The 144,179-nt window shown below is 39.2% G+C and overlaps 2 protein-coding genes across 10 annotated transcripts; both read left to right on the top strand.

The window, feature by feature from the left end:
* The first annotated feature begins 64,240 nt into the window (after positions 1-64,240).
* On the top strand, positions 64,241-66,526 carry LOC135578490 (collagen alpha-1(III) chain-like). The gene is made up of 2 exons (XM_065051890.1): positions 64,241-65,484; positions 65,584-66,526. Exons 1-2 carry the CDS (start codon positions 64,241-64,243, stop codon positions 66,524-66,526), a joined length of 2,187 nt encoding a protein of 728 aa, XP_064907962.1.
* ATP2B1 (ATPase plasma membrane Ca2+ transporting 1) lies at positions 65,361-131,002 on the top strand. Of its 9 annotated transcripts, none has more exons than XM_065042306.1 (22): positions 65,361-65,484; positions 96,882-97,292; positions 102,043-102,240; positions 103,087-103,341; positions 103,422-103,547; positions 103,916-104,059; positions 106,940-106,978; positions 108,044-108,205; positions 110,497-110,711; positions 111,896-112,138; positions 113,446-113,687; positions 115,980-116,217; positions 117,111-117,290; positions 117,374-117,461; positions 117,752-117,858; positions 119,923-120,114; positions 120,304-120,517; positions 120,648-120,859; positions 122,794-122,901; positions 124,769-124,951; positions 125,275-125,361; positions 129,560-131,002. In XM_065042306.1, the coding sequence occupies exons 2-22, from the start codon at positions 97,088-97,090 to the stop codon at positions 129,869-129,871; spliced, it is 3,750 nt and encodes a 1,249-aa protein (XP_064898378.1). In that variant the 5' UTR covers positions 65,361-65,484; positions 96,882-97,087; the 3' UTR covers positions 129,872-131,002. The 9 variants fall into 9 exon arrangements, with proteins under 9 accessions (XP_064898378.1, XP_064898413.1, XP_064898365.1 ...); XM_065042293.1 differs by lacking the exon at positions 65,361-65,484 and adding an exon at positions 65,540-65,741; XM_065042283.1 differs by lacking the exon at positions 65,361-65,484 and adding an exon at positions 65,893-66,052.
* The last annotated feature ends 13,177 nt before the right edge of the window (positions 131,003-144,179 follow it).

Here is a 144,179-nt window from a genome sequence, read left to right as displayed (position 1 = left end):
TCACTGTACACTGACTGTAGGCTGATTGACAATTTCAAACTAAATACCAGTAGCCCAAAATAATGTACTCCCACTCTCAGCTTGTGCTTGAATATTCAAATCTGCAGATGTAGGAGTAAAAAAGAAGACAGAGAAGTGTAAAAAAAATTTAAATCTCACTGAGATTCCAGGTGTCGGATGTTTGACATTGGCTCACTTCAATGAAAGCTCTTTCCTTAGAAATAATAATTGGACACTGCTATCATCCCCATAGAAAAGTTTCACATTTAAGATTCTAGTCTTACAAACTCTTGTTTAATAATAATTCCCATAGAGTGGATCAATGAAGTACTAAGCTTTTCTTACCCATGTCATCATTTCTGGATTAAATCCTGAACATGTATTTCAAACAGATTCTTATAAAAATAAAAGTTCTGATTCTTAAAATCAGACAGCTCAGTGAGGTTGGTTTCCTCCATGTGAGCTTTTGGACCAGAACCGTATCAGCAGCTACTTTGTGCATACAGCTCCACATGGCCAAATGGCTATAACCACAATGTTTAGGCCATGTTACTGTGTTAATATTAGGCACTGTATATGTGTGCACAATGAGTTTAAGGACCTGTTGTCTCACTTGCATAAAAAATTTGCTTGTGAAATAATTTAGCATCTGGCTTTACAGCAACAATTAATTATTCATGTTCATTACTGAATTACTGCTATGGATAGAAAAAAAAAAGTCACTTCAAAATGAAGATAATTCTAGTTACATCTTAACCACTTTACACTATTTTCTTAGCACAGAAGTATCTGTGATGCTTACCACTTCTATCGTGTTAAATGGAAGCTACTCAGAATGAGAAAATAAGTATTCCCCCACCCTATGTATCCAGTCAAAGCTGATACCTGAAGAAAAGTCTTAACAGGTTTAAATTTAGTCATTCATACATGCAGGGTATCAGTCAAAAGCTACAGCGTGCCCCAGTGAAAATTAATTAACAGGACTTTTTTACATATTCGGGCTGTTCAACTTCACAGAGGCTGCAAAAAGGGTATCAGGTGACTTTAGAAATTCTGCAGGCTTGATGCTCATTCAGCAAGTATGGAATATTTAGATCTTTCCAGTTCTTAGTTAATCTCCTCTTCAGGCAATAAAAGCCACTCTGCAACAAAAAGATAGAATCCAGAAAGTATAGTGAGGCTGCCATGGTTTACTTCTCTGAATTGTTTTAATCATGTTACAAAACCTAAAACTCTTTTTTTACTTCCATTTCCATCCTTCATTCTAGGTGCAGGACACATGAATGTTTAGTAACAGAGACCAAGCACATCACAGGTCAGATTATCAACATATGTAGGCTGGCATAGCCCAGCAGAATCAAGACTTACTCCAGTTTACACTAACTAAAAAAATCTGTCCTACAAGTTGGACTATCAAAACAATTAATATTTCTGTGTCAGTGGCAGGGCAGAAATTAAATAACGCATGCAAAATGGATTAAGTGTTTTTCAGACCTTTTCCTAACACCTAGAAAATCGGTGAATAAAAAAAATGTTTCAGGATAGGCATTTTTTGTTATATTTCAGGCCATCTTTAATACAGAACCAAATGAGATTTGGAAACCAGGCTAGAATTACAACAGAATAAAACAGAAACTCAGCACAGAGAGGTGACAGAACTGTTGATGTTGTGATAACTCCTCCTCTGAAGCCATGCTGAGAGCCTAAAAATCAATCAAGCAGGAAGTGGCTGGTGTTCAATGCCCTAGATAGCCCTATGTAAACCTTATGTAAACCAAGGAGCCCTTCTCTTCATAATAAACAGGACTGTAGTTTTCCTTGCTTCACAAGTGTGCCGTGATTCGGGTGACTGAAGTATGAGTAGTCTGGGTAGAAAAACAGAACAGTCAGGTAGACTTTTTTTCAGGAAGAAGTTGTGGGAAACAAGAAGAGCTAATTAAAAAAAATAATGGTGTTGTCATAGAAAATGCCAAACCAGCAGAAAGTTAAGCATGAGTCACAACATGGCATAGTGTTTTATGTTTATAGTTGGAGGGGTGCATTCCAACCCTTGCAGACACACATCTAGCATAATTTTAAACTTGATTTCAGGTCCTGATCTCAGTGGTAGAAGAGGCAGCCACAAGCTCTAAAGAGGCTGAAAAATCTACCCCAGAAGTAGACAAATACAAGGGCAGCTAGCTCTAGCACCCATGACAAAGATGTTAGTGGGTCCCAAATTAGCAAGTTTATAGTAAGGTCAGTTGTTTGACCACAATGTAAATATACCTACAGCATCTGAAAAGGCCGACACAGCTGTGACTCAAAAGGCACCAGGCTATAAAACCGTCCCTCTCTTGTGTAAGTACATTTTTATATTTTACTCAGCTGTAGGTTTTTCATAAAGGTATGTAGGAGGAAGTTTCCAAAAGGGAAAAAAAATATCAAGTTGAAGAACTAACTGATTAGCAAGAGTCAGAGTCTTAATACTGCAAATTCTTCCCAGGGCAGGGCATACGAGAAGTTTAACAGGTTTACATCTTTGGGTTTCTATGAGTAACAGTTCCTACACACAGGAGATAGCATGTATCTTTGCCTTGTGCAGTCCTGTATATCAGTGTCCCCACAATAAATGGCAGAACAATGGCAAGACAAATGGTTTACAAGTAGTCCATAGGTTGCCCTAGGCAAGAGAATCCGAAGGAGAATTTTGATGCAACAGGGTCTTGCAATGTCAGAACTTCTGCATCTTCCAAGCCCCATACCAGGTCTGGGCCGATATGATTTGCAAGGAAAACCAACTGGAGAATGTGTGTTCTCCTATGCTGTTAATTTAGTCTGATAATCCTCAATTCCTTTTTTCCCCAAGATGAAAAAGTTAAAGAAAAAAAAAAAAAACTCCAAAGTAATGAGCTATAGGAAGAGAGCACACGCATCTCAGAAATGACTAGTTTACAAATAGGAATAACAAAGAACCATGGAGGTTTACATATATGACTTTAACAAACAGACTCATTTTCAGTCCTCAAAATTAATGTAGACTTGTTGAGTACTTTCATTCTTCAGTAGAAGTGTGTATGAGATCTCTTGAAACATACAGCCTGACTCAGTGGCTCTGAAAAAGAACACTAAAGCACTAAGCTAACTTTTTTTTTGAGAGAGATTTTCAGTCCTACATCTCCAGGAAATGAGCCCAGATGTCTTGAAATAAACATAACTCACCTTTATTACACCAACAGGTTGACTTTCTTAATGAGTTTGATAATTCATTTCCATGAGTCTGATGTGCTGAGAAAGAGTATGTCTTGTCTCTATTTCACAGAAGAGGGGTCATCATCCAATCACCACTATGTCCCACACATGGTTAAATAAGACCACCACAGATCTTTCTTCTATAATTATAATGCAAGGTAACTATGGTAACAATAGTTGGCAAATCTTGTCTTTTAAATGGCTTCAGTTGCACAGGTTTTTATATCTCCTTCTCCCTCCCCCTTCCCGCACACATTTTCTTCTTCTTATGACAAGAAGATACTGGTAACTACTACAAGATGTATGGATTTCTGTCCTCAGCATTACTAATGATCATTGCTTCATTGAGATTGACAACTGTATTTAACCCAAAGTCTGCTTGGAGTAACTTCATATTTTATGTTCTCAAGACTGATACAGTCAGAGATTCCTGCTCCCTCATACCTTTACTACATCAATTCGTATTTCCATTTTTCACCAGATTCTAACATTTTCTAGAAGCATTACTGAGCTGGATCACCTTCAAACAAGGTTAAAATCATATCACTTTGTGCATGTTTGGCATCTCTATCTTAGAATAAAAATACACAGGAATTTTCTTCTTTATACTGTCTACAGTTACTGGTACTCATACTCTATCTGAGCTAAGAATAATGTAAAGGAAGGCTACTCAGTTTCGGTATAGTCCTGTCATTTATTAGGATTTTGACCTAAAGGGAAGACTGTGGTACAAAGCTGCTCAACTCAAAGGATTATGTTGCTTGTGAACTGACTGGCAGTGCGTTCCCTCTTAATGTCTTTTTTCCATTGACTCACTCTTGATTTTTGGCAGATTCTGAACAACCTGTTCATTACAACACTGGGGATGCAATTGTGGTATATCTAGCGCTACTTGTTTAATAGGACAAAACAGTACTTCATTTCTCCAACTAGTTTAAGATGCATTGTGTTTCTTCCATCCATCAAATCATTTTAATAATGAACCAGATATCCAACTATGTTTCAAAACTTGGGCTGCTCATTAGTTGCAGCCAAAAGTACAAAAATGTAAGGGCAGACTTAAAGAGCTTTCTATAAGAAAAAAAGCAGTGTTATCAGCTACCAGTAAAATGTTATCCGTTCCTTGACTATTGGAAGAATAAGGTTTTAAAACAGATAAAAATAAAGCTAGAGTTGCAATATGCAAAGAGATATGGAAAAAAAATAGGTGTCCTACTTGATCAGCTAAAATAATCTCTATATTTATGGTTTAAAAATGGCTTAAATCATAGCAATAAAATTCCAGTGGGTCAAAAAACTGAAATCTATGGGATAAATTCAGCTCTGATATGTATCTAGAGTAATTCAGCTGTAAGCAGTGGTGGTGTTCCAGATTTACACCAGCGTAATTGAGACCAGAATCAGCATCATTTATTAAACTGTAGAGGCCGTGTTCAGCTCTCAGTATGTTTATTTAAGTCTCATTAGCTCCTGAGAGGGAACTGTATACCTAATGGCCTGCAATGGATAGCAGGCATAGGAGCAGGCAAGGCAAAGGGATTTTCAGGGCTCAGTAATGCAGTCTGTTCCGCAGGAGAGGGACTGTTGTCCCTCACTTATTCAATTGTCTTATTTACAGAGCCATAGAAAAATAGTAATGACCATATACAGGAGGATTATGAAGTTACAGTGATTATTTCTGTATATCCAATCCGTTCATCATATTAAAGTGTAGCTAAAATGTTCTAGTTTTCTTTGATAGGACTCTGCCAGTGAATGGTGTAGCCTTTTGTGAGGCGGTTGGTCTCTTTTCCTACCTATACCTGTTTTATTCAGGCCAGTAGAAACCTGTGTTCAGGTGTGTAAGAGCAAGGCCTTTTGGGAATAGGACAAAAAATACAATTTAGCAGCTGCTTGACAGGCTCCATACTTTTGGGTCACACCATTATAATCACTGCGCTTTATAAGACAAATAGAAACCATTTGATATCTATACTAGATACAAATACAGCTATAGTAAAAAGTAGTCTTCCTTCTGTTTGGAGACAGCCCAAGGAAAAGTAAAATTAATGAGCCTATGTGGCTAAAGAAGGACTCAAATTTATCATGAAAAATAGTGCATACCAAGTCCAGAGCTTCTTATTTTACACAGCATACACAGACACCTGAATTCCTATGTTTGTGATGTAGGTCTCTGTACACCAAAAATCATTCTCTGGACTTGGTATATATGCACGCATTTTATAACACAACCTTAGCACTAACTCATGGAGATAGGGAAGCCTTATATACCCATTTTCTTCTTGATCCTGAGATCATCTAAATGTCACTCTAAGCTGAGTTAATCAAAAGATCCCCAGGTGCTGTTACAGAAGATACTTCAGCCCTGCTCTTTCTATTACACCAACCAAAAGATCACCCTGTGCTGAAGATCTGGGCACTAAATTTTTCTTTATCTGAAACTGCATGCTTCACTGTAAAAAAATAATCAGATCATTCTTATTTGTTTATCAAAAGCAATAGGTGTCTCTAGGAAATGCACTTTCATTGGCTTAGATTACTTTCTCCTTCCTAGTACTGGCCATTCAAAAAGAGTCATGGTTTTCTATTCCAAATAATAACTTGCATGACCACACTGGGGATTTAAGTATATATTACTTGTGCACATATAATCCCTTATTCATGAAAATCACATGTAGTCACAGAAACCAAAGCAAAGCCTGACAGTTGTAAATTCTTTAAGGAGGGCATTTTACTTTGCTTTTCATACATGCACCAAAAAGCAAAGCCCCAGCTCTCATTTAAACCACTCATCTTGGTAAAAATTTCTCAAAACAAAGGAATCTGTTAATACATAAAGGTATTGTAAATCTTCCCTTCCCTTCCACTCCCTTTATAAATGATGTTTCTGAGCAGTCAAGACCTCTTGACAAGCAGTGGTGGAAGAGCTACATTTTGAATTGTCTTCTAGCAAGACCCAGTGAGCATAGGACTCCTGGAGAGACCATCTTAATCGGCCTACCTCAGCACAGCCTTTGGTCCATTCCAAGTCCTGAGCTAGCTGGAAAAAAAGATTGCTTTTTCCTTCCTGTTTTAAATTCTACAACAAGCACAATTCAGCTAATATGAGAGTCTGGCCAAATAAGAAAAACAAAGGCTTTTTTAAATTACAGTTCCTCCGCCAAATGGTTTCTCAGAGAAAAATCTTTTTTGTAAAGGACCTTCCTAGATTCAAAATCAGCATCATTCCAAATCCAAGCTTATTTTTAGACTTTTAGAAGCTGAAATGATTTATAATGATGAGAAAGACTATGGATCTCTGTGCAACATATGAAAATGTCAAAGCTGATATTTTGGTTTGAAATAACAGCATGGTATCTTAGCATAAAGCTGGTGAGTCATCCACATGCTAAACATTTGGGAAGTCCAGATGCTCTTGGGAAATTTGTTTTTAATAACAAGAAAGATTTGTTTTTCTTTAAATTTATTAGAAGTAGAGATGATAATAAGTCCCTTTCCTCTAGTTTCTGAACCTGGTTCACTGAGTTTCTAAATATTTCCTGAGATATCCTAAGCACCTTCCACCATCAGCAGGAGCTGAAGTCATGCTGAAGTCTGCCTCCTGATCGGACTTTTTCACATTCACTTTGACAAGAATGACATCAGAATCCAGACTGAACTAAAAAAAAAATAAAAATTACTGTCCTTCAGACAGTGTTGCTGCTTAATAAGAGAGAGTCATAAGGATACTGTCATTCCCAAGGAAAGGATCTTCTGGTGTTACCTACACCACTTTCACTTCAGTAATCAGATTGGTGATTTACCACACACCATTCACAGTGTCAAAAATATAAATGGAATATTGTAGGGCTCACAGGTTTTAGGTTACACTTAGCCAATTCTTGATTTGGCAGTTTATTCAATTAACGTCACAGATGCACAGGTAATAGACGGCGAGAAATAAGATAAACAGATGTGCTTCTATTACATTCATCATTAATTATTTCAACCCTCATTAATTAGTTACACAAGACAGAAACATAACGTACAGCATTTCGGGAGCACAGATCCAATACTACCAGGTCAGTACAGCCCTATAAGACTGTGCTCAGGGCATTACACAACCAGAGCGTGGCTTCCTCGAGTGACTCCCCTTCTGCTGCAGCTCCACATGCCATTATATTATGTTACACAGCTAGTGTCTGCCTGGCACCGCCAGGAAAATAAATACATTTGGAACCAAAACATTTTCTTATTGCATTTATCGTGAAAATCTTATTGCCTCTATGGTAAACTATTTCTTAGATTACAAGAAAGTAGAAAAAGACCGGGAGCAGATATATTTTCAATCAAATAGAAGGAGGCACAAGCTATATAGCTTAAGGAGTTATGCCGAGTAGTTATTTAGGTGTGGTTTTCTCTCACTCACATCTAAGCCTTGATTAACATTATTTTTTTACACGGATGCTTTGTAATCATAGCCCAAAGAAATGCTTCAAACAGTATTTCAGCATTTACAGGCATTTTATAATATTTTGAGGACTAACATAGAGCGCATGAAGAGGCTATTCCAATCCATTTTGAAAATATAATGCATAAGTCTTTCAAACAACCTTTAGACTTTCTCAGATTACTAACAACTATTTTGGTTAACAATCCAGAAGTTAACTCAGCCACCTATTTATTAAGAAGTCAAGCCAACATTTTTTAAGCTAACAGTAGGCAAATGAACCACTTCCAGAACCTTACCACCACTCACCTTTTGCCTTACCAAATTAGCATTTTGGAAATTAATGCAGAAGAGATCACCATTTTTATACAGTGTCATTAGACTTAAAATCTTTAAATGCCAAAGATGAAAACGAAACCTTATCTGTCAGAATACACTGTAAGTGATATCAGTATCTCCCCAGTACCCTTAGGATACAGTTAGAGGGAATTGTTTTCCCTTTTGAGTATGAAACACAGTAAAGGTTAAATTGGTTAGTGGCTTGAGGTCACACATTTTTCAGACGTTCTGGATGAGATCGCCCCTGAAATTCTATTCTAGAGGTCAAAGTCTTTTTTTTTTCCTTGTGCTAAGCAGGCAGCGACTAACTTAAACACAAGGAGAGCGCACAGGTTTATTAGGTGTTTCACAACTATTTGGAAAATGTTTATGGTTTGACTTAGTGAGTTTGACTGTGACTGAAGCTAGTGATCAAGCAAAGGCTTTGGTAATGCAGAGTGTGTTGTGAATGAATGAACCGAAGAAAAACGGCACTGGCTGGAACATAAGCGATCACTTGTGACTCAAGCAGAGGAACTGCAGTCATCATTTACTCAATGATGTTTATTATTAACTGTGAAGAATGAGCATTAGGCAGCAGAGTGGGAAATCACTCTGGGTGCAGTGGAAGTAAATGAAGATTTTTGTCCAGTCAAGATAGATTCTTAACTGTTCTAGATAGATATTGATTTTTTTCCCTGAGTAGTATAAATCATATTAAATCCACTCTGGTTTCCTATGAATAACATAGCTGTTGTGTGGGTCTGATCCTTTCCTCTATCAGTCCTTTATTGCTCACAAATGCATATGCAAAATAGGACTGATACAGGAAGTATAGCAATTACGGAAGAGTAAAAGAAATGTTTTCCTGGCTGTTAGTATTACAATAAGAAAACACAAGATGGCCTCTGCTTTGATGACACCGTCAGCAATTTTCTGTGATAAAAATAAGTTTTGGCAAAGTATCTTTAGTGGTTTTTTTAATCTTTCCTATGCTATACACTATTTACATTCAGTACACTCAAGTGCAATCCATGAGTCCCAGAGGACTCCCCAAACAACATGGGAGAGTAAAAGTAAACCAACAAAGATGGTGCTCTGCACTTCCCTTGAGCCTCTGTCCTTAGGAGGCATGAAAGCCAACTTGTGCCTGTGCCTTATTCAAAATCATTTTTCTTTTATGCTCCATTGTACTCTGAACAATTTCAGTTATAATATGATACATTTGTTCAAAGTCAAGGTGACATAAAACAGTAAGCTTGTTTCATAACAGATAAATCCTGTCCACCATAATGTCATATTAAAAGTTCGGTCATCTACCTGAAGTTCAGGGACCTATTTAAATTGAAATGAACCACTTAACAAGACATTAATCAGGAGAGAATAGATGTCAGGATCTAATATCATTGGAATGATTTTATGTTATAGCAGCTTTATTACAGGAGGTATTTTGATTGTAAAGGTGATGCTCTTGGCTAAAGTCTTGTATAAAAGGTTTTTGGTTTATGTTTCAAACAAGAAATGCAAATTTATTTTACAACAAAGGTGAGAGCATTGCAGCTTCATAATGACTAAGCTGCCATGGTGGCAGATATCCTAAAGCTATACAAACACCACAGAAATGCAAAAATTACAAGGGTCAGCCTTAATATTTCTCAATTATTCATCCGAAATTCAAAATGATCTGCCACTTTAGGTTTGTGTAAACAAATACCACACTGACAGTAGGCACAGAGTTTGCCACAGAGTGATATTAATGTAAGTGTGCCTTAAAGCAGATAGCTTCTCTAAGTTGCACCCAAAATCATACAGGCTCTCATGCTAGCATGTGATTCTCTCACAAAAGAACACAGCTGGATATTTATACAAACTTGGGAATCTCTTACAGTCTACAGTCTCAGGACTTAGAAGCCTTAGCAAGTCTCAGTCTTTATATCACACACATGATCAGGATAAAAATATATCAAATGTTTCTTAAGCACGTGGTTGGCAGCACCATATGGGAAGTGAACTCACTTATGTTCTCATTAGCTTCAATGGGTGTTTTGTCCCTTGGTTCCAAGCGCAGCAGGAAGAAATCCTGCCCTGACAAGCAACGAGGAGCATAGACATAGCATGTGTCCTCGGGACCCTTGTTGGTGCAGTGTGGTGCTAGGACACAGTGATCTGAGTGCGAGATCAAAAGCAGGAACTTGAGGTTTCTCAGTCACTGCAGCTGCTAATGAAGAATCATGGAGCAGACACTGATGGTAGGCAGTGTTAGCCTTTGGTAGATCCATCATGTGTCACACACTGTACAAAATTCACAGCTGACTCCTGCTTAACAGCATGATCTGCTCTGCCCCATTTACGCAGCACAAAGCCAAAATTTCCATTCCACTCCAACTCTCTGTGCAACTGCCAATCAGCCTGGTTTGTAGCTTGGTGAACCACTGCTGGTGTCACGAAGCAGAAGGTCACAACACTGTGTAATAGCCCAAGGATGTCCTAAACAGAAAAGTGCCCATACACAGGATATAGATCCCAAAGTCACATTTCATGCCATGTAGCCTAAAGAGGCCAGCTACACTACAAATCATACAACCCTGTTACACATTACCTCATGCCTCATTTGCTAAGAAATTCAAAAAGTCTAGTTCTCTCTTGAGGCAGAAGTACGAAGGCTTGAGAAATTAGTGTCCACATGTCTTTTGCCTACAGGACACATGGACAAGGACTTCAGTGAGAAAAAAAGACAGAGGACAAGAGGATCCCTTTTAACTCTAATGGAAAACACAGAAAGTCAAAACCTAAATAAATACAGGAGAGAGATGTCCAAAAGTCTTTTGGGAGGTATTCTTTCATCTTTAAAATAACAGCTTTGCTTCTCAGCCTAGCAAGTGGGGCCTTCCTCAAGAATAGACTGTAAATGCCTTGCACTGTAAAGGGGACATGCTGCCAGTTTAGTACACACCTGGACAGAGTGCCCGACAGGTAGCTATGTGGATGCCACCTTATCTGTTGCTACTCATTAAATACAGCAGAGCTTTTCCATATTATTGAGGCAGAACATATCTTTTTTTTACAGGATGCGCCATTGTGCCAAGAACCCTGAATGCAAACACTTGAAATGTGCCTTGAAATGCCAGCTTTCATTCCATTCATCAAAACATTACATATAAACAACTTCATGTTTGTTCAAGATGTACCACTGCAGTAAGCAGAACTTGCTCGGTTTGCCAGAAGCAGCTCAAAGCAATGAGAACAAATGTGAGAAAATATGTTTGGCATAAAGAGCAATGTCAAAGACTAGAGACCCTAACAGACCTACCCCTTTTCATCAAAGTGATCATAGAACACTTTGCCTTGTTTTATAAATTCGTTCAAGTATCAGAAATGTTCTTCCTTTCCAGGAATAACACTGTGGTGCATATAGCTGATGAGTATGTTTTCGCCTTCAGTTTGGTTTCTGAGAATTATTGCTCCAAATATGTGGGCTAAACTAGAAAGACTGCATTTCTACAGGAAACTATTTCTTGCCTCCAGCTTTTAAAGAATAGCCTGTTGAAAAGATATTAGACTTTCTTTTGCCTTGCACCTTGATTGCTAAATCATAGAAGTAACTTATTTTTTGTTGGCCAGCTTCAGGTAGGAGATACGTTGGTACACCAGGGGCAGAAGGATTAGTAAAAAAGGGACAAATTTTAAGAGTACTCAGACAGCCACAGTGATTCTCAGATAATTCTGCTGGCAGCTTCACCAGCTCAGGTTGTTAAGAGTCCTGCTGCTGCATCTGAACTCCCTTCAGTTTTCTGACCTGCCCTTCCGCTCTCCCCCTATGTCATTCTTCTATGATCCCTGGTGAGGGAGCTTCTGGCCTTCAGGCTGTTTAAGTTCTGCTATATCTAACCAGGGTGAGCACATAGTCACAGGAACCACACCACTCTTCAACCTGGTCTGTATTTTGAATAGTCTTAGAGCAGCCTACTGAGGGGAAGGTACAGCAAACACAGCTTTTGTGCACCTACAGTTGTCTGTATATCACTCAGAATCACAGGATCATAGAATGGTGGGGGTTGGAAGGGACCTATGGAGATCATTTATTTCAACCTACCTGCCATAACAGGTTCACCCAGAACAGACCACACAGGCGTGTGTTCAGGAGAGGTCTGAACGTCTCCAGAGAAGGAGACTCCACAACCAATCTGGGCAGCCTGTTGCAGTGCTCTGGCACCCTCAAAATTAAGAAGTTTCTCTTCATATTCAGATGCCCATTGCCCTCATCCTGCCAGTGGGAATCACTGAAAAGAGTCTGGTCCAATCTTCTTGACATCCACCCTGGAGGTATTTATAAGCATTGATAAGACCCCCTCCCAGCCTTCTCTTTTCCAGACTGAACAGACCCATCTTTCTCAGTGTCTCCTCATAAGAAAGATGTTCCAGAAACCTAATCTTCGTAGCCCATCGTCGGACTCCCTCCAATAATTCCTTGTCCTTCTTAAACTAGGCAGCCCAGAACTGGACACAGTACTCCAGATTGCATCCTCACCAGGGCAGAGTAGAGGAGGCGGATAACCTCCCTCGACCTGCTGGTCACACTCTTCCTAATGCACCAATGTCATGTGGCTTCAAGCCTGCAGAAGCAGAAAAGAAGCTTAAAGAAATCTGTCTGGTTTTGGGTTCCTTCTTAGAGATGCCAACATAGGTGCCACTACGTTTCAAAGGAGGTGATCTCTTCAGGGTAGGGACATTCCTCAGGACACTGACTGCAGTGATTCTTGCTGACAGGTTCATTTTTCGTTGACATATGCTCTAGAATTTTATCACACACATGCACATCTCATATTTCAGAGACTTAAATTGTTCTTATCTTTTTCACCATTCAGCATGAATGTAGAATGTATACCCTTTGAAGTACCCTGGAAGAAAATCTTTAGCCAGATGGCAAACTCCGTGGGTAGCAGACAAGCAGTTACAGTGCAAAGGAGATTTCTGGAAGGCTGCCAGCAAAATAACGCTGAGGCTTCTTCCTGTGCATGTACTTAGATTTGCTTCCCACAAGGCAGTACAAGCAGTGGTGGAGTGGGCTGGATTAAGAATGAGCAACAGTGAGTCACTAATCATTGTCAATTCACTGATAATCACCAGAGCACCACTCGACAATGACAGCCTGACACTGCCATTGATGTCTTGCTGTTGATGAGGGGATCCTTCACAGGCTTGTAGGCAGCTTTACTGTAAAAAATCAGGTAGCTGCATAGTAAGATTTTTTTTTTTTTTTTTAAAAAAAAAAGACCTGTGCTTTTTCGGGCCAAATACAATTTGATTATAATGAGTTCACTTTGTGTGCTATTGCTAAAGGACAGAACAGTCTGTAATGTGACACATGCTGTATCCACTACTTAACAGCTCAAGATTCTTGGTTAGACAGTCTTCCTTTCTGATTTTTTGGCTGTTTATTTTGCCTTTAAAGTAAGTACGTGATGAACACAACCTAATTAAGCACCTTTTAACTATTCCACAAAAATTAATCTCTCTTTTCAAACAATTTCCCTGGGATTCTAGCCTTTTTCTACTCTGAATTTAACAGAAACTCTAGTCTCTGATGTCATCTACTAAACAGTGTCAGGCTGGGTCAATGCTTTAGTGAGAAACTTCCAAGAAAAATCTAAGAGCTACACTGACTCATACTCTTCCCTCTGACTCAGTAATAAATTGCTCTCCCAAGATGCTCTCCTGTAGGTGTCATCTTTCAGATGAGATATAAAACTTAGGTTCTGACCACATACAGGATTTTTCTAAACAAGGGGAGGAGATGTATGCTGCTTTTTGCTATGTACCCCCCCCAGAACCCAAAATTCACTCAGAAAGTGGCTGGAGCAGATATGACACTATCACTCCCACCTCAGATGTTTGCTCACACCCCTGGTTGGAAGTTCAGTAGACAGAGGGATAACACAAGTGGTCCTTAATCTGCTTCAGCCACAGCCAGTTTCAAAAAAAAACAAGAGTAGATGGTTATTAGCTGTCCTGTCTGGCTTTGGCTGAGTCAGATAGGGAGAGCACTCACAATTCCTCCCACCCAGGGAGCTGAGGGCAGGATGAACCCAATGCTTCTGAGCACTGATAACAATGTCAAACAGTGATGTGAGAGAGATGTGGAGAGGAATGTTGCTCTGGAGTCTCCTGGCCCCATCCCAGAGAAGAGTTTCTATTACTTTTATTTGGTTTTGATAGTATGTCACACCGTTCATGTAATGTCTTTCCACAGACAATCTGTGAGTGAGGAATTGCCCAATCAGCTAAATCATAATAACCAAATAGATCTCAATTTTGGCTTCTTGGCCCATCCATCTTTCTTCCTTATGATTTCCAATTTGCATTTCACCTTTTTGTCTACTAGACCCTCAGAAAGTGTTTTACTACAAGCCTGAGGCTTCCAGTCCAGTCCCGATGACCGAGATCACAGAACACTAACCTCATGTTCAGTGAAGCTTCCATTTCATGTTCCCAGATCTTTTCCTTAAAAAAAAAAGCAACATTTTCTTTTCCACCATTGCAAAGAAACTCAATAAGCCTCTGGCCCTCAGACTTATGGAATTAAAAAACCCCTCATGGTCATTTTAGAAGCCTTTAATGATGCCTTTAATTGCTGCTAGTAGGCTGAAAAAAAAAAAAAAAGATACTCTGAAAACTGAATGAGCTACTCAAGCCATGACAATAGATGGTGATGATAATGTTGACTTTTCCACCTTTATTAGCTAGTCATTGTACATCACTGCAGGTGAGAAGGAAAAAAAAAAAAAAGAAAAAGAAAAATGGTGTGCACAATCTCTAGCACCTCCTAGAACTTATTCTGCTTGGGCAAGAATTACTATTCCTTTACCGTCTTAAAATTTTACCTGGAACAGCAACGCATAAGGATAGCCTTATTCATAGGGGTTGCAGTACTCTAGAGAATAGAACAATACTGATGAGACCCCCTTCCTCATCAGAACCTCAGGGACTGGTCTCTGCCTCACTGAGAAGAATCCAGAATATCTACTCACCCTGCCATGTGCAACAGCGTTTGGCAGGGTAACCTTGTTATTTGCACCTCATGCACTTCAAGCTCAGCACCTATGGATGCTGCATTTCTGCAGTGAGTAAGGAAGACTGTGTACTGCACATGATGATTCACTCCTTAAGGCTGCCCACAGCTTTGAAATCTTTCATTAACTACGTGATATGCATTCAATAGATTAGCTAAATGATCTCAATATTATGCAAAGAATCAGCAGAGTGCAGGAGACCCCATCTGACATCTAGCATTTAGATGCTGGCACTTTATGGCCTTTTACAGGCAACCCAGAGCAAATATTCACTAAGTGAACAAAATATCTTGCCTGATTTAAATAGCTTTGATCAAACTCTAAATGTATCACATTGCATCAGTTTGGTGTCAAACACAAGGCTAATGTGATGTAATGGTATGCCATAGAATACCATAGATCCAAAATAGTTAATTGTATCCAATGCAAAATAATAGGAATATGTTCAGATAAATTCAGCTATACTGTGTGGGTAGGCAGAGCACTTTTCCAGCTCTGCATTAAAGCAAGCTACTACCAGCTTCACTGGTCTCCAAGGAGCCTGTGGAAAAAGTGTTTCTGTCATCTGTCTCCAAATTTTCTAGGTAAAATGTTATGAATAATGGTCTTTTAGGTTTGGTGAAGAAGATTGGTTCAGACTTGGTTCAGACTGGTTCAGAAACCAGGTATGTTGTTTTCTTTTTTGTTTGGTGAATCTCTTTTCTTTAAAAAAAAAAAAAAAAATCTTTAAAATAAATTCATTGCAAAACAAAAAACCTCTCCATACTAGAAATGCAGTATATATCATTCTTTAAATATTGAAACAAATATATTGGGCCTTATCATCTCCTCTGAGAATATTCTTTGAATTTGACCCATCATTTAATTCCCACCAAAATTACCATTGTGGTTTTCATGTCACAAACAAATAAAATAGTAATAATTCCTCTCCTGCACTGAGTTTATGTGGCCTACCAATACCTCAAAAAGAAAGGATATAATTTTTAATGTTCATCCTGATGTCAGGTTCAGGCATCTTTGAGAGAGAGAGAACTATGAAGGATTTAGTCTTCACAGTGGGCAAGTGGCAGTCAGGAATTAACTGTTCCCACAACCCCTGAGCCATGTCCCACCTCCTGAGATTAGCTATTTAGATGGCAGAAAGACCTGTAAACAGAATTAAGTGTCTGAAAGGAAGCAAATTCCTTTGCAATATTTCATCCCCTTTGTTACTAAGGGAGGCAAATGCCTGCCGTCACTATCTTGTACCAATTACCACTTGTCACAGTGTTTCAAATAAGTGGCCAATAAAAACAGCAGCTGGACACATGAATGAGGGAAGAGGACTTATCCCTGAAAACACCTGGTCTGGAAGCATACCTCTTTTTCTTCTCAAGCCAAAACTAGCTCATGTCAGAGACACCAGAAGCAGCAATCAGCCAGGGTGTCAGGAAGGCCACAGGCTGAGAGCATCGCTTCCCTGTGCCAGAGGGCTGGAGCCCAGGATGCCTGTTGCAGCCAAGGAAGGTGTCACAGCATGTGCTGTGGCAACAACAGCTGAAATGAGTGAAATGGTGGGACCATTAAGCCCGGTCTTCTAGATTTTCCACCTTTGCCCTGTTCCTTCTTGTGTTGCAGAGCTTGGTCTGACTATCCTTCCTGTTCACAACAGTTTTCAATTTTGCCTCAAACTCAGAAGTCATGAGCCAGCTCTGGTCCAATACTGGGATGTGCAGAAAGAGCAATGAGTGCATGTTGAGTGAAGCCTTTCAGAAGATGCATTTGCTTCACTCCTTATAGACCAAACACCAAAAAAAGGACTCAGTTGAATAAATTCAAATATCTGTACTGTAAACATCCCCAACTGAGTTTGCAGTCTAAATTGCCTTTAGAGTCAAGAGGGAGAAACAGACACTTACAGGGTGTAATATATCTCATCTGAAAGGAAATGGCTAAAATAGGGCAGTTCTTTCCATTGGCTATAAAAGGAGTAGCGTGACTTGCTCAAAAGAGATATCTACAGTGTGGGTGTTTACAGTTTGGTGAGATGTCTCATATCTCTATGTAATAAGGGAAGATAACAGTGTTATATTGATTTCAGTTGTAAAAATCACCCATACTTACATTCCCTTTCCATGTAAGTGACTACATTATACTTTTTTTTTCTTTTTTTTTTTTTTTTTAAATGTTATTGCCCAGACCAAAGCTTTCCACAAATAATTTCCAGTTGGTAGAACAGCAGTGCAACTGGTGGCATAAACAAGAAATTTTTGCCATCAAGCAAGTCAAAATCTTCTCTGATATCTCACCATTCATATAACATCCCAACAAACGTTGATGTTACTTTATCAAAGTAGTGCAATATAGAGACAGAAAAGTAGATGTTAACAAGAAAGAAACAAACAAAAAAAAAATGAACTGCCTCATCTCTAGAAAGTTGCTTTGTAAGTTTGCAGAATTATGGTTTTTAACTATTTCTTAACAGAACATGTTATTTTAAACATTACTCTAATAGCTTGATGTGTTTCTTTCATCATATGTGTCATCAGTCCTGCAAGGGCATAACTTGCAACATTAAAATAACACTTTTTCATGATAATATTTTAGCTGTTGTTAAAAAGATACATTTTATAAGGAAAAGAAGTAACTGGCAGAATGTAGAAGGCAGAGCAGTGGCATACATCAGCTGATTTTCTTCTTTTTTTTTTCTTTTTTTTTTTTTTTATAATGATAAACAAAAAGAAGGTATGTTCAAGAACTGAAGGAAAAAAGACCAAAGAGATATGGCATGTCAAGAAGATAAAAGAGAGGTAAGCACTGAAAAGGCAATAACAGGGGAATGTTGGATGATACCATCATTCAGCACAGGACACAGCAGGACAAGGACTCAGCAAGTCTTCACTTTCCTTCTTCAGTTGCTCCTAGAGCATACTGTTGGTATTTATAGTCCTCTGCCCTCATGCTTTCATTAGAGGCTTTAGTGGGATGGGGACATTAGGAAGGAACTCTCTGGGACCCTAATGCCCCTGATGTTGAAGTGAGCGATGGACTTGAACTAGGTGACACTTTCACCCTTCCACATCTAATGGAGTGGTTGTTGATTTAATTGCTTCTGAGCAACTCCAGCAGGTTAAACATACGTATTTAACCAGGTGCCTGTTGGCAGGTTTGAGTACCTTAGCAAGCATAAATTAGCATAGCCTTACTGACATTAACAAGATGAGACTGATTTACACTCACTAAGGAGCCTCAGCTTTGTCTACAAGCAGCCAGTAACATTCCCAAGCCATTCTATAGAATTCTATAGAATTCCAACAGATGAAGTGCAATAACAGGCCTATTGCACAGCAAAATTACTATTGTTAGAATAAACATAATGCTTGCAGAAATGTTGGATGGTGACCCTCAAAAAGCAGCTAGCCACCTATAAGTATGACATGAGTGGAGCTTGTACAAGCATCCTCATTCTAACCTGCAACAGCTGCCCAACATGGACAACGCAGCAATGCATCTGGGAGGAGGTGAACTCTACCAGACAAGGATTCGCTTCTTGGTGTTTTGCACAGGTATGAAGGTGTCTTAGCTCTGCATTAGGATAAAAACAAAGTAAGAATAAGACTTCCTGGATTTAGAGATAAGACTACTAATTTATGGATTCCACTAACACTGGTTGAAAAACATGTACCAGTAAATAATTATCTTAGTTCTTCCACAGCAGAAAAAACAAATATTCAGAGTAGTCCCATACAGATATTATGTTGCATAAACAAAGATGGTAACTTACTAAAAAACTTCTTCATCCTCTACTGTTGGTACTATGCACAAAAAAAGTACCATGTAGAGACATCAAAGATTAAAACCTCAAACACTTAAGGAGTCAGAAGGCAGAATAATGATCTCACAGAGTGGATAGCAGAGGATAAAGAGGCTAGGGGAGCATGCAGAATGACTTCTTCGATATGACCTGGGAGTCTGTGTGCCACTGAGGAGTTTGCAAGTCCCAGAGACAAGCTAAGGCCTGGCAGTGTTAGAATCTGTGTCATTGCTAATTATTTGACAGTCACAGCAGTTTTCTGTCTCTCTGTAAATTAGAAGTTAGCATCTGAAAACCTCTTGAACACTGAACCTGAGTATATGTATGAATCTGAACAGACAGAAACAGGATTGTGGATGCCAGACTCTGGTTCCTCTTTATCCATGGGATTCCTTGGGTTCTCATGCTTATTGTTTAAAGAGAGGTTAGGATGAAGGTTACGGTGACCAGTGAGTGTGTCAGAGCCTACCTTGTGCCTCTGCACTTCCAGTTATCAGTCTAGCCCTTAGTAATTTGGCACTTTTATCACAGCAGACATGAGTTCCTCTCACTTTGGAGTCCATTTAAGTTATCTAAGGGCACTCAGTTCTACGGATGCAAATGTGCTTCTCGGTCTCACATAGCTCCAGCTTTATCTCTGGTACTTGCAGACACATTCCATATGTGAGCACATAAACGGGTCAGAGCAGCCCCGCGACTGAAGCACCGAACTGAGTGTTTCACACATACCTCAAGCACATTGCTGCTCGGAGGTCTTGGCAGCTGGCGTGCTCCTTCCATGTCAGTCTCACATCATGCAGCTGCCTACGCTGCTGACACCTGCCATTCAGAAGTTGTCTTATCTCACTTGTGTGAGCTTGGCCAGTCACTGCAGAGTCTCAGCCAAGAGAACTGCTTGAGAAAAGGCATTTGTGTTAATAGGAAACTCATGCAGGAAGAAGTGAAATTCCTCTACCAGGCCTTCATCATTAAACAGATTCTATGCAAATACAATGTTTCACAACCTGTAACAAAATAAGTGCCTAAGCATTTTATTTTGTGGTCAGTAGCCTACAGCAATATTGCAAAGCTCATCAGTTCACTGGATGGCTTCCAAAACACTCCCCTACTTATTTACTCACAAAAAAGTAAGAGTTTTCTTTCAAAACATATCTCATTATCCTTGCCACTTTTTCAGTCACGCTGAGCATTTTGCATATATAATATATATACAATTTCTTGCTTCCTACATTTAGAATAAATCATTCATAAATGCTTGCATTTTATAAAGGATGTTTTTTAATATTTTAGTGCCAACCTCTGCAGTTAAAGCTCCTGAATCATACAGAACTTATTGCCAGGGAGTTGCAATTGGTCAGTCTGTACTCACTCAGCTGCATCTAGTATGCAATGTGGTCATGTTTTCTTACTTCAGTCATTGCATTATTTAATTTTTTTTCAGCACACATAAGTAAAAGAAAAAAAAAAAAGAACCTGTATACCCTTAGAGCTTGAAAGTAGAGCGAAAACTTGTATTTAAGACTGCCATTACTTTTATCTGATCAGGATAAACAACGGAAATTTCTTATCTCTCTATATCAATGTTCTCAGAGTACAGTAGACTAATAACATTATACAGCTATAGCAAACTAGCAAGTAGCAAAAGAGGATGAGACTGACAGTTTGTATCAGCCCACAACATTTTGCTTCGTTAGAGGATCCATGGCTACACAGTCCTGAGTGATATACATTGAAGAATTGTTTTGTCCATCTGCTCATCACTTTTTTTAAGGTGTTCATTGAGGGGAAAATAGCTTTCAGTGACTCAAAACATTATAAGGAAAGTTCTCAGCTATCACTTTGCTGAAACCAAAGGGAAAATACTTATCTCACAGGTTATCAAGATGCAGTATGATTACAGTTCAGATGATTCCATGACATTATGAACAATGATGCCTCTTAATCTAGTAGGTGCTAGTCTTTCCCATGTGCAGTGATCTACCCCAATGAAGTGTCAGTCCTTGACCTTGCCTACCTGTCACTTCCAGCTTGCCTGTCAGCATAGTAGAGTTCCCTGTACTCTAGATGAGAACCTGGGAAGCAGTTTCCCATTACCTCTTTTACTACAAAGATATTCTAGCACCACATGTTTAGACCTTGACCATTTGCTAGCACAAGTGCTTGATGCCTGTGTGTGAAGTCCAGTATAGGATAGTGCCTAAAATTTCAGAAAGGTGCCTAGATTGTAAGAAAATGTCTAAAAACCACTTTACTGCCAGCTTTCAGTGTCTCATGGAACTCCACATATGACTGTCATTTAGTCTCAATAAGAACTAGGAAATTGTTGCTAAAGCCAAGTTTGATTTTTGCATCCATTTTACAACAGTATCAATCTGGTTTTGAAACAAGAGCCACAGCATTGTAAACCTACAAAGCCAGCAAATGGAGTGAGAAAAGGCATGATTTAGAAAGGGACTTGATCTGGATAAAGTCTGGGTGAGCTTGTAACTCTTCATATCCGTCGTCTTCCTTAATGTTCAGTCTGTCTCTTGACTTGATTACAAATGGATCCACTATCTACAGTTTTTAGCTCCCAAACTGTCAGGGATTAGAGTTTTGATTTGCAGACATTGAGGCAAAAGGTATATTAATCATCTTTGCTTTCAAACTACGTGTTTTATCAGAAACATAGTTTGATTGTCTGATTTCAGTGTTTTCATCACATGCAGCTCATGAAAAGAAGGTTCCCAAGATTTCATTTCATGTACCTGGATTTCTTCAGCAGGCTGTGAGGGGCCCAAAATCCAAGCCTATTTTGCATAAATTGGAGTAGACTGAAGACACTTTTTCTTCCATTAAAATGATAGAAGACACGTTTCTAAATCACAGAATCACAGAATTACAGAATGGTTAGGGTTGAAGGGGACCTCTGGAGATCATCTAGTCCAACCCACCTGCAGGTTCACCCAGAGTAGATCGCACAGGAAGGCGTTCAGATGGGTTTTGAATGTCTCCAGAGAAGGAGACTCCACAACCTCTCTGGGCAGCCTGTTCCAGTGCCCTGTCATCCTCAAAATAAAGAAGTTTCTCCTCATGTTTAGAAAGAACCTCCCATGCTTCAGTCTGTGCCTGCTGCCCCTCATCTGATCATTGAGCACCACTGAAAAGAGTCTGGTCCAATCTTCTTGACAACCACCCTTGAGATGTTTATAAGCATTAATAAGATCCCCCCTCAGCCTTCTCCAGGCTCTACAGACCCAGCTCTCCCAGTCTCTCCTGATAAGAAAGATGCTCTAGTTTCCTAATCATCTTGGTAGCCTGCTGCTGGACTCCCTCCAGTAATTCCTTTTCCTTCTTAAACTGGGAAGTCCAGAACTGGATGCAGTACTCTCGATGCAGCCTCACCAGGGCAGAGTAAAAGGAGAGGATAACCTCCCTCAACTTGCTGGTCACACTTTTCCTAATGCATCCCAGGATATTGTTGGCCTTCTTTTCAGATGGTCTTGAAAATTTCAGAAATCCATCCTTCACTATAAGTCTTGGGAATCCTATGGGTAGCAACAGGTACTGAGAGCATTAGGACGACATTGGTCTCACCTTGGAAGGAGAAGTGAAGAGGACAAGTGAAGAGTGAAGAAGTGAAGAGTTTGTACGCTTTCTCAGGCAACCTTTGGACTAGCCCTCATGAAAGCATACCAACTTAACAATACTTAATCTTCAGATGGCACAAGATATTCTTCCAAACATTCAGTGAAGAATGACTCCTTATTTTTAGACGTATTTTAACTTTACTTATGAAACAAGACCTCAAAAGGTAACAAATGTCTAGTTATTCTGGATCAGGACAGACTTTGAAATTCTGGGATGTCATCCAGTCACTGCAAGATTAAAGATATTGCTTTGCATGTCTGTAGAAAAGGATAATCACACAGACCTCTTTTGTAAAATGCTTTAAGTACAACTTTTTATGAGTATCAGGTATTAGATTTTCAGTAAAAGACAACTTGTGTAACAGGTAATAACTGTGTTAAACAAAAGAAACAAAACAACATATTATTTTCATTAAACCACCTTACTGAAAAACTTGACAAACCACATTTTATTACTATGACTATAAGAAATCCATAATTTGACTGCAAAAAATAATTGCTTTAGTGATATCAGCCATCTCAAAAAACACAGGGATATTTAAATCATCTAATCATCTTGTCATACTTTTCAAACTGAAGCATTAGTAGCTTGATCAAAGGTTCAAATGCAGCTGAGACCTTCAGCCCTGATTTAATCTGACTCCCTGCTGACACTGAATGGAAACACATAAATCTTGTTAGGCTTACAATGATTTCCTTCAATCATGAATTTAATAAACCAGGTTGGTTTCTTTCAGTGTGCCAAAATCTGTAAAGTTCCAAAAGCTAAATAGTTTTCTATTAGGTAAACAGAAAGTCAATATGAACCAGTACATTATATAGTACATTATGTAACATCAAGATTTGAACTTGAAGGATCATTTGCAAAACCCTAAACCCATTATGAAGTTCACTTTTTTGAAGGGAAATACTTGTGTGTTGACAATAAAGTCCTTTAACTGGAGAGACACTCATTTTTTTATTAACTGTGCAAAGCTAGTTTAAGATTAAATACAATTGTGTATACCATAAGAGAACAGATACACAGATACTATGCATGGCCAGCAGATAGAGGGAGGTGTTTCTGCCCTTCTACTCTCCTCTCCCCACCTGGAATCCTGCATCCAGCTCTGGAGTCCTCAGTATGGGAAAGACATGGACCTGTTGGAATGAGTCCAGAGGAGGCCACAAAAATGATCAAAGGGATGGAACACCTCTCCTGTGAGCAAAGGCTGGATACTTGCAGTTGTTCAGCCTGGTGAACAGAAGGCTTGGGGAGGACTTATTGTGGCCTTTCGGTACTTAAAAGGGGCCTATAAAAAAGCTGGGGATAGACTTCAAGCAGGGCCTGTTGTGATAGGACAAGGGACAATGACTTTAAACTGAAGAGGGGGAGATTCAGACTAGATATAAGAAAGAAATCTTTTATTATGAGGGTGGTTAAACACTGGCACACATTGCCCAGAGAGGCTATAGATGCTGTATCCCTGGAAACATTCAAGGTTCAGGCTGGATGGGACTCTGAGCACCCTGATCTAGTTGAAGATGTCCCTGTTCATTGCAGGGGGCTGGACTAGGCGACCTTTGAAGGTCCCTTCCAACCCAAACTATTCTATGATTCTGTGACTTGGAAACCATTAATAGCCTGTACTGCCATATGCCATTCTGTATTCGTTGAACATTCACATGCAAATCTCTAATAAAGTACCTGTGTATCCTTTTGCAAGAAGAGTTAAAAATGACATTGGACAAACATTGGAGATGGTGTAGAGCTTGCAAAGATAGACCAGAACCTCTGCCACAGTAAAGCTATTTGGGCAATAAATAGGTTTGTATTCTCACAGAGGGAAACACAGCAAGTAGGAAATGAGGAGACAAGAGACAGGAATGTAAAGAGGTAGATCCAGCCTAAGCTTCTGAATTTTTCCTATCAAATATCTTAGAAGACATTTTCATTAGCAAACATCAGTGAAAATAGTCCTGTTATTAATAAAGCACTGCATAAAAATCCCTATAGTCTTAAGTGAGAAGACAGATTTCTGAATGATAAAAGCCTGAATTCAATAAAGGGTGCATTAGACGCATTTAAAACAACTACATATATTGCATCAGAACATGATTCATGAAATGTTGTGGATACTTAAGTGTATATAAAAGTATTACTCCATTGTTAAAATGATGGTACATGCTTTTGATGATCAGTGAAGTTACTATTATTTTTAATGGCATTTTCAGGGATGGGAAGGAGCATATGCAGCAGAAGTTATCTACAACTGTGAGTAGGATCTGATGAAAAATGCTAGCTGAACAAATCAAGGGAATTTTTTAAATGTAAAAATATTTTTACTATTTTAATTATGGAAAACCCAAAACATTCTCTTTCTACATTTTCAAAATTTAAAACAAAAAAAAAAAAAAAAAAGAATCATTCATAGTAGATTAAAATACGGAAGAAAGGGTTAATAGTCTTAAATAAGCCACAACCAAATGTTATTTTATTTCATTTCATTGTTTTTTGCTGAGGTGAAAATGAGGAAGCATGGGGTTTCCTTTTTCATTTTGCAGAAATCCTCTCTTCTCATGCAAAATGTGTTTTGGTTTGAACTGGCCTATTTTTTTTGATGTTTGAGGTTCAATGAATATATATATTCATTAGAGTAAATCATATCACAAGATTGGCATTACAAGACAACAATAACTGAGTAGAAAAATTCAATATCTTTGAGAGTCTAAAGACTGAAGGAAGTACATATTCTTCTCTCTCTTTTCTACTGAGTGTTCTCCATGGACTACAGAGATTTACTTATTGTTTTATTAACTGTTTTAAAACATAAATGAGAAATAAGTAGCTCAGTCACTTCTTCAAACTCTTATTCTTTTTAAAATTGAAATTTATTAGTTTGCATGATGTGCTAAGCCCACTGCAATCATCCAGAAATAGCTGAATGCTGTTCCAAGGTACTTGCAGTCTAACAGCCAAGAAGACAGAGAGAAGGAAGGGGAAAAGAAATGCTGCTCTAAAATTAGATTGGGTGGACATAAGAAAAGTGAATATATGTGTAAGTTTCAGTATATAAAGTCTTTTTCACTTTACATATGAATGTCTCAACATCTAGTGTCAGTGAACCGGTACCACTGAATGCATAGACATCATAAAATCATAAAATAGTTTGAGTTGGAAGGGAACTTCAAAGGTCATCTGGTCCAACCTCCCTGCAATGAGCAGGGACACCTTCAACTAGGTCAGGTTTCTCAGAGCCCTGTCCAGCCTGGCCTTGAATATTTCCAGGGATGGGACATCTATCCTATCACAACAGGCCGTACTTGAAGTCTGTACCCATCTTTCTTATAGGCCCCTTTTAAATACTGAAAGGCTGCAACAAGGTCTCCCTGGAGCCTTCTCCAGACTGAACAACCCCAACTCTCTCAGTCTTTTTTCACAGAAGAGGTGTTCCATCCCTCTGATCATTTTTGTGGCCTCCTCAGGACCACCTGCAAGATGCTACATGGGCAAAGCTGTTCTCAAGTTATAGTAGAAAAATAAGAAAAATTTCATTTATTTCACTGCTGTGTGGATTGTGTGAGTTGTGCTGTCAGAGAGCTACAGACAGACTCAGGCCCACAGCTCCTCTGACAAAGTACACTTTGACAGACTGAGGAAAGAAAGAGTAGTCAGTGACTTAAACAGGAGATGTGATTGGGAATATGAGCAGATACAATGCCTCTGTGATTCACACTAATACCATATGCGCATACACACACAGAGCATGTAAATCTAAGGCCAGATTCAACTGCAGCAGCCGTGTGCACACCATCAGTCACCACAGCATTTTATTCCCAAGGCATTTCACAAACTGTGCCCATCAGATCTGTGTGGGTAGTCCATGTGGAGGAGGTTCTTTTTCTTCCTAGTTATTGGTATGGTAACAGTTAGTTACATCTTGGTTGCATTCAGAAAATGATAGAAATTCTTTGGCTGGATCACAAACAGGCAAAAAAATGTGACAAATGTTAAAAAGTGTTTTTATCAAATTGTTTTTAATTGGATAATAGCCTACTGCATTATGGCAGGGAACTATGTTTTTTTCCTTCCCAAATGGGTTTAACTGCTTGTTAAATAGTGTCACCCCTGTGATAGAAAAAGAAATGTCAACAACATACTTGTCTTTAGAGCTGCTATTTGACAGATGAGGTTTACCACATATAGATAGTTTATTTTGAAGATTTACAGAAAGAAAATTAGATAACTTCTCCCCTTTGAACTTTTAGCACCTCTTGGAAACCATGGAAGTGAGCATTCAAATAAAGTAAAACCTGAGCTTCATTTTCCTCTCCTTAAGCAGTGCTGATGAATTGTGGCAGATCCAAAGGTCCCAATGGTATAAGAGGCTGAGAAGTTTTTGTAGATCAGCAGTAACATAAAAATCATTACAGAATCATAGCAGATATATGGTTTAGTAGTAAGGTCTCAGAAAGAGGTTTGTTCTGTATCTAATTTCCTGCAGATCCCATGTTTCTTAAAGATCTCTGCTCAGGCAGTCTTTTGAACATCCCAGTCTGAGACAACAAATTGAAACACGTGACTGACATCAACTGTGATGAGACTGAAACAAAACATCCATGAACTCTGTGAAGGGTTGTGTCCAGGTATAAATGCTATCACTGAGAATCAGCTACACTAATCATTGCCCAGCCATGCACTGATAGCTACAGTGCTGTATGCCTTGAAGCTTATGCAAGGCTTCCTTCCCTTGCCCATCAAACAACTGGGTTTATCTACTTACTTCCATCCTATAACACTTCAGGAAAACTGACTGTTTTCCAGTGATTATATCCTCAGTCTTGAGATATATCCATGACACTTAGGCATGTATGTGTGTATAAGACACTTAATGTTAGTCCCACAAACTGTTTCCAAAATCCTTTCTTAAGAGCATGTTCTATCTCCAAGGGACCGTCTTGCTCTCTGATTCATTTTGTTAAACACATGTTGGCTAATCAAACGATTGGCTTCATAATATGATTAAGGAAGCAGTTCCTTGTTATTTATGCCTTATAGCAGTCTTTTTAAATGATATTGTAAAGTCTACCCTCAGAATGAATGAGGAAAAAATTAGGAAAATAGCATATATCTTCTGTAATGAAAATTCTTGTTCTGAAACAAGCTGTTTATAGTATTATACTTCTTTTTTACTATATGCCCTCCAGAAACAAAGGCAAATTTATTTTCTTCTTCAATAATATGCAGTACTCCACCTCACTGTCTATATTCCAGGTTTACTGATATTGTTCCCAGCATCACTTCTCTGCTGGAAGTGATATTTGTTAGATGCTGTTTCCTGGACACAAAGGTGCTGGTGCTGATCAAAATCAGCAGTCAAAATCATAAACAATAACTTAATTAGTGGAATTCTTAAGTTTTTCTGGCTAATCTTCCCAAAATATGTGAGATGGATATATTATTTTTGGAGATACATTTTCAGCATATCTAAATTCTCAAAACATCAGAGACTAAAATTAAAATGAAAAATAATTCTGTATTTCTGAGAGCCAGACAGTGAAGTATAGCTAAGAGCAATCAGGCAAAGTAAAAGCTATGTTTAGAGAATACTTTATTTCTTGCAGAACACTTGATCATCTATAGTTATAATAATAATTTCACTGATCATCTGCAATGTTCTTCAGGTGTGGTTTACATAGTGTTTGTTCGGTAGAACATTGTTCATAGAAGGGCACATAGCTGGTGGTTAGGAAGGTCTTGTGGTGAACAAAAGAAGATGTTTACTGAGTGGAGTGGAAATCAAAGGGAGGTGATTCCTCAGATGCAATTTTACAGATTGTTACATCCTTGACTACACATGCTATTATAACACCTATGATTTCATGAGCTATGAAAAAGCAATTAGACCGAAGGGCTTTGATCATGTAGGATGATGTCCTTTTGGGAACGTAAAGTGTTGGTGAGGTCTTTACATTCTTCTCACATAGAAAAATTGTCCCCAGTTCTCATGAACTTTAGAGACATATCTGAGGAAAGTTTCTGAAGTAATTCAAAAAAAGGTGGTTTCTGAAGTACTTGTGGGTAACCCAGTCAAAGGAAAATCTAAAACAGCTTCACATGCATGATGTTGCTTATAAATGTAAGCTCCGAGAAGCTCAACATCTGATAAAGACATTGTTTTCTCCTGAGTTGTTCAAAAACAACTTGGGTGGTCAGACAGGTAACTGTAATTGATAACTGATTCACAAAGCATTTCTCCCTTATTTCTATTGAAAATCTTTACTGATTGGTCTCTCATAGACCTCATTGGGAAAAAAACAAAATCCATGGGAAATTTGATACATCAAAGCAGAATGAAAAATTGGAGTATCAAAAAAGTAGGACAAAAAACTAACAGAAGTGAACATTATGAACATCAAAACTGTAAAAGTGAAAAATTACCACTCCTGTGATTAGAACAAAAGTTCCTGCACAACTTGATCTGCTTTTGGTTTTGTTTTTTGTTTTTGTTTGGGTTTTTTTTGTTGTTGCTGGGTTGGGCTTTTGTTGCTTGTTGGTTGGTTGAATTCAAAACATTGTTTGGAATTGAAAAGTATTTTTTTTTTTTCAGACTGTCACCTTGACATGTAGGGGGCTTTGTTTTGATTACCCCAATCATAAAATAAAAAATATGCATTGAAATTGACATTTTCTCACAGCAAGCTCTTACTTCAGTAAAACCACATTTTCCAACAAGAAAACTTTTCATGTAAAAATATTTCAACCTGCTTTACTTTCTTGCCAGGAAACATGAAGCTTTCTGTAACCAGCATCTTACTAAAATTTTTCCAACATGAAAGTTGTTATAATTTTGCAGTTGAAACTTTTAAAATGTTCTGTGATGAAGAGAATTTGGCCATGAAACAGAACAGTGCTTATTATAGCACCAACACATCTGTTAGCACACTTCATGGCTATTGCACGTTCAATTACAGTGGCAGATTCTAAGCATGGGTCAAGTGCAAATAAACCCAGAAGTTTAAATTTCTGCTTCTTTAAACATTCCAAATGTAGAAGTTTTCCATTTACTTCACCTCAGTCAACAGAGTTCAATGTGGTGGGATAATTAATCCCCTCAAGTGTTCTACAAATATTTCAGTCTAGATATAGCTTTACTTCTTTGTGAATATTGATACACTTCATAACAAAATCTAGTTGACAGATTAGGTTCAATACAAAATTTTACCAAAAAATCAAGTTAAAAACCTGTTAGAAAGTAGAACATAAATAATATGCTTTAGAAATGTTTGTTGTTACCACAACCTACAATGGTACATGAGCAAAATTGTTGTACAGTCATATTTGCAATAATTTTCTGGGAATTTACTCTATTAAGCAGAAACTGATGCTTTGAGGTAGCTCAGTGTTTTGATATCCACACTAAGACATTTTACAGATGTTAGTTTTCCATCAAGTGACGGAGACCTATTCTCAAAAAAAAACAGGTCTATTTATGGAACTGAAATTAGTCACCTCAATATAAACAGCATCATTTTCCATTTTTTTAAATCTTTTTGTTTCTTTAGTACTTTAGCTCCATATAGTTGACTGGCCAAGAATGGTATAAAGGACCTAATTTAAAAAATAGGCTAGTATTGGACACTTTAAATTCTGAATTAAACATTCCAATAATTACTTAGTACACTGAAATACGTTAATATCCTTTGTGTCAAGGTTTATAATTCCACCACTACATGGAAGCATATGAATATCTTCATTTGCACATACAAACATTTGCAAAAACAATTCTGCCAGTATGCATTCCAAATCCAGTACTTGTGACCCCAGTACAGGAAAAAATACATATTTCTAAACCAAACTCTGACATTTCTGGATAGAAGCTCAAGTGTCTTCTACATAGAAAAAAGCTTTCTTTATGCTATATTTTGTGTTAACATACACAGTTAAACAAAGGCATTTGTTCTAGTCTTTTAACATATTTCTTGCAGTCAGAGCATAATTATATAGGTAAGTCAATCATATATTCCTGGGAACAAAATGTGTGATAAAGTGAGGTCCTGCCTTGGGAGACATCTTAAAACAAGAATCCCACGCAGGAAAAGATATAAGGAATCTTTTTTGACTCCAACATACTGAGATTTCTCACGCTGAACCAATTCTTCCCATACAGCTACCTAAATTCTCTCTCTCCTGTGAAGTCATTAGACTAGCCTTTACAATATGAATAGAGGAAAGGATGATCTTTTTTGGCCATCGATAATGAGCACAGACCTTTAATTTCCATTATGTGGAGAAAACCACAGAAATGGAGGCATAAAGCAGCATTAGTCGAGATGATATCAAGGTCAGTTAGTACAAAAAGCATTCAATTTCTGATTTCATTAAACAGGAAAAGGCTGGAAAAGCAACAGCAATGGAGGAAGGCATACTGGGGGGATGCTGAGTGCTTTTGCCACTAGCCTAGAAATACTTAGAGAACTAGAGGAATCCAGACTGGACATTCAAAGGCACTACAGTTGGGGCAAGTTATAGATACAGGTGAAGGAGTAAATTGTCTACAACAGTAGAATCAAGGACAGCAAATGACTATTCAAGTCCTAGAAAGCCAGGTCTGCAGCTGCAGATGAGAAGGCAGAGTCAGAGTAGGCTGGTCAGCCATAGCTACAACCAAGAAATAGTAGGAGAACCAGTGATTGGAAGCAGGAGAGTTGGTGGCATCTTTTCCAGGCAGAACCAGAAGCTGGGAGAACTGACACTTTTTAACACTCCATGCATTATAAAAAGGTACACTGACTTCTCCAAAGCTCTCCTTCCTCATCTTACTTTCAAATTGAAGAACTGTCCAAGTTTGGATATTCCACAGGGACACAACTCAAATTTTTGCACATTGCTGAAGAGCTATCTCTGGTTGTAGTTTACACAGGAAAGGACTCTTAAATCTACTTTTGGTGCTCCTTAGTCTGGGACCACCTTGGGATTAACATCCCTGGGGTAATTCAGGTTGCCTAGGGTTCCATGAGCTTTCACCTACAGCAGACTGAGCAGAACCACTCTGCTAGTCCAGAGTGAAATGAGTCCATAAGGCTCAGCTTTCCTCATGAACAAATCTCCAATTAAAATAGTTTTCTTAGGCAAAATTATTTGAATGAGTGATGTGAAAACTGTCTCTATTCCTGATTTAACATTGCCTGGCTGTGAAGGGAAGAGACTGAGACTCTCTAATAACAGTGATTTTATTGTACTAAGAGCAGATTCCTTGTTGCCTTACACTGCTTGAGAACTTCAGTGTGATTGAACATGAGGCCAGTGACCTGACCTTTGAGCAAGATGGAATGTCATATAATTACTGCTCTGTAAATCCACTGCTTCTCTCCTCCCAGCTGTTTCACAAGCTTGACCAACAAAGGAACTACTTTGAGATTTAACTTATTTTTAAAATATTGTACTGTACCTTACACAAAAGTTAACTGACTCACTTTGACTAACTCATGTTTATACGGTCAACTTGGAGGTCCCAAGCCATTGTCTATCTGCTAACTAGCCTTCTTTTTAGGGATCACATATTTACAGTTGGAGTATAAACCACTTTGCAATTACTAAATAAATATTATTTTAATTAAAAAAAAAATATATATATATATAAATAATGGTACAAAATAAATCTTTAAATTGCTCCAATTTTGTTAGCTCTGAGCAGCTAACTGAATATACCAAGACTGAGTTTACCCACAACAGACAAGAATCAAAAAAAGTCTACTCCAAAAAGCAAACATTTGAATAACTCCAGAACATTCAGAAATTAACACCTCAGAAATGTAAAATTAAACTAAATCTGTATCTCTTCCTAAAAAAGTGTATTTGAAATGTCTTTTTAAATTTGTAAATGTCTTATTTAATACCCAAAGCTAATAAAGAGAAAGATAAAAGAAACATCATCTAAGTTTATTATTAAGCATCATACAGCATGAAAATTCAGTGCATTGTCACCTCAATGAATTAAGATAAGGAATATTTTCTTTAACAATAGGAAAGCACCAAATAAGTTACTTGTAGTTCAAGTCTCATCATTTGTTCATCCTGATTCTTAATTAAGCACACAACTGGCTTCTTGCTAAATTACTAAATAACATTAGGAAGCCATTGCATTAGTTTATGAGTCCAGCTTGAAGCACAGGAAGCAAACAGGCAATGGAAAATTTTGGACCCAGTCAAACTTAATGGATGTTATATGCAAGGTTATTTTGCAAGCCCTGGATGAAACCAACAGGGTTAAGAAGGGCAGGAGGTGGTGGGAGGAAGCAGGCAGTGCTTGAAGGAATCTGTTGCTCCCATTCACATCCATCATTTGCCTCCTGCTGTTATTGGCTACTCATAGTGGTCAAATGAATGCCTTTCACAGGCATTAAAAGGAAAACAAGAACCTTAAGTGATTTCGGGGTTAAACACTGCTTCGTTAAGTCATGACAATGTCCTTCTCATTTCATCTGAACCAAGTCACATTGCTCTTTTCCACTTTCTCCAAAGGCGAAGCACAGGGCATAATGCCTAGAGCATCTGGATCCGTGCATTAGTGACAATACTGCCAACCTCAAACATGTAAAATTTCTGAATCGCTTCTCTCTCCAAAAATCATGACTGCTTATTTTTTAGTTATATATTTGCATGCTTTTATCTCTCACTTTCTGAGCCTTCAGGGTGAAACTGTGCCTTGTTTTTTAGTTTCTTTTCAAAAGAAGGTTAGGAAGATTTTTTTTTTTTTCCTGTTTTAAGGAAAGTTGAAAGTCCCAGTCACTGTTTTTCAGGATTTACACTTCTAATTAGAAACCTCCAATGTCACTGAGACCTATGATGAAATATTTACACTTGTCATTGCTTTTATAGTAAAAGTAATCAGTGTTTGATATCTCTTTTCACTTATTCTTTAGTTTCAACACCCCTGTGAGCTCAGATAGAGTTAGGAATAGGATTAACATCCCTCTCTGCCCACACATTTCTCTTTAGTATAACTAGAAGGTACGCAGACTAGAAATAGCACATCAGTCAGTTAAGTGTAATGACTGATATTTCTGATCTCCACGAGGCTACAGGACTTTTTCCAAATTGTTCCTGTTTGAACTACAGCATGTATTTAAAAATAAAAAGTCTCCATCAAATGCAGACAATGTATCCACTGAATACTGCTTTGTTATCACATTACTTTTTCTCCCAGTAACTCTTCCTTCCGCCCATTCTCAGTTTTCAACACTTCTCTGGAGCTCTGGACACATGAAATGGACATGTTATTCCAGTACACAAAATCAAGAGAACAGTAGCTTTTCTGTTGTGAAAAAGTGCCTAAAACCAGAAAAGCCTCAAAATTGCAAGTTTTATTTTACCCAAATAGTGGTTTGCATGAGTGGTTAATCTAATCAATCAGTTTGCACATGAAATTGTAACTTTGTACTTATTTTGCACTGAAAGCATATTTAAAGGGACATGATAAAATTCTTTAGTATAGTTCTCTGTAATTATTTTATTCATTTCTAAGACAGAAGCCATGAAGTGTTGTAACAAATGTAATTGTATTACAGTTATTTTCAGTTTAGGTTGCAGCCATTCTTCAAATTGGGAAAGAAAAGAAAGATCACATCAGGTATTTTGGATGTTGAATGATGACATGTATTAGCAGAGCACATCTACTGCTTTGTAAAAATGTATGTTTAAGCCAGCATTAACCTACTACCTATCTTAGACACCACTAGTCATCTCAGCAGGGTAACATAGGGTTCAACATGGGTGTCTTGATAAGATAATTAGATTATTCTGAGCTCTGTACTTCTGTGATAGGTTTCAAAAGAATAGGAGCAAATACTTGATGAGGTAAATAGAAAAAACAAAATTCATTCTGTGGCAATATATAGGACAACAGAATAGAAGGTGTTATACATCAGCTGTAATGAGAAGAAACAACTACAAACTAAAGTTTACATAATCTCAGTAGGCCAGCCATTTGAGAGGAAGAGGATATACAAACTCAAGGAAGAATACAAATGGTCAATGTGCTGTCAATACTATCTGCTATTTCTCTGATAAAAATAAAACGGACAGGAATAGTTGTCAGGTATTCAGCCCCTGATATGAAGAGAGCTGTAAGAGGGAATTAACAAGTACATACTACAATGGGTAAATCACAAGACTAAGTAGTACCCCCACTAGTTAATTCTAAGACACTGAGGACACTCTGGGTGTTACTGGGGCTCCAGTGAAGAGAAATGTGGTTCGTATCACAGGAGAGGTCTCAGTTAATAAACAATGAGGTTTGAAACTGAATAGAGGTTACTATGTATGAACCCAAAATCCTCTATGTAGACACTCATCTAAGGAATGTCAGCTCATAATTTAAAGCCCTGTTTTAGTTGAAATATAGATATTGTGTGTCTTTAATAACCAGACATCTAGTTAATGATGAAAACTCTTCACAGGCAGAACAAGCTTTTCTATGTGTTTTTACCCACATAGAATGAGAAACCAATTCTGTTTGGAGTGCACATGCTATTGTAATGCTAACCATAAATAAATACGATTCTCACTCGGAACTAGAATAAAATGCATGCAATGTTTTGATTATAGGGTTATCACAAATTAATGCTTAGCACAACAAGTTAGCCCTTCTCTAAAATACAATATGGTTTGATCAGCAGGGCAATTTCTACTGCAGACTCAGTTTATGTGTTTTGTTTTCTGTTGTGGTGTTTTGTTTTTGTTTTTGTTTTTGTTTTAAAAAAAAAAGAATGAAAGCCTTTTTTTATTTAAACAGCAGGTTTAGTTTCATTGTTTTCAGTGGAGTGTTATTCTTACCTGCTTAGTGGTGCAAGTAGCACATAAATAGAGGTGCTTGATGAGAAAAAAATTTCCTCAGAGAAAAAATCTGTAAGTACATGCTGACAGACCTAGATTTTTTTCTGAGGAAATGGGTCCATCCAGAATGCTTGTACACCTTTTGCATTCCATTTCCAGAGTGACCTGTGATTGAAGTATTCATACCGAACAGTCAGAATGGTTCTCAGGTACTAGAGAACTGCTAGACAAGGCAAAGCCTTTCTACAGGATACCAGCCTTTGGCTCTCCAGTTTTTACGTGGTTCCCAAATAACAACAAATAGCAGGAAATTCAACACATTACTTATAATATCTAAAGTTCTCTATGCGTGCTCACATAATGTCTGGTCCAATATAAAGTCTTCTATGTACAGGCAGTAAGTCTGCCATATCACATTTGCTGTAGTCTCAAGAAATTCCAAAAAAAAATTGAGGTCTGGTTTGTAAGGAAGAGGTTTCCCAAAATTAAATTTGATTGAAATGCACTATTTTTGCGTTTCATATCTTGACAGCTTCACAATCACAGCCATAGCACAAATAATAATAGTCTTCTGTTTTGCTTAAATAGGGCTGAATTTAATGTTCAAGATAGTAAATGTGATCATCTGCATAAAACCATAGAATCACAAAATCGTAGAATAATTCCAGTTGGAAGTGACCTCAGAAAATCTATAGTCCAAACTTTCACTTAAAGCAGATTCAGTTTCGAGATCACACTAAGTTGCTCAGATCGTTATCTAGTCAGATCTTAGAAAATTCTACAGATGGAGACTGCACAGCCTCTGTAGGCAACCACTGTTTGACTGTTCTCACAGTGAAAAATCCAGTTTAGAGCATCCACTACTTGACTGTTCTCATGGGAAAGAAAAAAAAATCATCAGGTAGGAACCCCTCTTGTTTTTATTTATCCCCACTGTTTCTTGTCTACCCACCGTCCACCTCCATTAAGTGTTTGGCGCTCTCATTGATACCTTGTAGGCACTGGGCATTGTGGGAATAGAGCGCAGCTATTAGGTCTCCCTGGAACCTTCTTTTCTCCAGGCTGAACCAACCTTGGTTCTTTAGTCTCTCCTCACACACCAGTTAGTCCAGTCCCAACCAACTTGGTGGCCCTCTGCTGAGTTTGCTCAATTCACTGATGTCTTTCCTCCATTGGGAGGCCTAACACTCAGTGCAATATCTAGTTGTGGTCTCACAAGTAAAAGGGAATTACCAGCTCCATCAATCTATTGCCTGTGCTTCTGTTAGCACAACCCAGGATGCTGCTGGTCTTCCTTGCAGCCAGGGCAGACTCCTGACTCATGCTCAATCCTTAATGGTTTGATGTTGCTACATATGTTTTCATCTGCCAGCCTGATACATCTTCTCATATATACCAGAATGTATATGCCAACATGAAAACCAGTATGGGTGTATAGGCTTAAAGGCACAGGTTTCCATCTTTCTGATATGTCCCATACTTTGTCTTTCATCAGCGTCAGTAGTGCCAATGGATGTCCATGGGATTACACAAAGATAATGGGAAACAGTTTCTGCTTGTATATCTTATCTAGTTAATATAAGGCAGGGTGGTGCTGTTAAATATAATCAACGGTTCCTAGGCATGGAATTGGAGAAAGATTTTGTTAACTGTCCTTGTTGACCATTTAACATCCAATCACTCACTTTCAACTTAGTCCAGTGGTAACGTATGACAATATTTCTTTGTTCCTCTGGATTTATTCTTCAGGCATGAGTGGTCAGATTCCCTTTTAGCATAGTTCCAGTGAACTCGGCTACTAAATAGGCTTGAGAAATTTATGTTCGCATGTTCAAGGGCTGTAGACACTTGTGAATAGTTCCAGATGATAATAACTGGGGAAAAATAAAACAAAACAAAACAAAACAAAAAAAAAAAAAAAAAAAAAGCCAGTAGTGGGAATTACAGCTTTCATGAAACTCCAGTGTTCATGCCTGTCCAGTCCATGCTGTTGATGTTAACAGGAAAAAAAAAAATTAAAAAAAAAAAAGGGGGGGATGTGAAGATGAGAATAAGAGGAAGAGAATGTTGGGTAAGTATGAGACAAATATTGAACTATTTTGTTTACACATAGGCCATATGGTGTGGACATAAACAGTGTGAGCTTACTTTACCAGAATTATGCAGTCTGTAACCTCCCTTTCAGATAACTTCTGTCTGCCAAATGTTTTTCTTGTCTCAACAACCACTGCAGATTGTACAGATATAAAGTCTGCGTGCATATATACATATGTCAGAGCTAGATTCAGTAGACAAGCTTTCCTAAACTATGTCCATTTTCTGCTAAGGCTATCAAGAATAGCTGAATTTACTTTAAATAAATAAATAAATAGAACTCTTTCGTCTCTCTAACAACTAAAATGTATACTTACTGAACTTTAATGTGTAACACCTATTAAAGGCATAACCTTTAGGCAAAAAAAAATGCAATTACAGTATCATCATTGCCAGACCTGATGTTTGCCATGCACTACAACTGCAGGGACACATTAAGATTTTTATCTGGTATTACTATACCTATAGGTTTGAAAATCCATGGCCAGCAATTCAGCAGCCTATCTTTGATCTCTACATTTTTGTCACTAATTTGCTTAATGGCTTCTGAAGACCTGAGGACTGCAGGAGAATACTTTCAAGACCAAATTACATACTATCTCAGTCATGGTGCTGATAAGTGTATAGATGATGATGAAATACCAAGTGTTCCTAGTGTAGCAAGCACCTGGTTTTAATTCCATCATCTAATATATCATTTTGTCATTAGCTCATCTTTTACAACTCTTTTTATCAGTATGTATACTTTGTAAAATTAATGTAATTATCTTAAAATTTTGTGGGTATTTTTTTTTCCCATTGGGCTGCTTGCATTTTTTCCGCAAGAGTTTTGGCAGCAGTAGAGACTTCTGCAAGAAGATTTTCTTTTTCAAATAACACCTCCTGTATAAATCAGCCTATTTCCATTTCAGTCAACGAGTGTTATGCCAGTTTGCACAGTATAATGCCCTGCTGCAAAAATGCCCTTTTTGGACTGTGTAAGAGAAATGCTGTGGCTCCTTTTACTGTGCTTGTCCCTAGTCTGGAAACTGTATGGTTGAAAACATCATGACAACTGGGTAACAAGTCAACATTCTCCCTGTTAGCAAACAAATTTTAGAGGTCTAGTGAGGCTTTGTGTAGCCCATAGCCCCATAAATCAAAGCCAGTGTAGAAGTAAAGTTCTGCTAGACAGACACAATCTGTCACATACCCAGAACACTTCTGCTCAGCCTTCTGAGGGAGACCAAGAAAGTTATCAGTGACTGCAATGAGGGTAAGGACAATCTGTGAATACTATTACAGGTCTGTGACATTTTGTCCTGTTGCCTCACTTCCATTTCAGCTCCTGCTCCATTTGTTTCTAAATCAACAGCACATTGTTTGAAGGATTACTATATCATCTGTTTCCAGGAAACTTTCTGAATTTTACATTACTTTTTACTCCTGCACTATACCCAATAGGGAGCTGAAGCTGAGTAGCCCCTTCCTCCTCACAGGATATTGTCTTAACCATCAAACTGCCTGAAAGGGACTGTTGCCAGAAAACTTAGGTTCCTCAATAATCTGAGGGCCCTGCTCAGGTCATTCAGGTCTAGTTCTGTATTTTTTATTTTATTCTGTTTCAAAGATTGCATGCTTTAATATGGAGACCTAAGCCTACACTGCATTTCAAGTCAAGCTTCTACTTCTGATATTGATCTTTGTGCCCATTTTTTGAAGGTACTTGTTTGATTTTCAGGTTGTGAAATGCTTGTAAGTGGAAGCGGCTTTATCATGCATACTGCATGCTAAGCACATCCAAAACAGTTTACCCTAATGTGCGGGTATGTTCTAAAGCCTTGGTAACTCCTCCCTGTAAACAAGCTCCAAGATATTTACAATATTCAGAGACAATTCTGCACAGTTTATGTTCTGTGATTGCTATTGTAAGATACCTTTCATTCCCTCAAAACTGCAGAGCTAAATCCCATTAATCCCACAATTAAATTACAGTAAGGTGTAAACATTATTGTCATTTTCAGCATATAGGACTTCACTTATTATTTCAGTCGTTGCTTTTCCTTTTTGACCAAACTCTCAAGTTGTTAATCAAAACAGTAATTGTTATTACATTTAAGTTTCTGTTGATCTACACAACAGCTTCTGGGACTGTACCTAGAAACAACTTTACAAAACATTCAGAGCTGATAATAACATAAATCTATTTGCTTTAACATATATTATATGCTTACAGCCTGTAACCATGCAACGAAATGTGTTGTCAGTTTCTATCCACAAGTCTTCATTTATGTTTTAAGCTTCTTTTAGAAGACAGGAAAGGTGTGGTCAAACCGATCAAAGAGCATTTTGCAGAAAAGAGTTCACACATCTGCAAAACAAATTCTTAGTCAATGCATGTTTTCTCTATTCTCTCTAACACCAGAGCTCAGGACTAAAGAAACCATTAGAGCTCTTGCATTCTTAGTAATTTTTTTTTTTTTGCTTGTAAGCATGTACTGTGGTCTTATTTTCATCATGTTCCTTACACATATATAGTCTCTTCCCAGTTCTGTCCTAGAGAAGCCATAACGCACAGACTTCATGTCAGATTGTAGAGATCACAGATGTCATTACAATCAAGAAATTATACTACCTTAAATATGACTTATTGTATAACATTGTAGACAAAGTCATACTGAACATTAAGGATCCACTCTAATCTACAATTTTGTATTAGATCGAGTCTCATTTCTTTCTTCATAGCTTTTATTATGACACGTAAATCATGCCAGAAAAGATGAATGCTCCCCCAAAGTATGGATCACTTAGGCAGAGTTTATGCCAGTCAAATGTAAGTGCTATAAATATCTTTTTCATAATCTCTTGTCTCCGGCACTTCTTTCTGACCAGTCTTTTCTCTCAAGTCTAAACAAAATTATATGATCTCTTCAGCAATGCATACAGCAATCCAAATTTCCATTGCTGTCACAATACATGGTTTATGATGCATTTCTGAGAACAGGGAAATATGCAAACAATTAATAAGATAATACAGAAAAAAATGTTCTGGCTACAACTTTTGAGTGATCATCTGATGCATTTGTTTTTACCAAATCTATCTTCATTTTATTTGGCAAAGTGAAGTGGTGTAAACCCAGCTTAATCAACTAGTTCTGGATTATTGAAGCATAGTGGTCAAACTGTCTTTCTACACTAATTTCCATACCTTGCTGCTGTCAGGGTGGCACAATTCACATGCACATATAGAAAAAGGGTTTAATTCAGTACTATAACTAACAAAAAATAGTCTTTTTTTTTTTTTCCATTCACCTGAAGAGAAACTAGAACTACATCAACACCAAAACTCTCTTCTCAGGATTATTCATGCCCTGTCAATGCACAGATATGGGAGCTGCTGTCTGACATTTCAGAAAAGCATGAGAAGAAGAAAATCTGAGCTTCTGAGTCTGCATGTTATGTGCAGTCAGAAAGAATTAGCTCACCACAAAACAATCAACTTAAGAAACAGTTGCAAGATATCTCCCAAAGGTGTTAGAGAAAATAAAATAAAATAAAATAAAATAAAATAAAATAAAATAAAATAAAATAAAATAAAATAAAATAAAATAAAATAAATAATTTAAAAAAAAAAAAAGGAGGAAAAAGAAAAAGGGGGAGGAAAAAAATACCTAATCAGTGAACCACGGGCAAAGGCTAATGCATAAACAAAACAAACCAGGCACAAATAGATAACAAACAGGCTAGATCTGTCAGCATGATACTGCAGACCTCATCCTGCCTTTCCCTCTCCCCTCTCAGACACACACCAATGAGTGGTAGGGATAGTGATGTTCTTCAAGGCATTAGCTGTGTCAGTTATTTTGTCCAGTGGAAAGACTGACTCCACAATCAATTCCCTCTTTGTTTGGAAGCCCAGTTTTCTGTGCCTCTTGTGAAGGTTAATTATTTTATTGCCTATTTTTCCTGGCACAGAAGTTCTAGGGTTGACCCAGCTCATCCTTGTTCTTTCATTTGGTTTTCTCAGATCTGCTGACACTATGAGCATTCAAAAATTGAGTTCCTCTTAGCAGTCACTAACAGATTTGGTGCTTGTGATAGAACCTAAGGCACAATCTGGAGCTTGGGACAGGAGGAACAAAGCAAAGCATCCCAGTGTGCCTCCCTTCATGGCAGACAGCACAGCTCAACCCTGTGCAGTGGCAGATACACTCATGTACCTCCACCCAAGCCTGCCAGTGGCATGCAATTTCAGAAGCCACTTTACAACTCCTCATTGCACCTTTGATTGTTATGTGTGGGCATAAAAGATACAATGGAAAAACTTACTCATGGAAAATCATGAAATAATTGCCTCCCTCCATAGCCAGTCATTACTATGATAAACAAAATGAGCCGGTGATAATAACTCACCTTTACTCTTTGTTTGAGATATTAAATATTACATATGCCTTCTTTCCTTTTGAAACAGTATTTACGACTTGCTTGTGATTCACTGCAAATCTATGCCATTTTACATCAGAATAGCTCTACTGACTTCAGGAATGTTTTTTCCAGTTTGCATCTATGCTCAGATTTATTTTATTTAAATTACGTTGGTGCCTACCTACTCTTTGCAGCCAGATACAAGCAGATTATTGCATGGACTCTGCTTGCAAAACAAATACATTCACAATGATAATCTAGGTCATCAGTTTTAATCCAGCTGGTTTCTGCATGAAGCCCGTAACTTCTGATTGAACTATAGAATGTCTATGAAAGAGAAAATCAGTCTGTAAGGATTGAACAGATAGTCCACTGTCTCCTTTGATAAATTATGCTAATAGTCCATCACAGACTCACAGAATCACAGAATGTTAGGGATTGGATGGGAGCTCAAAAGATCATCTAGTCCAATTCCCCTGCTGGAGCACGAACACCTAGATGAGGTTACATAGGAATGCGTCCAGGTAGGTTTTGAATGTCTCCAGAGTAGGAGACTCCACAATCCCCCTGGCCAGCCTGTTCCAGTGTTCTGATGCCCTTACTGAGAAGAAGTTTCTCATTAAATTTAAGTGGAACCTCTTGTGTTCCAGTTTGAACCCATTACCCCTTGTCCTATCATTGGTTGTCACTGAGAAGAGCCTGGCTCCATCCTCATGACACTCACCCTTTATATATTTGTAAACATAAAAAATATAATAAGGTCACCCCTCAGTCTCCTCCAAGCTAAAGAGACCCAGCTCCCTCAGTCTTTCCTCATAAGGGAGATGCTCCACTCGCTTCATCATCTTCGTGGCTCTGAGCTGGACTCTTTCCAACAGTTCCCTGTTCTTCTTGAACTGACAGGCCCAGGCTTGCTTGATGTGTATCTGCAGCTCAGAGCTCTCTATCTTGGACAGACTTGTTTTTACCCTCTTGAGCTAGTTTATTTTACATTTGTTTTGAGGGTCAGCAACACCAGCATGAGGAAGAAGACCAGTGAATCCAGCCCAGCAGAATGCAGAAGGCAGAAGATGGTCTCAGCAACCTGAGTGCTGTCTGAACGGAGGATGGCAGGAAGGCCATGGTTGTATAATCTGGATGTTTCTTGGTAACTCAAGACTGATTCAACCAGCTTCCGTTTAGCAAGCAGATGATATCTGCCAGGATCTTTCATAGATAAGAGGTGGTTATATGTGATATGACAGTAATGTAACATAGGTGGCTATGGGAAGACATAAAAGGGAGTTACCCTATGCCTATGCCTTCTAACATGCTTTTTGGTGCCATCTTACATTACCCTTGTAGTAGGTACTTGTGGTACAGCTCTATGCTCTCACCTGCTTTGTATGGCAGACAGGACCACTTAAATCTACGCTGATGTATCAACAGGGAAACTGTGCATCACCTGGATGTGTTCCTGTGCAATCTGCTCCAGGTGAACCTGCTTTAGCAGGTGAGTTGGACTAGATGACCTCCAGACGCCACTTCCAACACCAACCATTCTGTAATTCTGTGATTTATCACCATGCCACATCAACCACCTCCTGAATTGTTGACTTTGCAGATATCCTGAACTTTCCATTCCCATGAACTCGCAGGGTACTGATATCATAGGCAAGTGAAAAAATGCTGACTCAATTCTCCCTCTTGTGATTTTATTAGAAAATACATGGGGAAGTAAGATAGAGGCAGCTCTTCCCCTTTCGACCATACCCCAAGTGAAATCTGCTTCCAGTGATGTTACACGTGACTTTTTAGTTCTGCATTTGTGTAATTCCTGCACGTCCAGCCACAAGGCAGCAACACACAACAGCAGCCAATTTACCCTGTTGTAATGACCTTAGGGAAGTATCTGACCCTCATTTGGGAACCTAAATACATAAGCAGGGCCTTGCTTTTCTTCACAATACCTCAAAATTTTGCTTCTAAACAGTTTTAACTTGTTTCTTTTCAGCCTTCCTTCTGCCTCTTCCTAAACCTTGAGACAAACACAAAAGATAATATTTTATTGAAAACAGGAAAATTAAACTAAATTACTATACACACCATCATTTTTTTCATTCATATATAGGTAGAATGTGTTTCACTAGAAGGCAAATACAATATAAACAACTGGAACAAGATGGCAGATTAAATCAGTTTTGACTGTTGACATCCTTGAAGTTTACCTTTCACACTCTAGTTCATTGACCAAACCTAACATGATGTTTATGCAGATTATTTGTTAGACTATGACTGATTTAACTAAAAGCATTTTCTAAGATGATTTGAGCCAGAAGTCTTACATCACAAAAACAACAACTTATAATCATCATTCACAATACCAAGTATATCCAGATTGTTCAATACACACTGATAAACTCTTATCGCACATCAATAGGTAATGTTGTTATGAACTCCTGACTTCAACACTATCTACAAGAACCCCAGCTTGTTTAAAACCTAGAGGAAGCAGCATGCAGTGTAAACAAAGATGATGTTTGAGTATCAATATTTAATGAAAATGTAAAACCTGCCAAGTCTCAGATCAATGTATTTTTTTTCCAGCTAAAAAGGAGTTGCTATTCAGGTGCTGAGTACCAAGTCTCAGATCTCGATCTTGTTCATTTTGGTTTCATGAACAGATGGAAGAAAGCATTTTTAAGTCCTCTTCCACTACCAGAATAAAGAAAAGAGGGAGAAGAATTGGTACTGCCCAGCAATTTTAAACACAAATATGTTGAAATTGATGTTTGATATGTGACTCATTCCAAAAGGAAATAACAGAAGAGAAAGCCACTAAAATGACAGATAACTGAAGGAATAGAGATTCTGAGGTGGGGGGGAAACAACCTGATAGAACTGGAAAACTTCAGGTGACCCTTTCTGTCCCTACACATAGCTTTGGATTCTCTCTTCATTTCCTTTGTTCTCCTACCTCTATCAACTTCTACACGCTTTAATGTTGTTTCCTATGTTTGGAAGTCTCCCACTCATTTTCAGTCAAGCATCTTTCTTCGCTTTCAAGCCCCATTTAAAACCTACTACGTGACTGCACCTTTAGTAACCTACACAGTCTTTGTTCATGCCTTCCTCTTCCTGAACTTTCTTCATGTTCTGTGTTGTCCAGAGCTGACCTTTGGAAAATCTTTGTGCTTGGAACAATGTTTAATTTTTGTTTGGTTTGGGTTTTTGGCAAAGCATGGAACTAAAAAACAAACAAACAAACAAACAAACAAACAGGTTTTCAGCCTTCTAGGGTTGTTGGGGGTTTCTTGTGGAAGCATTCTGCTGCTCACAGCATCTTCCTAAGATATGCTGCTATGTCAATAAGGGAGGAAGGGAAGTCAACTGGTGCACATTTTTTACAGGTACAGTATCCATTCATCCAGACTAGCTAGTGACTTGTATTACCGCTTCTTCTCCATTGTTTTCCAATAAGTTTATTTCAGGATGGGAAAACTGGCATCAGCTACCCTGTGGTCTTATCAAAGCCTTCACACAGCCTATGAAAAATAGGTTCCCTGCTTCTTCCATACCCTTGTCAGTCTTCTACACCATGTAAGGGAGAATAAAATTTGCCCCTTTCTCCTCTTCCTTCCTTCTATTTTTATAGCACAGTTGAGATAATACCTAAAATGTGTTGCAAGAAATTAAATACTGCTTTAGTATCCCACAAAGCATGCTTAGAACTTGTCTGTTTTCAATCATTCCACTAAATTTAGTCAGAACACAAAAATACATAGAATAAGGGAAACAATGACACCATATATGGTGGTGGGAACTTACCAACAAATAAAACTTGAAGAAAAAAAAAACAAGAAAAAGACAAATCTACAGTACTTTGAACTTGGCAGACTAGCAATGCAAAAGGTCAGTGACAAATAATTTCTGTGTAGACTAAATCTCCATTTTTAGGAATGTTATCCTAAAACTTGAAAGGCAAATGCCAGTTGAAATGAACTAAGAGTTTCCCCAAGAATTTCACTTAACAAGCAAGAATGAAGTCCAGACAAGACATTAAAGGTTACACTCTTGTAATTCTATGACAAAATGTAGTTTGAAATACATACAAATAACCTAAAGGAAACTAAAGCTTAAAATAACATTGATAAATACATGAATATTTTAAAAATATTAAATATGCAGTGAAGGCAAGACAAAACCAAGATAAATATAGAAGACAGCCAAGGTGTCACCAAAATAGCCAAGGGCCTCCATTAAGCTTTCCATTAAGGCATACTAAAAGGCAGTGTGAAGTTTTTCAGGTGGAAAACCTCTTTTTTCTCTGGCTCTCAAAAATATGTTTTCTACTTTGCAGTGTAATGTATATTGAAAAGTATACATGATTTACAGTGCAAAGCACCCTATATGAACATTCATAAGGTCAGAATGTGATTCATGTCACAGAAGCTGAGAATTTGACCCAATGAACACAAATAAAAAGTTTTAGGAGACTATCTACAATTTAATATTGTGAAAATGTGTTCTGATCCAACTGAAGTACAAAGGACTATATTGATGTAGTCTGATTTATGATCTAGACTAAAGTTAGAAAGAAAAGTTCATTTACTGGTGTTAACTGGGGGGAAAAAAAAAAAAAAAGTCATGTATGTTCAATTTTTACTCTGATATAACAGAAGATTTTTCTTACATCATTGATGGCAATTCTTCCCAAAGAGCAGCCTCCTGTCTGGACCAAGATTATGAGCAAGTTTTCTCCAAGGCCCACCACAACACCTCTTGCATTCTTGCAGAGCATCCTGTACTTCTTATCATCATCCCAGCTCTTGGGGACCAGCAAAAATGTGTTACTACATCTCCAGGATGCAAAGGCAGAGCACAGCCAGCCCAGTGGAAGCAGAGTGGACGCTCTGCACTCTGGGAACAGGCTTCAGTAAAAAATGAACAAGAAGTCATGGCAACACCGAAAATCTTGACTGATTCATCTCTCCTACTATAAGCTGGGAGCCATAGAATAAACAGAGCACAGACAACCTCTAACATTTTAATCAGTGTTGATTAGGCCTACTCTAAATACATAACAATGTTGAAAACGCTAGCAGCCTTGTTTACTTGAAGGCCCTAAATGCTGCCAGCACCTGAGGACCAAACCGTCTCTTAACAGCACTGGGATAGGTTTGCAGAATTTTCCTGTGTCAATGAGAGTCAGATCTCTAGAGATGTAGAAGCCATCTCCGTCAAGCAACATCTGCTGCCAAGCTGGAGAAGAGATAACAGAACCTGCAGACCTTTCCTTTAGATTAGACTGTGTCTTCTCTCAGCTTTATTTGGGTTTTGAATGCAACACTTACAATCTATTTATATAAACAGCAAGAAAACGACTACCTTATCCCAATTAGTAGCTATCTAATAGAATATTTTTTAAAAAAATCTCATTAGAATAACAGAAGAAAGCCTATTCCACTTCTGGAAAACGCAGGGCAAAGAAAGCCTCACATCTTCTGTGAGAAAAATGGATTAATTCAAGAACTGAAGCACACCAAGCAGAAGAAGCTCTCCTTATCAGCTTGGGAGAAGGGTCACAACAGATGTTCAAGTGCCCACCAGAGCTGCTGGTACCCTGAATGTGGCCTCGCCTGGGCAAACATTGTTTCCACAAAATGACTTTTCTTTCTCATCTTTCATCAGATGAGGCTGAAAAAGCCCAACTCAGAATATCCTACCAGTTGATCTTCAGACTTTCACCAGGAAGTAACAGGTTGGAATTTCCTACAGAAGGAAGTCAGACTTGTGTGCCCCATCTAACAAGTGAGAGATTTAACCACCAGCATCACAATGGGAGTTTAGTTTAGGTTTTCTTTAGCTGGTGTTCTCTGAATACATGCAGTGGGTTATCTGAATATTCACACCTTGGAAGCAGATGCCTAATTTGTGCATTTCAATGACTCTTTCAGCCCTGTGAATTTGTCAGTGCCTCTGAGCACCCTCAGGTCAGACCTATGCCCACTTGGGGAACTCTACTGGTATTAATACAAACCGACCAATCTCAACACAGGTCTCAGGGGATGCCAGGTTTGAAGTTCCATATTTTTGAATTAATTACCTACTTTTGTAGCCTATAAATAACACTTCAGTATATATTAACTTTCCAGACTCCACAGGAACAGGGTTAGCCTCTGGGGAAGGTTGTGTGGATCTTCTAGGATGAAACTAGACTCTGCTAGATTGAAGCTCAGGTATATACAATGTAAATGGCTGCTAGGTTTTTGTTGAGGGTCAATATTAGGGTCAAATGAACTATCAGTAAAGACACATATAGATATACGCTTTTCTGGATCTAGGTTCAGGTAACGCAAAGAAAGGGATCTAGTTGAAATATTTTTTTTGCATAAGATGATCATTATTGCAAGTCTATTTCAATTCTGTCACACTATATATTGTATAATATGTCATATAAGGTAATGTAACAGTTTCTTAAGTTTGAGATTTTCAATTCATGGTCTACATGTTCTGCATAAGCTGTTACCAGTATCTTTAACAGGTGGCAAAGAAAACTGCTTATTGACAGTCAGCTTAAACTGACTATGCAAGACCTACACTGCCAGTAGAGCCAAGAGCACAAACAGAAGCTGAAACCGTTTCACATGGGTGACTGCTTTAGATCACAGGCAGGAAGATACGCTCAATCTGACATTCCAAAATCCACTTAAAAGGAGTTCTGACTGCAATTGCTGAAGCTCAGAGTATTTATTAAATCCTCTGTGCAGATAAGAGTGTCTACCCAAAGCAAGTATTTTTAAGCATGATTACTAATGAGATTGCCATGAAACTTCTAAGCACAAAGAAATTAAAGTCAATCAATGCAGAGATGCCTAATTAGAACACGTTTCCTTAATTAAAACTTGCATATTAAGACTAGTTTTACAAGCAATTTGATCTTCCAGAAAAGGCTACTGGTAGACTAAAGCATTTTTGACAGTCAAGATGGATAGTTTCTGGCCCTATCCATTTTGTCAGGCATGCAACCATGTGCAGAATGGCCAACAAGGCTTTGTGCTTTCCTTACCTCACCTAGAAATTACATCTAAAACAGGTTTCATTTTCTTTGCACTTCTATACTGGTCCTATTCAGTGATCTCAGTTATTGTGTTCATTCTGCCTCTAAGTTGTAAATAAGGAGTGTGTCATCCCCCTCCAATCTGCTATTTCAGCCAAATTTTTGTTTGAGAGCTCAGTCTTCACCTTCTTCTTCAGGATCCAAATTTTAGGTTTTTTTCTTTCCCACCAGTACATAAATATGTCACAGCTATTCAACTTTAAGTTACACTAATCTAAAAGTAAATAGGTCCTATTACAAAAATGGACAAAACATTGAAGAAAAATACATTCATCATTATATTTTTTTTATCAATGTGACAAATGTCTCATTATTTTATCATTGCATGTGCCATCTTACATCTCAAACTATTTTTTTCAGGGTTTCATGTTCAAAACAGCATTACATTTGCTTTACTATCAAGTAACTGGAGGAGGCTATGCAGTCTTGGTGTATTGACCTTGACGTCCTAAAGACTTTATTCCTCTTTAAATGTTTACATATTTGAACTGTGATAGTTTGCCTAACTTTCTGTAAGTCATTTCTTAAGGCACTTAAGCTGCTGACATACTTCTTGTGAGTCATTTACACACAGTCACAGAGGAGCAGACCCTTGACAGAGAAGATACCACAAGAAGATAACCTGTGTTGTCACTGCTGTAACACCTAATATAGCACCCAGTTGTGGACACTCTCATGTGACTGCAGAGATTCAGTTACTGACCCCATTTTGAGACATCCACCATCTGGATGAAAACCAAGTGCTACTTTCACTTTGAGAACATATAGACCAACTATCTAACATTTCTTCTAAGATCCAAACCCACAATGTGGCTATGTCTATGTAGAAGCCAGTTCCAGCTACCACCATAAGCTAGACATACCTTTCCTGAGAAAAAAAAACAAAAACAAAAAAAAAAAAAAACAACAACAACAACAAGAAAAAACACCACATGATAATGATGAGAAAATGCACTTCTGCACGACCTTTTCAAGCATACAGTTTCATTTACTCCAAGGAGAAAACAAAGACAGTCAGAGATTGCTTTATAAGTAGCAGGTCTAAATACAGGACTTCTAAGCCCATTCATCTTGAAAGCTCTGATGGCCCAGCAGTCAGCAAGAAGACAGGAATATTTGCTCTTCCTTCAAACTGCAGACAATTTCTCCTTAGATAGCATGTCAAAAATGAAAAGGCATATGCATTTACTTTAGCTCCTTCCATTCCAAACCTTCCAGTCTGCCTGTCAGACAAGACCCATCAGATGACTATAAAACTCTGTTGGACAAATCTGTGACCAAGTGATCTGTACAATTATACTTTATTTCATAGAAACTATTTCCTTCCTCTATGACTATGATGTTTCAGTTAGCAAAACAAAAACAAACCAACCTATAGAGAGAATTACACTGAAATTTTAATTCACTAAAAAAGTGAAACACCATGGGAGAACAGAGTCACAGTCTGCAACTGACTTGTGTATGCCTTATAACATCAACCGGTAGCTATCAACTCTATATAGCTATATATATAAATCATCACAGATGTGGTGTGCTTATGTATTTGTGTTTGAAAAGCAAATGCAGAAAACAACAACAACAACAAAATACGTAACTATTGGACATATTAGTATAAAAGTGAGATCTCAAAAGGAATTTCATAAGCCAAATGACAGAAGCAGCAGCATATATGGTACCGTGAGAGTTCTCGTAAAGGAGGACTGCTTATCCAATTTAACTGCTCTGTTGCACCTTGTAGAGGAACTGTCAACCAACCTTCCTTTCTTTAAAAACTGTAGGAAAGGTAAAAGAAGACACAGCATTCTTGCAATGGTGAAGAATGTGCAGATCCAAGCTGCTTATGCTTTTCCCAGGAAACTGATCTTAGTATTGCTGTGAAATAACAAAAATGCAGAAGAATTTGGGAAATGACAAGCAACCAAGCACACAAAGTAGCCCTCTTTGATTTGTAATCCCTCTATCTAGATGAATAGGAATACCTAACATCAGAATAGGCTTTAAAAAGTAGGTTGGTAAACGTAAAGTTATCTTGCTCAAGAATTAGGAATGCAGAACTCAGAATGAGCCATGTTATCCTTCAGAAGAAAAGTACAAGGGTTTTGCCTGCCATGCTATCAATAAAATATTGTCCAATTTTGTAGAGTTATTTGTGAAGTTATTTTTAGCACATTGCAGTGAGAAATATATTTAATTGTCACTAAACTATTGTTTCCATGGAAATTTTCTCACTAAATTCCTGTTTTATTTCCCCTTGCACAGAAGAACAATTATTTTAACATCTAGTTATATAGTTACAACAATTCAGAAATTTTACTGAATTCCTTAGGGGTTCTATGGACAGAGAAGGAAAGAAGGAGGAAAAGAGAAAGGGGGAAAGATTAGAGGGAAAGGAGAAAGGCAGGAAAAGAAGAAGAAGAAATGGAGGGAGGCCTTCTGCTTCTGAATACAACTGATTAAGCTCCAACAGCCTTCTGTAATATCCTTAGATTTTCAAATGAATAAATAACTAAATAAATAACTAAATAAATAAATAAAAGCACAGCTGTGTCTATAACTGGGCAGTCTTCTCTGGCTTCTCTGTCCGAAAGCTATACATGGAGAATAACTGAGTTGGAATTTAAAAAGCTAGCAAGGAGGCAGTGGCTCGAAGAAAACATTGAGCCAAGTAAGCAATGAGATCCTGATATTCAGGAAAATACAGAAATTAAAAGTGAAACCTTAAAGACAGGAAGGTCACAGAACTAATATAGGGCATACCAAGCAGATCTTTATGTAAAGGCTTGATCCTTTTCCTCCTTAATCTGGTTTTGTTTACTGAGGCTATAAAATCCTGCAGGTTGAAACTTCCTAAAACCATGGATTTCAAGTACCTGCTGTGTCTTGAAGAGCAAAAAGTGATTGTACTGGCGTGGTTCAACAGCCTCAGCAGAGAATAAGGATTCCTTTGTCATACTCTATTCTAAAAGCAGGGAGAAGAAAACTCCTTATTGCAGCCAGAACTATGTGGTTAGCATCTCAAACACTGGTGTGCACCAGGCTAAATGAGGGGATGAGTCTGCCGCTTGCCAGGTGTGCAGCCCTGAAGGAACGAGTCACGTTCCCTCGGATGTACCAATCAGTCAGACTGCACCTTCCGCAACTGGAATGCTGGGGCAAGGGTGGAAACTTACACCTGGAAATATTTTCAATGCCCTAAAACAGAGGAATGTTACATAGAGAAAACAACTATATCAGACCAAGGTTACACAAGCTATCAGAGGATACATTTTACTAGCTGCAAGTTCTTAACATTTCCTGTGCTGAAGTGCTTCAACACAGATGTGCTTTTTGTATTTCTTTTTTTTACCCGAAACCACCCATCACACAAGACACTTTATTTAAAATGTGATCTAAAAGGCTTTCCAACAAGACCTATTAGAAGTTTGATAATTCAGAAAACTGACTGAGAAAGTATGGCTTTTTTTTTTTCAAATTAGCAAGGAAAGGAAACAAGAAATTAAATGAACTGAAGAGAATATATCATAAAACAAGAAACTCAAGAAGTGCTATTTAAATTGGAAATAATATTTCACAAGTAAAGAGTAACTGTCCTAAACTGTGTGTAATAAAAGTACTAAAGTCTCCTGAGTGAGACTTCTTTTCTTTTTTTCATTTGTTCTCTATTTTAGATATATGATGACAAGTGCCAGGGCCAGTGTTGTTCGTGTGGAAATTATAAAGTGTGCTGATTAGTTAAGCATGTAATAATGAGCTTATGAATTCCCTACACACTGATAGAAGTCTAGGTGTCTGAAAAAGAGAAAACAACATTGCGAAGATGTGGCTGTGACTTTTCCCTTCAGCTTCTTCTTTCATTTATTTTTTTTTCCTGTGTTAACTGAACATATGGAGATTAATTTAAGTGTGGGAGTGACAGTGTGGATGTCTAATTAATTGCTCTAGAAAATAAAAAATGTTTCTGCCTTACTCATAAGGGCCATTTGGCTGAACTGGTGTCTTATATTATCAAAATCTGGATGCAATATGCAGTATTTGCTGTGAAAACTGAACAAAAGGCAGAAAAACTTAGTTAAGAACCTCGCTTAGCCATTATCCAGGATTTCAAGCTGGAGTGGGTAAGCTGTTCTATCACGTATGTGTGTTGCTTTTTGCTTGTCAGCTACTGAAGAACTACAAACATGAATCAGTACATGTAAAAGAGTGATGATTTTTTAAATAAACCAAATGGTATAGTCACATAGACATACAGGCAAGTTTTTCTTCTCACCTTCAGTAGAGGATTTTTTCAGAAGATGTAATGTTGAAACAGAATATGAGTTGTTTCCCTCATATGTCTCAGATAGGTAGATACTGGTTTTACATTTCTAAGATTTTGGTCTCAATGCTTTGTTAATTCTGACTTTATTTTTCCCTGCCACCAGATTCCCCATAGCATAAACAATCTGGCGGATAATTTTTAGCAAAGAACTTCCCGAAAGCACTTCAGTGCCATGTTTCCTACACTACAGGGTTTTTTTTTCTGAAGAAGAACTGATGGATATCGTCATTACATTGTGTGCGAGACCCCTCTTCCAAGGGTAATATGATCAAAGGAATTTCAAGCTGTTAAGTGAGAATAAGGTGTTTCATGGATAAAGCAGCTCCAAAAACAACAAACCAGGAGAGAGTGTCTCTGAAAAACATAACCAAAATATTCAGCAGTCTCTGTCAGGTAGACTGTGACGTTGATGTAAAAATTCGGTTGCACCACAGCACTTCAGACCATTAAACGAGCGGTGCCTGATTGCAGATTTGATGAGTATATACTGTACTACAGACAGAACTCTTGAATGACTACATAAATTAGTATTGAGAGACCACATAGCTTAGCAGTGAAAGACCATGTAAGTTAAAAAATAAGTCAGCTACACTTAAAGGAAGACAACCACCCATCAAAAATAAAAACTTGAATTCTTCTCATCTTTATCCTGCAGGGTCATGACCATCACAGGTTTATGCTGGCTATGAAAGACAATTTATATCCTGTTCAAGTCTTTAGAGGCAACATTATTTTTTCTTCTGTGTTTTTTTTGTTTTCAAAGGACATTACTGAACAAATCAAATGACTTGAACCTGACATCAAACATCCAGAGTTCAGGAGAACACTTAAGTGTGCATTAAATAAGAGGATAAAAGAGTGTGATGAAAAGGCAAATAGTTTCACTTAATAACTGGCAGCAATTCTGTGGACAAAAAGAAAAGGATATAATATATCATCAAAATCTTTTGTATGGGTAAAGCAAATTGTTTAATTGCAAGGTAATACTATCATTAAATATGGAGTAGCAATTTTATAAAACTATATTCATAAAAATATATCCCTGTTATTATCTTGTAAAATGAAATTTAATGACTCAACAATGTATGAAAATTAAAGTGCACCGAAGAATAACAAACATTTATTTGTAGATTAGATTTTATCTTCAAAAATCAGGATTGTAAACTTTATTAGGGAAATTAGAATTTTAAGATTTAAAGAACCAATCTTATACATGGTCGATGTATATTTTCTTTCAGTATATCATCTGTTTCTCAGAGCAATATTAAACCCTTTGTTAGGATAAATATTAACTATAGAGGAAATCCAATATCAGGGAAGGCAAGAAAAAAATCTGAATACCTTTTCCCCAGTTGTTCTTTGGACTGGTAGAAGCTTGATTCTGTCATGCTTATTCTGGGTTAATACTGCTTTATTTATTTACCTACTAAACTGGTAGTACCTGACACTCAGTGAATAAGTTTTTCTCAAACGTATTGCATTGGTAGTTCATTAGAAGGCTGTTCCATTTTTAACCACAATAAAAAGTTAACATATTGTCTTCTCCATGTACACAAGCATTATTATAGCTCCTTTGAATCCTCATGAAACTTTGATATATCTCCCATGGTTTGCAAAAATATCATCTTTTACTCCTACTAAAAATTATTTATCAGAAGATATATAGTATGTAGCAAAATACAGAAACTATTCTGTGATTGTTGTATTAATTAAACAGATCCTCCAGTCTTCAAATAAATGTATGTGATTTAGAGAAAACAATGGAAAAGCAAGCCAAAAATAGAGAACAAATAGGCATTATCAGGAAGGAAGAAGTATTGTATAAGAAGCATAGGGAAGACTCATGAGTCATGCTTAAAAACAAAATAAAACATAAAAGAACTTGTGTAACTAAAGCCAAGTGGAAGCAGACCATGCCATTGATGTTTATATAGATTATGGTATAAAAATGCAATATCTGACTTAGACACTAAAAAAATGTATCTTTGAAACATAATTTAGATAAATTTGGATTTATTACATCTGTTATTTCACTGGTGGTTCAAAATACTGATTAAAAGAATTGGAATACAGGTGAATGCATTTTATATGATCAATTATTTGTATTTTTGTGCTCGGTTAGTTTTCAGTTCCTGTAGACTGGCAGGATACCTCTAAAGACAGCCCTGAAAAATAGGAGAGAGCTGGATTCTACCAGTCTGTGAATGAATATCTAACACATAATGACTCAGAGGCCCATGTCTGAGATCCGATACACCTCTGATTTCACCTGACTCTGAAGGACTAATAAATGTCTTTCTACTATAATAGGTCAACATATATAAAGTGGCATCTGAGTAGGGGTGTGTGGAACCAGGACTTGTTGCTTGATTTTCTTCCTTCCTCCCTCCCTTATACAATCTCATAAAAGAGGTGAACACTCAGCAAAGTCATTCATTCTTTCCACACAGTGAGACATAGGTAAAAACTGGGAAAAGTTGAACAGCAAAATAAATTGGACCTGCCCAGTGATTTCTGTTTTAAAAATACTTGCTAATCCTTGTAACCCTGCTGAAAATGACACACACTATGAGGCTTCAGACCAGATACTTCTTTGATGTATTTCAGGAGTGCAATAAAGTTGGCCTATATTAAGAAAAAAAAAACTTTCAGTATTCTCACAACAATGAAAAACAAGTGCACATGTTTAAATTTTCAAAGGAACAGATTGGAGTTCTGGCAAGTGTTTTTTTAATATTTCAGATGGAAAACAATGACTATGCTGAGAGAGATACAGAAACTCCCTGATACAACACAAGCAATATATTTTCATGAGCTCCTTTAGGCAGTTTATGTCCTAAACCTGCAAAGGCATGCACAAGTTTAAGTTAATCTACGTGCATGTTTCTGTCTGGAGCTTGCAACAGAACAATAAAAAACCCTCATGTAATATAGGCAAGAGATATATTTTCTACTCATTATTTTCTCTCGCTTAATTTCATTCATTTTTGTCAACAATAAACCAAAAAACAAAATAAGAATACATTCCAATGTGCAGAACACATTGAAGGAGAAAATAGAGATGTTGTCATAAGGTATTTAAAAATCCTACCTCTCAACCTCAAAACAAAAAATTCTGAGGGAAGGCAAAAAAATTATCTGTGTTCTTACCTGTCTCAGCATTATGTCAACAATGAGAAACTCCACACACCAAAAGTACTGCAATATGGGATAAGAGTGTTGTAGCATCATCTCTGAATTTCCCAGCTTTATGCATTTAAGAAGGGCACTTTATTTTAGCTGTGCTCATCTGCCAATTTAATGTTTCACATCGTTTTTTATCTAATTTAGAAAAAAGATCAGGGGAAAACCTCTTGTCTGTACCACACTACCTGTTTTTTGGCTTTGGAGGTCTTAATTAACTCTTTCTAGTTTCATTTCTCATAGTTAATTTCCATTATTTTCCACAAGAGTTCTGTTTAATTTTTTTAAATAAGACCAAATTTTATATGGTTCCCGTATAAAACTATCAGAACTTCTAACTTTTTTCAAAATGGATATTTTTGCTTGTCTTCTCAGTAAAATTAAAATGGATGGAGATATGTATAAAGAATCAGTAATAAGGAAAGGAACGATTTTGTTTAAGGTAGCAAGCTGGATTTTCTAATATCAGCAGAATTTATGGACACTTTACTGTTGGTTTATAATTTTTAAATTGTTATTATTTTTGCTAAATACTGGTTTAGATTATAAGCTGGATACATTTTTAGATTAGAGTTTCCTTCTAAAGGAAGTTTGCTTCAAGCATATGTATATTTTTGTATTTCTTTAGAAACACTAACACTATATTTTTAAAGGGCATTTTCAACACCTTTCTGAGTGCTAACATTTCCCTGCACTTCAGCAGAGCATCGTGGACTTCAATGGAACCACTTAAATGTGGGAGACAGACAAACATATAGTGATTAGAAAGATAAGAGCTCAAGTCACAGTGCCACTCAAGTCTCAGTGTCATTTTCAAAATAGGCTGTAATAGTGCTGGCAATTTGACACTGTGTCTCAAATTTTATTCTTAAAAGACTCCTTGCACTATATCCAGTATGGGCCTTACACTCATTTTCTTCCTATGTCTGACTGGTCTAGCAACAGATTGTACAGTCTCAGGGAGTCATGAAATCATAGAACAGTTTGGGTTGGAAGGGATCTTCCGTGATCAGCTAGCCCAACCCCCCTGCAATGAGCAGGGACATCTTCAACTAGATCAGGTTACTCAGAGCCCCATCGAGCCTGACCTTGAATGTTTCCAGGGATGGGGCATCTGCCACCTCTCTGGGAAACTCATGCCAGTGTTTTACCACCCTCATTGTAAAAAATTTATTCCTCATGTCTGGCCTGAACTCCCCCTCCTTTAATTAAAAAAAAAAAAAAAACAAACACATTACCCCTTGTACTGTGGTAACATGCCCGTCTAAAAAGTCTGTCCCCACCTAATTTAGTCTAAACTGAGTCTATCAGGACCATGACCTACCAGCTCAGTGGAATTCAAGCCAGGAGTCATGTCCTGCAAGCCTTCTGCATGCCAATGTCCCTTTCCTTAAAGATGGCTCCACTGGACTCTAACATACTTCATTCACGTCATTACTTAAAATCATGTCATTTACTTCATAGAGATTATTCATCTCTAGTTTCCACACTTTAATTACAAAAGGTTGTTAGCAAAAGTTGCACTAATGAAACAATTGGCATTCATTAAAAATCACTGGCAATAGACAGTTTTAAAACCTGGTTCTCCTAGCGTATTTTTCTACTTTTGGCTTCTTGGCAAACATCAAAAGTAATGGCTGGTAGATTAAGAGAGTCCAGAAAATCAAGCAGTCTAAAAGAGAAGTTCATCTCACATACCCACTGTTAACTTTCTACAACTTCACCCTTGTTTGCCTCCAGAATTAAAGGAGATACATAGACAACTGAAGAATTATCCTAAACATTAAACTTAGAATGACATAGATTGCCTTCTGGAGGCTGCAGCTTCTCACCATTGAGTACAAAAGGAGTCTAGGGTTACTAGAACAGATCTAGATATGTCGCTTTCACATGTCCATATGAGGACAAATGAATCCCACCCTACTACTAAGAGGAGGAATACCACACACCAACAGCATGAACTGCAAATTCACCATCTGATGCATTAATTCCATGGGATGTTTTTGGGGTTTGGTTTGGTTTGTTTGGCAGGAAGTGTGGGAAAGATGTTATTCGAGGAAAAAAAAAAAAAAAAAAAAAAAGGCTGAACTGAAGGAAAAGTGAAGGAGAGAGTACATGAAAGGAAAAGAAGCAAAGAGAGTTATGCAAAGGAACCAAGCGGGTAAAAGAGTGTGGCTCAGCACTTCGGCATAGGGCTGGGCAAGTCCTAATGAAAGACCTCCAGAAGTTCCCAAATGCCTACCTCAGGTGTTTCTGAAACCACACTATGATGAGACTGAATCCTTGATTAGTTCATCTCTGCATTTTCTCTATGTACAGCACATAAATATGAACACTCGGGTCATCTTCATTATAAAAGTCTTCCCCCTCGTATTTTTAGCCCATAGGAGACAATGGGGAGAGGTGATTCTAGCTGAGCTTGATTTAAACCTCCCACACTCCAGTGCCATTACAAGTTCTTCTGCAGCAACCTGTAGAGCAAGTATTCCTGTAGAGACTGATTACAATAAGTAAATATGTGTTTTTAATGCATATAGCCAAAAACTGCATGAATGTGCTAGGATAGTGGCTCTCAGGTGATTTGGACCAGTGGATTATTACCAGCCCTTAACATTTTTAAAGACCATTACATATGCTATCAAGGGTATATCATACATTTACTCTTCAGTAGAGACCCACAGATCAGATGTAGGCCCTTGCTAGTACCCTGGGGGACTGCTCTGAGCACAGGGTTTGCAGTTCAAAAGCAACTGCTGGGGCTTGGGGGCTTGAACACGAAAGACCCTGAGAACTGGTTGGAACAGTGAAATGGACCCAATTGCCTTTAACATCAAGCTGAGTGAAACACAAATGATAAAGAAATTAAAGATTTGCTTTAAATCTAAAACTGAATAGATCTAAAAGCCTTTAATGGGGATTCATTTTAAAATCCCGTTTAGCAATCCAAGGTATTTTTTGTAACATAGGTGTCAGTTTTAGTAATTATTAAGTGTGTGCAGCTCTCACTGAATCCAGTCAGAAATAAAGAAAACAGAACTGCCAATGTTTGGTCTGCTCTCATGTACAAAATATTTTTATATCTTCTAATCCACTTCTGTCCTAAACAAAACTGCCTTTACTACTGCATAACATGTTGTAGCCTGAAAATAACCTACAGCGGTGTTATTACTAGATGTGCCCAGAACACGGTATATTTAAACTCTGGTGGTTCGATACCAGTCTGCCGTGTTAGCCAATTGACAAAAGAGAATTCAGGCAGAGGAAAATCCTATTGATCTTTTCTACTAGTGCATAATAGCAAGAGAGTTGATGTCACAAGAACTCAATTAATTTTCCTCATTTTTATGAGCTGGTAAATTTGTTCCTACTCACCTTAATATTTATAACTGTAGTATTACCTGATAGGAGAAACAATGTGCTAGTCAAGACTTTCCTCTTTTCACTGCCCATAATCTACACCTAAGGACTCTAAGCATACTTGATTTTATATATACTCAAGTATAAATATTTTATGTAATACTTTTACTATAATTTATACTACTATGAAGAGTGGCTTATTTTGAGGCTTTGATACTAGATATTTTATATCCACACCTTTCCATAGCTATCCAAATTTTGATCCTGATAATCTTTAGATCTGTTATTTGTGATTTGGAAATGCTTATTCCCAAATAAGGTCTGCAAGGCTGAGCCCAGAGTTTCAAACTATCCATGTGAAATAGGTCATTATTGATATTTTTAAATGCAGTTTTAGGTAGGTGATATATTTTCCTTGGTATCTTAAAATCAGGCAAGCTGATTTAGAGCTGTATCTGATCAACAAAGAAAACAATTTATTCAAGTATGTTCTGCTCATGGTTTATCATTTGTATGATTAATTATTGATTAAGGTAGTGGGAATAAGGTAGTGTATTTTTTTTTCTCATACTCCTCCTTGAAGGAAATGCAGAATGGGAGCTATTAGCTCTAATGACTCTTAAATGTTTCAAAACCATCTTGAACAATCGCCAAGGGGCAGAAATGATAATATTTGCTAAAGGAACCTAGGGCTTAATTGAATTATCTATTTTCTTATCCAAAGGACTTTGAAGTATCATTGCTAAGAGACAATGTATTGTTCTTCTCAACACAGTTACTCAGCACTGATGAGAGAAAGGAGGGACTACATTTACTCTTCCCAAAACTAATTTTAGCCTCAGATGTTAGCCTCAGAGAAAGACAGCTTGGTTGCCCATGTTGCTTCTTATTTTGGGAACCCTTGTCATTTGATCACAGAGAAGAGCATCAAATCATGACAATTTATGAACCAGATATTCAGTCAACCTGAATTGGAACAGGTCTACAAAAAGAGATAAATCAATGAAGATTCACAAATGAGCATCAGCTGACAAGAGGCTCTCGAAGACAAGACCACAACTTCATCAGGCACGTTGAACAGAGAAGCCTTAAAAAGCAACACATCTAAAAGGACCCACAGTAGCATGAATCAAATGAACTAACCAATTTTATTTCAATCCAGAAATGTACAAACCATGAACCCCCACAAGCACTTTTGCACCTTGTTAATTTTAATGGGTACTCCCACATTTGGAGTCTTGGGGTGATAGGTGAGCTGCCTGACCAATGCATATTCATATCAAGGACAGGCACAGAGAGGTGATGGGAGATGGCAACAATAGAGTTACTTTTAACAAACTGTCCTAGTGAACTGGACTGAATTGTTTCCAGGACAGCCTTGATTCAGACTTCGGCGATTCTTTAGGATGCAACAATGAAGCGCCAGGGTCTGGCCTTGTGTGACAAAGTAACAGCTCCAAATTGACAAAGTGCTACATTCGAAAAGTCACTGCCATGGAAGCGGCTGGATGCTTTAGCTCTCGCTAGAATGCTGTTCATGTCTCACTTTCTAAGAGGCAGCCATGGTTATACTGTCTCATCATATCCATACTTGGTTTTATTTGTTATGTTTTATGATGAAAAGCTTCCCAAGTATGGTTTCTTCTTTTGTTCTTCCTAGCAGTGTAAAGTATGGCTATCCTGCCCTGCTCTCTTTTTTCTTCTCTCTCATGCTTGATCCAAGTTCTTAAATTGGTTGGATTCTCCATCAATTCCACGATTTTATGCCTTTTTTTTTTTTTTAATGCATACAATGTGTCTTTGTTCCTGAAATATCTACTCTTTCATCTGTTCTGGTGCTGTAATGCTGCTGTGCTATGGTGGTGCCTGAAAAGAACATGTAAAGAAGAAACAGTTAACATATGAAGTCCAGTATATTTTTTTTCTGATATATTTCTTATATAATATATATGAAAAAGTTATTTGTGCAATAACTGTTGCTTTTCACATTTCTTTGTTTAGTACTTTTTTTATCTTTCAGCCTCCTGATCCTGCAGCATTGCAGTAAAGCAATATAAGAGTAAAAGAAAATAAAAAAATGTTGTGAGGGAATTGGAATATAGAAAAAAAAGTCAAGTGTTTTAAATTATCGTACACATTCACAACAGGAAACAGTATGCACAAATCCTGAGGTCCTGAGCAGTCAAGAGAAAGAATTTTGTGCTGATAAAAATGCAAATGTTTACAGATAGGCCTCTTTCCTAAGGGAGGGGTGGATGACTTCAGGATGAATTGGGTGATAGTGTTTTGTTTCACAAGGTCATTACTAGGCTGCATGGGTGGATGATAGAGCAATTTGGTCATTGTGACACCTACAAGATAAGCAAGAGTTCAATTGTTCACTTATCTAGATGGCTGGCTGGTTTTTTAGGCAACAAATTGATCTATTATGAGGCAGGATACTGGAATCATCACAAGATGCAGCCTCCATGGCCAAACAGGAACTGGGCAGGGCCCAAGACAGGAGCACACTGGTCAGGAATCTTCTCCAGGGTGTTTTGTAGCTGGTGTGGAGAATATTTGGCTCTGCAAGCCTGGTGGAAACTTTGGATACTCATCTCTCCGTGCTTACACACAAATATTCTCCCAACTTCTCACACTTTCTCCATGCTCTCCAGTTTCATCCAATTTAATTAATTGACTGAGTTTGAACAAAACCAGAACTAGCAGGATAGTCAAGAAACCAGTTTCAAAATGAAATAAATTTCAGCTGTATGCACGAGCTACAAAAAAGTCCATTTTCTACTGTTTCTTCCCAGGTCAAGCCCATCATGTGATTTTGCCAAAAGACCTTTAGTTCATAGGGAATGGTGAGGTGGTCACTCAGGCCTTGGCTGCCTTATTGATTTTTGACCAAATAGTGTAGTGATCCGAATACTCCAATTCATGCTCTTTATGTTAAAAGCCTCATAGCAAGTGTATCAGATTCAGGCAAGCCACTGAAATTTTCTGTGGCACATTTTCTGGCTCTTTTAAAATGTATGATACTTCTGCCATTAAGAGTGTTGGTCACAGAATGAGTTATTGTCACTGATTTGTCAAGTCTGGCTTTTCCAATTTGTCTGCAAACCACACTGAATTTTCCTGAAATGGTAATGTTTCCTCAAAAGTTAAATGAAAGATCTCCAGAAATATTCCTTTGTGCATCTTGGTTTTGCTTGCTCTATACAACTGGTGACCTACATTACATGGAATGTTTTCTGTTGGTCAATTACATGTTCTAACCTTTAGAAATAGGAGGAGTGCCTGTTTTCTCATAAAAATCATGAAGAGTGTTGTAGCTCGAGGATTAATTTGGGAAACATTTTTGAATCCTCAGGGACAAGATTCTGTAGAGCTAGAAGAAATTTATTCTTACTTTAGACGTGTTGCATGTTTTTATTATATCAGAGGAACATTAAATCGTAACTATTTTGTGCCTTGAAAAATCTTTCCACTTAGAGAATTCTAACACAACAGTATTTAAAAAAATTGATGTTGATATGTATCTCTCCCACCTTTGCTTTCTTCCTGTGAACAAAATAGGATATTATTCCCATTTCATAGACAAAGAACTGAAGCACAACCTACCTACTTTCCCTGAAGACAAAAGGAAGCAGGTACAGACATGTACCCAAACTGCAATGCGTTAAACACATCACCTCCTTCTTAGCTGTACCCAAGCTAGTTTTATCTGCCTGAGAGATAGGAGATATGACAGAACCACGCAGAACACCGCAGACAGTCTTATGAAGAAATACAATTTCCAATTGCCTGGGGAAGCCTTGCTGAGCTACAGCGATCAGTGCAGAGGAGGTTGCTGAACTGCAGACAGAATGTAAGAGAATTTGTTTTATATCTGTGCAGATAGTTTTATATTCTCCTTCTGGGAAGAAATGCAAGAAATCTCCTCAACAGAACAGTCTACAGGATTGCTTACCTCACTATTTTGATTTTTCAATTGACCTCTAGATATGGAGAGGTAAGGTAGTATTTTTAGCAACATCCAAAATGGGCAGGAGCCAATTACTGCTCACAGTCTCTTTTGATTGCCCCTCTCTAACGAGAAGAAAAATGTAACAGGCACTCAGGTAAGAAAGAAAGAGACAATGAAGCTCAGGCAAGCCATGATAATAATGTAGTTAGGATGATTTATTTATTTGCCAGTCTTTGTGGGCTGCTTCGTGCTGACTTCATCCTGTTGCTTTAACCCTCTAGGCTCTGAGCTGTCTTGGGTCTGCAACAGTAGTGATATATGAGCTTCTCTATTCCATTTTTTTTGCGGCACTGGCTCTGGTAGCAGAAGGATTTGAACAGTAACAAAGGAGAAGCAGGGTATTTATTGCAGGCTCAAAGGACCTGACAGCCTGTGGCACAGCTGGTCCATCATTCCAGCGAGATGCCCAACAGAGGGGTGTGTAGGATGTCAAAATAAGGCACGAAAAACACCACAAAGGGGTTATAGAATTATGTATGGTCTATGGATGGGGATTTTTCACTGGGGGGTGTGATCTACTGCATCGAAAAAGAACTGAAATCAGGGTCTTCTATTTCCAGTTTCATTCCCAGCGCTGTTACTGACACCCAGCGTACCCCCGGACAGCTCACTTGGGCTCAGCCGTTCACAGCCCCATTTATATGTCTCTCTCCAATCGAAGAGCCTTCGGCTGGAGACAGAGACGCTGAACACCTGCGGCCCCCACGCCTTCCCCGGCCTCCTGCGAGAGCTGCCAGGGCTCCCCGGGAAGCGCGCACGCCTGATGGGAGGCTGGACGCGCTGCTCCCCGGTCCTCACCACGGGCAGCGAGCCACACGCTCGTCCCTGCCGATCCGGACCTCGGCGGCCCCGCGCAAAAGGGGACCCGACACCTCCGGCAGCAGCGCGCCCCGGGGCGCCCGATCCATCTCCTCGGACGCAGCGGAGCCCCGCCCGGGCCCGCCGTGCTCCCGCGCCCGCTGGCGAGAAGCCACCAACGCGCCGCTGAGGCCCCCGCGGCTCCCACGGGGAGCTCAGCGCCGCCCGGCTGCCCTCGGGACAGGGAAGGCCGTGAGGCGACGCCGCCCAAGGCCTCCGCGGACCCGGCACGGCGAGCCCGCGCCCCCCGGGGCAGGGCAGGGCAGGGCAGCACCGCGCCCCGCCGGACCGTTAGGGCGGCCCCGCGAGGTCACGCCTCCTCTCACGACGCCCCCACCGCCCCCGGGACGGCCCCGGCCCCGCAGACGGACTCCCGCCCGCCCCTCTCCTGAGGGATCGCAGCCTCTCCCGCCGCCGGGGGATCCCCGCCCCCGCCCTGAGGCAGTCCCCGACCCCGCCGGCAGCGGCCCCGGCACCCACGGGCGGGGGGAGTCCCGGGGACGCGCTGCTTCGCCCCGCCCCACGGGAGCTGCTCGTGGCAAAGTCACCGACCCCCGGAGCCCGCCGGGCTCCATCAAACGCCGCGGCCCCGCCCACCGACGTCATGGAAACAAGCGCGTCAGCCTCCCGCCCGCCAGTGGCAGCAGTGGGGGGGCGGGGCGAGGCGCGGGGCCCCGCCCCCGCAGGCGCCGTGCCTATCGCGGCCCCTCCTGCTCCTCCCCCATTGAAGACGCCGCACGTCGGGACCCCCCTTCCCCGGCCGCGCGAGGAGCCCTGTCACGTGACCGGCGCTCCGCAGGCGGCGAGGGGGTCGGCGGGGACCGGCGGCTGCGGCGCCGGGAGGGGAGGGGGGCGGTGGGAGCGAACAAGTGAGTGACCGCGGCGGGCGGGCAGGGTGGGCGGAGGAGGGAGGCGGGCGGATCGCTGCGCTCCGCTCCGCCCTGCCCGGTGGCGCCCGGCTCCTGTAGCGGTTGCTCTGCGGCGCTGGGGCTCGGCGGCGCGCTTGGCGCTGCCCGGTGCCTGCGGGGGGAAGGAGGCGGGAGGGCCCCGGGGAGCGGCGGCGGTGGCGGCGGCGGTGGCGGCGGCGGGAGCGCCCGCCAGGAAGGCGAATCGCTGGTTCCTGCCGGTGAGGCGACGGGGGCGGGGCAGGCGTCCGCGCCCCCCCTCCTTCCTCCTCCTCCCCCGGCGCTCCCCGCGCCGGTGCCCTCTCCTTCCCTCCCCAATTCGGTCGCCGCTTTTCCCCCGCCCCCTCTCCCGTCCTCCTTCCTCCCTTCCCCCGCGGCCGCAGGGCGGGGGCGGCGCGGCAGGGCCGACGGGCCGTGGGTAGAGCGGGGAGTGCGGGGACCTTGTGCGCTTCGGCGAGCGAGCGGCGGCAGGTTCACGGGCGCCTCGTCCTGGCCTGCGGCTGGGCGGCGAGGTCGGCCCCGCGACGCCGAGGTAAGCACGGCGGCGGCGTCTCGGAGCGGATCTCCTCCCGGCTGGGGTGAGCAGCGGCGCGGCGGCAGGTGCAGCATTGCTCCGCTTCGCTCCCCCCGCGGGGCTGCGGGCCATGGCTGGGCTCGCCCGGAGAGGCAGCGGGCGGCGCGGTTGGAGCAGCGGGGCGGCCGCAGCAGCGGAGAGGCTGGCGGGGCTGGGTGCCCCGCTCCCCGTTTTTCGCCGGTTTTCCCCGCAGGTAACCGGAGCGCGTACCTGGCCGCCGCCGTTCAGCCAGGGCGCGGCGTGACCTTGAGGGCAGTGGATGCGGGGCTGAGGGTCGGCGGGAGTGCAGCCGCCGGGAGCGGCGCCGCCACACCGTCGCGGACCCCGCGGCCGGGCAGGGCCGGCACGCCGCGGCCCCGCAGCCCCCGGCGGGCGGGCGCGCACACGCCGCGGATTAAGGTGGTGCTCAGCCCTCGCCGCCCGCCGGGTTAAGTAGCCGGGATTAGCCTGCTGCGGCTGCACGACACCGACATCCCGGGCGCCTCTCCGCCGCCCCGCGGGGGCTGGGAGCCCGGCACCCGCGCAGCCTCCCCCGCCGCCGCCTCCTCCTCCTCCCTCTCCCGCCCGCCGCGCCCCCGGGGCGGTGTTTTCGGCCGCGGCTGGGTCGGCCGCGGGTCTCCGTCGGAGCGGGCGGGCTGTTTTGATTTATCGATGGCTGGCCGGGCTGCTCATTGACAGGCGGGGAAGGGATGCGGCGCCTCTTGCGCCGCGGGTGAGCGTGGACCCGCGCGGGGCCGCCCCGCGATGGAAAGCGCCTCGAACGGCAGCGGCGGTGTCATCCTCGTCCCCGGTGCGGGGAACCTATGGATGTAGCACCACGTGAGTTTGGGAGCCGGTCGAAGCCTCCACTGGGGGATGGCTGGCCGGCCACTGCCAGGCGCGGGAGGGAGCGCTCGCCGCTCACGGTGGAGCGGAACGGGGCGGTGGGTGGACTGGTGTCCGCTCCGCCGCCTGCCCGGGCTTCCCGCCGAGTCCCTCGGACTGTCGAAAAAACGCGGAGGTCGGAAGGATTTAGGATTTCGGGAGGAAGGTCTCCTGGAAAGCCGACGGGTAGAGAGAGCTGGTCGCGTGGTCTTCAGCAGCGTTTCTGGCAGCGATCTAAATTCTTATTGATCTTTAAATGTGTGTTGTTGCCTTTTTTTTTTTTTTTCCTGTTTCACGTTTTAGACTCTATGAGAAGGGAAGGGGGGAGAGAAATATACACAGTAACAACATTCCGGAGGCTTTTTTTTTTTTGGGGTAATTTGAAGATCCACGCCACAGAAATCCTTAAAATACCTGTTATAAACAGCATTCTGGCATTTGTAACTTCAAGTGCTGAGGTTTTCTTCTCGGGGTCTGTTTAAAAGAAACTAGTGTTAATAACTTATTCTGTGTCTTAAACCGTCACTCTAAGCATGTGTTTGCACTGGTATCTGACTTAATAGTATTTTATGGATGACTAGCTAGATGAATATTCAAAGTGTGTCCCTTAACGTGTCTCTTCTCGGAAGCGAGTTCCAAGCCAAATGTGAAACATCTCTTGCATCATTAGCGATTGGCAATTTTGACTTGCTGGGGGGAGAAGCAGAGAATGCTTCTGGAAAACCACTGCATGTCCAAAGGCTGCTGCATCTTTAAAACACCCGTGGGTCCTAATGAATTTGGGTTGAAATAGTGTCTTTAGGTGTCTGAAAAGATCTTGGCTAGGTAACTTGCCAACTCTTGGTTGATAATACAATGTATTCAAAAGGTGGTAACTGTAGCTATAGGCAGTGCCTTTTTTTTTTTTTTCCTGTTTGATGGAGCTTTTCAAGGATTTGTTCCAAACACCACAAATCGTGAATTCCAACAGAAGTAAACTTCTGTATCTTTAAACTATTGGCTCTTTTGGCAGGAATAGCTTCCAATGTACTAGGACTTTAATACTTATGGCATAATGAATGGAAACTCTCTCGGTGTCAGTGGAAAAACCGGTCACTGAATTCACTAAGGAAAAAAACTCGTGTACTTAAATGTGAAATTTTCAGTCTGTAACAACTTCGTTTGGTCGTATGGTGTATTGCTGTTTTTTCAGTTTGTTGTGATAACCCACCCAGGTTGGGTTATCTGAAGAAAATGAGGATCCTGTGTTGTGTACAGACACTTGCAGTTTTTCCCAGTCAATATTGCTATCTTTGCTGAATTGCAACATTATTACTTCAGTTCATTCAAAGAAAAATGCTACTTGTGATGTGGGTAACTAAAACGATAAAAGTGAAAACTAAATTTAAAGGATGTTGTGGCTGTGCTCTGTATCTGCACACATACAGTGACTCACTATTGCATGTTAAGCAGACGTGTTTGGGAACTTAAAGCAGAAAACAGACCAGTGCCACATTAGCCCTGGGTGTACTGTGTATTGGTATCTTACAAAGTTGTGTTACACACAGATAACGATACAAGCAAAGGATCCCCATTTGTGTCGTATACAATCAGCTAATCTGTGAGTGATGCTACCAATTAAAATTCTCTTCAGTCTAACCTTAGAATCTCATTTAGGAAGTGACTGTTTGTGGACCACAACATAGAGAACTTCTGTCAGCTGTTAAAATTGACAACCTCTAAACCATGTTGTGGAAGCTTAACAGGAAGCTGAGAGACTTGTAAATGTTCTGCAACTCCTTCATGAAGGTCTAGTAATTACTTATTTTTCTTCTTTTACTGTTTGAGTTCATTCAGAAAAGAAGTGTATGATGAACTGGAGACAGTCAAAAGGTGAAGATATTAAGAAGGAAGAAACATAAGTTGGATCTACTCGAAGCCACCTCAAAACTGGATGCTTTGGAAGAATTAACTTTGCCAACATTTAAGATTTTAGATCTGGGGACTTAATATTAACTGACAAGTTCAAAATGGATGTGGCAAAGCAATCAATAACATACCATAGCAAGCAGGCCTCCCTTGACATAAGGGTGGACAAGATAACCTAAAGTATCTTCTAACTCAAATTTCTTCCGTTAAGGTAGACTAAATATTAATGGCACTGAGAATTCTTTACCACTGAAATGTGACCTCAGTGATGTCTTTAAGCATTTAAACTGTTTATTTTAATATACGTTATCTTATATTTTAAGAGGAAATAACATTAGTGCAACAAGCATGCACATTTTGCTCAGAGTTCAAGTCAGGTTTCAGTTGGCAAAATTTAATATAATGCAGAATAAAGAACAGCCATGATTAGCCCAGTGCTAATGTAAATATCTTTCAAGAAATAAGTAATACTGCTTGAGCCTATGGCAGATTTTGTTATAGAAACACATGCTTACTTTCTTCCATAAGGCTCAATAAAATAGCAATAATATTCTTATATTTGTATTCTTTAGTATTCTCAACTTGTCTTAAAATAAATAATAATAATAAAACTTGTTAAAAGCTGCTGTTCAGGAGATAATGATCTTTGTAGAGTGTTTTAATTAAAAATTAGATAAAATCTAGAGGTTGCTATGTTGTGTCTAAAAAGCTAAGATTAACTCTGTCTACTGGCTTGCTCTAGTGTGTGCAACAGTCTCAAGTAGGTTTATTTTTTTATTCAAACCTATCAAATTTTCTCTTGAAGGTGTCATTTTTATTTCTCCTTACAATGTCAACTGATTGAAGAACAGGGAGTGCAGCGGACATGGGGTGATACTGTTGCCTGTTTGAAAAAGAAAAGGGAACCTATGATGATTTGTGTAGAGGATGGATATTTCTCAAAAGTATTAAGAATGACTAATCTAACTCAAAATGTCTTGTCTTCAGATTTGTATTTATTCACTTTTAAATAACTTGCTAGCATTTGTTTTCCCCTAGCTTTGGCTTCAAATAGTTGATAAGGCCATGCTCACTAACTGCACAGCAGAGTGATGAAAAATGAGGAAGGAAGGATTCTTTTGTTCGTGAAGCCCCCTCAAAAATGTATATCCATGTGTAAAAACTAAAAATGTGTTCAGCATCTCCAAAATAGGGCAGTTCCCTAGGAAAAATGGAAGCAATGATAATAAGCAGTATAGAAGGAGGATTTCCGGGAGGTAACGTACGGTGAAATCAACAGGCAAAATATTAGACTATCCCATCTTGGAACAGTCGCACCTTTTCACACCAACTGTAACTTCAACACCAGAACATGGTATCATCCAGTTTGTCTTTCATTTCTAAAGTTTCAGGCTTTCAAATATAGTTTCTAAAAATGAGTTTCTAGTTGTCATGACAGTTTTCACTTAATATGAACAGTACATTTGAGGGATTTGCCTGTTCAGGCTATCCATATTCCAGTAAACATTATGAAAGAGTTTAAGATTTATAAGTGGCAGCAGAAATCAAAGTGCCAGTTGACAGCAGGAGGTGTTTAATTTTGGTGACTTGCAAAGTAGGCATGAGGCTTTCTAAGTCGGTACTTCAAAGGTATGGTGGGAGAAGAAATGTAAAGAAAATGTAGGAGGTATTTTAAACCAAACCAAAACAAAAAAGCCAGAAATAGCTCTGAAAATAAATCCAAATTCTTTTTGTCCAGTAAGAGATAAGATGTAAAATGCTGTTACAAGACAGACAAATAGCATCTGCCTTGCTGTTGGAGAGGAATGGACTGAGGAAGAGGGTACATCCTCCCCTTTATGCTGTTTGCAACTGCACTGTGCTGTTGAGTGCATGGATGCATTCTGAGGATGACAGAGTTTTGACAGATCTTTTGTGCTGGTCATTAAGTCTGGTGGGTTTTGCCACTTAAAACATGACCAGCCTCAGCACTAGGAGTAACATTGGCTTATTGCTGGTTATTTTCTGATATTGCTTTGGAGGAGAGAGGAAGGTAAGTTCCCACATGGCCTCTTACGTACAGTGAAATTCAGTGGTCTGCATGTCTCAGGTTTGGTTTTGTTTTGTTTTTTTTTTAATATTGTTTACGAGCTGGATATGAGCACAGGAAACACCATGTTCTTAAAACACACTTCTGCGGAGCCTATCACTTGTAATCTGCTACCCTTACTTGTGCCCTTATATTCACAGAAAGATAAGGTGGCAGCAGGGAATACAACACTATTGCGTTCTGACCACTTGGTGTACAGTGTCTGTTCTGCAAGGAGGAGGCCTGGGATGTACTGTACTCTGCATAGTCGATAGCGACAAACCCCATCTCAAGGCAGAAAGGATGATTCAACCACTCTTGATTAAAGCAACTATCTAACTTCCTGGGATGCAAACCAAGGTTCACAGTGGTGCGCCCTTTCTCTGCTTGTCTTATGTCTTCAGTGAAACTCCAACTTCGGTATTAATTTTAAGATTTTGAATCTGAGATTATCTTATCACCTTTACAATGCATGCAGCAGTGGAAGAAAAAAATCCAAGTGTTTTTTTCTGGAATATTACAGATGTGCCCTTCCATAGAGATCACACAACTTTTTTTGCACTTGTTACTTGACAAGTGGCTGGCAGCTTGTCCACATGGCTCTTCTGTGGCTATGCAAATACAAGGATTGTTGCTTGCGGTGTGTACTTTTAACTTCCTGGACTACTGTATCTCTACTGAAATCAAGACATCTTGGGTCTTACATGATAACAGATTTCTTAAAAAAAAATAGAGTAAAAATAAATATATTGCTGTATGATACAATAAACAGAATCTGAAAATCAGCTCAGTATATCTGTCTGGATTTCAAGCAAATAAACAACTGATAGCTCCATATGAGGAAAGGAGGAAGAAGGGACATTAGCTGTGTTTGATGGAGTTTTTCCACCATAGAAAGAGATGCCATAGTGTTATGATCTTTGTTGAAATAAGGAGCTTAGCCACGAGCAGCAAGGAAGTCTTGTACCTACTGCAAGCTTTTTAGGAGTACTTTTAGAATATTATTAAAAGTTCAGAGGATGGTCACTGTGACTCTCCCAAAGCCTGGAAAACATTTAGGTTTGTATGGTAGGTGTTTCAAGAGACAGGAGTCTTAAGTCCTGATCAGAAGACTTGCTCATTGCTTCCATTAATATAAGATGTTTGATTGCTTTTTTTTTTTAATATTCTCAAGTTATGGCACACTTGTATTATGGCCTTATAAAGCTGCTGTGTTGATCAGCACAATCAGAGAGACTGTGAGGATGGTGAGACACCTTCATTTGTACTTGCCTATTTGGCCTGTCAGCATGAGTGAAAAGTTTCGTGGAGTGGCTGAGGTGGCCTGGTAGCTACTTTCATTTCCAGCCTGTCCTGGGCTGCTCAGTAACTTCCTCCTCTGTGGCATCTCTGCTCCTTTACATCTACTCACTGCACTGGTAGATGATTTGTGTTGCACAATCTTCATGCAGAGACTGGCCTTTCCAAGGCGAGAGGCAAGGCTTGCGTGAGGGAAGCAGCACGTGTCTTCGGACTCGTGGTGTGGGAATGTTCCTCTTGCTCAGTCATCACGTGAAACCATTCCCTAGAGAGTATTAACCTTTTCATGTAGAAGAACTTGAAGTTTTTCTGACAGAAGAACTTGAAGTAATTCTGACAATATATTTGAGAGCTGTTTGAGCGTCAGCGTTCACGTCAGTGTTCAACAAATGACTTCAGAAAAGATTATTTGGATCTATCCATTAAGATTTTTGCACTAAGTAAAATATTAAAGAATATTAAAACACATTAGCTGTATGCCTAGGTGGTTTCTGCTACTGCAGTGAAGGAAATGAAAAAGTGTGTGTCATATCATGCATTCAGACTTGCTTTCTGAGATTTTTACTTGGAAGAGACTGAGGAAATATTAACAAGAAATGGGTAGAAAAGATTATGGGTATGGTTAGCCCTTAAATTACCTGAGAAAGGGTGGTATTTTTAAACCTCTTCTGGCTATTTAGGTAGAGACTAAAGCAGAATCTTAATATGCATATTGAGCAGGAGTTTTTTCACTTCTATCTAGTGCTATCACTGTTGATGCTACACTTTAAATTGCTTTACATGGCCTGCCAGTTTTTCTTTGCTCAGGAATGAAGCTGGTGCAAAACTTAATGAAGCCTATGGAATACAGTATAAATAATACTTAAATTAGAGCAGTGTCTATCAGCCCCACTCTGGTGAGTTTGTATGGAACATTAAGTGATTTAAACTGGCTGGCAGGATCTGTGGCAGATGGCTTTCAAATGCACATAGTTGAGACTGACATTTTGGGGAGCATAGGGAAGGTGCTCTAACCACTAGCACAACTGCTTTACTTCTGCTTTATTAACAACTCAAATAATTTCAGCCTGTGTTCCCTTCACCTCTGAAATCCATGTAACTAACAGTGACAACGATTTTCACATTCTTCAATGAGCTTGCTTTGCATAGTGAAATGTCTTAATATCTTCACGAAGTCTGATTTCAGACGTTTTGGTAACAGGTTGATCTGGCTCTGGTGACTGCAGATCTAGTGGTTTGTTTCTAAGCTAGAGCCTGTATTTGTAAAACAAGTTGAAAGAGATTTCATAATAAAGCACTACATTATCTAGGACTTGAGAAAAGCATAGTCTCTTACCTTTTAATTTTTTTTTGTTTTGTGTGTGTGTTAGTTGGTTTCTATTAGTGGAGGCAGACATAGTGGAGCTATCTTTCAGATGGAGATGGCTTGTCATGGTGTATATTAGGTTACAGGGACCTTTTGAAAGAGCTTTAGTACAAACATGCACTTTCAAAAATGAAATTCCAGTATATAAAGCAGTGGTACATACAAAGGATATCATCTGTTTGCGAGTGAACAATTCACATGTGGCTTTCTTTTTTCCTTGTTGATCCTAGTGTTTCTGGGCACTGGAGAGCAGCACCTCAAACTGTATTACCAAAACTGTTCAGAAAAGCTTGTCTTGGTTATGCAAAGTCTGACACCCTAAAGCTGTGGTGTGAACTTTAGCTACCCCAAAGCATAGGAAATCAGTTTACCACATGGCAAAATAAAAGCAGTGGATGCTTGAGGGGAATACTTCATATTTTCTGGGAAGATACTGTAGTAACATTTTTGGTAAGTGGACTGCTTACTCCAAAACTGAAATGCTGAATTTGCTTAGGCTCAAAAATATATGTTCTCATTCTACTGTCAAATCTAAAGCTAGAGAAGTGAATATAGAGGATAAGGCTATGTATACGAATCACAGCATCATTTTGGTTGGAAGAGACCCTCAAAATCATCAGGTCCAGCCATTGACCTAACACTGGCACTAAACCATGTCCCTAAGAATCTCATCTATGCGTCTTTTAAACACCTCCAGGGTTGTTGACTCCACTGCTTCCCTAGGCAGCCTGTTCCAATGCCTGACAACACTTTCCGTGAAGAAATTTTTCCTAATATCCAATCTAAACCTCCTCTGGCACATCTTTAGGCCATTTCCTCTTGTCCTGTCACTTGTTATTGGGAAAAGACCCACCTCACTACAACTTCTTTTCAGGTAGTTGTAGAGGGTGATAAGATATCCCCTCAGCCTCCTTTTTTCCAGGCTACACAGCCCCAGTTCCCTCAGCTGCTCCTCATAAGACTCGTACTCCAGACCCTTCACCAGCTTCATTGCCCCCTGAATGTCCTTCATTGCCTCCCTCAATGTCCTCTAGCCCCTCAATGTCTTTCTTGTAGTTAGGGGCAAATATAACCATGGGCAACATGCTTTGAACTGGACAGAGTAAATACAAGTTACTTTGAGACACAGATAATAAAACAGGCCTGTTTTACTGGCAGCTCCTGATGGCAGCTGCCAAAGAACCCTCTTGTGCATTTCTGAGCCAGCAAAGTGAAATTACTCCAGAAGGGCTTTTCACTGCAACAGTTGGGAGTACCTGGAAATGGCAATGTGTGGCCAGTGTTGGGCTGTGGTGCTGGAGCTGTGGGTGGTCTGGATCCCTGGGGCTGAGGGCAAACGGAGAAGCTGGGGTTGCCTGTTGCCAGTCCACCTGCAGTGGGACTGGAGGAAGAGGTCAGTAGGAAAGGTGTTGCCATCCTCCTGGCTAGAGGAGCCTCAGTCAGCAATGGGGGTTCTCCTGTGCTGGTGAGGTCTAGCCCATGCTGGGCTGATTTAGCAAGAGCATGGCCAGCTAGTTGTTGCCCTCCATCATGCTTGTGAGGCCACATCCAAAATGTTGTCCTGTTTTGCTCCTCTTCTGACAGAGAGAAGCCAGCAGAGGGTCACTAAGCTGTTTAAGGGCCATCCTGTGATGTGTGGGTAGAGGCTGGGCAAGGTGGCTTTACTTAGCTTGGGAGAGAGAAGGTTAAAGAGGGACTCTGGTGATGGTCTTCAGTGGGGCTGCACAGAGGAGGTGCAGCCAGGCTCTTCTTTTTCCCAGGGTGGACATGGGGGTGAGGAGAAAAGCTTTCATGATTGACTTGAGCTGGTGAGGCCTGTGCAGTACTGGAATGGGCTTATCCCCATCACCTGTGTGACCTTCAAGAGGAAGTGGCGCTGTTGCCAGTGTCTTCCTTGTCACCAATTCTCATCTGAGGCTGTCCTCTAACTTCAGATGAACGTCCGTGCTGGTGCTGGTCAGGGCACAGGACTGGACCTCCTGGCAGTAGCGTAGGTTTGGATCATCCTACACTAACTGTGAAACCACATCCTTCCTCTTGTGTGTGCCTGCTCTGCCATGGTAGTGCAGCTGCTTGATGTGTGAGTTCAGCCCACCTGACTGCGCTTAGTTTCAGCAGAGCAATCCTGACCACTTCTATAAACATCTTAAAAACTGAAACTAGTCACTCTGGGCCCTTTTCTGTTGTTGAAGAGACACAAGTATGTCTAAGGTGAGATTCATGTGACTATTTTAGATTGTGTCCTAGGTATCTAAATTTAATCTTTTGGCAGAGAAGTTATAATTCATCCACTGCCTATTCAAAACAAAACAAAACCAAAACAAACCTAAAGTACCTACGTTAGATATAGATGTTACCTATTTGGTCAGGTGAATCTTGCATGTGATGGGAGGAGTGTGAACTTTAAACCTGTGGAATGCAAACAGACTTCAGATCAGACCTGCAGGTGGTGAGAGGAGAAAAGGGATGGGGAAGAGCGCAACTTCAGCATTGGCTTCTAAAAATGTTCTTGCATCTGCTGCATGCTGTCTGTTACTAACCACTGAAGTACTCAACTCAGGGACTGATAAATACTGGAATCAGTAATTGTTCAGCTGTGTACTAAGTGTAAGATCTTCAGTTTTTCGGGTTAAAAACTGAGATAACAACAGACCTCCCTCCATCCTTGAAGGCAGCTGTAGTAATTCTAAAGTGTAAAATTCTGTGGAATTTGCCATTGAAACTTATCCAAGAGGAAAAGTGCTCCAAGCGTACTCGTGTTTCAAGGGGCTTTTCAGTGCTTTTCCCCACTCTACCTATTCCATATAAATGGATCACATTTTAACTCGCTTATTAGAAGCCTAATGTCAGTGTCTCAAATGTAAAGGGTATTATAAACACAATTATTTAGGAGCTTAATGAGGCTCTAGTTGCAGGATGAATTAGAGTTGTGGTATCATACTCAACCAATAAATTGCTATGTGATTTTTTTGCATTCACTTTGCTTATACCACCTGTTTATTACTTTGTAGTCATAAATTCAGTCATGTCTCTTGAAAAATGTATCTTTCTTGCAAGCACGGTTTCACATTTGACTCAAGCAGGTTCAGTGTAGTTCTGTGCCCTGTGTCGATTTGGCACTGGTAATGGATTATCTGTGTGGCAAGGCTGGTTAGATAACCAGCTTTCCCAAAAAACAGCATTTTTCCTATCTCATCAGCTTCTCATGTATCTATAGAAACTTAACTGATGTCACAAGAGACAGCAATGACTTGGGGAAGGGCAGGAGAATCACAATGGTTGGGGCACATCCTGATACTTGGGCATCATCATGTTTGTGATGGAAGAGACAGGGCTTTTTCTGCTGCAGTTGCCCCACAAAAAAATATGGAATAGCCTGAGTGGAGTCCTGGGAACCGACCAGGCACAGCACACAAATAAGGAATGCTGCTGGAGCCCTGAATTTCAACAGCAAAACTGTGAGGTGGTCTCATTCCGTGCTAGAGGAGAAACTTTAGTCAGCTGTACCATATTCAACCATAAGCTCTGTAAGACTGGAACCAGTATGGCTCACTTTGACTTATTCATTTAGTGAATCTACTATATGAAAGTGAAGTTGAGAAGTGAACGCCACTTCCCTGTAGAAAGCAGGGAGCAGAAGCGGCCATTGAACTTCCCAAAGGGTGGTTCTATTGTCAAAACTTGAAACAAGTGAAGGCTAATTTCTGTGGCTACAGGCACATTCTTCTTGGGTAGGTAGTAATCAAAATTAATTATTTGAGCTGTCAAATCTTCTTAAAGTTCATGTAAAGTTTAATATGATAGAAATTTATCTTTTCTTTTGCTGGAGGAGAGTGTTTTGCTCTTCATTTAGAGGAAGTTTTGAGACTAAGGAGCCCATTATGTTTGTGTAAGCTTTTTGTATACAAACTTTTAAATGATGAAACTTATAAAATAGCCACCCAATAAAATAATTTGATAAATGAGTAAGATGGGCAAGAATTTGGCATTAGTTTAGCTTCTTCTCAACAAGTTGGGAAATACTGACTCTATTTGAAGAAAAAAAAAAAAAAGTTTTGTCAAAATTTTGCAGTCTGAACAAGCAAGGAGTGTCTGTTTGTGGAGTATTTGTCAGAAAGGTATGTTGTCTCATGGTGGCCTAGAGCTTAGTGTTCACCTCCACAAGATGGCAAAAAGCTATCAATCTGCCTGCCTCAAGCCTGTTCCTCTTTCAACCTCTTTCAAACTGTTTCCACAGCCGTTGCTGTGTCAACACCGTTCAGTTGTAATTGCCAACTCCAAAGCAGGCTGATCAATGGAAATGCTAAATAAAGCAGGAGAGCTCTTGCCTCAGAGGATGTGTAAAACCAGATTTGCCAGTAGGAGCATGCCTCTGCAGATGCCAGCAGAAACGTTAGCTGTTACCTTCCAGTCCAACACCACGCCATCCATACCTTCCTGGCTCCTTTGCTAGTGGGTTGTCTTCAACTCTTGAGTTTCTCAAATTTTCTTCCAGGTGAAGTTGCTTCTTAAGAAATGAACACTCAAATGGGTTTAGCTTTTCTGAAACTGAAAAACAGCAGAATCTATAGGAATAAAAACTGTTGACTGGCTTTAACTGTACTTGTAATTTTTTTTTTTTTTTTTTTTTTTTTTGACATGTGAATCATCAGGCTTATGGTACTTGTTAGTACTGTTTGAGCTGATCCTGCTGTTTTTGTCAGATACTAGACTTTGAGATATGACTGCTGGTTGGGAATCAAAAACAAAACATCAGCTCTGCTGGCCAGTGACATACATGTCAGTGAAAGCCTGAGTAAGTTCTTGGCGTGTTTTAAACTGACTGCATTACGTTTGCAGGCGCAGCTCTTTTAGTGCTTTCTTACTAGGTATCTTTTCCACAGCTTATAAGTAAAATGATGTCTGTACTCCCTCTGCTGGCTCTGCAAAAATAGCTTTCATGAGTTTAAATAGTCAAGTAGCATCTCTTGCAAATATGCCTGTGTGAAATTCTGAGATAAGAACAGTTTAATTAATGGAAGAAGGATTTTCCTGAAAAATGGGTCAACAAATAGTCACTGAAAGGTAATCAGGTGTCTTAGATGCTATCTCCTGCTATAATGGTAAACATTGGTGTTGTATATACCTTTGTAATTGTAGTCTGGGCTGTTTTAGTGTATCAACGATTGGATGGGCCTGTCCAAATTAAGATAACAAATACTTGTACATATAGTCATATGTCTGAGCCCTATTTTTATAGGTATTGTGTGCTATACGTACATAAAGAGGTATGATATCTGGAAGTCTTCCATGGGGGAACTTATCTTTCTATAACTTGCAGTGCTCTGTGCATTTATTTGCTTATTCTGAGACTACAGATTTCTTTCTATGTGAAGAGATACTGAACATAAAAATTCTCAGCCAGAATGGAAGAAGTTCAGGCCTTGAATGAGGTCTTGGTGTAGATAAGTATTACGTCTGTAATCAAAACAATTGCTCTGGGAAGTCAGCAGACATATCTATATGCTAATGCAGTTCATTGTGTTTCCTTGTTTTCTGATACTATTACTTGATTATGCACCCATTCTAGTTATTTTTGCTTTCTGAAATTTAGGAATGGCTTAACAGTTTTGGAGGACTGAGAGAATAACTTACCCCCCTATAATGAGTCTGAAGCTGGATAAATGATATAACAAACCAAACTGCAGCATTTGCTAGTTCAGGATATCTCTGAACAAGAACCCCTGAGCCTTGTGATGTGGAAAGCCTGAGGATATTCTCTTTTCATACCCATAAGGTGCATTTCCTGGGAAGTGCAGTCTTTTGTCCAGATGTTTGCTTATAATTCATTTGACACTGTGTAATGAACGCATTTGACACTGTCCCTGTCATCGTTCACTGCAGGGCGACAATAAACCACGGTAGATGCTCTCTGTTAACTCCCTGCCCTCCCCACTAAGGAAAGGGAATAGGAGGAAAAGGGAGAGAGGCTTGCAAGTTGGAGAAAGTTTAAAATGCTTTACTAATGCTACTAATAGAGAAAACAATACAAAATATAAAAAAAAAATCTTGAATTTCCCAGGGTAGTGCAGCACTGCCTGTGGTGGAGGTGGTGTGGCCCCAGCACCTGCAGGGCAGGCACCTGGAAGTCCTGGGCTGGACTCCACAGCAAACTGGAACTGGATTGAGGGATGCAGGGTCTAGAACCAGGACTCAGATCACAGGCACAACAGGCAGGGTCCTCTTGAGATGCTGGCCATGGTCAAAGAGAGTGAGACCCTCGCGATCTCCCGCTTTCATAGGGTGTATGATATGTATGGGATGGAATACTTAGTTGGTCAATTTTAGCCACCTGTTCTGTTCACCCCTCCTTGCAAATACGCCCCTCTCGCTTACGGGATGTTCAAAATCTATCAGTAACCTTGGCTACCATAGCAATAAGTCTAAACCTGTGTCTCTTCTATGTACCATTGCTACTGTTATCAGCTCCAGAGCTAACAGTGTCTGAAAAAACATGCAGCCAAATTCAGAAAAGTACAGTTACTTAGAAGAACTTAGCTGAAAGAAAAATTCACCAAAAGAGAAACTGGTCTTATTTAAAAAAAAACCCAGGACATTTCCACACAACATAATTGTCTCTAAATTGGAGAGACGTGGATATTCAGCTAACCCACCACATGTATTCAGTGAATGCCAGCTGGTGGTTTTTGGGTGGGAGTGCTGATCTGCTGGAGGGTAGGAAGGTTCTACAGAGGAATCTGGACTGGCTGGATTGTTGGGCTGGGGCCAACTGTATGAAGTTCAACAAGGCCAAGTGCTGGGTCCTGCACTTGGGTCACAACAAGCCCAGGCAACATTACGGGCTTGGGGAAGAGTGGCTGGAAAGCTGCCTGGCAGAAAAGGATCTGGGGGTATTAATCAGCTGCCCAGCTGAACATGAGCCAGCAGTGTGCCCAGGTGGCCAAAAAGGCCAACGGCATACTGGTGTGTATCAGAATTGCGTGGCCAGCAGGACTAGGGAAGTGATCGTCCCCCTATACGCGGCACTGGTGAGGCCCCACCTCAAATACTGTGTTCAGTTTTGGGCCACTCACTACAAGAAAGACATTGAGGTGCTGGAGCATGTTCAGAGAAGGGCAATGAAGCTGATGAAGGGTCTGGAGCACAAGTCTGATAAGGAGCAGGTGAGGGAACTGGAGCTGTGTAGCCTGGAGTAAAGGAGGCTGAGGGGAGACCTTATTTCTCTCTACAACTACCTGAAAGGAGGTTGTAGTGAGGTGGGTGTTGGTCTCTTCTCCCAAGTAGCAAGTGATTGGATGAGAGGAAATGGCATCAATTTATGCCAGGGGAGGTTTAGATTGGATATTAGGAAAAATTTCTTTATGGTGAGGGTTGTCAGGCATTGGAACTGGCTGCCAGGGAAGTGGTGGAGTCACCATCCCTGGAAGTGTTTAAAAGACACATAGATGTGCTGTTTAGGGGCATGTTTTAGTGGTGAACTTGGCATTGTTAGGCTAACAGTTGGATTTGATGATCTCAAAAGGTTTCTTCCAACCTAAACGATTCTACGATTCTAAAAGAAGCATGACCTGCTATGACCAGCAGGTCAAGAGACATGATTCTCCCCTCTACTCCACTCTTGTGAGACACCACCTGCAGTACTGCACTCAGCTCTGGAGCCCCCAACATAAGGAGTACCTGGACCTGTTGGAGACAGTCCAGAGGAGGGCCATGAAGATGATCACAGGGCTGGAGCACCTCTCCTGTAAAAACAGGCTGAGAGAGTTGGGGTTGTTCAGCCCAGAGAAGAGAAGATTCTAGGGGGACCTTATTGGGGCCTTCCAGTACCTAAAGGGGGACCTACAAGAAAGCTGGAGAGGGACTTTTTAAAAGGGCATTTAGTGATAGGACCTGGAGTAACGGCTTTAAACTGAGAATAGATTTAGGTGAGATAGAATGAAGAAATTCTTCATCATGAAAGTGCTGAGGCACTGGAACAGGCTGCCCAGAGAAGCTGTGGGTGCCCCATCCCTGAGAGTGTTCAAACTCAGGCTGGATGGGGCTTTGAGCAACCTGGTCTAGTGGAAGATGTTCCTGCTCATGGCAAGGGCATTGAAACTAGGTGATATTTAAGGTTCTTTCCAACCCAAACCATTCTGTGATTCTACAACTGTCAGATATTTTAGAACAGTAAGATTACTGTGTAAACCCAAATTAAGAATTTGATGCAGCCAAACACTCTGTGGTTCCTCCTGTTCAATATCTCTTTGGTTATACTTGTGGCTGTCTGCAGAAGTCTTTAGACATTACTGTACTGGAAAGGCACTGCTTGGCTGTATAAAAACAGCACTTGGCTTTATAAAAACAGCACTGCTTGGCTCCTCGGTTCTTTGGGTGTTGGTTGGTTAATTGTTAGTTGATTGGTTGTTAATTCCCTGTATCATGGAGACACTCAAAACCTGGCTGGATGCCTTCTTGTGTAACCTCATCTAGGTGTTCCTGCTCTGGCAGGGGGTTTGGACTAGATGATCTTTTGAGGTCCCTTCCAATCCCTAACATTCTGTGATTCTGTGAAAAACGGGTATTTGTCCAGGTATTCACACAAAGTTTAGAACAAGTCTTCCTCTCACAGTGAGTGTGTTTCCACTACCAAATACCCTGCTCTTCCAGTTTTTCCCTTTGAGCATGCTACTGTGGATTGAGGTCTTGAAGTTTAGCCCTATGACTTGGATATCCTCCACTTATTATCAGAATTTATAGAGGTTTACTGCCATGCACAATAATTTTTGTTTTAATGTCCAAAACTGTATTTTAATAACTTTCACATTAGTCAACAAGTAAACCAAAACTTGCTGACCTGCATAAAACTGGCCATAAAATTTAGCTTAGCAATGTATGCCTTGAACCATAATCTTGTCAAGAACAGCTGAGGATTCTCAGTGCACAGGGAAATGCATCTTTTTTCTAGGAAAGCCTGGTGTATTTTAGAAACGTCCAAGTTAAGGAGTCAGAGACTCCTAATCTTAAAATAGCTTAAAATAATAAAGTAGCTTATAACAGCTTGGCTTAGGCTTTCTTTGAGCAATTTTGCTGTGAGGCAATTGTTTAAATACTTGAAAATATTTGCACAGTGAAAAATACTTTTTGCTAGCTAATGGCTCATTTTAATAATTGCTCAACAACAAGGTAATCTTTTTGTAAGTACCTACTTTTTGAGTTTTAAGGAAGAAAGGTATCTTGAAAGCTGTTTAGTGTTAATTATGTGCATAAAGCATACTTCCTCAAACTAGATTGTGGTTTTGACAGACAGCTGTGTAACTGCCTGAAATTGTTTGATTCTGGATTATGACTGTATACTGTTTGATCACATTGTGGAGTTCTGTTAATTAGATAACTGGTCTAAACTGTGTTCAAAAACTAGCCAAATAAGATATTCCATCACTCCCACCCATGCCCCCAAAAAAACCCAAAACAAACAAACAAAACCCCTCCCACCAACCAAAACTAAACAAACACCTCCCCCCCTCAAAACACTACCACCAAACAAAAACCCCCACAAAACCCACCCTCCCCCCAAATGCCAACCAAACAAAACCATCACCACCCCAATTTCATGCTGTTCTGGTTACAGGGAAAGATTTCAGTAGGAATGGATACATGTGCAAAAATCTGATTCCTATAGAAGAAATGCAGCACACCAAGAGTCAACTTGTTATTAATAGTCTAGAGAAAGCTACTAGCTTCTAGTATCAAGTCTACACCTGCAAAATGCAAAACTACACATAGAAGTCTAAGCTGTGCTGCTGTACCTATGGATGTTAAACACATAAGGGACATTCAGGATTCTGTTGGTATAAATTTGTGTCTATTTTAAAGCATCCCTTTACCCCCAGAAAAGGAGGAAACAGAAGACAATATTGTAAAATATTAGAAGTAGAATCAAACTAAGAATTTACTAAACATAGATTAGAGACCATGGTAGAACTTGGCTGTCAACCTGCTTGATGTGATGTGCAGACTTGACTATTGCATATAACTTAAATGAACCAAATTTATAACATAACTTTGAAATGAGATGAATGATTTTTCAACATGTAGGACTTCTCAGAAGTTTCACATCTTCCTAACCAGTGCTTTGTAGCCTGCCTAGACAGAACTTATGAAGTCTGAAAGTGTGAAAAAACAAGTCTGCTACTTGTTACCAGCAGACTTCATACTTGCACCAGTTTTTTCCGTCTTGTCTACCCCAGGTGGGTTTTTTGGAAACACTACTAAAGTCATCCTTCATTAAGGTTTACAGATGGCTTCTTCCTGTGCTTCCCTTGACAAACTAATTGAAAGAAGTCATTCTTAATGGGACTGAAATAATAAGCAGGTTTTTGGAGATCAGTCCTAGCACAGTTGCTTCCTAGCAGTCTAATTCTTCTTTTTCATGAGTAATAGAGACAGACTGCTATATGTCTTTCTAGCTAAAGAGTCTATTGAAGGTGCTGAAAAACCAAGTGATGGTATCCTGGGAGGAAGACAGGGATACAGGAGGCTGCTTAGGAAACTGTGGAGCACTAGGAGGCAGAGGGGGAAACTTCTATGCATCTTCTAAAATTACCTTGAGAAAGACTCAGTCCCTAACCTGGAGTTTAGGTAATTCCCATTATCTTCTATTCCATGGCGCTGTGTCACTCTTGTTTCATGATACTTTGATGCTGTTCTCAGTCACTTCCCTCCAGTGGGGAAACAGTAATTTCACTGAGTCTTGCTAGAGGAAGCTTTTGGCTTCTCTACTGTGCTTTACCTGTTTGCTGCATCAAGTGAAACTTGTGAGCTGCAAGGGTTAGATTAAAAAAATGTAATTAGCTTCTGACTTATCAGGGCTGGTCTGTGAGCTGTGTGGGGAAACAAACTCATGCTGAGCTGAGGTGTGCTACAGTCAGACATGCAACTGAAATGGCTCTTTAAGGAAGTTCGTTGGAAACCATAAGAGGAACATACAAATCTTGATTCTTAAAAGAGTTTGTGCCTTCAGCAGTGGCCAGTTGGAGTTAGTCTAACATGCACAAATTCAACAGTTTAGCAGGTTGCCTGCAGTTTGTCATTTGAGTGGAGGAGCTGATACTTGGTGCCCTTCCCAATTCCTTTTCTTCAGAGATACTGTATGCTATTGCTAAAAACAACCTGATTGCAGAAGTTGCAGTGCCACTGTGAAATAAACAAACACTTGTGGGAAGTAGCTTTATGTAGAAGGAACAGACTAGGCTTGATGTAGCTGAGTCAGAATGATGAGCTGTAGTCTTCATGGATGGACAGACTCTTGTCCCTGAGAATCAGTTGCAGCTGAACTAATGGCAGTACATTCCCAATTCAGATACTGTCTTTGGAAGGATTGATATTACTCTTATTGAACTAGTCACTAGGAATTGCTGCTGAGGATTCAGAGCTGCCTTAGCAGGAGACTGACACCTTACTGTGTATGCCAGTGGTAGTTATGCTTTAGGCACCTGAGTGCCTGCTGGGTCACCACATTATTGCTGAAAGCCTTGTGCTTCCATTGGGCAGGGCAGTGAGGGAAACAAGTATCTGACCCTCAGCACTGAATACGTCCGTCTGGTTGCTATGAAGATTTTCAAGGCATGACCTTTCCCTACCTAGAAGAATAAGCATGATGCCAGAGCTAATTGACACCTAGTTCACCTCTTTTTTTTTTTTTTTAATGCCTACTGTTTAGACTGAAAGTATGACCATCCACAAATTGCATTAGGATCCACTGATACTAGTTAAGAACTGTGTTTATGGGAAACTAGGGGAGGGATTTCCCTTACTGGGTGGAATAGGACTTTTACATATTATCATGGAGCCTGGCTGCATTTGCATTCTTTTCCCCAGTTACTTTTTTCTAATGAATTAATCATGCAACTGATGTCTTTGTGCTCTCAGAAACCTGAAGAGTTATACGCAGTACAGATCTTCACAGCTGAAGACTTGAGAAATGAAGACACAACTGTTAATTGTGCATGGCCAGTTTGTACAGCAATTATTAAATAGCCTACCAAAACTGAGGAATGAATTAAGTTTACTAAATCTGCTTAAGCTTCTGTTGAATGGTCTGGTGAATTTGCTGTTCAACTCAAACAGTGTCTGGCCTTGGCAGTGAAGCCATGTATCATGCGATTTGTTCGGTGACATGTCACTTTACCTGAAATAACAGAGTGAAGATTAATCTTTCCTTGAATGGAGACTAATGTTATTTTAAAGGTGGCAGCAACATAGTTAAAGGATAAAGATGCTCCCAGCATTAGCTGAATGAGTGTTAGCACATCCACATTGTCTTTAAGATTTCTACAAATAAATCAGTTATTCTGGCAGCTTGTGGAAAAAACTTCTGGGGAATCTGTTGTGATGACTTGTTCAGCCAATAGAAACCCTGATATTTAAATCTTTTGGCTTTATTTTGTGGCTGGGCAGGAAGAAATGCTTTTTTGATGACTGCCTTCTGCCAGGCTGCTGCGAGTAGCCCACTCTTAAACTCTAGAGAAGTGAACTGCATGGCTACGATCACAGCTAGTGAGAGGGGGGAGACTTGGGAACATGTGTGGTGTTTTCTGCCTCCTTGGATCTGGAGGGGCAGATAGTACTGCTGTAAAAAAAAAATTGTCTGTTCTTAAAGCTCATGGAAGTGCAGGGAGAAGGCAAGAAGAGTAGAAAAAGAATTAGTAAAGGAATGGGTGCTAAAACTGGCTGGAGTGCTGTGTGTCCCATGATAGACAGACATAGAACAGGACCCCAATTGAAGTGCGGTCTGTCTGTCAGTGGCTGAGGTGCTGTGAAAGAACAGTAAAAAAAGCTCACAAGAAGTTACTGTTCTGAGCCCTGAGTTGCCTGTGTGCATGTTGCGACAACGGGCTTTCACATAGTCTATTACTTCATTAACATAGTTGCCAATTAATGTGGGTGGCTTTTCCCAGTGCAAAAGGATGAGGGTGGCAGGTGTAAGTTGCTGTGTTGTTAGAGTCAAATAAAGAGACCTGCTTTGGGACCTCTGTGGGTGGAAATCTTATGCCTCAACACTTTAGCACAGCCATACCTTTGGTTACCTGAGGATATGACAGACTTGTTGCTTGCATTGTTAGACTTAGAAAATGCTATGATAGGAAGCTTAGCTTTCTGCATCCTATTTACCAGCAGTGCTTATACCTTCCCTGTCTACGTCAAAGAAACAAACTGCAAAGAAAAGACTTTATTACCTTATATTGAATGGTAGACCAGGGATTGCCATGTTACTCATACTAATCACACAGCATTTAATTCAGCATCGTTCTGTGGGCTGCTACCAATAGCTATATTGCTTAAATGTATGTCAAAAAAACCCAAACCAGCAATCAACCCTGCATAAATGAGAAAGTTCTTTAAAAGGAGTAGCTAAAATATCAGGACAGTGCAGGCAGTGTGAGAACTTAGCCTTTAATTGAGGGTCACACTTCAGGAAGATTAAAAAGTATAATCATAAGGACCAGTTTTGAAACTGGAGATGTGCCTGAAGGATAAAGCAGTATGTAGCCTCACTAAATGGTAGAATGTACCAGAAGATACCTTGAGGCTCAACTTCAGATGCTTCTTATGCTGTACCTGAAAGAGGAGGCCCACTAGAATGGATTAGTGAGCTAAGCTCTCAGAATTTATCAGAGAGAGCTAAAAGTATGATCAGTATTATCAACTGTGTTTCTTGCAAAGGCATACAGTGGATTCTTAAATTCAAATATTGAGATTAAAAAGCAAACACACTCCAACAAAAAAAAAAAAAAAAAAAAAAAAAAAAAAAAAAAAAACCACCCAAAAAACTGAACCTCCTCTTGCCACCACCAGCAGGAACAGCAAACTTGTGTGGTAGATCTGAAAGACCTACTCAAGTGTAGACTTGTTATGACATTTGAATTAAAACTTTGGCTGTTTAGAAATAGAAGATAGCAAATGAAATTGCTGTTTTTGAGAGGGGTTTTCTCAGCATGACCAGTTTACTTGGCCAGTTTACTTAGTGTATTTCTGGCAGACAGGGATTAATATGACATGCAGGGCAAGATAACATAGCTTTCAAACTACAAATTTTTCAAGAAGTAAAGCTTTTTAAGGGTTTGATGATAAGGATAAACTGTGTTCTTGTCTTTCCAAAAAGCTTTTGAAAAATCTAAAGATGTAGGCTCTTAAACTGGCATGTTACAGGACAAGACAGAAGCGTCTTTGGCTACAAGAGAACAAAACAGATATCCAACGTAACATCATAGTGTATTCTTATTGAGATGGATGACCAGAGCTTGGGTTTTTGTTTTATCTTTTATGTTCCAAACCATTGCTTGGCAGGGATGATGATTTTGAGGATCATAGATAGGTGAGTTATCACATAAATATTACTATTTATATATTATGTGTTTACAGTTCAATGAACAAACAGTATTTCCTAGTACCGTTTCAACATAGCAGTAAGATATTCCAAGGTAGCAAAAAAAAAGCCATTAAACTTACCCCACAAAGTTAATTTTATTGCCCTAATAGACAGGAGTCTGTCATATGCAGAGAGACTTCATGGAAGTAATTAGGCTTAATCTCATTAGGCACAAATATTGCCTAGTAGTTCTAAGACTAATTTTAAAATTCTTTCAAGGTTTCCTGAATAGGAGAATCAGGTAGGCATGGCCTTTTTGCACTTTGCCTGAAGGCTCATAGCTCTAAAGAGATTTTGGCACCTCTTTGATATCAAGAAGAATGGTTACAGTCAAAAGCATACCACTCTGCTTAAGCGGATATTAATATGAAAGAATACATTCTGGAAGAAAAAAGGGGGAGTGTCCAAATCAGGATGAGATGGTAAATGGATGGTTCTGGCTGAAGTGTTACATGCAGTTTAACTTGAACGTGTTTTAATTCAAATGGCTGCAGCATATTCTGAATCAAGGTTTCTGGTATTAAGAATTCTTGAAGTTGATTTGAAGCTTCAGAACAAAAAAAAAAGTCCACTAATGCTACTTACTGTCTGACAATAAGGGAAGGCAGAAAATTATTGCTCAAAACTGACTAAAGCAATTTCAGTGCTCTGCGTGTATGGTATTGTGGGAATTGAAAGATGAAAGTAAAAACAGAGGTGAAATGTGTTAAGCTCAAAAGGTATTGGAAGCACGGTTAAGGAAAAGCAGCAAAATTTGGAGGTTTTGTGAAAAAAAGGTAAAAAGATTTCTCAAGACAAGTAATGTAACTGCGAGAATAACTGTGATGAGGAAGCGAGCTGCTGTTTTGCTCCGAGTCATAGTTGTCAGAACTGCCCAGCTGGGTGCATCGCTTACAGGCGCACACTAAGCTTCAAATGCAGCAAGTAACTGAAATCCAGGAATACAATTCCAGCTCTGTTGGATGAAATTTGGTACCGTCTCACTTTCCCTTTACTTGAAACTTAGCTGCATATAATGATGTCATATGCCTCATTTAACATAGGTCTGTCAGGTTTTGTGACTGGAATGCACCTTATAATTTGGAAATGCAAGTAAATTCTGTTGTAGTCTTATGAAGCATAATTTTAGTAAGTAGGATGCCATGCTACCATCTCTCTCTTTTAATGTTCAGCCTTTTGTATTGTAATTTTTGCCAATGTGGTTTTGATAAGTATTGATGAGAAAAGTGCAGTAAGTTGTTCCTGAACTTATTAATGTGAATATTTGACAACGGATAACTTTACTGCACACACACACAAAAAATATATCTATCTACTTTTAGGGTTAATATATCAAGTTATTAATATGACAGACCTGTTAATAGAACTTCCTTTACAGCATAAGTATCCCAAGTAAACATTTTTGGCCTGAACTGTGCAGGATTAAGAGACTTTAAATCCTCAGTCATCTTACTTTGGACTCAGTGGATCTGAAGTAATGGAAAATATGAATGGGCATTGGGCAAACTGTTGTTTGTTTGTTTGTTTTTTCCCTCCATTTTAAACACAGTAGGTGGAGCTTTTTGATATCCCAGGTTTGCCTTCAGCCAGCAGCTGCCTTCGTCCAGTTTTTGGCAGCTCCGCTCATCTCAAGTTATCTGAGGAAGGTGACGCACACATTAAATGCATCTTAGGTACTTGAACACACTAGGAATGATGCCGAATGGATCAGAGTCATATCTAGAGGTTAAAACTTTTTTTCTTTTGGTATTGTAGTCTTCACCTAGTATTATAAGCAACCCTGTCAAATGTAGCCTTTTTGTGTTAGTTTACAAAGTCATTGGAGAGCAAAAAGTAGATGAGCTTAGTAAAAAGAAGTACTGAGAAGGAAGCTTCAGGGCCTGTGGGTGGAGGGAGGAGAAGCTGTCTGAGTGCTGGTCAGAGCTGTGGACCATAGGAGACCCATAAAGACGTTGTTCTGTTAATGGCTATCTGGAATTAGTAGTTTCTGCTTCCAGAAAAGCATTTGAAGTAAACTCAACTCTTCTGCATGGGTTTGTCTTGAAGTGTGTTGCTTCTTGTGGACAACTCAGCATTGTAATATGAAATAGAAGAGTATGAAAGCCAGGTATTTTAAATACATGAGACACTTAATGCTTTCTGTAATGATAATCACATTTGTTTTATTCTCTAGGACAGGGGTGTCAAAATCATTTTCACTGAGGACCACGTGTAACTGCTGCTACATCTATGTAGTCCTAAAATTACATTCAGCCCTTTGAAGGCAACTGTGAAGCTGACATGGCCCCCAGTGAAAATGGGCTTGACACCCCTGCTTGAGGGCTTTCCAGTAGGTCTCAAATTCTGATGTTCCTTGAAAGTGTTCAGAGGCTTTTCTGAAGCCCTGCTTGTTGGATCTGTCTCTTGTATCTATTTATAATAGTTCTCATTCGAGTTTAAATACCTTAAATTCAGAAAGCTAATGATAAGTTTAAACTTTTGAGAATATATATTTTCCTTCTCAGACTATTCTATACAGCACTTTCCAATCTTGTTTCTTAATCCAGTGTCAGTCAGAGTTGACTTGTTTCATAAGTGTGGAAAGACCGTGTCTTGGGAAACTCAGGGCAGTAACAGACCTGCATGGTTGGTTCATGGTATAAGACAATGTCTGATTGCTTGCTGGGCTCCTTGCAGAGGCTGTGGAGTGAGCTGCTTCATAAGAGGTCTTGTTTTTCATGCTGTAATAACTCACCTTCAAGACCATTAGATTAAGTGTGGTAAATACCAGTGTTTACACCCACTGCAGTCTAGGAACAGCAGTCAGTTTTTATTTCAATGAAGTGACTACGTCTGCCTCCCAAGAGTTTAAGCTTCAGAATGAAGTTAAAAGTTTTCCTTTCTGAGCAAAGCTCTTGACCCTTGATTAATTTACCATTTAGAACACAGGATTTGAAATAAGGAAAACTTGTCATTACAACACTGTTGAGCACATATAAGGCTGAAGGTGATGTATTGAAAACTGTTTGTCTTCCACAATAGTGCTCTCTCCTTCTTAGCTGTTCAATGTAATTGTCTCTTCATCAGCCAGGCTCTCTGAGATGCTTGCACTGAAACAGCAGCATGCCACTAAATGATTTAACTCCTAGTTGTTCAGTTAGGCACTTCTAAACATGAGGGATAGTGACCTGTAAGTGCATACTGTTCTGTATGAACTTTTTGTTTTATTAGCATTCATTTGTATTTCTTGTGAAGCAGCTGGTGGTTTTCTGTAGCCTTTCAAGTAGGTGTGAAGGTCTGTGTCTTGAAGTAAGAAAAGTTACCCCCCCAGAGCAGTAGACCTCAGACTTTTTCAGTGTGATTTCCAGGTCACTTTCTCAGTTACCATTACTTTCCATTATAATAATGTTACAGACAACTTGACATTAGGTAAACATTCTTCAGCCAGAAGGTGGTGGAGCACTGAAACAGCTCCCCAGGAAGGTAGTGACAGCCCCAAACCTGACAGTGTCCAAGAAAAGACTGGACAACACCCTCAGACACATGGTGTGAACTGTGGGGTTGTCCTATGCAGGGACAGGAGTTGGACTTGATGGTCCTTGTGGGTCCCTTGCAACTCAGGACATTCTATGATTCTATGATACCCAGTGCTGTGGGTTTCAAACTAAAGTATGCAAAGGCATATTATATTTTCCAGTATCTTAAAAGCTGTTATTTGAAACAGATTAAAATGGCATGACAGCTGAAACATATGGGGACAGTTTTACCACTACAGCTTCTTGGTATGTAGATCTGTCCAGTCTTCACTGAACTAATTAGATTAAACAAAGGCTTTCCTGAGATAATCACTTTGCAAGCCTTTTCCTATGTTACAGCAACCAGCTTTAGTTGTTGTTGAAGGTCAAATGCTAGCAACAGCTAATGCTTAACATCTGAATGCAGAGTGTTCAAGCAGTTAGATAAATTGAATTGAATGACACAGGATATATAATCGCTGGAGCTTTGACTCTTGAGGTATGAGTTTGCTTAAGTGTTTTAATTTTCTTAATATTAACATGCATTTCCTGTAGGTTGGTGAAGCAAGTATTAAATGCGAATTCAATGACAGGAAAGGCTTGGAAAGAGGTCTGAGGCATGCTAGGTCCTGTGCATATGGGCAATAGTAATTATGCCACTCTTAAACTCTGCTGTTATTTGGTTGTCAGTGTGTGGCCATTGCAAGCTATCACTTCAAGGTAACCTTAATTTTAATGAACGTAGAACACAGATTTCTTCCAAATAGAGGGAACTACTAAATTGCTAATTACTAAATACTTTCACCTGTGAAGGGCTATTTCTGGAGTCCTTTTTGAGGCACACTTAAGGTTCAGGGCAGGTGGAGGGGGGAGGAGAGAATTAAGATGGGTTTATATTTAAAGTGTTTTTACAATAACACTTCAAGAAACATTTTACAATTTCTTCTAGCTTGGTCAAAGCAGTATGTTCTGATGGCCCTAAGTAGAGCTGTAAATTATAGACTGTTCATGCTTTGGTAAATATCTCTACATGTAATCTTTAGGGTTTGGCCTTTTTCCAGTCCAGATACAGAGGCTACTGAGGCTTTTGAGCTTATAACACTGATAATCCATGAAACAGAGGTTAGATAATTTTATTATTTTGAATTATTGTCTTGGGTAACTAAGCACACTCAGCCAATTTGATTTGGCTAACTGATTTAAGATGCAGTACTCCTCATAGGCAGCCACGATGATCTTAAATGTCAGTGATGATATTACAGTCATAAAGCAGCACGGGTTTTGCACAAATAGCTGAATTCTGTCTATGAGAGCGTGTGCTGCTACTGTAAGGTACCTCTGCAGGATATTTAGTCACTTGAGTGTGACAGACTTTAAAGTATGACAGCTTTAAAGTTGTCCCTAGGCTCAGTGACATGTAAACAATGGATTATCCAAAATGTGATGTGCCTAATGAAAGACAGATTTCTATTAATCTCTTACACAATCATAGATACAGAGAATAGTTTGGGTTGGAAGACACCTTCAAAGGTCATCTTGCCCAACCCCCCTGCAATGAGCAGGGACATCTTCAACTAGATCAGGTTGCTCAGAGCCTCATCCAGCCTGGTCTTGAATGTCTCCAGGGATGGGGCATCTACCACCTCTCTGCGCAACCTGTGCTAGAGTTTTGCCACCTTCATTGTAAAAAAATTTCTTCCTCCTGTCTAGCCTGAATCTCCCCTCTTTTAGTTTAAAACCATTGCCCCTTGTCTTATCACAACAGGCCCTGCTAAAAAGTCGGTCCACATCTTTCTCATAGGCCCCTTTTAAGTACTGAAAGGTCACAATAAGGTCTTCCTGGAGCCTTCTCTTCTCCAGGATGAATTACCACAACCCTCTCAGCCTGTCCTCATAGGAGAGGTGTTCCATTCCTCTGATCATTTTTGTGGCCTCTTCTGGCCCTTCTCCAACAGTTTCATCTCTTTCCTGTACTGAGGGCTCCAGAGCTGGACACAGGACTCCAGGTGGGGTCTCACCAGAGTGGAGCAGAATCACCTCCCTCAACCTACTGGCCACGCTCCTTCTGATGCAGCCTAAGATACAATTGGCTTTCTGGGCTGCAAGTGCACATTGTCGGCTCATGTCCAATATCTTATCCACCATCTTGTGTGCAGTTTGTTTAAGCTGGACACTAACATAACTTCAGCTGAATTAAACTTTAAATAAGCTGGAACTTTAGTAGAGGTGTATATGTTACCTTAAGCTATAACTGTTTCTTGAATTGAAAAATTTGAGGTATAAGCAGATTGGAAGTTTGAGGCGAGTTGCTTTTAACTATAATGCTTCAGAGCTCATGTTATTTAAATAACAGATTTCAAATGGCTGCTGCATGAATTGAGATGAGAACTGAAACACTGGTCAAAACAAATAAAATATTCCACTAGTTGAAGAGATTAATATTAGATGATCCATGTCGCTCAAAAATATGCTTTCTAAAATTATACTTGAATGTCACTGTTTATAGTTACGTTATGCATCGCCACTTTGTTACGAAAGTGGACTGTTGGAACTTGCTGTAACAGGAAGCAATTGAATGTTGCAAGGTTTGTCACCAGAACTGCTTTAAGGATACTTCTTAAAGAAATTGAAGCAAGATTTGCCTGCAGTCATCAGTTAAGAAACTCTGTTAAGATAAGTGCATTCTGTTCTTCTGTGCCGAAAGGATTTTGTACTGTCCATTGTAATGCCCGGTAAAAACGGGCTGCTGGAGCAGATTCTTTCTAGTCTGATTTGGTGTAACAATTGCTAATGCTTAACCAAGGTTTTAAAATTTAGAGCAAAACTGCTCTTGCTCAGTATGCAGAATTTGAAGAATCTTCACACTGTTCTCATTTTTCCAGACCTGTTTCTTAACATGGATGTGCCAAATAGTCTGTAACTACCTGAGCTGATCTGCAGAACCACACTGCTCTTGTAGTGTTAATGTAAGCTCATTGAACTAGTCTGTGAACCCTAAGAGTCCTTTGGTGTGTAAGAACACCATTGAGGTACTTAAAACATCTATGAATCCCTTCCAGTATAAAGTGATAGTAATAACTAATCCCTGGACTATTACGTCTTAACGAAAATAAATATAGATGCATCGAGATGACGGAACTGGAGTGCAAAGCACAGTATGAGCTATGATTAAGCAATGTTATTGCTCTTAAGATGACTTGCATGTGAAAGCAAGTATTGCCCTGGCCCAGTATTCAGCCTCAAAGCCTTTCAGTGCCAAGTGAGCAGTGACGAGAGCTACTGTAGCTTTTCCTAACCTCATGTCTGTACTTGGATTTGGGTGTATTTGGGCCTCAAGTGCAGGGCTCCCGCTAAGAGGCTTGAACAGAGCTTTTCTTAATTAAATTTGAATCAAATTTGATGTAATTAGTTGTGGGGCATTCTGCTTGGTCTATTTTTTGCCTAGTTAGCAGCTGCAGAGTGTTCTCCATAGCTATACAATCTCACTTATGTGACCTGCTCCTTGTTATACTGTCATAGCTTGTGATCAGATGCCAATTGACAAATCCTTCTAGGTTACTAGTTGGGCAACAGCATCCAGCTTTTGATAATTAGAAAAAGATGTGGTGTGGCTTTAGCACTCTTCTGTACATGATTTGCATGAATTTCTTCACTTACAGGATATTCTAGCAGAACATGTTATAATCAGCTGAAGAACGTGTGTTAATGAAAACTGCATCCTAGCATGCAAGTTAGCTCCATCATCATGAACTCTTCAACCACTGTAATTTTTTTTTTTTTTTGCAAGTAACAAAGAAAACAATGAAGATTTAAAATAAATTTCTAGCCTTGATGATGTTATAGGATGTTTAAGTTTTGTGCATATGAATAGTGATTGCTTTATGCCTTTTGTCACTCTCCAGAAAAGACCCATAAACAGTTGTTTTCTTAGAATATCCTAGTGATATGAAGAGAAGAGCAGTCATGGTTCTGCTGGAGGTGAGACTGTCACTTGTGGTTGCGTCACATCACTTCAGGGTCTTTCAGCATTAGTGGATGTCTTCAGTGCAAGTGCAGTACTGTGGCACGGTGCTGAAAACTGTACATTAACTATAGCTGAAGCTGCTGGTTTCCAAGGCATAGAACTGAGACTTTTCTGGAACCAAGGCCTTTTAATTTCTGACAATGAGGTGCTTACACCTGGACCTCAACATAGACATGATGGTTCACCCAAAGCATCCTCTAACCTGATAGGGCAATAGCCAGAAATCTTTTATTTGCTGTTTGACTCTTCCTTCATAAAGCAATGCAGACAGTGGTTACCGTTTGCCTTTGCTGGGAATTTGACACCTGAGGGTCTTTTTGACCTGGAAGTGTCCAAGTTATTGTTCACCTGAGCCTGCCAGTCATAATGATTCATAGGGGCGTTATGTTGTTACTTGTGCTCACTGTGCCCCATTGATAAAGCTGACTTACACCATCAGACTTCTGCCTTCTGCACACAGTAGATCTTTTATAGGCATTAAGTGTTTGTTCATTCACTATGCTGTTGTGTAGACACATGCGTACATGCAAGTTGTGTCAGTTGAGTGGGAATTAAATGTAGAGTGCCTGTACAGGTTAGGAATCCTGTGGGCAGATGTTAGTTTCTCAGCTATGGTGCCCTGATAATTAGTTGGAAGAGCTACTTTCAGTATCCCTATCCCTTCTGTAGAAAGATGGTTTCATGCAATTTTCCCTGTCTTCAAAGAATTAAATGCAGATACTGTGGGAGGATTGAGTTATGATTAAATGGGCTGAAGGGAGGCTAAAAATGTTTGGACATGAAAATGCGTTAAGGCCTAGGTCTGCCTGAAGTTAAACTTCTACTTATGCTACAAAAATACTTCAGGTGTGGGCTAACTTACTGTTGAAACTGCTTTCCTTGAGGTTTGCACAAATGAATTCATAAGAATGCACAAAAGCTTGCTCATCCCACACTCTGAGGTGAAAGCTTCAGTGAAAAGTTGGGATTTTTAACTTCAGCAGGTTCTTACCCCGTGTGACATCAGTGGTGGATGCTCCAAACTCCATTTCCCTGGAAATGGATTTACTTCTAGGTGTTTTTAAAGGTTTCCTCTTGATGATTATCCAGATGGATATGCCAACCAAAATGCAAGACTTAAAGAAAACAGCTGTTTAAAGAAGTTAATGCAAGATTACTTTGGGATGGGAAACATCCATTTTATGCCTTGTCAGTCTTGCCAGTTAAATGCTAACTAAAAATACCATAGGAAATAGGAAGAAATTTTCCTTAAGCAGAAATCTGTTCTGTAACCTCAATTGAAAGTCTGGGATTGTCTTACAATGTATTCATTATAGCTGTTATGTAACTGAATGTATATTTATTCTTTCCCTAGACTGTACATGCCATTTGGCTTGGGGAACAGAACGCGCCATGGGACAACCTCAAAGATATCTCTCCAGACGGGGTCTCTTACTTGGGTGATGCGTCTGCTCTCCTGACTGTCCTCATACCCAAAGGATTTATTTTTCTTTTGGAAATATTTTAAGTTGAAATCTTGTTTCTTACTGGAAACTGTCTACGCTAAAGACTGCACGCATCATGGGTGACATGGCAAACAACTCGGTTGCATATAGCGGCGTAAAAAATGCTGTAAAAGAAGCTAATCATGGAGATTTTGGAGTTACTCTTGCAGAGCTCCGTTCTCTTATGGAACTTCGAGCTACAGATGCACTGCATAAAATACAAGAATGTTATGGAGATGTACACGGCATCTGTACAAAATTGAAAACTTCACCAAATGAAGGTAAGTTGATTTTGGCACTGTCATTGAGGAAACTCCATTTAGGAAAAACCTTAGTCAAGGAAACTGCTTCTTTTTTTCAGTATAACTAAGTTTATAAAAGTATTTCAGTTATCATAATGAAATATTGCTTCTTAGTCCTTTAAGAGTTATTCAATGGTAATAAGTAAGCAAGAGCTTTTCCAATTGGTCTAACTGCATGTGAGATGTTTGGTTAGTGGTGAAGTTGCACTTTGGAATAAAGTTCACTGATGTAGGCATCCGCATATGAAACAGCAATGCAACATAGCGATGTTTAACTCACTGTGGAAGTCTAAGTTTTGTGAGTAGCTCATATGATCTATAGTTCACAACTGAGATCATTCTGTCATAGAACATGAGGTTTTAATAGTCTAATGCAGAGCTTATTAATGCTTCTGTATTGCTACCTAGCTCTTGCATTTCCTAATGCAACAAATTTTGAAACTGGGGACATCTGTTTTCTCTTTCTACTACATTAAATTCCTAATAGCAGGATGTAGTTTTTAAATCTGTAATATTTCTGCAGATTTCATTTGATCTATACAAAGCAACTATCAATACAACTTTAGACACTAAAGGTACCGTCACTATTAGCAGAAGGTTTGCAAAGTGATCACACAATCTGATTCTCTAGAAATAAACTTCTTTAAATGAGTCTTTGCTATGTTGGACTTGATGGCGTTCTGTGAAGTGTGGCTGCCCGATGCTTTTACTCTCTAGAGTTATTACTCCAAGATTGTCTGTACAAATATAAAAAAGCAAATATCAAGTCTCCTTCCTGAGAGCTTCTCAGAAGTTAACCTTAAGATCCAGCCCTCTTTTACTGCCGTCTTCCAATGTAAATGAAATTTATTAGCTTTAATTTGTGAAAGAAAGATGAAAGTCATATAGATTAAGATATGTAAATGGTAGTATCCTGTAGAAATATTTTTACATACATTTATACAGTAGGAGGAGTTACATTTATACAGTCCTAAAATTACATTCGGCCCTTTGAAGGCAACCGCGAGGTTGATGTGGCCCCCGGTGAAAGTGAGTTTGCTCACTGCCATACAGTATCTCTGGGTACATCTGTATTTAGCGTGTTTTGACTTGATCATCTTTTGAAGACAGACTCCTGATTTCTAGACACCTGAAATTATTTCAGTACATGAGCTGGGTTTCTCTTATCGAACTGAAGTAACCGGCTCTCATGCCTGACCTTTCAGGGAATGGGTGTAGACTAGTATTTGGCTGAAACATCAGGACTGCAAACTTCTTCTTTGGAATTGCAAAGTAGTGCCTGTGTGTGAAGCACTACTGTGTACAAGCGGAGTAGCACCTCTTAAGAAGGCAGGAGCAGCAGTCTCTTGTTACCCTGTTAACCTGTTGCATAGTGCTGAAAGACAGTTTTCTTTCTCAGTGAAAAGGGCTGTAGCTTTTTACAGTTGGGAACTGAACTGAAGGCTGTTTATTTTTGTAGTATTATGCTGTAATCTGCAAGGTTTAAGGCCCATTCTTACTGCAGGCTAGGTGGGCATATGACTGTAGATGGCCAGATAGCACTAAGCACCAAATACCTGGTGTGCTGCAGGGTTTACTTTGTGTCCCTTAATGTAACAAGCAGGTTAACGCATGGGAATTTTGAGTGTCAGCGTGCTATAACTAGAAAGGGTTAGATGCCCTTTCCTGCAGATTGATTCTGCTGTACTGAGGACTGCGTGATCAGGGCCTTTTCCTTTGAAAAGGGTTTGACATTTAGATGTGCTGTCCTGCAATTATTTAAATACAATCGCTAGCCTGATAAAAGGGCGCCATCTTTTTTTGAAGTGTGAGAGCAGCTCATAAACACAGCAAGGTCTCAACAGTCGAATGTGATAATTAGTTTAGAAAAGGTTAAGTAAGATGAGTTAGAGCAGTGTCCTCTATAAAGGTGTCATTTTGCCTATAAATCACTACATGAACCTTTAGAGAACCAGGCTACTTGTCAAGTAAGCTGCTATAAATTTGTCACAGGTAACACTTGTAAAAGTAGAACTAGGTCTTCTTTTGTCAAATTTAAGTTGTAAGTACAGAAATTGAGACATTTCTTGTGAAGAAAATCTAGGCAAGATGTATGCAGAAAGCTGCTCTGTTTACACTAGTTCTAACTCTTTAAAATTTTGACTGAACACCTACAAGGCCCTATGACAATTCTCTATATTCAGAGGCTTTCTCTGTGATATGAAGTATACTGACATGCATAATTACCAGTGGCTTCACAGCAAAAGTACAGGTAGTTCAGAAATACTACATAGTGAATGAGTTCAGCTTATATAACTTCTTGGAGTTGTTGACAATATTAGGCAATGTCTATTTTCAGGCAAACTGTGGATCAGGTCTACCTGATTTGAAATGAGAAATGGGAACTATCCTTTACCAGTATTAAAAAACAAAACAAAACAAACTAAGCAGACTTTACTGCTTAGTATTTAATGTTTATTATGTCTATGTACACATGTACAAATGTGAATAAACAAATGTTTGACATATCTGTAATAGCAAAAGTCCTTCTAATTTGGAGAGAGGGACCAGGACCACGATCTGTACTTCCACAGGTCTACATAATTTTGATTGTCTAGTAGTCTCTACTTTCTAATAAAATTTGATATGAAGCTTTAACTATTCCCTTGCCTAATATTTTTCAAACTTAACCCCAAATAACATAAACTATCCTAGTTAAGATCCATAAAGAACAATACACTGGCATTAGTTTCAACCTCAGGACTGTAGATTGTGAACTATGAAATAGCAAGCCAGGTGGTAAATGTAGCAAGCTCAGTGATGATGTATTATGGCAGATACTAAAAACACAAATGCTTTTTGTCTTTGCAAGGCTTATTTACTAATCTTCATTAAGTGGTTCTGATAATAGCTTGATTTTTTTATAGCCTTGTTGGAAAGCACTTTTCATTCTTCAAAGACCATTGCTGTACACTTCTGATGTTCTGCACACTGGTACCCTGAGAAGGGAAGAGCAAAGTGGTGCCACTGACATTATATAAATAATCTTCCAAACTCTGTCATGATAAAACGATGAGAGAAATGGTATCTGTTGTAAAATAGCTAGGCGTTCCAGACTTTTGCAATGGCCAAGCTGTCCTGAGTTTCTCTAGTTCTTCTCATATAGCTTGATTTTCAGAATGATCTTGCAGTGCTCTTTGAGAGTGAAAGTAAGTAAAGCTTGTTATGGCTAACCAGTAAAATTGCTCCTTTGCATTAAACCTCCAAAGCCGTGAATTCCAGGTGGATCTAAGAGTGTTAGAATAAATCTATTATATATGCTAAGAGTATGTTTAATTTATTTCGCTCTTGGAAAGATCTGCATATAATATTTTCCTTTTCGGCTAATTGATTCTGTAGCAGTTGGTAGCATTTAAAACTGAGCTTTGCAGTTCAGTAGTCCTTACAAAGCATCTTGAAATATCATGGGATGGTTCTAGGAAATGTCTGTTAGTTGTGTTAAATACCCCACTAAATACGAAAGCTAGTTGCAGTGGTTGCTGTTCTTATCGATCACCTAGCATGTTTGCAGTGCCTTGATATCACTAAGCAGTTGGGTTAACTGATAAAAAAATCTGCTACTAGGAAAACTGTTGTCTTTAGGCAGGCACTTATCATAACCTTGGGGACAAAATGGTTTAAGTATCCAGACCTTTGCTCTGAACACAGCCGGACATTTGACATTTTTGCCTCGAAAAAATGAGCTGGCAGCTTAAATTCTGAATGGTGGGTTAGGCAGCTGGAATCTGTTGAAGGAGTAAACTTACAGAAGACCTTGAGGGCATGACCTTGCACTGAATATACTTGGTATTCCTTTATTTTTAAGGACTTGGTTAACTCTATAAGTGCACTTGTCCTAGTGAAGGCCTCTCAGTCTTGCCTGCTAGTGTCCCTTAAGGATGGTACAAGAGTTGAGACAGAGGACTCTGAAAGACCTATGTCATATAAGAAAGAAGAGAGGAGCAAAGCTGAGGTGACAGACCCTGCACAGTGCTAAATACAGACTCTCTCTATGAGAGAGGAGATAGAAAGTAAAGCTTCAGAAGAACAAACAACTGCTGTGCAGGCAAAAGCAGCATCATTAAGTGATTGCCTTCCTCCACATGACACCTGGAGAATGTCACCGTCTTTTTATAGTATTTTATTTAATAATTAAATAATATACAAATACAATATTTATAGTATTTTATATTATTTTAAAAATATTTCATTATAAATACTACATGTATAAATGTAGGATCCTAGAATGTTATCTCTGAATACAGAATCCCTACAGTGATAACCAGAGCTGGCTTCACAGGCGCTGGTCTTGCTAAAGCTGCATGATGCTATTCAGTCTCGATAGTAGTGACTCTGCTCATGATCTTGTCTTGTAAACTTGTTTACTTTGTACAAAGGTATGTCAGTCACTGTTATTCTGTTCATATGTCATATTAAGTGCAATTAGGTAGACCATCAGCTTACTTTATATTACAGAGTCACAGAATGGTTGGGGTTGGATGGGACAACATCTGAATGATAAAATATAGCTTGTTTTCTACAGTAACTGATTTAAGGATAATACTTACGTAATTATATTTGACATGGCTTTTCAGTATTGTTACTGAAACATGGAGTGGGACTTGACTCCATGAATGAGAAGCTTCAGTTGCTTCTAATGTTAGGGTGAAATGCAAATAAGTGTCACTAATTTTGTCTTATTATTAAATAGGTTTAAGCGGAAATCCAGCAGATATAGAAAGGAGAGAAGCAGTTTTTGGGAAGAACTTTATACCTCCTAAAAAGCCAAAAACATTTCTTCAGTTAGTATGGGAAGCACTACAGGACGTTACACTAATTATATTAGAAATTGCAGCTGTAGTATCCTTGGGCCTTTCTTTTTACCAGCCTCCAGGAGGAAATGAATCATGTAAGTAAACTTTTTATGAACTATGTATCTACCTGTATTATACTACTGACTTTTCCTGGTACAACATGCCTATACTGTAAATCTGATGGGAGACAGTAAGTCAGTGGAAAAGCAGCTTATTGTTTGTTATTGAGAGAACATGACTAAAACTCTAGCTTGCCTTAAAAGGACAAAATGAGATTTTCCCTGGTCATGGCCTGCTATGACACTGACCAAAATAATGCCAAAGGTCAAGTGCAAGAAGTGGGAACAAGGACTTGTCTTAGATCCAGTCATGTTTATTTGCAAGTGGTTTTTTTCAGCTCTGCTTCAAATATTTATGCATTTCAGAATTTGCGATCATGTGCTTTCTTTGGGGAGCCAGCAAGTCTTTTACTTGATTTTGAATATGACACTGGTAACTTTCCAATTTAAGAAATGAAGCTATATTTATACTTCTAAATGGAAGATGAAGCGATCTGGCCTTAATTGAACTCAATTTTTGCAGTCATAACTGGCTTGTTAAGATAAAGTGGGAAATGTTGAGAAAACAGAAGGTGGTTAAATAATTGTCTAGTCTGGCATTTTTTATGTTATCATTTGACAAGATAATAAGGACAAGTAACTTTCTATATCAACTTCTTTTGTGTTCAGATAAGCAGAGATGTAAATTTTAGGTGGTTTAACTTCCTTGAGATGCTCTAGCTTTCAGGTTCTTTAGCTTCTAAATCTAAACTTGCAAAGAAGGCTAGCATGGAAAATGTTTAGCAACTAGTAGTAGTTTCTTCGGTTTGACAAAACTTTTCTGTTGTTGTCGAAATAACTATCTGCATGAACTTTCTTAAATCTAAAACCTGTTTTCTACAGTATGTGGATCAGTAAATGTTGGTGAAGAAGAGGAGGAATCTGAAGCAGGTTGGATTGAAGGAGCAGCAATCCTCCTATCTGTAGTTTGTGTGGTGTTAGTAACAGCTTTCAATGACTGGAGTAAAGAGAAACAATTTCGGGGATTGCAGAGCCGTATTGAACAAGAACAGAAATTCACAGTCATCAGAGGTGGCCAAGTCATCCAAATACCAGTAGCTGACATAATTGTTGGAGATATTGCACAAGTGAAATATGGTAAACATATTTTTAAAGTTGAACTTTCTTTTATTTTTGAAAAAGGAACTGCAGTCAACATACCCAGTGATCTCTCGTAGGTGATCTTTTACCGGCTGATGGTGTACTCATTCAAGGAAATGACCTCAAAATTGATGAAAGCTCACTGACTGGAGAATCTGATCATGTTAAGAAGTCTCTGGACAGAGATCCCATGCTGCTGTCAGGTGTGTAACTTTTGACAGTTCTTGAAGAAAGTGGTTTGCTTGTGGGGATAAACTGGTTATTTAAAATTCTGAGGTTAAAATCTGTCAAACTGGACCTGAGCTAGGCTGACTCCTAAAAATATCCAAAACCAATGTAACTAGTATAAAACTTCATCAAAGTGAGCAGACTTTTAAAACTGACAACATTTTATGTAGTTGCTTATGGTTTTATTTTCCCGGTAGTTTTGGCACTGGAAGCTCCAGGGGAAAACAGTGGTATCTAAACAAATCTTACAGTTTCATCAATGTGAAGTCTGAGAACTCATTTCCTTTGTGCTCTGCCATGTAACTGTGTAAGTCTCAGTGGAAAACCTGATTCAATCTTTCAGGTACACATGTGATGGAAGGCTCTGGAAGAATGGTAGTCACTGCTGTAGGTGTGAACTCTCAGACTGGAATCATCTTTACCTTGCTTGGGGCTGGAGGAGACGAAGAGGAGAAGGAGAAAGAAAAAGAGAAGAAGGACAAGAAAAGTAGGCACAATATTCTTAAATCACTGGGCAGGGGGGGGGGGTGAACTCCTGAATGTTACTGAAGAAAAATATGTTCTAGTCATCTGAAGCCAGAAACCTTTTTTATAAACCTCATACTTTCAGTAAGTTTCACGGAAAACAAAACAAAACAAAACCTCAGGTCCAGTTACCTGAGAGTACACCACTACTACTGACTCTTGTCACATGGATTTTTAATTAAACTTCAGATCTCATTGATCGATTAGAGGTTGGAAAGTTTATAACTCCTAACCAGCCATACCATGTATAAATTGTTAAAGCGCCATCCTGTGTAACTTCAAAATACATTCATGTCTAATAGCAAACAGGTTATTACCAGTAGCTCAACCTGATAAGTATCTAGTTCTGCTTTTGACAGACAGAAAATGTCCCGTATAGGAAGCTTTTCTATGACACTTGAAGGGGAAAAGCTTGTATCATTGGTACTGCTGAGTTTGTGGATATCCTAAACATATGTAAGACTTGATTTGATAAAGGTGAGCAGGCAGCTTCTTCAGAGAGAGACACAAGACAAATCCCTACTGGCGCTTTTCTGTAAACTTCTTTTAGAGGGATAAGGGGCTTGTAACCCAAAGCATTTTGGAGTGCTTCTGCAAAGTGTGAAATGAGCTGTCTTCCTTCTTTTGAAGGACTTGCTCAGTAGCTAGAATTATAAGGTCACTCATCTAAGCCTTTATCCTGAGAATCAAAGCTAAGGAATATTAACCAGTCATGTTTTGATACTAGCTCTCACAAGGCATGTCAGCACTGAGCTTCACCAAAGCAAAAATTTTTATAGAAACTGTTGTCAAGTCGACTGCATGGGATTGAGTGTGAGGATTCTTGGCAGAAAAATGTAATTTTCTGTCAGAGGAATATGAAACAGTAGTGGAAAGCTGTAAATGGAAAGCCATACAGAAATGTGTTTAGGAATCCTGGTGCCTTCAAACTAAAGAGGCAATTGTTGAAAAGTGTGCTTTGTGCGGCAACTAGGATTGAACTGTACTTGTTGTCTGCTTGTCCTAATCCACAAATACTTAGAGTTCTGACCTTTCTTGAAACTTAAATTAGTAGTTTCCTCAGAAGTAAGTTACAAGAATTGTTACAAGAATTGAAAGTTCAAAATTAGTTTCAAGCTCAAATGTGGTAACAAAGAGTAAAAGTTGACCTGCAACACTTACAGGGATTAGTGTGAAACAGTGTCCATCCTTTGCTCTTTCTGTTACAGAGGAAGGATAACGAAGCAAGCAACAGCACCAGCTGCTATAGGAGATACAGAGAAGATTATAGCTTTTGTTAATATTCTGCCAGTGTGTATTATTCTATAAGCAGAAGTCTTTTTGACAAGTCGTATTTTGCTATATCCTAGGGCATGAACGCCTGTGGGTTATTTGTCTTCCAAGACAGACAGCTTCCTCTTTCCTTTAAGTTAGGTGCCTGATAAGATTCTCCTTGGTAAAACTCAGGTTAAACTAAATTAGCTTCTCTGTGACTGTTAAGAAGATTAAAGTGGCTATTTTTAGTTGGCTGTGGATGGCTTCGTTCAGGCTGACAGCAAATGTATGTGCAAGGAGTTAGAAGTAACTGAAGTGTAGAACTTAGCTCTCGTAAGAGGGAAAGAAATACTAAATTAGGAGACAATGATGAGTTCTTAAGAAGTCTGAAGTGGCATCTTCTGGAGAAGGTGAACATGTTGGGGTTTTTTTTCGTTCCTCAGATGTATTGAGGATGCCTGGAGGGGGAAATCCTGTGCGTAGAAGTCAGACTGTGTCTACAGTAATAAGGCAGTGGAGGTATTAAATGTCGTGCCAGACAGGCTGCTTCACAATTTGATTTTCTTCTACTTGAGTACTCTCATACACTTCAGTCTGCTTAAACTAAGGCTGAATATTTAACAAATTACCAGTGAGACTGAAAAATTCTGGGTTTTGTTCTAAGTCCATCAATTTTGTGCTTTCATTTCAGGTTATTGCAAATAGTAACCATAACCCTTGCTTTTTCTATTTAGGAGAAAAGTTTGTCACTTCTCAAGGTAGTATCTAAACCTTTTTACTCAAAAATCCAAATAAAAATAGGTAGGGTGACCCCCTGGCCCCAGTAAGCTGCATGTGATGGTCTTGTAGTTACCTTTGATGTTTCACTCATTAATTTCTTTCATTATTTCACTGTCCTTCTTTATGATCTCTTGTTGAACTCAATTTCTGAACAGAGGTAGGAGCTGTATTTTGTTATGAACTTGAACTATTCTCTTAGCGGTGTTATACTGGTATGTTGCCAACAGATTATGTTCATGCTTGCGTAAATAGGGTTAGCATAGATCCAGTAATCCAGTGATGTACATCCATTAAGCTTTGGTGTGGATTTATAAATATTTTATACTACAGTAGCTTCTGCAATGTTGTACAAAAGCAATAATTCTGGAAGTGAGATCCTACAGTTTGTTTACAGTAGCAGTCAGATATAGTTGCCAAGGGCCGGAAGAAGAGAGAGCAAGACTGAGGCCACTAGAATCACTTTAATGTCACCAATTTCTTTCCTTAAGAAAATATTTAAGCAAGCCTTTTAAAAGCTTTCCTCACAAGTAATACATGTCTGTATCAGTAATTTGTGCAAACGTAATTATGGTAGCACAACACTGCAGCAATCTTGTATGGGAAAAGTAAAGTCCAAAAGACTGACACGAGCTGTTTCTGAGAGCTGACTTATGCTTTTCAAGCCTCAGTTATGTCAGCCCTCTGTCTTCAGTTTGTTCTACACTGTCTTTTAAAGATGCAGTTCCTTGTTTCAGCATATGGTAATGTAAGAGCTGAAATGAACTCTGCACAGCAAATTTAAAACACAACTTGTTTCCCTCTCTGACAGGTAAAAAGCAAGATGGAGCTGTTGAAAACCGAAACAAAGGTAAATGCAGGTTCTCTGATCCTTTCTTGTAAGGTCCTTTTTTTCTGGGAGTGTATGTAATGAATGCATACTTTCCTATGAAAAAGCATATTGAATACTTAGATCCAAAGTGCTTATGCTAAACATGGCATAAGTGAATCTGCCCAAAACAAATGTTTAAATGAACTTGGTAGTCTCAACATAGCTAGTAAACTTCACCAATGACTTTCAAGCTGTCTTGTTGAGGTGAGTTGCTTGGCTGGCTGTCAGATGCCCACCCAGCTGCTTGATCACTCCCTCTCCTCAGCAAGATGGGGCAGAAAATAGGAGGAGAAGCTTGTGGGTTCTTCACAGGCAGAACAGACTCAATGTGCAGAAGATTAATTTATTGCCAAATAAAATGGAGTGGGATGGTGAGAAACAAAATTAACTAAAAACATCTTCCCCCCATTTACCCCTTCCAGGCTTAACTTCACTCCCAACTGCTCTATTTTCTCCCTCCGAGGAGTGCAGGGGGAGGGGAAACAGGGGTTTTGGTCAGTTTGTGACACTTGTCTATGCTGTTCCTTCATCCTCATGCTCTTTAGTGTTCCATCATGAGGTCCCGCCCATGGGATACAGTCTTTCATTAACTTTTCCAATGTGAGCCTGTCCCGCATGGTACAGCCCTTCAGGAACAGATTGCACAAGTGTGGGTCTCCCACATGGGCCACAGCTCCTGCCAGGAGCCTGCTCTGGCACAGGCCATTGACAGGCTGCAGCTTCCTTTAGGGCACATCTGACTGCTGTGGCATGGAGTCCTCTGTGGGCTGCAGTGTGGATCTCTGCTCCTCTGTGGTTCCCAGTGGGCTGCAGGGGGACAGCCTGACCCACCATGGTCTTATCCACAGGCTGCAGCTCCCCTGCTCCCAGAACCTGGGCACCTACACCCAATACACTTGTTTTAACATTCACATGTAGTGTGGCATCTCTGGACACAAGGTACCACACAGTACTATTGTTTAGCGGCACCTCGTGTTGTGAAGCTTTTTAAGTATCATTGTTTTGTGGGACTCCTCAATGGCTAAATTTTATTTTATCTTCTAGCTAAAGCTCAGGATGGTGCAGCCATGGAAATGCAGCCACTGAAGAGTGAGGATGGTGGGGATGGAGATGAGAAAGACAAGAAGAGAGCAAACTTGCCAAAGAAAGAAAAGTCGGTTCTTCAAGGGAAACTCACCAAGCTCGCAGTTCAGATTGGCAAAGCAGGTATGATGTACCAGTACCTTCCTTATGTTGATGTCTTACATTTGAATAAAGTTGGAATACGCATAGTTTGTGAGGGGATAGCTTAAGTAGTTAGCCTTGAGTGGTTTGATTAGTTTAAGTGCCAAATTCCAATGCATGCAAGTATGCCATCGTCCCAAGCATGCTGATGACTTCTCAGATTGTCATGTGGATGACTTTTATTTTTCCTTGATATGAATATATTCAGACTTTAGAGTGTCAGCTCCCGGGAGAGAAAATTCCAGCTTCATAACGTTGGACAAGTGTTACAAAAGATGTTTTAGATAAGGTATGGCATTTAGTGATGTACCTAAAGAACTATGAATTTAATGAAGTCTGAAAGATGTGGTAGGGTCAACCAGGTTATCTCTGGTACTTCCAGAGGCTTAGGAGTTTCCACTTAATATATGCCTTGCTGATGCATAACATTATTATTGACTTTCTACTATCCTTTAGCTTCTGTTACTCTTCTCTCAGCTAGGATTCAGCTGTCTTGTGAAAACATTTGATAAACTGTTACTTCTTGAAAGTGGATTAAAACAACAGTGAAGTTCAGTGTAAATTTTTGGGTATATTTTCTAGTATATAGAGCTTTAATTCAAGTATCTCAGGATTTATTTAGGTCCATGTAAAACTGTTGAAATATTTAGGCTAGAAGGAACTTCTAGAAGTCCTGTAGCCCAGCCCACAGCTCAAAAGCGGCCAACTTCATAAGTGTCGAGGGTTAAGATTGCGGGGTGACAATAAAACCCTGGCAGATGTATTGTTAACCCCCTCTCCCCCCGACACACTTCCCCCTCCCTCTCCCCCCTTTTCACTAAGGAGAGGCGATTGGGAGGAAAAGAAGCACAGAGTGAAGAGAGTTAGAAAAAATTAAAGATGTTTTACTAATGCTACTAATAAGAATAGAGAAAATAATACAAAATATACAAAACCAATCTTGAAAGTCTCAGCAACTGCAGAGCCGGCAACCAAAGTCCTGGATTAGACTCTGCAGCCAACCGGAGCTGGATTCAGTCTCTCACTAGGCCTCAGTTCGCAGGGACGACTAGCAAGGTCCTCTTCTAATGTCAGCCATAAGCAGCAGGGAAAAGGGCAAAAGGGAAAACCAACGAGATCCTCGTGATCTCCCACTTTTATATGAAGTATTCACGTGAATGGAATGTTATACACAGTTGGTCAGTTTCTTGGTCTCTTTCTTCTCGTCGCCCCTCTCGCGAGATGTCCATCCGTGCTTATCAATAAGTTTGCATTCCATTGCTAGGTTTACCAAAACATGTGTCTGGTTCTCCAGGAAAATGCAGTTAATATGAAGGCTTTAGCTGACAGGAAAAATTCACTGAAAGAGAAACTTGTTTTTTAACAAAACCAGGACAATAAGACAGTTATGGTGTTAAGGACAATGCAGTTAAACTTTTAGCTTTAGCACTCCATAGTTATGTATAGCAATGTTAAGTTTTCAGAGAAATTTGTACTAACATATGTTGAATAAAGCTTCCATGATATGTGAAATATTGTTATTATCCAGCAGTTCTTTTACATCTTTCATAAGTAAGAGCTCTTGTTTTCCTTTATGCACCTTTTGACCTGCTGTAATTCCCCACATGCCCTTAATTGCTCATCTGCTTCATATATGTGTTTTTCTGTCCTGTTGCTTTGGGACAGTGTACATGCTGAAGCTTTTTTCTGTAAAGAGCTGACACTTCAGTGACTTCTGTTCCTTTACTCCAGGCAGCTCCATTTACCTTCACTGTTTTAATGTAGTGCCTTAACTGTGCTGCTCGGCTTGCTAACAAGAGTTCTGATTTTTCTTCCCAGTTACTCCCAGTTCACTGGACACTGAGTTTAGCTGCCGTATTTAATCCCACCTTCAGCAGGAAGCAGGGTACAGACTGTCAGCAGCTTTCTCTACTGAATAAATCAGCAGTACAGTCACTGAAGGCCTGCTGAATTATTTTGGTTCTTATTCTGCTTAGCCAATTGACTTTACGTATTGGTCTTTGCTCTTCATAATTAGATCTACACTTTTCAATTAAATGGGAGGGAAAAAAAAAATTTAGAAGTTTCTAGGTGAAATACATGAGGAAATACTTGCATTGGAAGTTGGAACACCTTTGAGCATAACCCAAATGTTTCCTGACTTGCTTGTTTAAAATCTTAATTATAAATTAACTTCTATAAAGGGAGAAGTCTTTTCACTTGGCTTATCCACAGTCTGTATTGCCACACATTTGAGATAATTTCTGAAATCTGTTTGTTCTCTTTTTCACAAGGTTTGTTGATGTCTGCAATCACAGTCATTATCCTTGTGTTATATTTTGTAATTGATACCTTTTGGGTTCAGAAGAGACCTTGGCTTGCTGAATGTACACCGATTTATATTCAGTATTTTGTGAAGTTCTTCATTATTGGAGTTACAGTCTTGGTGGTGGCAGTACCAGAAGGTCTTCCACTTGCAGTCACTATATCTCTGGCTTACTCTGTTAAGGTAAGTGGACAGATGCGGAACAGATTTTAAAGGTAGGCGGGTGTATTCATCAGGTGTAAAATCTCAGTTTTTAGGATATGCTGCATCACATAGATGTAACAGACTGGGGAGAAGCATTTCTTGTTTCCCTGAACTGCACAAGAAATCTGCTGCAGAATTTTTCTTAACTGATGAATACACACTAGCATGAACAGTGAGCAGTGACAGTCTGTTGTCACCAAGTAAAGATGAATGGGTTTAGCTCATAATGTTGTAGCATTTACTTATAATAAATAGATATGTTAGATTTTTTTAAATAACAAACTCTTCCATAAACCTGAACTTCTACCTAACTGAAGTGTTAAGCAACTACTACCTTTTGTAGGTAGGTTTCCAGACAGGTTCTTCTTGAGGACTGAATGTAGAACATGTAGCTTTCTATTTATTATACAGCATGTTTTTCGACTCATGCTTTATATTCTCTTAATTTCTTATTGCTTCACAATGCTGGGCCTGGTTATATATCTGAAAATCTAACTGTAAAGACAATAGATATTTAGGCTGTGTTCTAAAACTTAGTAACTTACAGCACTAACTAGTAGTGGCCTTAGTATTGTATCATTTGAAGTTACTCTGCCTCTTTAAAGTTAAAATACTATCCAAGCCTGTTAAATAAAGAATTTAAAGTGATATTTTGACGTATGAAACTTGTGTAGTACTCACTGTCTTAGTTCAAATATTACGGTTCATGTTTTATTTGATTCTAAGTCTGACTCTAGCATCTTTGAAATATATATCATCTGATGTTTGGGTGAGTCTGTCGCATAGTTTACTTCATCTTTCTTGTAAGCAGAAAGACTTTTTTAGTGTTGTATCAAGTAAAGCTCAATCTGTACCTCTCCTGTTTCTAAATATCATAAACTATTTGCTTATAACAGTCTGAACAGCATCAGTGTGACATGCATATACAGGAGGTTAAGACTGTATTTATGAACCTTGTTCAAAATTAAGTTTACTGTGACATAATATACTTAAAAGAATTCCTGCAGAATGTGGCAACTACAAATTCCTCCTCTGTAAGTTGCCAGATAACTTAGTCTGAGTGTCTTCTGAAACTGATGTGTAAGACAGGACACCCTAAATGTGAAATTCTGAAATGTGAAGTAATGGTCATGGATAGCTGTTGACTGCTTTTACTTTTGTAGAAAATGATGAAAGATAATAACTTGGTGAGACATCTGGATGCATGTGAAACAATGGGCAATGCAACAGCTATTTGCTCAGATAAAACGGGAACATTGACCATGAACAGAATGACTGTGGTCCAAGCCTACATCAATGAAAAACATTATAAAAAAATTCCAGAACCAGAAGCTATTCCGGAGAAAACTATGGCTTACCTTGTGACAGGAATTTCTGTTAATTGTGCTTATACTTCCAAAATACTGGTAAGTGGATTTCTTCATTCTAATCAAGGTAACTAAACAACTTCTGCAAAAGATGCAAATCGTCTGGTGGCCACATGGTAGGCAGTTAAGTGTAAGTTTGTGGCAAAATGCAGTGTAAGGTATTCCGTACCTGCAGTAAATTGTTCAACTGTTCAATTGAGACTAAAATTCAAAAATAGCTTATTTCAGTTAGAACTGATAATACAAGTTTTGAACTGATAATTCAAAGACACAATCTCAGGAAGATAACTTCCTTTAAGTTCACAATTGTGCCTAAATTTGTTTTTGTAAGTGGGGATGTTTACCTTACTTGAATAGCATGTTGGCTCAATTTGAGTACTACTTCAAAGTAAATATGTAAAAGCTTGGTTGGACTCGCTGCTGGATGTCCATGTCTCTTCTACTCAGACCTAGACATCTGAAACTGCACATTAAAGTGAACATTTTGAAAGTGTGAGTATTTAGTAGAGCCAAACCCAAGATCTTGCAGCTCTGAGTAACAAGAATGGATCACTGACTTAAAATCAATATAGTTCAGGTCTAGCTGCTTGAGGCATCTCAGGCTGAGAAATTGCTTCTGCCTTTTTTGCTACAAAATATTTTGCAATGTTATAGCTATATAACCTCAGAAATATCTTGAAATATTGTACTTATAGCACTACTATGTGCATATTCTGCATTGCTGACATAAGAAACTTGTTCTGCTATTAACAGGTTGGAAACTTGTTTCTGAACTCTTCAGATAAATAGGCCATGGCCTGGAAAACGGAACTTGTAGTGAGACTTAAGAAGATTAAAGACTTAGCTTGTTCAGTAGAAGGCTAGCAGGTGATGTGATTGTAGTCTAAGTCATTGAGGAAGAGTTATTACAGAAGAGGATACTTTAATTTTGCAGAAATCGTGCAATTTAGCTTGCTTAAATCAGTTTAAGTAAACTTATCTGCACTTCCAAAATGCAAAATAATTATTCAGAGACTACACTCAATTGATTAGGTAGAAATTTCAAGCAATGGAAAATGTGTTTTTAGAAATGTCATGCGGGGATTCGATACAAACTTAATGGGTGATATTTGGGTCTGAGAAAGGGACTGAAAGATCCTGAACAGGTACAGAAGAAGTCACTTACAAAAGCCAGCAGTATGACTTTGGCTCGTGGCTCACAGGAATTTGTAGACTTAACATTGCAAAAGTAAAAATCCCCTTCTCTGAGCTAAGCTTGCTCTTAGCTTCCTTGTTTTCTAGATGCTTTACTTCAGTGATTCATACATTAACCTTCTAATCAGTGAAGGTTCTTGTTCTTCTTGCAGCCTCCTGAAAAAGAAGGTGGCCTACCCCGTCATGTTGGAAATAAAACTGAATGTGCCTTGCTGGGATTGCTCTTGGATTTAAAACGTGATTATCAGGACGTAAGAAATGAGATACCAGAAGAGGATTTGTACAAAGTGTACACCTTCAACTCTGTTAGAAAATCTATGAGTACTGTGTTAAAAAACTCTGATGGCAGTTTCCGGATATTCAGTAAAGGTGCCTCTGAGATAGTTCTCAAAAAGTAAGAAAAACTATTATTGTCATTCAGCACTTAAATTTGGCTAAATGCTGTGATAGGTGAGGAGACTGAAATGCTAAACATACTTGTGCCGTAGTCTGTGAAATATTTCTGTCACCCTATTGACAAACAAATGCTGCAGTCCTATCTATACCCTTGTGATTGCAGCCAGCTTCCCAGCTTGTCTACCTCAATTGTTTGGCTTTCTACTGTAAGATGGGCAATTAGCATTTCAGTTACTTTAATACTCACACCTCAGCCCGACCCCACAAGAAAAAGAGCTGGTTGTGATTAATTTTAACTTGTGAACTTTGCTCTGATACAGGAAAGCATTTGATCTGTTCTCTAGTTAAACTGTTTTCATTTTAGATGTGGTTGGTCAAAATACTCACTCATCTTCCAGTAAAGTCCCAACAGCTGATATGCCTAAATTCCAGGAAGGGCTTGTGCTTTTTAAAAGTGATTACTTTTAACTTTAAAAGACTGTGCAAGTTGGTGTCTGAGTTGATCATTTTAACAGGAGATTGAACTTGACCAATTGAGAAACTTGAGGGTTTTTAATGTGAGAAAGCAAAATACTTCTTTATCCATGAGATTAGACTATTAGTGAGAGCTTAGTCCCTGCTGGGACAAACCTCTAGATGTGAAGAAAGCTCTGGTAACTCCTCACTAGGTGAGAAGTCAAACATTTATACATCATGTTCCCCAGGAACACCAGTTGTAACCAATCTGGTTTTGGTTCCAACATCACCCTATTTCTAGTCTGAGCAGCATATACATTTTTGCTTGCTACTAGCCCCCCAACTCATTATCTAGGAAAATACTAATGCACTAAAGAAAAATGATTAAATCTGCCTTCTCCTCAACTTAGTGCTGACAACAAAAGGTCAAATTTTAAAGGACTCTTGTTCCTTTTGATACAGACCTTAAATATATGTGGCAATTTTTTCATAGCCAGTTTTTAAGCCAAGTCTCATAGATGAATATATTTGAATTACTTCTACTTTCAGAAGTGTTTTGTACCTTACTATCTTATTGAGCAGTTGAACTGTAGAAGTTGCCAGAACTCACTTAGCTCATTAGAACTCATTTTAACTCATATGGTCCACTTGGCTTCATAACTGAGATAAGAAAATATATAATAAGGACATTCAACAAAGAACAAGAAAACCTAGACTGATTTGGATACCACTGGAATAGTTGTAATTCCAAGACTGTTTGAGAGTATGCACCAACTAGGAAAAAGTCTTATGATAAGCCACTTTCTCTACCCGCTACCTGTGCAGTGCCATAAAATTAATCTCAGAGCTTGTAACCTGGTTTGTCAATTGTGTTGCTTATTCCTTATTATACTGTGTATGACTATTCTTGGGCATTGAAAGACTAAACATTAATATTTATAAGATGCAAATGAGTCACTAACAAGTGTAGAAGTCAGTGCCCATTCTGAACTTGATTTTTTCAAAAAAGTCATAAACTATTTTTTTTCAGTGCCACATTATTACTGATTTGTAAAACAAGTGCTTATAGCATTGTTTTGTGGCAAAACTTTGCTAAGGATGCAGATGAACCTAATATTTGGTAGTGTTATATTCATGGCATTAATATTGGTAAAGTACGTATGCTGTCTGTGAAAGCAGTGGCATCCTTGGGATGAAGGAGCACAACTAAAAGAGCATGTGTTCAAGTGCCAGAGCACATAGTGATGAATCTAGTCTCTTACACAAACAGTTAAATAAGATTTAAGTATTTGTTTGCAATTTAATACTTCATATTAAGGACTCTATGCCAGGTGCTCTCTGGATTCTCTGTACTTGGAGTGGGTGGTGGAGGAGAGCAAACCTGAACAGTTTTAAGGATAGCGGTACCAGAGCTTGCTTTTAGTGTTGCGAGTACAGAGCTGTTCTATGTTCTGGAAGCATGCTGTACTTCTGAGACTTGTATAACTGTTAACAAGGAGGGGTTCTTTTGTTGAACTTGAAACTGGATTGACTGACTCAACCAGTGTAGACACCAGTCCATTTAATACAATGGAGAAATGGGATACTTCTGGGAGGTAACTAATGTTCCTGTTCTAAATTCATTAGACATTATTTTCATCCTAGGATGACTGACTTAGTTAGCTGGTAGAAGGCATGTGGACATTACCTTAGAGATGCTGCTACTGGCTTTTTTGTGTGTATGTGAGTCTAGTGAAAATAAAGCTTGTGGAAACTTAATGGAATTGACTAATAAGCCATTGAATGTGCTGAAGTCTGGTTAAAATTTGGTAACTCTTTAAACTTTCCTTTTCAGGTGCTTCAAAATACTGAGTGCTAATGGAGAACCAAAGGTATTTAGACCTAGGGACCGCGATGATATAGTGAAAACTGTAATTGAGCCAATGGCTTCTGAAGGGCTCAGAACCATCTGCCTGGCATTCAGAGACTTCCCAGCAGGGGAACCCGAGCCGGAATGGGACAATGAAAATGATATTGTTACTGGTCTGACGTGCATTGCTGTTGTTGGGATTGAAGATCCTGTGAGACCTGAGGTAGGGTCACTGACTGAACTGCAGTGATTCTGTTACAATGGATCTGTATTCGTGTTGTTTGTCATGCAGAGAGTACAAGAAAATGAATTGCTATTGTATGCCTTAAGCATAGTTGATAAATTAAAATCTAATTTTATTGGTGGGAAAGTTAATGGAGCTTTAAAAGCAGATTAAAATTTCTTAATGTCACTTATGCTGTGTTATTGGAGCTCTGTACAAAATAATGACTTAAAGCGCTTACTGTGCAGGGTCCCAGTAGATGGAATAACTTGTGTTTATTTTTTTTTTTTCACCACTTGGGATATTAGGAGTATTGTTCAGGATAATAGTACCCATTGTGCTTTTTGACAGCTTCTTATGGGGAATAATGGAGAGGGGGGCTTGTCACCTAAGAACTGAGGCAAGGAGTCTGGCTTGTGGTTGAGGTCTAAGGAGTATTATTCAATAGTGAAAGCTTTTATGCCACATGTAAGTGGAACTCCAGTCTCATCTGAACTATCATCACTTCACAGTAAGAGTCATGGGTGAAGTAGTGGAGTGTGAGTTGTAGTTTATTTCATATCATAATAAATGAAAAGCCAGTACTTCCATACCTTTGAGTACTACAGCCTAGTATGTCATGAGGGTTTTTGTGGTATTTTGGAATACTGCAGTACTTGAAAAATTAAGAGGGGAAGGAAGGCACATGACATAATAACAACGGCAAAGCCCCTCTGCCAAAATGGACATTTTTGTCTTTTTCAGGAAAATAATTATGGTAAGCTACTTAATTTTTTTTGAATGTTCCATAACAACAGTCTTGATTTTAAAATAAGAGTTATCCTTTCACTTACATGTCTAGATTTATTAAGCTAATGTACAGTCTCTGAGCCCCTGTGAATCTTTTCTTACAGGTACCTGATGCAATAAAAAAATGTCAACGTGCAGGCATAACTGTACGTATGGTGACTGGCGATAACATTAACACTGCTCGTGCTATTGCATTAAAATGTGGTATTCTGAATCCTGGTGAAGATTTCCTGTGTTTAGAGGGCAAAGACTTTAACAGGAGAATACGCAATGAAAAAGGAGAGGTAAGCACACTGACCATGTAAAGTAGCTCAGCAGATATTTCAAGTGTCCTCACTGTGAAATATAACCAATGTTCCTTTTGCAGATAGAGCAAGAGAGAATAGATAAAATTTGGCCAAAGCTTCGTGTTCTTGCAAGATCTTCTCCCACTGACAAACACACTCTAGTAAAAGGTAACTAAAAACTATCTGAGCTTCTAAGTAAAGCTAGATTTTTTTTTTTTTGTTTCTACTTCTAGAAAAAACTCTAGGATAGAGCAGTGGGAAGTGCCTACGAGGGTGTCTTGATTTACCAACTGTATTTTTTTCTCTACTTGAGAAATGGAGCCAACTACAACTATCTGTTGTGACTTCTTTTTTTTTTGATGATTCTGAGGAAGACAAAACTGGGATTCTCTTTCAGGTTTAATTTGCGCTGTGTTGTCAATTTTGAACAGTAACATCAAGATGTCATTTTATTTTAGGTATAATTGACAGCACTGTCTTTGAACAGAGGCAAGTTGTAGCAGTCACTGGTGATGGTACCAATGATGGTCCAGCTCTGAAGAAGGCAGATGTTGGATTTGCTATGGTATGATTTTTTTTTTTTTTTAATCTTCAGTATTTCAGAAATCTATTTTGAGAAAATAGCCTATCAAATCACTTAAAAGAAGATTAAACAATGTTGCTTGTTTCATGAGCCTAATATACAACTAAGTTAATGGATTCAACATCTCTTACCCTTAATACTAGTTACTTTTTCCTCCTTCCTCAGTCTTCCAAATTAACCATGTTTTTATTTGATGGAAAATGCCCTTGTGGCATTTGCCATTGAATAAAACTTAAAAACTGGAGATCCCTGGTCACTTGCAGATCAAAACCACAAAGGCTTGTTGCAAAACGTAGGAGCAAAATTACTAATACTGAAGGTTTCTCAAATGAGATTTGTTCAACATACGGCAAAATGACTTCAGGTGGTAAATAGCATACTATGTTGACTTTCAGTAAAGCTTATACACACTATGGAATGAGCTTATTCATCTCTTTTCCATGAATTATGCATAGGAATAGGGAGATTGTAAGGCAAAGACTGCCAGTTGATGTTTAATATGGCTTTTGAAGCTATACTAAGAGATATTTCTAATGAAACTGAAGTAAGAGCATTTTATGGCGATCTAGGATCTGCATTTGTATGGACAGTTCCTTAGATTACTTGGCTTTTTCAATTTAAATTCTCAAACACTCTTTTAAATAGTAGTCAAACTAAGCCTTGCACAGAACCCATGAATATTAATTGCTGGGGGCAGAACTTCTTAGCCTAGATTTACCTTGCATTAAGGACTAATTTATTGCAGGCTTTAAAACAAACTTTTCTTCAAGTGTTAACACTAGATACGCTCATGACTTAATAGGTTTCAGCTTGCTTCTGTCTCTTTCAAAACACTGTAAGATAAATTCCTCAAGCTTCCTCTTGCCTCAAGATTCCTGCTCAGTCTTGAGCTGAAAAGGTACAGTTTGTTACTAGTAGGTCACTTTAGTCTTTAAAAATTCATTATTGAGCATTTGAAGGAAAAAATAAGACCATATTCTTCCTATACCACACGCAGATGCACTGACTCAGATGGTAATCTTGAAGGAAAAAAAAAAAAACAAACAAGAAGAGCTTTCATGTCATTTTCAAGGAGCATTTTGCAAAAGCATAACTTACAAATTTGACAGTTACACATGAAATGTTCTCTAGACTGTAACAGTCTTGTTTTAATGAGTATCTGTTTTCTGCTATTGGATCGCTGCTGTAGTTGGCACTGTCAGGTGGATTTATTTTCATCTCCCAGAACTTAAATGTTTCCTACAGTTGCCATCTATGTACATCCGTGTAAGGAACTAGTTTCTGTAACTGTTTATCTAAATAGTACTTAAAATATACCATCTACTGCATGATATTCAAAGATACCCTTTAAGGTGAACACATAGCTGTGCAGGTGACTCATCTCCTTGGCAAAATAATGGATCAAGAATAAGGATCATTAAAATTGCTGTTGAGTTTGTGGGTCTGAAATGCCAAAAGCAAGATAAATATCCTTGAAGTAGGTATTACATAGAACTTGCTGTTTAGATATGTTAGGAGACTCCAGGTGCTTAAAATTTAAGAATGACATTGCATATTCTAGTGTTTAATGTCAGTGCTCCTCTGCAAAAGGTTTTTGGTAATGTGTATCATTCTGCTGTGTTGTGGACACATGTATTGTACTACTGCTGGAATCCATATAGTAAACTCATTAGGACATAGACTAAACTGTAGTACTGCACCACCTGGTGGCCTTAAATTTGAACAGGGTTCAGTAACACTTCTTTAGGAGAAACTTAAACAGTGTCTTTTTCATCATCTTGAGGATTTTTGTTATTAAGGTCTTTCTTTTAAAGACGTTACCTTTTTTCATTTACATTTTCCCATGCTTGAGAGGAACTTGCAAGCAGAACTTGATTCAGTAGAACTTTAGGTGCTTACATTAAAATAGTCTTTCAGACATGGTGCATCAAAGAGAATGCTGACTGAGAATATAATAATATATTCTATTAGTGTAATATATATAGGAATAATATATTCTATTAGTGCATCCTGTTATATTTCATAGTGGTTTTATTTTTCTTCCAGGGAATTGCTGGAACAGATGTCGCGAAAGAAGCTTCTGATATTATCCTTACAGACGACAACTTCACAAGTATTGTTAAAGCAGTTATGTGGGGACGAAACGTGTATGACAGCATCTCCAAATTTCTTCAGTTCCAGCTTACTGTCAATGTAGTAGCAGTAATTGTTGCTTTTACAGGAGCATGCATAACACAAGTACGTACGGTGGATTGTTTCAGCTTATAAAGGTTGAAAATGTCTTGACTCTTGAATTCAAACTTTCAGTTAAACACTAGTCTGAAGAACATAATGTTCTTCAGAACATGCCCATGTTGTGTAATAAATGCCTTTAACAGCTGCAATTTGTTCACTTATATTGGAGGGTTTATGTATCTATCTTTATAGGATTCTCCGCTTAAAGCTGTGCAGATGCTGTGGGTAAATCTCATAATGGACACATTAGCTTCTCTTGCCCTGGCAACAGAACCACCCACTGAAGCTCTTCTGTTGAGAAAGCCTTATGGTAGAAACAAACCTCTGATTTCTCGTACAATGATGAAGAACATTTTGGGTCATGCATTCTACCAGCTCGTAGTGGTCTTCACACTCCTGTTTGCTGGTAAGAATACTGAGGCTTTACAAAGTTATCATAGAAGTTGTACAGAGATGTGCTCTTAAAACTAGTGTTTTACTGTAGTGCGTGTGTAAAGACACGAATTAAGCAGCTGATAAATGCCTTTTCTACACAGGTGAGAAAATTTTCGATATTGATAGTGGAAGAAATGCACCTCTGCATGCTCCTCCTTCAGAGCATTATACTATTGTATTTAATACATTTGTGATGATGCAACTTTTTAATGAAATTAATGCCCGAAAAATTCATGGTGAAAGAAACGTTTTTGAAGGCATCTTTAACAATGCTATCTTCTGTTCTATTGTTCTGGGGACATTTGTTGTGCAGGTAAGTAACTTCTTGGAGGGTGCGGGGGGGAAATGCACTTAGTATATTGATGTACTTGCTCACCTTGTAAATGCTGATCAGGTAGGGCCAGGCATTTCATTCCTGCAATGTGTAAAACCTTCAGTGTCAAACATGCTATAAACCACTTAGAAGTGGTGCTTGACAGGGTTTTTGGTAAAGACCTCTTCAAAATTGGCCAAAGTGGAATGTAGAAGTACTTGTATTTAACTTTTGAATTTTCTGGTCCTTCAATTTGATCTTTGCTAGTATTTTGACAAAAAGTGAAGAAGTTGTATGTTCCTCCCACTAGTCAGAATTCTTCATATCTGCCTGTGCATCTGAACAAAACCCCATTTACACAACCATGAAAAAGTTACAACTCCTGGTATCTTCTTAATGAGATTAGGACATGAATAATCTTTAGGAACTTAAGTATCAGTTTTTATCTTTCTGATGCAGAAATTGGTTATCTGTATAGATGCTGGTTTAGGTGTTATTTTCAGGTGAAAAACACTGATGTCTATGGACCTTCTGTTGGTGCATCTAAACAGATCTGTAAAAGCCAGTTAGTTAACTCAGTATATGTGAACCAATTAAATAGCATTATCTGAAATCAATTTGGTTAACACACTGGTGTTGAAACACCAGGTCAAGATTTAGTCTAAAGAAAATAGTTGACAAGAAATAGTTTCACCTTTTAAATGACCTTAACTTTTAATTCATCAGAAAAAATAACCAACAAATCAGTAAAGTGCTACTTTTTTTTTCATTTTGACTTAAGTTATTTTGGACTTGAAATGTAACCCATGCCTTAAGCTTCTCCTTAGACTTGGGATTCCACGAAGCTGACTGAATTCATAGCGGTTTAAACAATGCAAATGTATGTACCTCTGCTGCACATGAAGTTAGTTCACTTATTGTCCCAGGTTTAGGGTTTTTTAGATGATACTTTTTCAGAAGCTGCTCTTATTTTTAGGGTTGCAAATGCAGCAGACTGACTGTTATTGTGCAACAAAGCCAAATATGTAGAAATTACTCCTGACTGCAACTGTGTTCCCTTTATAAACTTGACAGACTGAATGCCTTCCCAAATAAGTAACTCCTGAGTTGTTGTCTCAGTGTTTTATTCTGTGTTAATAAAAGAAGATACTCTTGGGCTTTTCAGCTGTCAGGTGTCCTACTTAATGGTCAATACTATCTCCTTTTCATGCTTGCCCTGCTACTTGAATTGTTGATTCTCCAGGGCAGACTTTCATGCATTTAATTCCTATGCAGAGGGATACCTTGCTCATTAGGGCCTGTACAGCTTGTCATAATGGGTAAGTCAATAGGAGCTCATTTAATTTAGCTTTTGAGATCTCTGTCCCCTCCTCCCAGGCCTTGCTACATAGATGTCATACTGTGATGATTTCAAGTCTGACATTTAACTCTTGACAGGATATGCAGTAATATTCTGTTGAATTATTTCTGAAATATTTCATGTATTGTGGATCTATGACTTGTGTTAATAGAAGTTTATTAATCAGCTTGGTCCTGGAATGGGTGTTCATATGACAAATAATAACTGTAAATTTGTAGCATTGAATTCATACTATTCATACTATGGAGTATCACAGTATCACATACTGTGATACTGTGATACTATAATTCTGAAATTAAGGGAAAGAAATGCAAGCAAAGAGAAGTAGTCAGGTTTTTCTGAGTGTGATCTGAAGAAAAACTAAATGGGTAGTTCTTGAAATACTGAGAAGCATAAGAGGATGCCTTAGCTTTGGAAACTTTCTCAAACTCCTGAGACAGTGGAAGTGTATGCTTAATAAGACGGAAAATACTATGTCTTAATGCAGAGTTGTCTGTAGGAATCTTGAAGCATTAGGGTATTTTCTAGTAACAGGTCTCTGGTAGGTGTTGTGTAATGATGTTGCTCTTCACAGATAATTATTGTGCAGTTTGGTGGGAAGCCTTTCAGTTGCTCAGAACTCTCGATTGAACAGTGGCTGTGGTCCATTTTCCTGGGCATGGGAACACTACTCTGGGGCCAGGTAAACTGACTTTTTCAAAATGCTAAATATCCATCCGTAGTAGGATACATGGAAAATGCAATTACACTATCTTAAACATTCAGATCTTTCAAGTGGACTATATGAATATGTGGAGATGAACAGTAAATACCAATTAAAATAGACTAGTTCAATAGCTAGAAGTTCTTAGGTGGATATTCCTTCCACTGACTTGGTCAATCAGTTACATTTCATAACTAGATGCTATGGCTGGTTTATGTTAAGTAACTTTTAACTAGAGGCTCCTGTAGCTAAATATGGACTTATATCTTTAGCCAGATAAGTACTGGAAGAAGCTCTGTAAGAATACAGATGCCATGAACACGTTAATGTTGAAGATTATTTAACTTAGTGTTGAATGGTTTTCTTGAAATACCAGAATTGTTAAACTTGCTAGTATTTTGTTGATTTAAAAACTTACTGGAGTAGCAAGAAATACAGCAAAGCTCAGAACTGTTTTTCTTTTTAATATTCATTTGCATAATTATGAAATAATTGGAAACTTCTCCCTCCTATTAAGCTGTTGCATTTTGATTTGTATTTCTTTTTCCTCCCTTAGGGTTTCATTACTATTGCATGCACAACAGTGGTTGTAAGCAGCAAGCTTATTTACATGAAACTTTAGAGCTATGGAGTTTTCCATTATTTAATGACATAGTTGTCTAAACTTTTCATACCACATGCAGAGTTTTCCGTTACAGTTTCTTTCCTTCCATTTTGTAAAGGACACTTCAGCTTTCAATATAAAATTGGTAGGGTGAATTTTAGTTGCAAATGCATACATAGATGCATATTCCTAAAGTGGGTATAAGCTTTTTAATAAGGATCTCTGGAAAATTAATTATTAAAAAAATCAAATAGAGTCACTCTGAGGTTTAAAAGTAGCCTAGAAGAGAACTGAGATGGCTCAAAATACCTTTGACCCAAAGTGTCTTGCAAGGGCAAAGCTTGCCTGCTGCAGTTTGTGCTGCTCTAGCATCTCATTAAAGTCAAAGAGCTTTTGACTTTCTGAGAACAGTAGAAACTGAAGTGTGATCTGGGAGCATTCATAGTAGCAGTTTCAGCATGAAGGGCTGTTTATCTTGCTTTTGGAGCAGTCTTATTCCTCTGCAGCTGCTGAAACTCTTCTAGGTTTGTGATGATCAAGGAAAGCAGCCTTGGAACTGATCTGGTTCTGCTAGATGGGACGTATCAAAAGATGACCCCCCTTAACTACCTAGTTCACCAGAATAGCCCTGAAAGTGGGGATGAAAAGGACAACTGGAACAACCATATGTAGCTTTTGTTTCACTTAAGATAGATGAACTAAGTAGCAAAGTAACAATTTGGAATAAGGGTTTTGGAAACATCACTCACCTTGCAAATGGATTGATACCTCCCAGGTCACAAAAAAATGTGTGTCTGTTCTGTATTTCTGAATTAACTGTGGCTACTTTAATTAAATGATGTAGTTCTCACTTGAGGTAAAAAATCCTGCTTACCAAACTGATGGAGCTCCGAAAGCTCTAGATACAAGCACAGTCTACGGAATTAATGGCTCTTGCAGATTCAGTACTGCTCCTTCCTGGCATAGTCAAGTAAAGTAAAAGGGGAATTCTTTGTCCCTTGCAAGGATGCTTTGTTTCCTAGATTTGTAGTCCAAGTGTAATTTCACACCTCAGCTGAGGTGATAAGGATATTCACAGTTTTGCAGCTATTCAGCTGGAGTGATTGCCCTGCATTGATGCACTCATCCCGCTTACATAATTTGTTTTTTCAACTTTGCTAATAGTATGCAGGATATTATGTGAAGCCTTAAGTCACTTATTATTAAAAAAAATCCTGATTCATATTTTTCATTCACTGTTAGTTGATTTCAACAATTCCAACCAGCCGTCTGAAATTTCTTAAAGAAGCTGGTCATGGAACACAAAAAGAAGAGATTCCTGAAGAAGAACTGGCAGAGGATGTAGAGGAGATCGATCATGCTGAAAGAGAATTGCGTCGTGGTCAGATCTTGTGGTTTAGGGGACTAAACAGGATACAAACTCAGGTATGGTCTTGAAAAAGGTAGGGCGCTGTGGGTGTTATGAGGGAAATATCTCTTCTCCATCTCCAGTCCTTTGACTAAGCTGGCATTTCTAGCTGGTATGACTGAGACTGTCAAAAGGGGGTGCGGATGGATGTGTAATCCCACAGGGTCCTCTGTTTTCTTCAGCTCTAAATGCAACTCTTGCCTGTGTATCTGCTCTATGAAAAAAGTGCCTTTTTTCTTTACTTTTTGTGTGTTATAGATGAGATGGTCCTTTCTCTTGTTCTCTCTCTCTCTCTCTCTCTCTTGCTGAGCAAGCTGTCACAATCTCTGATTCCTTGCAGATGGATGTAGTGAATGCTTTCCAGAGTGGAAGTACCATTCAGGGGGCTCTAAGGCGGCAACCCTCCATCGCCAGCCAGCACCATGATGTAACAAATATTTCTACCCCTACACATGTAGTGTTTTCCTCTACTACTGCTTCTACTACTGTGGGGTGTGAGTGTGTGTTCCTAAAGTGCATGAAATTAACATTTCCTAACTCACGTACCTAACGTTTCTCATTTTCTCCTTAGTACTTAAAATCATCGTTCAGGCTTTTATAGAGCTCTTCCACAAAGTGGAGTCCTCAAGACTTTTTTTTCTTAGAGGGCTGAGAACAGGTGGAACAGTTTCAACAAAAGACTTTAATGTGAAAGCTGTGAGCCTGCACATCCTGTGCCTTCATCCATTTGTGTACAGAGGGATGTTTAAGATAAAATGGGAAAACTGTTGTAAATTTTCGAGTATATGCCTCTTAGGGTGACTTACATTGAATAAATGAATTACCCGTATAATCATGGACCCAGGTCAACAAAAAGACATGCCCTGTACTGCAGCATGAATGATACTTGAGGTAAAGAAGCTGATGGGAAAAACAAATGGTATGCTAAAAATATTAATGTAGTTAGAACATGGACCACTACATGCATTTTCTTTGTAGCTTGTCAGGAACTTCTGAATCATCTGCTTTTGTTGGACCTTTTTTTACTGAATAACACAACTTTCTCAACATCAGGATTCAGGTGGTGAAACAAGGCTTCTAAAAGGCATACAAGTCAGAAGAAACATTTAATTAGCTAATATAAAAAGGAAAAAAGGGTTTAAGCATTGAGTGATGAAAGTTTCAAATCTGAAGGGTTTTTTTTCCTCTCTAGGTTCTTCTGGCAGCAGTTTGCAAGCCATCAGTGAAAGTAAAGTTTGTCTCACCTTAATTCTGCCCTCTTTATATTGTGACTTAAGTGGCATTTTGGTTTCAGCCTTCCTCTCTGTAGAGGCTAGAGATTTAATTACTCGTGTACGTAGGCTTAAACTCTGGAGCCCGAAGATGCATAACAGTTGTAGTTGAATACTAATAGCAGTATCTATTGTTAAGAGTTTTCTATCTTAATTATATATTACATGTTTAACTTTCTTCTCTAACTTCCTAGGGACTGGTTAAATAAGTGGTTTTTAAAATAACTCTGAAAGGGCTTCTTTCCCCCGCCTTGCTTTTTAAACTTTCAGATTACCAGATGGATGAAGACCCTTAATTTCAGGAGCTGTTTTAAATGAAATGTTCTCTCCTGATTTATTTTTTTTCTTTTTGGCTTGGCCAGAATTCCTGTGTGAGCCTACTCAAGTATTTACCTCTGTACTTGTTCTCCGTTGGTGAGGAAGGTATTTCCCTACCTTGCAGCAGTATTGAGAAGCTCAGCTCACAAATTTGCATGCCTGAAGAAGATGAAATGAAAAGTACATTTAACAGTAAGGATGCACAGGATTGCATCTCCTAGTTAAAATGCTAATTAGTAACTTGTATCGCTAACTGCACTCAAGAACATTAATTAGACATTCAGTATTCTCTAGAGAGCAACTTCATGCCATGCTGCCATTTGAGCAGAATCTAATGGGCACTGCAGCATCTCATTACATCGAATGACCAATGCAGATACAGAGCTACAATAGCAGAGAACAAGTTTTTGGTCCTCATTAAGTAGTACAGCCTTCTGCTACACCCTCGAGGAGAACAACTTTTGATAACTAATATGTATTAATGGGAAGCAGATGTGTTATTTCATTATATCTCTCTTTTGGAGCTGTTTGTTGGAAAATAGTTCAGCTGTTCCTATGAAGTGAGGTTGTAACTCTTAAGCAGCCATCTGGCTAGGAGGATTTGGAGTCCTTACTGCATTCCTTGCTATTCTGGTACAAGAGGAGGAAGACCTGATGACAGTATAAATTACACATAACAAATTGTCTTGTTTGCTCCTCACTTATGCGATTTATTTATAGTTACCTCTTCTGTCTAATTATCCTGAGCAGTTGAAAAGAAAGCCTTCAAAACACTAGATTTTCCCTTTTTAAGCATAACTTAAAATGCTTGTACTCTGATTTTTGCCTTCGTGGCTGGACTCTTTAAGGGTCCTGGGTTCATAGGAGTGTCTAGACGATTTGTTTAGTATTCATTCTGGATGGGAATCAAGCTTTTATTGTGGGTATTCTTATCTTCCCATGATAATTAACAGCTGTGTCCTCTTAAGCCAAAAATTGTTTTCCATTACTGCTTATGTTCTAACTTAACATCTGTAAGCAATGAAAAACCAGTCCCACGAGGCAGTCATATTTCATTTTGCCACATAAATCAGTGGCACAGTGGGATGCAACAGGCCAAATAAAGGCATTGCAAACTTTCAGTCTGGCACTGTCACCACTGATTTTCTTGGTAAGTGCCAAGACAGTTTCTCTAGCTTGCTGGACTTTTTAAAAGCTCATGTAACATGCCAACTCCTTAACAGAGTGCTCATTTGTTTTTTTGTATGATGAACAGTAAAAAGTACTAGCTGCTGTTGTAATCTTTCACTTCTCAGGCACATTCACACTATTCCTGTCCTCCCTTTATTGGTGGTTGTGGCCTCCTCCTTGAGTGTATTCCTCCCTTCTGAGATTCCCATGGTTAATGCGGCTCAGCTCTGTACCTGTAGTATAAAAATGTGGACTTGATACTTTTGAGTAAAATTCTTCAGTGCCAAGTGCTCTGAAGGGGTAAGGATGGGGGAACAATGCTACTTCTAGAAGTCAAAGAGCATGATCAGGACCTAAGACTTCATCATGTCCAGTGATTCTGTGGTAATAAATTTGATAACACATTGCTTTTTGGGAGCCCTTCTCTGTTTACAGCAAGGTTCTTTGGTGTATTGTAGCTGTTTTGAAGTCAGTGCTCTTGATCTGCTTGATCTTCCAGCTTCATTCCTTCACCTAGAAGTCACTTTAATTTTTCTATCAGGGAACACTATGGGAGCACAAAGTCATGACTTCTCAGCTTAAAACAAGTCATCTTGGATGTGCTTAAAAAACACATTTAAATTGGAGTTAGTGTTTTGTAACAGTACATTCTTGTTTAATACAGAGTTGCTCTGCTTCTTACTATACAACAGGAGCTTTGGGATTGAAACTGCTTAGCTGGAGATTTACTGAGGTCACTTAAAGTGGCGATGTTGAGAATTGAATAGGGTGCTACCAGAAGGGGGAAACTGTATCTTGATGAAAATGTTGGACAAAGGGGTCATTGACTTCTGCCTAACATTACTTGTTTTATCAGTTCAAGAATGAATCCTGATTTCCTGTAGTTGGGTTAAAGAAACTCGTGGGGTGTGGGAGGAGAAGGGAGGTGCGGGCAATTGGTTCTATCATTCAAATTACAATTTGAAAAGCTGAAATTCAAGTCAACCTGGACACGCACAATTTGCAAAATGAGTCTGTACTTTATTCTGTCTAATTTCACTATGAAGTGTTTATTTATGGATTCTGTAAACTTGAAATAATAGTCAGCCTGGAAACTTTGTCCATGAATTCAATGTAAATTGAAGACTCACAGAAAGGCTGATCACCTGCTTATACTTTGTGCTACTTGAATAGTCTCCTCAAAGTTACAACCTGCCGTGGCTACTTAATGGTACAATATGATATTCAGTTTCCTAGTTCTGGCTTTAAGTTTCTAAATCACTATTCAGTAAAGAACTTTCTCTAGTGTGGTAACTGGCTATATACTCGAATATTTACAGCTGTTACAGCGGGATCCTTTTTTGCATGACTCTTCGTAAATGTCCGGTCATTGTGACATTGGCTTACACTTGCTTGGCTTTTTCATAGTCAGTTGCCATCCTAATTCCTAGCATGAGAATTAGTAACCCTTTTATCCTTTAACTTATTTTCAGCCTCTCCCCTCCTTACCCTCCCTGCCCCGCCCACCCCACCTCCCCCAAGTATTCAATAAAACACTCCTTGAGATTCAATTTGTGAATAAGTAGTTGGCCTCACTTCTGGGAAATGCTTAACCCATGTTAAATCATTGAACAATTCTAGTGCCATGTCTGAATTTTTAGGCCCTTCACCTTTTTGCAGTACTTTTACAATTTTTATTCCTACTGTGTAGACTGGCAGTGCTCTACTGAAATGCTCTTCATTTTTTACAGTTTATTGCAAGTTCCACTGCATCACATGCAAATTCGATTCACTCATGTCTAGCTGTTTGTGGATTCAAACTCATAAGAACCATGCCATTACCAGTAAACCCGCAGCGTTTTAACAGCCTTTTTTCTTTGTTTACAGATCCGAGTGGTGAATGCATTTCGTAGCTCCTTGTACGAGGGGCTAGAGAAACCTGAGACACGAAGTTCAATTCACAATTTTATGACACATCCTGAGTTTAGAATAGAAGACTCCGAGCCTCATATTCCCCTTATTGATGATACTGATGCTGAAGATGACGCTCCAACAAAACGCAACTCTACTCCCCCACCCTCTCCTAATAAAAATAACAATGCGGTTGACAGTGGAATTCACCTTACAACAGACATGAACAAGTCTGCTACCTCTTCATCCCCAGGGAGCCCGCTACATAGTTTGGAAACATCACTCTGATTGTAAGCTGAATGTTAACACACTAGCTGCATTGTAAAGAAATTGAAACTGGGTCTCTTCACACGTTATGATGGACAAGATGACATTCTTGTCTTGGACTTCATCAGAAGACACACTTGTACGAATGTAGATTTATTTTTTTAAAAAAAAGCTTTCTGCCAGACTGGAGGGTGCTTTTCTGGGGGTGGGAGTAATAATGAACTCTGACAGATAAACAGTAACTTGGCATAAGTGACCTGTGGATCATCTGTTGTACTTAAGAATGGTCCTGAAGAGTGTGTTAGCAGAGCTTTAGTTAATCATGATCCTTTTCTGAGGGGAAGGCTGGGAAGGGCAAGGAAGCCCTGGATCATTGAATTGATACTTTAATTTCTGCTGTTGGCTGTTAATAATTTGGATTATTTATGTTTATAAATGATACAGATCTGTTTACAAGGTTTGTAGATACTTTTTTTGTTCCTGTTCATAGATGGGAAGCTTCCTTATAAATGATGCAGAGAAAAAAATTAAAAAAATAAAAAAAACTAGTCCTTCAAATACTGCTGTATTTTCAGGAAAAGGGTGTTTCTATTGAAACTGTACTAAATTTTGCCTGCAATTTACCTTGTTAAATATTGTAGATAAATTGCTAATACTAATAGCCAAATAGATAACACTAATGCTTTGTAAAAACATGAGCAGTGGTGTTCTAATGAAGTTATGGCCTCTGTCCTAATTAGTTTCTTAAATACATTTACTACTTAATGGTTTTGAAACAACTGTTTAATTTTTAAAAATTTTGAGAAACTTACAGAATAACTTTTGTTCAGAACTTAGTAGGATTGTTTAATGCAGGACATCAATATGTGATGGAACTTGCTTGAAATATTTCTGTTATCTCGGGCAAAATGGATTAAATCAAAATACATCAGAATCTTAGTCCTTTGTTTTTGTCTAAACATGTTAGTTTAGTGCTGTCTTGGTGAACTGTGAGTGGAACTGTGATTTTTTTCTAATCTATAGAATCCTTCATGCAGCATGAGGGCTGTTGGCATTTTGAAAGGTTGTTAGTGGGTAGCATACATGTTCTCCTTTTTGTTTTTGAAACTTGTTTGTAAACATGAATAAATCTGCCCTTTTGTTAAAATAAAATTGCAGCAATTGTTTCTTACAGATTTTTTTTTTTTTTCTCAGCTCATTCACTGGAAACACTAGAAAGTACTCTTTTGTATTACTGGTTAAGTTTAAACTGCAATTTCAAGATGGTAACAGCCCCACTAAAAGTAGTACTTTGGGTAAATGGAATCACGGTGGCTGCTTCCAGAATGAATGTAAGTTAAGGTACTCCAAAGTCTTCACTTGAGCCAAAATGAAATTCCATGGGACTGAACAGGTCTACCTGAAATTCTGAGACTTGCTGTGAGTACTGCATAATAAATGTACCCTGACCACTTAAATAAGGGGAAACTGAGAACTGACATGTAGCATGGGTGAAAATACATTTTTCACTTGAGTACCTTGTGCACCAAAACTGACCTGCTAGTGATTGACTGAAGACGTTCTGGTCTGCCTCAAGTGTATTGTTTAAACAGCAAAGGATGATGGAACAGTACTTGATCTGGTACTTGCCCATGTTTTCTACATCCAACACTGTTTAGAAGAGCAACTGAAGAGATGCGTTCTAAACTTTTTTTCCTTTCTTTTTCCAGCTCTGTGTTCTTTAGCTTTTTTTTTTTTTTTTTTTTTTTTTTGGCCAAATAATCCAGAATTTCAGAGATTTTAAAAGAGGTCTCTTCAAAGGAGTGCAGGAATTAAGCTGGTAATGAGGGAGGAGATACTACTAGAGGAAACTGCAGAAATGAGCAGGTTAAGAACCTCAAGTGTGTCTGTCCCTTGTGGTGGGATACATGCATGCCAGGGTTTGTCCTTTAGTGGTGAATGTTAAATCTGTAGCACTGCATCCCACGGTCAGCCACTCCTGAATTCAGTCTTTTCTATTGTACTTAAGTAAATATGCTGGATTCTAGGCAAGGGGGGTTTGCACTTGACACTTTGTATAGTAATTTCTCCTATGTTTCTAGCACTTCCCTTGTGTCATAGCTCTTTCGTAGAATGCTTGGTAGGGGGACTAGTTTTTGTGTAAACTGTTTCCCCCTACTACAGAAGTCAGATATGCATTGGCTTAAAATGAAGAGAGTTTATTTACCAATGATGTACACTGCCGTGTGAGAAAGTATATTCCTTTAACTTCGTAATCTTCTTAACTTCGTAACATCATAATTTGACTTCAGTTGGAAAGAGACTTTGATTTTTCCCTTTCTAGCTATGATTACAACTGCGTGTTATATTTTTCGGAATAAAGTCTACACTTAAGCGTTTTGCAGGTAGTGGGAGAGTGAATGTAGGCTTTGTACATTGCTGGTCCCTCTTGGTTCTGTTAACACCAGTGTGCTGTTCTTAAAGGAAATTTCCTTACAGAAATAAGGAGAAGTTGTTTAAGAGGGGGTGTGCTTTCCTTGTGATCTCAAGAAATCATAACATTGCCTAGATTATGATATGGTTATCACTTAACTCATGAGGCCTTCATTGCCTTTCTGGTTGTAAGGTTTACTTGTCTTTCTTCTTGTAACTGAAATAAATAAAAGTGCTGTTCATCTCAGTCTGTATGGGGACTGAAATTCTTGAATGTCAGTATAGTACTGATTCAAACCTGAAATGCATGCCAATTTTGTAAAATAGCTCTTGCTATGACTTTTAGCTCATTCCTTTTGAGAGGTCATGGTGTACACTGAATTCTGACCAAGCAATAGTAACTTTTAACACAAATGCAGTTCTAGACTGACTACTATTTGAAGTGGCTTAACCTGAGCAGGATGTCCACTATATTTGTATATAAGACATGCCAGAACATCTAATGTTGGCTCTGAGGGAGGGGTGAAAATTTTTATTTAAGGGTATTAATTTTTTCCGTATTGGTCTTAACAGGAAGAGGAAAATGCTGCTTCACGGAGTAGTCTGGAGGGAATCATGGAAGTCAAACTAATGGCTAAATGCAGGGCTTTCTAGCAAGTGTCAGCAGCCAAAAAACATGTGAACTAACATTTTCAGAGACTTTCTTAGAATAATGGGACCTTTTCCAATGTGTAAGCAAGCAAATGTAATATTCATGGAAGGATAACTCATGTATGGCTGACGGTATTGGCACATTGTTCCAAAGGCCTGACAAGTTCAGTGTCTGCTAGTAGTGCGAGCTGCTGCAGAGTCCTAGAAGAACCCAGATCATATTATGCCTTGCATAAATTAAAGTAGAATGTCTTAATGTCTGTACTGCTTTACTGATGCAAATACTTGGTTCTAAAGAGCTCCTGCTTTTTCAACCCCCGCCCTCTCCCCAAGCAGTGCATATCTTTGGATCTTACAGATTTCAAGCTCTCACTGAAATATCTTAACTTTGTTGGATAAGCCTGGCCAGCATGGAGGGTCCAGCTCCGACTTATCTCCAGGCTGAACTGCCCTGCTTATTCAAGGCCATGTCATGAGAAATTCTGGGCCAGAATCAAGAGCCTGAGAGCTGTTCCTGCTTAATCTTCTCTCCTGGACTGTATACAGAACCATCTAACTACCTTCTTTGAGAGATTGCAGCATCCATCAAGGAGATATGGCTTACACAGTGTCTAAACCAAAAGCCTCCTACAGGTACTACTTGTCCTTTTTGTTCAAAGTGACATCTAGGATGAGGATTTGCTTAGAAAACTGTGGGATGGGCTTAAAACACCTGAAGACAGCATGAAAAAGGTAGGCCACTAGACAGTGGCAGCACTATTCTAGTTGCAAAGCACAAAGCTAGAGTTGGTGCGTACACTGCAAATCTGACAAATCAGGGAGTGTTTCTCAGTAATGGCAACAAACTGGACTCAGCAGCATTAATAGGACATTATATACAAAAAGAGATGACATAGTTTATGTTTAAAACATGAACAGCTGCAAGTAAGCAGGCAGGTTTCTCCTGCCCTGTCTGGAGCAGGCAGAAGATTTTGTTCTGGGTACACATACAACTTAATGATCACTTCAGCTTTTGTTAAGTGTTTGGGGTGTATTCCTTTAAAAGACAGATAAGGATGCCTAGCATTGCAGAAGATGGGCAGTAGCTTGCTTCAGCCCTATATGATCTTCAAGATCTAGGTAATTCCTCTGTAACTCTACTAATGTTATGTGCACCTACCATCTCCTACTTTTCTAAAAATCTATAAAATTGTTAGAATGAAAAGGGTTCTTTGGCTTGCCCCTACTGGGAGATGGTGGGAATTCCAGCTTGGAAATGACTAGCAAGAGGATTTCTGGGAATTAACAGCATTTGGTTGATGGAAGTGTACAATCTGGAACACTGGAACATCGCCTGGCATCTCAAATTCTGGTGCGGTGACAAACGTTGATCCAACTACGAAGCAGGAGTTGCTCATTGAAATGCAAATATGCATTATGTATCCCTTTGATTCATTGAGAAGTTAGCAGTATCTAACAGTATTCTGAACATCTTCATCTGCTTTCCTAGGCTGCCTCTCTTCCATGGCATGAAGCTGAAGTATGCTGGAAGCCATAAGTATGATCACACAGAAAACTTTCTAGGGCTTCCTGCTTAGCAAAGGCACAATCTTGGCATTGTTCTGTGACAATTGCGAGGGCACACAGCAAGTACTATTATAATAGCTTTTCCTATTTCAAAGCTTTCAGAGTCTCCTGTAGGGAATCAGAGTGTGCAGTTCAAATGCTTCTAAACTTTATGTGAATAGCCTCCCAAAACTTCTGATTAAGGTAGTTACACTTGGAAGAAAACAAACAACCCACACCCTACAAATAAACTCCAGAAGATACAGCTGTTATTTTTTATTATTTCATGTTTACAAATGCAGGCTTTAACTTGACATTTTCCCTTTTCCACAAGTTGGTTGCTCTGATGGCTGCAGGCAAAAGCATCTTCAGTTATGACCTAAGCCAATCTCAAGATCTGAAGCCACTATGTGGCTGATGCTTGTGGGGAAATACAGAGCTTGTTTTCAATATTTTGCTGGCAGCTACTGCATAGTGTTTTGTTCTATGTACTTCAGGGGCGAACCTGCAAAACTATCAATTTGGAATATTCAGATCCTTGTCATAGGACTTGTAAAAGGATACCTGGGTCAGGCACAGATTACCTGAAACAGGGAGCTCTAGGAACTGATATTTTGGTAGGAAGCACTAGGATTTGTTTTCTGAGCAATGCTACATTTAAAGATGGGAAGGAATGTCTTTAATCACTTGCCATGTATTGCACATTAATATTCTGATCAGTGTAATGGTTTAATTCATTGAGGACTGTAATCCAAAAAGCACTCTACTAAACTAGCACTTTAAAATTGAAAAATTACTCTGGAAAAGGTACTTTCTGCCATATTTTAATTTCCAAAAAGATGAGTCATTCCTAGCATTTTTCCTTTTACCAAATGAACTAGGCTCTGTTCTAATAAATCTAGCAGTAGTATGGACATGATCTAAAGCTTGGTATCTTCTCCCTTTCTTCTCTTCCCCCTTCCAGTCTGCCAAAGACTACAGTAGGGAATCAGTGAAGGACAGGTAGAGTAAGAGTTGCAATTGTGAAGTTGCCTCCTTTATCATCTTCCTACCCTGCCTTGTGATCTCCTGCCTTCTACTTCAAGATCTCTCCCACTATCAGTAAACAGACGGAAAAAAGTTCTGTGCTACATGGCTGTTTGTGTTTCCAGTGAAGGATCCTTAATGTGCTCCTTCAAGTTTTTAATTGGCGTGAAGGCTTGAAGAATTAAATTTTGGACTAAAAATGAACAGCGAATAAACATAAGAATAAGGAGTAGAGAATGAACATTTAAGACCAACTGTTTCTCCCAGGTGGTTAAAAAAAACCCCTTACCTAGCTGAGCCCTTGATGTTTGTTTGTACCTCTGTGCCTGCTTGTATGAAAGCACCTTGGTATATAGACAAGGTTCCAGCTCTACATATAGTGGGACCTCGGTCATCCTTGCAGATGTACAGGTGCAGAGAATTAGGCTAACACTTTTAAATTTAAGCTTTGGGCAGGAAACTTCAAAAGCACAGCAGACTTCTGTCAGATATGCCTTGAAGACCAGCTTCTCTTAAACAGCCCTAAGGGCAGGGCTTTGAAAATACGCACAAAAGGCCTATGAGGACTTAATAAGGAAAATACATGCAAAGGCAATGTAAGGTAGTTGTATAGGAAAACATTCACTTGAACAAGCGTAGTGATCCTAACCAACAGACCCCTATACATGGAGGCAGGCTGTGATGTTCTGCACATACAATGTGCAGAACCGTCTTGTGCTGCACAGATCCCTTGATCGCAGGTAGGAAACATCTGCCTAACAGCCCCTCTTGCCCCATCCCACCTACCCCACCATTCCCAAAAACACTAAGCACCCCAAAGCATTAACCTCTTCAGATGTATAGGAGTCTATTTTGTCACAGTTGTGTACGTGTGACGAATAAAATGAAAGGAGGGAGCCAAATACTTCTCAGTGGTGCCTACTGACAGGACAAGGGGCAACAGACACAAGTTTCAATATGTGACATTTTGCCTGAACACAACAAAACACTTTTCCACTGGTCAGATGCTGGGCCAGGTTGCCCAGAGAGGTTCTGGAGTCTTTATCATTGGAGGTGCTCGAAAGCCAGCTAGACACAGCCCTAAGCAACTTGATGCAGCTAACCCTGCTTTGAGCAAGAGGTTGGACCAGATGATCTGCAAACATTCCTGCCAACCCTGGCCATTCGGTGATCCTGAAATTCTGGAGCAGGAGTTGCAGTTCCGTAGGGTTTCCCCATTAGCCTCACAGATATTATTTGTATGTATGGGTAGAGTTCAACAAAGAAATCAATTACTGGGGTGATCAAACCTGATCCAAAGCAAGAAAGAAACTGTCACTTGTCTTTCTCTTAACCTGACCTGACCAAGGGGCTTGCTGACATTTGCCTGCTTTGATGCTTACTGTGATAGAAGAGCTCTAATCACTTCTGCTATAGGAAACCTTTTTGAACAATGACTGGGAGAGTCAAAAATTAATGTCTTAAAATGGCATCAAGTTTAGCTAATCTCAGTAAATACATGATGGGCCTTCTGGAATAGTGATGCTCTAAGTAATCAGGTGAATAATTCTATGGTAGGTCTTTTGACCTTTGAAACTTTAAAATTAAACTCATAATAAGGAAAAAAAAACAAACAAAAAACAAAACAACAACTGTCCTATTTTAAGAAACTATATTTTTCAAAGCTAGTTCTTTCCATACTGCTTGTCAAAAGAGCTTTCCTATAATTGCTCTAGACAACAGCACTGAAAGATACTACCATTTTAAAAGTACTCCCGGAATGATATGATTAAGCATAAGCAACTCTACCTTGTTAGTTTTTGTCTAAAATGCTACAACTTTCAGGATTTAGGCCACTGCATGTAAGATGATTTCCTGTGCATGATGGCCTATTAGGTATCCCAGAGGACTTCTTACAACAGAGGGACCTCAGTTGTCCTCAGTGGCTTTGATCTTTTTTTGGAAAGATGAGGACATTAAGTGCAGAAGAAAGGGGACAGCATATGTGCATTGAAAAAAACTTGCAGTTCCCATTCCTCTGTAGAAGGACTTTTTATTTTTTTGTCTCTGTTAGGAGAGAAACCTGCAGGAGAAATAACACAGAGCTTAGCTGTTACTGTACAGTGCTGAACTGCACAGGTTTTGTGTGCCTTCTCTCTGCTCCTTCCCTTCTTTCCTGAGCTTATCCCATCACAGTGCAATGCAGTTCTGTGAACAGCTGCCTGGGAAGATATTGTGAGCTGTGGAGAGGGATGCTGGGTTATATCAGTATTAAAATGTTCAAAATAAAAGCTTATTCAGTTATTCTTTTGTGGAGATGGAAGACTATTCAGCAGAAAATAACTTTTTAATGAGGAAAATTCACAGCCTTTTTGGCCTTTCAGGCATGAAAGAAATGATGTTTCACAAAATAATCTGAGTGAAACTCCATGAAGTTCTACTGCTTTGAGCAGGAGTTTGCATCAGATGACTTCCCAAAGCCTCTTCCACCCTGAATTATCCTGTGATCCTATTTTTAAACTGTCTTCAATGGGTATATGTGAAATTTTGCTTACAACTTCTAGTGTTTTAGAAAAATCTATGTATGCGGTTTGTACTACAAGCCAGATATATTTAACCACTTCAGGGCAACAGCGTGTAATACATAGGAAAGCACACACATTTCAATGTGATCTCCAGAAAGCTCTGCCGCAGACTTGTGGAAGACAACTGCTTCTCAAGGAAGAAGAACACTTCTCACTCCTTTATTTGGCTCTTTCAAATCTTTAAAGTGTATATATATATATAAAAAAAAAATGTAGCTGTTTCTGAGGAAAGTGGAAAGCTGACTTATTGCCAAATTTGTGTGGTTTCACTGCCCTGCCCTCTACTCAGGACTTTTGCAAGAACCTGCTCCTTTTTTCTCAAAGATACTGTGTGTTTTTTCTGCTTTATGTGAAAAATAAAGTTCTCTTGCAGTCATAAAAAGTTAATGAAATCTATATCATTGTTCTAACTGATCAAGAATAAAGAGCAGTGAAAAATATATTAGCAATCATAGAAGTCTATAATTCAAATGAAATTGAAAAGCCGACTTTTGTCCTTACCTTAATTCACAGAGTGATACTGTTACAGGCTTTTATCTAACTGAGCAAAATACCTATGAAATTAAATTAAATGCAGTAGTGGTTCTGCTGTTACACACAATTGTTCCCTGTTTTGCCTTGAATTACAAACATACTTATTTTACAATTGGAGAACTTAGTGTTATATGAGATTTGGAGTCTATTTTTACTGGTTCTCAGAGAATTGCATATAAAACTTTAAATGTTAACGTAGGAAGCCTGACATTAAAAACTGCCATTCCTGTCCATAAAAGGATGTAAAAGGATGTAATAGGAATATTCTGCAAATATTGCACATATAAATGGTATAGTAAAATTAGCTATCTGGATGACCAAATGTTAAAGTAATGTGAGATAATTCAAATAGAAATTTGACATTCTAACTATTGAAAAAATAGCTAGGTTTCTGCAAAAGAGTTGTCATAGTCTTTTTTGTTAGAAATAATGCATTGCTTTTGAAGCTAAACCAGATTTAAAATAAGTATGTTTGGAAGATGTGGAGTAGTGTCTACACCACTAAATCTTAATATGCTATGTTCTGGCTCTCTACCTTAAAGGTGCAGAAATAATTTGAATTTTCTTCTGTAGGACCAGTATATTGCAGCACATTTCAGTCCAAAGCTATTAATGTTTCAATAAAAGAATAACTAAGCTCTGGAGAAGGAGGTTAAAAGCATTCTGAACTGCCATTTTTAAAGAGCTTGTGATAGCAGAGGTCCCCAGCCATTCTGCAGACATGTCAATACTTGAATACAGTTATTACAGCTTTAAAGCTTACTGACTTTGCTCTTTTCCAAAAGGGCTACAAACAGTGGGAGCCTGAATGTCAACTAAATGATCATGTGTCAGCTTGATACCAATCAACACAATCAGCATTTTATATGTTTGAATGAAGGAGTGCTATAGGCTTTTTGATCACTGGATGAAGAGTGACAAAATACTACTTGAGAAAACTATTTTTGCATCAGCTTTCTTCATTACTGTCCCCAAAGGCAATCAGCACAACCAATAGATGTCTCAGTGTTTGTTTTCCAAGGTCATGCTTGATCTCTGATAATCATTGTCAAAAAGACTGAAATGCCAAAACATGTTCCTGCATGCTATAATAACCCCAGTTTGAAATATTGCACTTAGAATCAATCCAAGTTCAACAGTTAAGCCATAGATAGATAGTTATTTCCAAACTGACTAAATTTGGGATATTGCCAAATACAAGTGCTCCTGTGGCTTTCTTGCCTTATTTCACTCCTGCAAAGCTTGATACTGTAACTTAGAAATCAGGCCTTTGAGGAACCTTCATTGAGAAACACATTCAACCACTAACCACCTTAAGAGAATTATACAGCTCCAGAGGTTTGCTTTTGAGAGGGAACAATAATGTTATGAAATAAAAGGGCTTAACCATTTCAAATAATAGAATTGGAAGGAGAAGTGTTATCTTTCTCTTAATACTTGTTGCTGCTGACACTCTACCATCTCTGAGCTTCTGAACAAGCTTTGACACTTGTCAGGGAGGATCTCCTGGTGGTGGGAATGTGTTTTGCTTTCCAGTGGAAAGCATGGGCAAGTCACAAACAGCTAGGTATCTATATAGTCAGCCTTGCCCGTTGTCCTGCACAATTGTCTGAAAATTGTACCTGTTCCGAGCAAACTTCTGCACCTGTTTGCAGGGGAACATGATAAGGTCGCAGCTGAGCTTTTCAGAGTGACTGTACTCCATGATGCTGTCTCAGGTCACCTCCTCTGCTCCCACTCCTCTCATCCTGCAGTGTCCCCTCAGTTGTGCCATTTCAACAGCTGCTGTGACAGAGTGGTGAACCGCACTGGAACCACCTTCTGGGAAAACTGCTGCTGCAAAACATGCTGTGTGGGCCCTTCTCTGGAGAGCAAAGCTCAAGCAGAAAGATGCTCGTCTCTGTGGCTTTTTGTGCCCTGGCAACTAGAGGTGGAGGAAGCAACGGCTAAAATACTGTGGATGAAGGAAGTTAAGTGGGGGGTGAAAGGGGAGAGTGGAAAGAAAAGCAGGAGCAGCAAAGAGGCTGCAGAAAGTTTCAAAGGAAAGGATAGGAGTGAGAGGAGCAAAAAGAACGAATATACAAGTTGCAAAGGGTCTAACTGGCTCCTCCAGCTCAAGGCACTAATGTAAAGAGTGATGCAAACTATGCCTTCCATCAGTTCCTACTTTTGCTTGAGCATTTCAGTCATCTTCTTGTTTTGATTTGGAGGAGATCCATGCTGTGATTCTGAATACCAAAATCTGACAACTAATACGGATCATTGTATGATTTCACACTAGTGATATGCTGAAGGGAGTGTAACGACTAGAATACCAAGTGTTCTAAGTAAACTGATGTAAGAAACTTAATCCAGTACTTTTTATTTAGAATGCCAAAATTAAATATGGCTAACATAATTAAGTGGTGTCTCAGTAAAATGTGCCCAACTGCAAACATTCATATGCTTTTGGTGAACATAAAAGTTTCACAATCATCTTCAATACTATGGCAGGAAAACCTTTTTGCAACAGGAGTGATCTTAAAGGCAGCTGTTGTAGCAAGTACACAGGACTCTTTTCTGACAACAACCTGGAAATTCAAAGCACACCTTGTCTGTTCTACAGGTGCAGGAACAAGCTGTTCATATTAACAGCAGGCTGTGTTTTTGAAGACAAAGTTTAGTTAAGGATGGATTCTCTTAAACTAGAGTTAAAGTAGCCAGCAAACAATTTTTGAGTAAGAATTAGTGCGGCAATTAGGGAGCGCAAAAAAATGTAAGCAGTGCACAAAGTAAGTTAGGTGCTATTGTCTCTAACAGGCTGCCTCGTGATCATTTTAGCATTAACTTAGTGTTTTGTCTCAGTCAGAGAACTCATGTGGTATGAAAATACTTGTTAGGGTGCAGCCTCACAGCACACCAAAAGGAAACTGCCTGGGTTAGCTTTGAAGGGGCAAAAGCCACCAGAGCATGCTTCCTGCACGGTTTCTGCTACTGCATCTGCAGAAGCTGTGGCGCCCAGATATCCTAATTTAGAAACGAAAGGCACTTTGTCTTCTGTTTTCTTTTCTGCAGCGCTCACGGATTACAGTGATATTGATGTGCTATATGTCTTGTCTGCTATGAGGCCCTGTTGACCCTCCCCACAGCTGGGACCAGTCTCCATTTTGTGATATTAAGCAGATGCCACATTCTGCTTCTCTCCACTGTACAGTACGTGGGTTGTTCAGCCATTCAGAAGTCGTGTCTCTCTGAAAAAAAAAACAGTCATTATGCGGAGATCAGCATAAAATTCCACAACATTAGAGCTCCTGCAAGAAGCTTGCTCCTAAAGCAAGCTGACACGCATATAGCTGTGCATGTATACAGCCTTCCTGCAGGAGAGGAAAGGGAGTTTAAGCAAAGAAGGTGTGAAGCGAGGAAGATATTTGCAGTTTGGAGTTTCTACCCCCAAAACAACCCACAATATTTATCATACATATCTCAGCAGTGGAATAGGGCCTGTTGGTCAGATTGATTGTTTGATAAGCAGCATTTGACCAGATGTAACCGCCACTTACACTTTGAATCAGACCAGTGTCTAGCTGTCTCATTTAGGGTGGCAGCTTTTATTCTTGATGCAAGCATACAAACAGGACCATGTATTTAATAAAAAAACTTCTGAGAGTCTGAAGGTCCTAGTACCCCCTTCATCCTGTGTGTACCAGCCACACAAGTAATAATATTCAAGAGAAAATCTAACTGGTAGCAGCAGGAAGCATCTGCGGTCCTCTGTCATGTTGTGGGTTTGCCAACTGTCACGCTGGGAAAGCTCTTCCTGCCCAAGCAGCCAGTGCCGCAACAGAAAACATAAAAAATAATGTACAGATGTAGGCTTTCCTTCTCCAGAAAAGGAAATCCCTACCCTGATCTGGCATAGCAACGATCAGTGCAGATCAATCAGCATTTAGAGTTGCCTATGAAGTGGCAAAAATGTAATCTGTGAGGATTTTTCTCTCTCATGTGACTCAGTCTTCACTGTATCAACCCTGAACCTGAAACAGGTGACTCTTACTGGTCAGAAACACCTTGCTCCTGTCTCTCTGGAAACTAACTTAAGGGAGGGTGGAATCAAATTCTTCTTGTTCTTTTAAGTGTACTAACAAAATATAGTTCAGCCCTGGTAGAATAACCTGGTAGTTTGGTCCTTAGGTACATTCCATAAAGCGGCAGCAGAGGACAGAGCAATGACATTTCTAATTCAGTGCCCAAGTCATCTCTGGACCAGTCATGACATGTGGAGTCAAGGATCCTTTTTAGAGACGGCACAGTAAGCATGGGTGGTGTGGAGCTGGGAGTGTAGCATCGTGTCATTGCTAAACGAATGCACATTGTGCAGCTGTGTGCTAAACACCTGAAGTCTCTGATGGGTCAGAACCTGGCCTTCAGCAAGCATTTAGCAGAAGAAGCTAATGGCACAGATAAAACATGGTGTGCAGTTGAAGACCATCCTTGATCCACTGAGTGCACTCTTCTGCTTCCTTCTTCATCTCTCCGGATACCATGTTCCCTCTCTTTTGCCACTACAAATAGACTTGTTGAACTGGAAGTCATAGGGAAGGACCCAGAAGATCAATTGGCCCTTCCCTCGTGATTCTTTTACAGCTACATACTCCCTCTGTGTGTAGCTGCAGGTGTTCAGGCACCATTAAGTTCCTTCTTTTCCAATAATAACGGTATATTGCTTTTCCTCACTTGCTTCTGTAATTACATTTGTTATCATTTCTCATACTTTGCACCTGGTAGTTCTGGTCATTGGTTTCAAGTACTTGCTTTAGTTTTTCTATTGTACTTTCACTCTTTGCTCGTATTTGATATGTTTATGTGTGTTTTCCTCTAGTCCTCCTTGGGTAAGTGCAGACAAGAAAGCTTATAAAATACAGGCAATAATGTAATTTCCATTTTCTCCTCTCATCAGCAGCAGAAAAATTAAATTAGCACAGGAATTATGATTGTTGTTGTTACTAGATGAGCATGAGGTAGCAGCTGTAAGCAATGAAACTAGAAAAATTAATTGTCTAAGGGTGTCATTTTACAACATCTCTAAGACAATTTATTGGCTAAGTACTGCCAAGAGGAGCAGCACCACGTGCAGCAGGAAGCTCCAAGCCACTCAACATGTGCCAGTTACCATTGATCTGATCCTGAGAAGAACCACTTCAATGCACCAAACTGGAATAACACTAAACCAACAATAAATAAGCAACCACCACACTACTATTCATGCCGGTTTAGCACTCTAAACCACTCCACCCCTGGGTCAGATGATGACTAATGCCAACTTGAAAAGAAGGAGTGATAATGCCCCTTTTGACAGCAGCTAACCACTGGATTTATTTATGACTGTTTTGATACTATGACTAAGTATAAATATGGTACAAGGATTCAATAAAATTCAAAATTATGAGAGTAACTTGATTTTAAAAGCACCTGAAATGATCTAGTGTTAAGCTAGCATAATTAGACACACTGCCAATGCACAAACCTCGTCGTACCTTGCTGACACTGAACTGCCCATTAAATTTCAACCTGAGCTAGGAGACCCCTAAACCAAATTTAGAATTCAGCAACATAAGCAG

The sequence above is a fragment of the Columba livia genome, chromosome 1 (genome assembly GCF_036013475.1).
Source record: "Columba livia isolate bColLiv1 breed racing homer chromosome 1, bColLiv1.pat.W.v2, whole genome shotgun sequence".
Lineage (NCBI taxonomy): Eukaryota > Metazoa > Chordata > Aves > Columbiformes > Columbidae > Columba > Columba livia.
This window is presented reverse-complemented; position numbering and strand designations above follow the sequence as displayed.

Coding starts and splice junctions, on each gene's coding strand:
- LOC135578490 (XM_065051890.1), top strand. CDS start 64,241: ATGGATGGGGATTTTTCACTGGGGGGTGTGATCTACTGCATCGAAAAA. Junction 65,485..65,583: donor GGGGCGGTGGGAGCGAACAA/GTGAGTGACCGC, acceptor CGGCTCCTGTAG/CGGTTGCTCTGCGGCGCTGG.
- ATP2B1 (XM_065042306.1), top strand. CDS start 97,088: ATGGGTGACATGGCAAACAACTCGGTTGCATATAGCGGCGTAAAAAAT. Junction 103,342..103,421: donor TATTGCACAAGTGAAATATG/GTAAACATATTT, acceptor GATCTCTCGTAG/GTGATCTTTTACCGGCTGAT. Junction 117,462..117,751: donor CAAACACACTCTAGTAAAAG/GTAACTAAAAAC, acceptor ATTTTATTTTAG/GTATAATTGACAGCACTGTC.